The 121,896-nt window shown below is 41.1% G+C and overlaps 2 protein-coding genes, 1 long non-coding RNA gene and 1 pseudogene across 4 annotated transcripts; 3 read left to right on the top strand and 1 right to left on the bottom strand.

The window, feature by feature from the left end:
* Positions 1-30,961: 30,961 nt before the first annotated feature.
* VPS4B (vacuolar protein sorting 4 homolog B) lies at positions 30,962-63,647 on the top strand. The gene is made up of 11 exons (XM_012446429.3): positions 30,962-31,239; positions 41,218-41,329; positions 42,576-42,732; positions 45,441-45,508; positions 49,333-49,452; positions 52,174-52,330; positions 52,675-52,823; positions 53,549-53,630; positions 55,525-55,744; positions 59,776-59,916; positions 61,909-63,647. The coding sequence occupies exons 1-11, from the start codon at positions 31,213-31,215 to the stop codon at positions 62,008-62,010; spliced, it is 1,335 nt and encodes a 444-aa protein (XP_012301852.1). The 5' UTR covers positions 30,962-31,212; the 3' UTR covers positions 62,011-63,647.
* On the top strand, positions 31,543-38,710 carry LOC105712965 (26S proteasome regulatory subunit 8-like; annotated as a pseudogene).
* Positions 62,062-75,477, bottom strand: LOC135276053 (uncharacterized). The gene is made up of 3 exons (XR_010343608.1): positions 75,233-75,477; positions 66,345-66,482; positions 62,062-62,889 (listed from the first exon to the last, which is right to left on the bottom strand). It is a non-coding gene; the product is annotated as an uncharacterized LOC135276053 (long non-coding RNA).
* A 486-nt stretch (positions 75,478-75,963) lies between these two features.
* Positions 75,964-121,654, top strand: KDSR (3-ketodihydrosphingosine reductase). 2 transcript variants are annotated; one of them, XM_012446426.3, is made up of 10 exons: positions 75,964-76,071; positions 81,440-81,529; positions 84,841-84,897; positions 88,634-88,699; positions 88,898-88,993; positions 97,868-98,059; positions 104,657-104,740; positions 107,740-107,823; positions 110,894-110,995; positions 117,359-121,654. In XM_012446426.3, the coding sequence occupies exons 1-10, from the start codon at positions 75,964-75,966 to the stop codon at positions 117,476-117,478; spliced, it is 999 nt and encodes a 332-aa protein (XP_012301849.1). In that variant the 3' UTR covers positions 117,479-121,654. The 2 variants fall into 2 exon arrangements, with proteins under 2 accessions (XP_012301849.1, XP_012301850.1); XM_012446427.3 differs by lacking the exon at positions 110,894-110,995.
* The last annotated feature ends 242 nt before the right edge of the window (positions 121,655-121,896 follow it).

Genomic DNA, 121,896 nt, shown 5'->3' on the forward strand with positions numbered 1-121,896 from the left:
TTGACTAGTCTGCATTGTAGCTTGTTTTGTCTATTCTTACCAGCCTGCCCAGCTACTTAGGCCATAAGTCAAATACTTGAAGAGCCTCAGAGCAGACTAGGATTGCCATGCATTCTGGGTTGCAACAAAATGCAGCAAGACAACCCTAAAAAAAACACTTGAAGTCCCTACCCAACAATCAATAGGTGACGTCTGGGAAGATTGTGACTCCATAGTACTCAGCCTATGAGGAACCAGGGGAGGGACCTGCGCACCAGGAGATACACTGCTTGTTGAAACTGTGCTGGGCGTACCTTCCCATCAGACACCCAATCTTGCAAGACCATTTGCAAGTCTCACTTGCAGCCAGGCGCAGTGGCTCACGCCTGTAATCCCAGCACTTTGGGAGGCTGAGGCAGGTGAATCACCTGAGGTCAGAAGTTCAAGACCAGCCTGGCCAACAAGATGAAACCCTGTCTCCACTAAAAATACAATAAATTAGCTGGGCATGTTAGTGGGCTGCCTGTAATTCCGGCTACTCAGGAGGCTGAGGCAGGAGAATCAGTTAAACCTGGGAAGGTGGAGGTTACAGTGAGCTGAGATCGTGCCACAGCACTCTAGCCTGAGGAACAAGAGTGAAACTCTGCCTCAAAAATAAAAAAGTCTCAGTTTCACTGTTCTGTGGGTCTCTGAGACCATTCTTTGGGTTTGGACAGGTGAGTTTGTTTCTCATAACACCCCAGGTCAAAAGTCAAGCTGCATACTTGATCTCTCAAGCCACCCACTTGGCCCTCTTCCAATGTACTTTACTTACTTCCTTTCATTCCTGCTCTAAACTTTTAATAAACTTTCTCTCCTGCTCTAAAACTTGCCTCAGTCTCTCCTTCTGCCTTATACCCCTCAGTCGAGTTCTTTCTTCTGAGGAGGCAAGAACTGAGGTTGCTGCAGACCCTTATGGATTTGCCACCAGCAACAGATAGATGTCACTTTTTTTTTTTTTCTTGAGATGGAGTCTCACTTTGTCACCCAGGCTGGAGTGCAGTGGCAGAATCTCAGCTCACTGCACCCTCAGCCTCCCAGGTTCCCTGCCTCAGCCTCCCGAGTAGCTTGGATTATAGGCGCACGCCACCAAGCCCAGCTACTTTTTGTATTTTTAGTAGAGACAGGGTTTTGCCATGTTGTCCAGGCTGGTCTCGAATTCCTGACCTCAGGTGATCTACCTGCCTTGGCCTCCCAAAGTTCTGGGATTACAGGTGTGAGCTACTGCTCCTGACCTGACTTCACTTTCTTTCCACATAACCAAAATTCCATATAAATCAGCAACACTGTTTTTATCCATTGACAAGGTTGTGTCTGGTTCATTGGTTCATTATTCATCAGGTTACACGCACGTGACCTACTTAATTTTATAACACAATACTTAAAAACAGATTTCAATGGGAGCAATTTCTTATTAAGGCATTTTGATAATCAGTTTATTTCAATTCTAAAACTAAATTAAACAAATTTGGTTTTGTCTTAGTGGAAGGAGGCAGCATGATACGTAGAAAAGGCTTTAACTTAGAATCCAGTGATGGTTTCAGCACTCAAATTAATAATGCAACTTTTCTAAACCTTGGGATTTTTTAATCAAAAGGTAGAGATAATCATACCAATCTCATAGAATTGTTGTAAGGTTTAAATAACCATTTTAAATCATGAGTAAACACCACTCTTTCCATGCATGCAACTGAATGCCAATACTGCCCTAGACATGTGGTCATCTAGCTAGGATCCTCCCTGCCCCGGTTTCATGTTAAAATCACCTGGGAGTATTTAACAAATACAGTTCCCAAGCTCTACCCCCAGAAATTCTGGTGTAATTGATCTGGGGTGGCACCCAGGCATCATTATTTTTAAAAAGTTCCCAGGCAATTATAATCACAGCCAGGTTTCAGAATCAATGGACAGGAGAATTTTCAAATTGAAATCTAGAAATCAATTTCAGCAGAATCACCAGGGTTGATTACAGAATGAGGATTCAGGGCAGGGCCCCACCCTATGCCAACTGAGTCAGAATTTCTGGGAGGAGCCTTAAAATCTTCTTTTTTAGTGACAGATCTGGCTCTGTCACCAGGCCGGAGTGCAGTGGCACGATCTCAGCTCACTACAACCTCCGCCTCCTGGGTTCAAGCAATTCTCGTGCTTCAGCCTCCCAAGTAGCTGGGATTACAGGCACACACCACCACATCCAGCTAATTTTTGTATTTTTAGTAGAGACGGGATTTCACCATGTTGGCCAGGATGGTCTTGATCTCCTGCCTTCATGATCCTCCCACCTTGGCCCCCAAAGTGCTGGGATTACAAGAGTGAGCCACTGCGCCCGGCCAAAATCTTCATTTTTAACAACTTCCCTAGGCAATTACAATGTATACTAATTGCCTGCTTTATTTGTCTGTTGTTTGTTTATTTATTTATTTGAGACAGGGTCTTGCTCTGTCACCCAGGCTGGAGTGCAGTGGTGCAATCTCAGCTCAATGCAGCCTTAATTACTCTGGACTCAGGTGAACTTCCCACCTCAGCCTCCCGAGTAGCTGAGACCACAGGTACGGACCACCATGCCTGTCTAATTTTTGTATTTTTTGTAGAGATGAGGTTTTGCCATGTTGCCCAGGCTGATCTCGAACTCCCAGGCTCAAGCAATTCACCCACCTCAGCCTCCCAAAGTGCTGGGATTACAGGTGAGAGCTACCTCACCCAGCCACTACTCTATTTTCCTTTAATATATAGAAGTACAAATTGATGGCACTGTAAAGCTAAACATTGTTATGATATTTTTACAGATAAGAAAACTGGGATTCAGAGGAGTCCAGTAACCTCCTCCAGGGTAGGTGTCCCATCACTGAGAAGTGGTCCTCTTTACCTTGTTTGTGCCATGGCTGCTCTCTCAAGTGATTCCTTCCTGAGTCATGAAAACCATTTCCCATCCTCTTCCCACTACTTCATTAAAGGAATTGTTTCTGGCCAGGTGTGGTGGCTCACACCTGTAAACCCAGCACTTTGGGAGGCTGAGGCGGGCAGATCATTGGAGGCCAGGAGTTCAAGACCAACCTGGCCAATATGGTGAAACCCCGTCTCTACTAAAAATACAAAAATTAGCCGGGCATGCTTGCAGACACCTGTAATCCCAGCTACTCAGGTGGCTGAGGCATGAGGATTACTTGAACCCAGGAGGCAGAGGTTGCAGTGAGCCAAGATTGCACCACCACACTCCAGCCTGGGCAACAGAGTGAGAATCTGTCACAGAGAGAGAGAGAGAGATCCTGGCATGTCATTGGTCCACTGAACTATTGAAACTCATAGTTGGAATACCGTGGAAGAGTGCCTGAGAGAGTTTGGCATGTGACCTCCTGGAGTTTGGAAGAAGCGGGTGGGCAGAGTTACAGGCTGCCTCTGCTTCAGAAAATTCCTAAGGACAGGCACCAGCTGGAGCAGCCCACTATGGCAGGAAAATGCGCAAATGTCACTCCCACAGGTGGGCAAGGTAGGATGAATGAGTTTCTTATGGCCCACAGGAGGTCACCAGGCTTGAGCTGGAATGAGGATACGCCAGTGGTAAGAGGTGAACTTCCAAGGTTATGTCAAGAGGTTAGCAGGACAATGTAGCATTTTAATCAGGATGTCATGCATTGCAGAGATTGCTCTTGGAAGCCTCCAAGGAATCCACTCATGGTTCCCCTGGAAAGCCAACATTTGGAGATCTGAAATGGCAGAGGGCATGGGGGCCAGTTAGCAAGAACGGGAACCAACTAAACAGGCTCCCCTTGCCCTTTTCTCTGGACCTTCTCCCCAAAACGGCTCTAAATGGGAAAGAGGAATAAAGCAGGAAAAGAACAGAGGAGAGGGCCAGGCACAGGGCCTCACACCTGTAATCACAGCACTTGGAGACGCCGAGGTGGGTGGATCACTTGAGGTGAGGAGTTAGAGACTGCCTGGCCAACAAGTGAAACCTCATCTGTACTAAAAATACAAAAAGTAGTTCATGCGTGGTGACGCCTGTAATCCCAGCTACTTGGGAGGCTCAGGTAGGAGAATCACTTGAACCCAGAAGGCAGAGGTTGCAGTGAGCCGGGATAGAGTCTCTGCACTCCAGCCTGAGTGACAGAGCAAGACTCTATCTCAAGAAAAAAAAAAAGAAAAGAAAATATTATTTCTGGGTGTGTGTTCGGGGTGTTCCTAGAAGAGATTAGGATTTAAATTGATAGAGTGAAGATAGGATGGAGAAGATCCTCCTCATCAGCATGGGTAGGAACCATCCAATCGGTTGAGGGCCAAAGTAGAAAAAGGGAGAGAAGGGGTGAGTTTATTCTCTCTCTTCTTGAGCAGAGATTTATCTTCTCACGCCCTCAGACATCAGAGCGCCTGGCTCTTGGGTCTTCAGGAACCCCAGGTCATATACTAGCAGACACCCCCTGTCCTTAGGCTTTTGGATTTGGACTAGACTATAGACTTCCCTGATGCTCAGGTTCAGATTTGGACTGAATCACACCACCAGCTTTCCTGATTCCTCAGCTTTTAGAAAGCGGATCATGGGACTTCTCTGCCACCAGTAGGATATTTGTATATCCTATTGGTTGTGCTTCTCTGGAGAATACTGAATAATACAAGTCTCTACTCTGGTAAAGGGGAATGCCTGTCTCCCTGAAGAAACCATTTATTTTCCATTTTTGTGCCTTTTCCACCACTGCACTCAGAACATTTCACTTCCCTTCCATCATAGACGCTTATTCACTTTTAAAGTCTAACTTGAGAAGTCTTTCTTCCACAACTACTGGGCCAGCAGCCTCCTTCCTTCCCCCTTCCGCCAGAAACAACATTTATTGCTCTCTGCCCATCCTCAGCTGGTTAGTACAGGATATTCTCTTCTATTGCCTCAGAATGCTGAGGATAGTATAAGCCTAGGACAGTACAAGTGGTCATTGTTCTCAGGCTATTGACAGTCTCTATATTATCTTTAGGAAATGCTGCCTTGTAAGTTGCCTTCTGACATTCACAAGTGTACTTTTAACTGAATATTGTATAATGTATCTCCCAAAATACTGGGAGTGGACCTAAGAACTTGCTGAAAACCACAGAGCCGAAAGCCCAGAAAGACTTCAAAAAATGGTCTATGGAACTCATAGATCATTCAACCAGTTTGGGCCACCATAAAAATTTTAGTTGGAAGCATTTTTCAGGGCCATTGGAGAGCGTGGGAAGGCAGCCAGACATCTCCCATTCCCAACAAAAAAGCACTTTTTTAAAAAGTCAATAAACTGAAAGAAAAATGTGTTACAAGAAATTTAATTACCATTAAATACTGTATAATTATACACAAGTATGTAAATACTCATATATGTATGTAAATACTTGTGTATAATTATATGTAAGTATGTAAATACTTGTATAATTATATACAGGTATATATTACTTGCTTTAATAACATTATACAAGTATTTTCATACTTATATGTATATATGTATTTATAAGTATTTACATACTTATATATGAGTATCTAAGTATGTAAGTTATTTATATACTTACATCCACAAGTAAGTAAGTATGTTACATACTTACGGATGCAATGAGGTGCTCTGCAAAAATCTGACTCAGGAAGTGGCTCTGGAGAGAAAGAAAACATGTGTGTGTATATATATGTATATATATAAGTATGTATATATGTATATAAGTGTGTAAATATATATACATACATATATGTATATATGAGTATGTAAATGTATATGCATATATATGTATATATATAAGTATGTATATATACTTATATATATTCATATGAGTATGTAAATATATACATATATATAAGTATGTAAATGCTTGTATAATTATATACAAGTATATATTACTTGCTTCAGTAATGACCAATATTCACATAGTTATAATAATGAAAGTATCAAATGTGGGTTTATCCAGGAATTCTGATATAACTAAGTTGGGAAGATGTGAGGAGGGAAAGGAGACGAGGACATAAGACATTAAGAAAAATGTTTATTTAGCCCAAAAGCAAAGTTATTAGGTCTTAGGGCTTAAACTGCGTCCCCCTGAAAGCTATGTTGAAGTCCTAACCTCCAGTCACTGTAAATACGACCTTATTTGCAGATGTAAGCATGAAGAGATCACTAGGGTGGGACCTGCACAGAGGGAGGAGCGGGGAGGACATCCAGGGACAGCAGCCAGGTGGCAACAGAGGCAAACGCGAGGCTGCTTCTGGGTAGGAAGCAGTTCCTTTAGTGTGCATGCTCACACTGTGAGTTTTTAAATTATGCATTATATATATGTAAATATAACATGCATATGGTAATATATATACATATTATTTTGATAAAAATAATTATATTTCAAAAGTAAATACTGTGATATGGTTTGACTGTGACCCCACCCAAAACTCACCTTGAATTGTAACTCCCGTAATTCCCACATGTTGTGGGAGGGACCAGTGGGAGATAATTGAATCACGGCGACAGTTTCCCTCACACTGTTCTTGTGATAGTGAATCAGTCTCATGAGATCTGCTATTTTATAAGGGGAAACCCCTTTTGCTTGGCTCTTATTCTCTCTTGCCTGCCGGCATGTAAGATGTGCCTTTCGCCTTCAACCATGATGGTGAGGCCTCCCCAGCCACACAGAACTGTGAATCCATTAAACCTCTTTTTGTTTATAAGTTACCCAGTTTTGGGTATGTCTTTATCAGTGGCATGAAGACGGACTAATACATACTGTAGTAAAATAAGTGGCTATGTTGTGGCTGGCACCACTCCAGCACCTATAAACAAATGACAAAGTCAACTGCCTGAAAGTTATGTGAATGGGGTTCTTGGCTTGGAATCCAGTTACAGCTTCAGAATGTTTTCAGGCAGAGCATACATTTCAGATCATTTAGATGGATGCAATGAGGTGCTCTGCAAAAATATGACTCAGGAAGTGGCTCTGGTGAGAAAGAAAACATTGTTGTAAAGATATATGAGAGAATTTGAATAAAGCTGTTTCACAAATATGAGTTTGGAAAAATGCAATATTTCTAAATTAATATAGTTTTATATAACATGTGATCTTAAATATGTGTTATCCATAATTAAATTAATTAAATATAAATAGAAGGAAAAAAGAGATGGTCTAGATCACTCACTGCCTTCAAGTAGACAAAATCATATTCTCTTTATTCTATAGCTGAGGAAACAGTTCCAAAGAGACGAAACAGCTGCGTCAAACTATTCAGGTACACAGCGAGGAAGAAAGCCTGGAATCTGACCCTCCTGCCTCCTAATACTTCCAGTTTACCATTTGCATAGCACTTTCGTGTGAGGACAGTAAAGCAGCTATCAGCCCTTTTAAGCTGCAGGACTCTGAGGAAGGAAGGAAACAAACTTCAGTCTTCATGTTAAACCAATAAAAGAATGGAAAACTCAAAGAGATTATCACCACTCATGACAGTAAAACCTTTATGTACGTGGAGCCTTTATCGTGAGAAGTCCATGCTATTAATCCACAATTCTACCCAGATGGATGTACTGAAGCCAAGAGACACTTTACATCACTTACCCAGAGCAGACTGCAGGTGGAGGAGGTAAGGCAGTGTATGCTCACGTCCCTCGGCTGCTTCCACCTGCACACGCTGCTGCGTCTAGTACTGGTCCTGAGAAGATATAGTATCTCCTTGTTACCTACCACAGACACATTCAGCCTCACAACAGATATAAGTGAAATACCTCTGCCTGTGAAACCTGGTGTCTCGCTCTGAAATGAATCAGAATCAGATCCCTGATTTCAGAACTAGAAATATGATCAGTGAGATGTTTTCATCACCCCCATTGTCTCAATTGTTTTAATGACATGTATGATTCCTGGCCTACTTTTCATCATAGAGGAAAGACTGACTTCATTAATTCTTTGATTTTGATCTATAACGTCAAAATAAGTACTGGTTTCAAATCATCAAAATCCAATACAACCACTGAAGAGATTAGAACAAGAAAAGGACATTCAGAAATCAACTCGAGGTTTGTGACCTCCGCAAGCTATGCTTACAATTGTGCTCCCAACCCTGGCGATGCCTCAGAAAAGGCACTATCAGACATTTCATGAATGTGGACTCTGGTACCTGCAAAATTGTGGTGCAATTCACGTTCTTTACCTCCAGGCAACTCTGCTGCTCCCTCTGTGGCCAACTGGGACTCTAGGAATAGATCAGGCTATGTCTCTATGTCTCTACTGGCATCAAATGGCACTGCAAAATGGAATGAGAAGAACATAATATCAGCTTTGTGGCTACAACCACAATATTCCTGCCAAAGATGCATAACCTGGACTCAATCATGAGGAAACATAAGAGATACCCATAAAGAGACGCTCCCCAAAATAAATGCCTTGTAATCTTCAAAAGTGTCGAGGTCATGAAAGTTAAGGAAAGACTGAGGAGCTTCTGCATATTGAAGGAGCCCAGAGAGACTTGAAATCTAAATTTATGATGTGCCAGATTCATTGAGGAAAGAGTAAAATCTCAGGGAAGGGTTACTCTTAGAAACACAGTGTTTTGTTGAAATGCTTACATAATACATTACACATAGGGTCCATATTGCACATTATCTTGTGGATTTTTTCCCCAATCTTGTCAGGTTTTCTCACTACTGAAACTAGAACTTGAAAATAACTTGATTATTTCAGTAGGAAAACGTTTTGGTTGCATTATCAAAAATTTGGTGGCGCGTCACACACAGACCAGCTAAAAGGAAAAATAGTGACACCACCATTTGCTGGTGGGACGTGGGAACAGTGGCTCTCTCATACTGAAATGCTTTGGCTGTGTGTCCCCACCCAAATCTCATGTCAAATTATAATGCCCAGTGAAGGAGAAGGCTGGTGGGAGGTGATTAAATCATACTGAATCATGGAAGCAGACTTTTTGAGACAGTCTCATGCCATTGCCCAGTCTGGAGTGCAGTGGCACCATCTCAGCTCACTGCAACCTCTGCCTCCCAGGTTCAAGCAATTCTCCTGCCTCAGCCTCCCAAGTAGCTGGGACTACAGGCACCTGCCACCACACCTGGCTAATTTTTTGTATTTTTAGGAGAGACAGGATTTCACCATGTTGGCCAGGCTGGTCTTGAACTCCTGACCTCAAGTGATCCACCTACCTCGGCCTCCGAAAGTGCTGGGATTACAGGCATGAGCCACTGTGCCCAGCCTCTTCTAGCTGTTCTTGTGAGAGAGTTCTTATGAGGTCTGGTTGTTTGAAAGTGTGTTGCATCTCTCCCTTCACTCTCTCTCCTATTCTGCCACATGGAGATTGTGCCTGCTTCCCCTTTGCCTTCCGCCATGATTATAAGTTTCCTGAGGCCTCCCCAGCCATGCCTCCTACACAGCCTGTGGAACTGTGAGTCAATTAAACCTCTTTTCTTTATAAATTACCCAGTCTCAGGTATGTTTTTATAGCAGTGTGAGAACAGACTAATATGCATACATTGCTAATGGGAAGGTCAAATGGTACAGCCACTCTAGAAAATAGTTTGGCAGTTTCTTCAAAAACTAAAAGGACACATGTCATAGGGGCTTAGGAACAGAAGCCATGTTCCATGCGGCCATGAGATGGTGGATCCCACCCTGTTAACCCCCAGACCCAGGCCTTATATACCACAAGGCATTTCCCTAAGGGAAGGATTTATGGTAAGTATGTTTATGATAACATGAAGACTGTTTTGCCCTAAGGGCAGGATTTACAGTAACTATGTGAGATTAGAAATCATAGAGGTATTCCCAGAACTGGAGTTAATCAGAAGTCAACTTGGGAGATTAGTATCCAAGATGCAGTTGCTTTAGCATCTGTTACACTGGCTCTCAAATACAAGTTTCTGAGAGCAGATTGACAAACGTATTGAGCACCTTGCATGGGGTCATGTACTGTGCTAGGTGCAAAGATCACTGAATTTGGACTCTGCACCAAAAGCTAATGCAACATTCAGAGAACTGATTCCTGTGCCAAGTATCTCCAGTAGAAAGTAGAATGGGAGAAGTGCCAGGAGTGAGAAAGGAACATCCAACCTTTACTGGGTGCCTGTTACAGGACAGAGCTCTGCTGAGTCCTTGGGATGTGAATATGACAAGCAGCAGATCCCTGCTGTTAGGGAGCTCACAATCTAATCCAGGAACTGGGCATACACACAAACAACGGGATGTGCTTTCCAGCTGTTTAAAGCAAGCCTCCAATTGGAGCAACTTTGTTTAACAATGTGTCAAACAATATATGCCATTCCCATCAGCAGTGACTTAATAATAAGTAAACACAGAGAGACGCCTAAAGGAGCACCCATGAAGCTACAGATGCGACGTACAACATGACCACAAACTTCACACTGGTGCCTTAGTGTTATGTTAGTGTTAAGTTTCCTTGCAAATTCAAGGAAATAATACTAATGAATAATAGATCAGCAGATCCTTTTGCTTGCAAGTACAAGCTTGCAAGCAAAAGGGGACAATAATATGTCCATTTAACCAAGTAAAGCAGGCAAAGACCAGGGATTTAGCCCCGGCAGGACTTTATCTCACTTCATTTCATCACTGCTTCTCTCCACATGTTGGCCTCAATCTACTGCTACAGGTGGACTTTTCCCAGGCAACAAGAGACCCACAGCTTCATCAACACCTACCCCATGGCCACAGAACACAAAGCTCTATCCTGCCAACTCCAGGCAGTGAGATCTCAAGGCAGCATTCTGATTGGACAGACTCTGGTCACATGTCCATCTCCAGACCAATTAGCATTGTCCAAGTCTGTTATCAATGAAGTAAGTCCCACAGGTTCTGGAATTCAAATTGTTCCATTGCAAAGAGTGTCACCTCTCAGATGCCCTTTCAGAAACCTTGGAGCAGTTATTATTGCAATGATTAGGCAACAATTACTTTAATAATAACAAGCCAAAGATCTTCCTTGATTTTAACGTCATGAATTTAAAATTTATTCTTATGTATACATAGCACTGATTTGTATTTGCTTAAAAGTTCAAAATCACGTTTTAATATTTATGATATATTAATATACAATGTAGGACTAAGAAAAGTTATACCTTTTATGGCCAGGTGTGGTGGCTCATGCCTGTAATCTCAGTACTTTGGGAGGTCGAGATGGGTGGCTCACTTGAGGTCAGGAGTTCGAGGCAAGCCTGGCCAATGTGGTGAAACCCTATCTCTACTAAAAATATAAAAATTATCTGGGCGTGGTGACACACGCTTTTAATTCCAGCTACTCAGGAGGCTGAGGCAGGAGAATCTCTTGAACTCCAGAGACGAAGGTTGCAGTGAGCCGAGATCACGCCACTGCACTCCAGCCTGGGACACAGAGGGAGACTCCATCTCAAAAAAAAAAAGAAAAAAGAAAAATTACGTTTTTATTTAGTTGACTAATAACCATAAGTATTTGTGTTTATTATATATATTTTCAAATATTAAAATACATTTCTTTTGAGATACTTCATAATTTAGAATTTTCCTTTATCTAAACTCACATTTTTCCCAATAATTCTAAGCCAGTGAGGCTTGGCTCCTCTCTCCCAGCCTTCCTTTCTCTCTCACCTCAGTCAAACTGACCTCCTCTTATGCTCCCATAAAACGTCTAGGAGAACTGGTTAATTTCCTCGTAAGACAAGATATTTGGCTTTAGGATACAAATGTGACTGGGCAGGCTTTCTGCCCAGGGACTGGGCCCAGCTCCCAGCGGGGTTTGTTCCAACAGAGAATCACCCTAACAGGCCCCGACAAGAGGATGACAGGTTCCAGCTTCTAGGAATGAGGGCTTCTCTGCTGCATGGTGCCCCGTGCCCTGTCTTCTGTGAATCTTAGCTCAAGAGAATGAATTCACACTTTGAGGAAGAATGGGGAAGAATTTTGGGGTGTGGTTTTTGGTTGTTCTGTGGGGCGTTTTGGCCATTAAGAAAAAAAAGTTCCCATTTCAGGCACTTACTTACCCCAGGAATGGGGTTGCTGAACTGTGCCTGTGAAGAATGAAGTACTCAAATCCATCACCACGACAGGCACCCTACCTTAGGGACGAAGTTTTATGTGGTAATAAGGAATAAAATATATATGTACGCATTTCCAGAGACATATTTACATCTCATGGAACCAGAAGCAGAACAAGCTGTTTCCCTAGAGACTCTTTTTTTCACTTCCTGTCAGCCTCAGTGATGGCTCCGCAAGGGTTTCTTGCCAATGAGTGACATAATCGCTGTCTCATTCAGACAGCACACTTTGCAGAGACATTCCATTTGACCCACTCAGACATACTGTGTGTGTGTGTGTGTGTGTATGTGTTGCCATATTCCTACAAGCTACCACATGCTTTTAATTTATTGCATTTTCAAATGTCTAGGGATTTACTCAAGGTTTAAAGGTAAGTGCTCAAGAAATAAGCGATCTATATTTCCAACCACACTTGTTAAATTGAATAATCTGGGGGAAAAAAGGAATGAAAAATAAGCTTTTTAGAACTGTGGTTCAGGATGGGTGCAGTGGCTCACACTTGTAATCCCAGCACTTTGGGAGGTTGAGGCAGGCAGATCACTTGAAGTCAGGAGTTCGAGACTAGCCTGGCCAACATGGTGAAACCTCGTCTGTACTGAAAATACAAAAATTAGCTGGGCGTGGTGGAGTGCGCCTATAATCCCAGCTACTCAGGAGGCTGAGGCAGGAGAATCACTTGAATCCAGGAGGCAGAGGTTGCAGTGAGCCAAGATCGCATCACTGCACTCCAGCCTCGGCAATAGAGTGATACTCCATCTCAAAGAAAAAAAAAAAGAACTATGGATCAAATGTGTCATAGGACATAAGGTGAAGTTCTGCACAGTTGGATTCCCCAACCTGTACCATGACACGTGTTGACTCAATGTTCATTTTAGGTAACTACCATCACTGCCCTCCAGGTGCAAACCTGTGACCCTGACTTGTCTATTTCTTCCCTGCTTGCTTCTCTGTCTTGATTAGCTGTAGCCCTCCCTGAGACACACAACGCCTCTGTCCACCACCCTACCACTACGGGCCATTTTAGAATCCCTGTTCTCCTGTGAACAGAGTGGGGTGTCTGTGTTTCGGGGTGTGCATTATTGGGTGTGGTTACCACCTCCAGGCAGCCACACCCAATAACCCAATAATGCCTCTTTCCCTTACACTCTCAGGCTCTCCCACGAGCCCAGGCATGGCCAGAATTAGCAAGCAAAGGTGTTGAAAGGAGTAAAGCAGAAAATATTTTAAAGAAGGCATAATAGAGAAGACCCAGTTCTCCTAGCCCCACCCACTCCAATAAAACAAATCACCCTCTGATTTGGATGAGAGAGGAGGAAGCCTTGGAAAGGAAGAGGGTAAGAGTCTGTGTGGGAGCCACAAAATTCGCCTGTCACTTGGCAAGTCAAGGTGGGGGTGGAAGGAGAAGTAGAAACATGCAATAAAGCTCCCTTTTCACTTTCAAAATCCAAGAACAGGCAGGGTCTGAGCCTCAAAGGCTGGAGGAGGCCCAGGGAGAGAGCAAGCTCTACCAAAAAGTACCCCCTGGGGTTACAGGTCTGACAACCCTGGAGGGGTAATGGCCGTACAAGAGTATGTCTAGGCCGGGCACTGTGGCTCATGTCTCTAATCTCAGCACTTTGGAAGGCCAAGGCAGGCGGATCACCTGAGGTCAGGAGTCAAGACCAGCCTGGCCAACATGGTGAAACCCCATTCTACTAAAAATACAAAAATAAGACAGGCATAGTAGCATGTGCCTGTAATCCCAGCTACTCAGGAAGCTGAGGCAGGAGAATCACTTGAATCCAGGAGGCAGAGGTTGCAGTGAGCCGTTGCACTCCAGCCTGGGTAACAGAGTGAGACTCTATCTGACAAAAAAAAAAAAAAGAAAGAAAAAGAGTGTGTCTAGGCTTGGGAGGGCATCTGGAGGTACCCATGGCCACCCCCTGCCAGGGGTCTTATGTGCCGGGATGCAAAGCTCACATCCGAATATCTACCCCAGGGAGAGGAATAGTGCCTGAAGTGATCATCCTGAGTGTGGCTGAGTTTGTTCCAAGCGTGACCAAGCTTTGAATCAGTAATGCCCCCAAATTACTGAATGTAGCTGAATGTACTTAAAAGTAACCAGACTACTTTTCCCTGTATTAGAACTAAATTCAGTTATCAAAAAAGTTATGTTCTTGTGTGTCTGATTTTTGAAAATGTGTAACATGCATGCACGACTTAACCTGCATTTTCACACATTTCTTTGTACACTCGGCCCATCTCCATACGTTCTAATACTTGGAATTCGACTTTTGCCCACCACATCCCTTACAATCTTCTCTAATGAAAGGCGAGTTTCGGCCAGTCCTCCCTCAAGGAAGGCGTTCCCTAACCACAACTCCTCCACCTTTAAACACTCTCACAGAAGCTCCTCATCACAGCGTTTATCATACATGATTACCTATTCCATTATTTGCAATTATCTCACCTACTGAACTACAAGATCCATGTCTTTTTTTTATTGCTTCTATCTCCAGGATCCAGAATGGTGCCTGTCCTAAAATCGGTATGCAGTAGAATCTAGCAGATTCTCTACTTAAAAACTTCCAACTCACAAACCTCACAGATATATGCAAGCTCCTCTGGAAGACAAGAGCCCATCAAATCTAAACAGCAAGAATATTGTGGCCTGGTCTCTATTGCAAATACAGTTAACTTAGAGCTAACGTAAACGGGTGGCTTTCCTTAGAACACAGCCCGCTCCGCTGCCTCAAAGGATTTCTACTGGGAACATCCTTCTGCAAAATAAGCTCCATCTTTTTCTGCTGGTGTCTTTCCTGATCTTCAAGTCCCAATCTAAAAGCTTCACCATTCTGTATCTTATTTCAGGAGAAAATTCAGCTCCACTTGGAATAGATCAGTGAGAATATTCATTTTAAATGTTCTTGATCTCGATTTCCTTTTTGCTTTCACAATTACATGCAGACTTGGGGAGAATGTTGACCAATATAAAGATGGGGAGACAAGGGAAACCTCAACATAAAGGCGAAGCCTTGGGATGGTGGGGGGATGCTGGTTAAGGCGTCACAACATGTTTGGACAGATGACGGAGACCAGCAGGACAGCCCCTGCCTAACTGATTCCTGGTGGGGTGGCTTTACTTGCTGCTAAGGTTCCAGGCCCTTCTTAAAGCAGCAGCCTAGGGGCTGCCACGTGCCTTGTTTGGTTTTCCTCAAACACTGAGTGTCTGGAATGCATCAGACACCCAAGACGCAGAACGGAAAGGCATAGACTCTATCCTCAAAACAAATGAGCAACAAAATGAATGACTACAATCTGATGTGGGACAAATGTCAGGGCAGAGTGTGGGTAGAAAAAGAGTCGCACACTTGTAACCCCAGCACTTTGGGAGGCCGAGGCAGGTAGCTCACTTGAGGCCAGAAGTTCAACACTAGCCTGGCCAACATGGTAAAACCCCATCTCTACTAAAAACACAAAGATTAGCTGGGTAGGGTGGTACATGCTTGTAATCCCAGCTACTTGGGAGGCTGAGGCAGGAGAATTACTTGAACCCAGGAGACGGAGGTTGCAGTGAGCCGAGACTGCACCACTGCACTCCAGCTTGGTTGACAAAAGGAGACTCCATCTCAAAAAAAAATAAATAAAAGAGGAAATGGGAGAGGTGAGCATTCACAGTGGGGAGGGGAAGGGAATAAGCTCAATCCCTCCTCCAGAACAAAGAGCCAATACATAATGACTAAAACTGAAAATCTACAAACAGAAATACACGTAGACGATTTGGAGAACTGTAAGTAAATTCCAAAATGACCAGTTCAGAGGTAGTGAGACATCTCGGGAGGGGGCAAGTGAAAGGGAAAGGGGCTGATGCTTTTCATAATATGCTGTACAAAACTTGGGTGGCAGTCATGAATTAAAAAAAAAAAAAAGAGGGAAAATGTTAGTTGAAACGTTATGTGAAAGCTACATAATTTCCATCATATGGAAATGTCATATTGTTAAGCAGTTTCCTATTGTTGAATATTTGTTTCTATTTGTTCCTAATATAGAAAAGCTGATTGAATAGATTTATCCATGGATCTTGGTCTGTGTCTCTGACTACCTCCTCTGAGTAAATTCCCTTTCCAAGGCAGAAGGTCCAGAAAAGTTATGCCCTTCCACCATAACCCGTGGCTCCCTCTCATTAGAACCAGCAAAACAGCCTGGAGGACAAAGAGCTTCATCATCAATAATACATTTAATTTGTTTTGCTATATACTTAGTAAAATTATACATGTTCATTACTAGTTTAATTGCATGGATGCATCTAATTTTTAACTAGCCCACCCCAACCTCAGACCCCAAGGGAAAGGGATAGAAAAGCAAGCCAAAAGTGTGACCAGCAGTCCCAAGGAGTGTCAGTATTCCTGGGCCCAGGACAAAGCAGGCCTGTCGGGGATGACCGGACATCTCAGCCATCCTGAGAGCCCACTCCTGCAGGAATTCGGAGCAGAAATGCGGTCCAGCCCAGCCAAGAGACAGCCCAGCCCAGCAAACAGGAACTTGGCCCCCAAAGCCAGAGCTGTGCTCATATTTTACTGCCACAATCCCCGTAGATACAGCTGCTGATCCGGAAGCTGTGAATGTTTGAAAGCTCTGGATACCTAGTGTCAAAACACCGTGCGGAGTTCTGGTGCTGCTACTTTGTATCGTTGTTGCACCAAAAATGATACAAACACGACATTGACCTTTAGATTCTTGCAAGCAAGAGTATGAATGTATAATGGTCTTTTTCTAGACGGATTTTAAAAAGGTAAGGTATTGCCCTGAGCTATGAATTGTAAATCGTGAAGCAGGTAAGGTCGCATCCTTCCCGTCTTGTCTTTGTTTCTGGAGTTAGTCCTGTGCTGTCCAGCACAACTACCACCGGCCCCATGGGGATATACTAAGCACCTGACATGAGACGTGCTGCAAGTGGAAAGCACACGCCGGATTTCAAAGACTCAGTGCCGCAAAAACATTGAAAATGTCTTATTAATTTTTTATATTGATTACGTGTTGAAATTACAATATTTTGAATATGTTAGGTTAAATAAAAATACATTAGTAAAATTATTTTCACTTGTTTCTTCACCCTAATGTGACCACTAGAAAATTTGAAATTATATACGCGGCTGACACATGTGGCTTGCATTATTTTTCTATTGAACAGCATTGCTCTGTAAAGAAGTAAGCATTTTTCAATTCAACCCAGAGGGCTGCGGGCCAAGGCGTACTTCACAGTGGGTTTCCTAATCGGTGTCTTTCGGTGTTCCTTGCTCTGAGGACACCACCTCTGGCAATTTTCAAGGGAGGCTGCAAGAAAGGGAAGCTACCTACTGTTGAATCACCCTGTTCCAGCCGCACGGGTAGAGAACTGTACTTTCAGGGGATTGCCAGTAGAGGGCACTCTTGCCACACTTAAGACCAAAAAACCAGAAAACTAATTGGAATACAGATTGTCTTTAATAATACACTCCGGATTGTTAGTTGATTAAAAAATAGATTGAACTAAGAAAATAAAATTAATTCAAGAGTGCGAGATTTTCTTTAAAATTTGCGGATGAAACTGATATTGGGGATTGATCCAATGGCTAAAAAAATCATTAAAAGGGGCAACAGTATTTGAACTTCTCTTTTAATTTTTCCTAAAACACTTTGAATCATAATCTTAAAAATAATTTGAATTCCTTTGTGAGACCACTAGACACAGAAGAGTGAAATTCTTGAATTTCCTGATGTAATTACTTTATTTATAAAGGAACTTTATCCTGTCATTTATATAGAATATTTACAACCAAAGGTTGACCTGGCAGTCAATATTTAGTGTCCCGTCAGAATGCTCTTCATGGCAGTTACTCTTCTGAAGCTAATTGTCGCTTGGTTCTGCTTCCCCTTCGAATCGTTTAGTAATATTTGGATCATAAATTAGCTTCAGTTCATGTTGCCATTGCTCAGGGTTCTTGATTGCTGACTGGTACCCTTGTTAGAAGAGGGAAATTTTGGCTGGCACCGGTGGCTCACGCCTGTAATCCCAGCACTTTGGGAGGCCGAGGCGGGTGTATCACAAGGTCAGGAGATCAAGACCATCCTGGCCAACATGATGAAACCCTGTCTCTACCAAAAATACAAAAAATTAGCCAGGTGTGGTGGTGGGGGTCCTGTAATCCCAGCTACTCAGGAGGCTGAAGCAGGAGAATCACTTGAACCCAGGAGGCAGAAATTGCAGTGAGCTGAGATCGCACCACTGCACTCTTGCACTCTAGCCTGAGTGACACAGGGAGACTCCATCTCAAAAAAAAAAAAAAACCTTAAAAAAAGATTAATAAATTACAGAGATAAATATATCCCAATCCCAACTTGCCATATACATATTTATGTGGAGCAGAGGGAGAGGTGGCATCACATCTTCATCAAGAACCTGCTGCCTCTCAGTACCTTCATGTGCTGCATCTCAGCTGTCACACTAACTGTATGGTATTGACCTTAACAGGTGATGAAATGGGACTTAATGTGGATATGTGGTCTAGCCAGGCTCACACATCCAGTACCTGATACCTGCTTTTCTTCTCTGGGTTAGAGTAAAAAGAACGTCCATAGCAGAGATGTGCTTATGAATTGATTGGAAAATACTCTTCTCTAAAACTTCTCTGGGGAAGAATCTGCACAGACCACATTGTTGGCACCATCCTGCCACCCACCTTGGCCCCTGCCTTTCTGCTCTTGAAAAGCCCAGCTTCTCCTCTTCCACTACCAAGAGGCAGCTCATTAGTGAGTTCCTCTTAGTAGCCAGCCCAGCCCAGCTCAGCCCAGCCCAAAGCAGTCTCTTCTCCTTCCTGAAGCACCTGCTGCTTGTAACACTACTCACCCTTATCACATAGGATTGTGTGTTGCTTATTTCTCCATATGTGAATAGATTGCAAACTCTTTGAAAATAGGGATCATGCCTTACACACCTGTGAAACTGTGAAAGCTGGAAACACCATGAATGAATGCTTATTTGTGAGTGCCCAGGTCCAAGAATAGCAAATGATAGGTGCTCAAAATGGGATAAATAAACTAATCTAAAGTTGATTCCAAAAGCAAGCGTTGCGTGATATGGAAAGGGCTTATAACCTTGCACCTTGTAAGTATCGCTGGTGGTGCACAGGAGATGAAGGGCAGTGGCCACGGTTGGCAGAAACCCCTGTGCTGTTCTGTTTTCCTGAAAGAAAGAGGAAGCATCCAGCAGTATCCATGATGTGGTAAAAATGCAGAAACACAGAGCAGTGGGGACAGAATGTGCCCAGGATGCTGGTGAAAAAAAAGGATCCCGAAAAGACGGATGGAGAAAAACACGAAGCTGAGGAGCAGCTTCATTAAATCAGTAGGATAGCCCTAACTTGGAGCCTATCAGAGCTGACCTGACTACATGCAGAAGCCTTGGGCATTATGTGTCAGAATTAACTGTAAGATCTGAGTGAGAGACCTTACAAAGGTAACATTCCATACCTTTGTAAAGTACTGGACTCCATTAATAAATTTCTCTACAATTTCATACCTGACAGTCTACATTACACAAGACAGCATTATGCTGTGTCTGCCGCAGTGATGCCCTAGAAACAGTAGACTGTTATAAGGTCTACTTTATTTTCCCATAGGAATAATGCTACACCTTGTCACCAAGTAGTTCGCAGAAGTAAAAATGAAAAGCACCACCAGTTACTGAGTGTCTGCTATGAGCCAGACCTTGTAGTTTATCTCTCATCTTTGAAGCAACCTTGTAAAGTAGGAATTATTAGTCCAATTTTGAAGATAAAACCAAGTTTTAGACCAGGTAATTGCCTGTTCTTGGATCTCACTTCAAAATCTCTAATACTTTCTGTTATGCCATGGCATCTCAAGAGTCCGGCATAAAAGCATAGAGGCAACTCTAAGCATCTGCACCCATTTTAAGTGATATAATTATTTTCTGCTTCAAGGGACTGGTTTAAAGCAGCCAGAGAATTTAGAGGTGATGTAGCTCTTTCTCTTCACCAACAAGCAAACTAAGAGAATAAGTGACCTTCCCAAAGTCAAGAAGCAAGGCAGTGGGATGGCTGAGTATGGAACTAAAGTCTTCTGATTCCATCACACCACCTTTCATCCAAACCCCTCCCTTTACTGTCTGAGAAAGGCACCAAAGCTGTTGAGTGGAAGAGGCAGGATTAGAACCTAGGACTTCTAGATTCCAAGCCCAGAGAAAGCTCTTGGCACAACATTACAATGTGTAGACACGGCACCATAAAATTACAATGTCACTATCGGTACTTCTAAAATATATCTGTGTTGTTAATACTCATGAGTTAGACAATGCACAACGCTGCCCTTTTTTATTAGGGAAATTTAGAAGGAACTTGGAGAGTTAGGTGCCTTTCACATAATAGTCAACTCAATTTAGATTTGTTGATCGACGTATTGGCCACTTGGATCAATTACATGATACTTTACACTCTGGGGGCTTTGAAGAGAGCCAACTTCTAAATAAGTTAATGTTTCCATCTCCCTCCAAGGTATACATTTCCCCTGACCTAAATCAACCCCTTAGGGGCTCTTATAATATCCTTTTTCTGGAGTTTCTCACTTGTCTGTGGCACAATAAGAGTACTTTGTTCAGGGGTATTCCTTGCCTTGATAGGGGTAGTATTTTTCTCTTTTAAGAGGGAACCTGAACCTTTTGCTACTACAAAGTCCCACCGTTGAAAAAAATGAGTCCTAAAACATAAAGAGTGAAAGCAAAACATTTCTGTCTTTTCATGTCTTTATTGGTAATGTTCCCAAGCATAACGTCTCTTACAGCATTTTAATAACCTGTGAATACCTAATCATAAGACCATATGACAGGCACATGTGATTAATTCTGGAATCCACTGCTCCTCATGTGATTTTTGCAGGTCCAATTTGTGTCTTTACAAAATCTATGACAAACTTGCTTTTCGGACTGCAACTAGTGGTCATTCACATGTTACTGAGTGTGTTTTGCATGATACTTTGGCCCAGTGCTTTCTTGCACTAGGTTAGGTAAGCTACAGAATTCTCCAAGAGGACCAGGGGCGGAGGATGGAATTTTCCAATGAAAAACACAGCCATTTTGCAACTTCAAAAATATCATTGGCCCGGGATTGCCTTTGGGAATAGTTTGTCTGGCATAGAATAGCTTATTTTCCCAGGACGACCTTAGGATATAATTTGGTAATGAGATCATTTGGCAACCTTGATCTTTAATACAGTGAAATTAAATAACTGAATTGGCTGTGCTTCTTCACTTACTCTTACTCTTCCAAGGTGGAATTTGGCCAAGATTATGAATAAACATTTGGACTTCCAAGACTTCCATTTTGTAATTATGATTTGAATAATATGAAAAGACAACTCTCTTTGGTAGCACCGAGTGTCTTTACATGCATAAGTAAATTTTTTCGTTGCATCTAGTTTCCTTTGTAGGCACAGTTCAGGCCTGGCCATTTCTATGATCACTGAAACCAACATCTTTTACTGCTGGTTTCTAACCTATAGGCTGTAATATGTATTTATCATTCATTTTGACCCATAAAGACTGTATTCGGTTTGTATCTGCTTTATTTTTTCAGTCGTATTAGAAATTTTCAAGAAGGGGCCATGTTTGGATTCTGTCTGGGATTCATTTCTTTTGAACATCAGATTTAAGTGTTACATACCTGATAGAGTCTCAATTAACACTAGCTGACCAAGTGATTGAAAATGATTATTGGTTCTAATACACCTGTGTCACCAGTTCTATCATCTCTTCTTCAAATCCCAGGGTTGACATCTATTTACACATATAAATAAGAATTCTAACCCACATGCTTTGATTTCAAAGCCCAACGTGATTATAGCTAAAATACAAACAGGAGTATTGATTGTCTTATCTACTTAAAATATTGACCTTAAAGTGCCCTGAAACAGCAACTTCCAAGAAAACATTGTGAAAGTTTGGCAATTTTTGGTTTTTCATAGCGAAACTGATAAATCACAAAGAACCAGCTGATTTTCAGTCTTAAGGTTTCAATTGGGGTGACCTTTTTCGGGAGTTTGCAGTCCTGTTCCCTTACTTCCCCCTACCCAGAGTATTACCCTCAGCTGTTACTCACAAATTTACCTAAGAGGCACTTACTGTTTAGTTAGTAATTAAATCATGAAGCTTCTCTGTGTGTTCCACGTAAAACCACAACAGCTTATTATTTTTCCTGACAGTTATATTGTTTTTATAGCCAATTTGGTTTTAGATTTTTCTTTTCTTTTCTTTCTTTCTTTCTTTTTTTTTTTTTCTTTTTCCAGACAGGGTCTCACTCTGTCACCCAGGCTGGAGTGCAGTGCCATGATCTTGGCTCACCGCAACCTCCACCTCTGGGGCTCAAGAAATTCTCCAGCCTCACCCTCCTGAATAAATGGGACCACAGGTATGCACCACCATGCCCGGCTAATTTTTGTATTTTTTTTGTAGAGGTGGGGTTTCACCATGTTGCCCAGACTGGTCTTGAACTCCAATTTGCCTGCCTCAGCCTCCCAAAATGCTGAGATTATAGGCGTCAGTCACTGCACCCAGCCATAACAGTTATATTCTTTTTAAAAATGTCTGCAGTATCAAGAAATGATATAAAGTTATGTGCTTTGAAAAGGAAAAAAAGGGAGATGGAAGCAAAGCTTTCTGTCTCAGGAGAAATCTGCTTGAAGTTGATACAAATGAGCTTGTAAAAAGGTGAAGGAACTGAGCATGGTAATGCATACCTCTAATCCCTACTACTTGAGGTGGGAGGATGGCTTGAGCCCAGGAGTTCCAGGCTGCAGTGAGCTATGGTCTATGATCGTGCCACTGCACTGTAGCCTGAGTGACAGAGTAAGAGAGCATTATACCATTTTCAGGAAAAAAGATTACTAACAAACATCATAGACATCACATTTGAACCCTCTCTGATACAGGACATAATTCCTAATCTTATGATGTATTCACTTTATTTCTGCTTAATCTTGTTGACTTGATTTAGCAATCAGATGGGACAATGAACAACTAATGTAGACTATAATTCCTGGGAAAATATTCAGTTAGATAATGATATGCAAAATTCCTTTGCTCATCTAGACAATCATTAGCCTGATGATGGCATTAGTGCTGTTTGGGAGATTGTGCTATTTGGTGCTAAGGGAATTCCTGAAAATGAACCTAAATTCTCCTAAAACTAGTCCATGAGAAGTAAATAGAGGTGGATATTTGGAGTAAAAACGATTCCACTCCAATACTCTCGCCCTACATCTCCATGTTGATGTAGAGGCAGCAATGTTGGCAATCCAGATTTTGCCTGTCCAAAAGATAACTGGAATGAGCTACTCTGGAGAAGGGGCACTCAGTGGACAATAAGACCTTCTAGATCCAGATGAATTTTGCTGCTGGAATATGTATTGGTCAGTATATTTCAAAGGTATGGAAAACTAATCTCTCTTTTCTAAACCAAATGCTTCCCCTCCATACAATGTCCCAAGGCAGTGCTTTACCTTTCTTTATCAGCATCTGCCTTTGGTCGCTCCACTTTTTTTATTATCTATTGATATCCAAATAAATGCAATAGTTGTCTTAGGCCTATAAAACATAAATTACGGCCGGGCACAGTGGCTCACACCTGTAATCCCAGCACTTTGGGAGGCTGAGGCAGGCAGATCACGAGATCAATAGATTGAGAGCATTCTGGCCAACAAGGTGAAACCCAATCTCTACTAAAAATACCAAAAAAAAAAAAAAAGAAAGAAAGAAAGAAATTAGCTGGGTGTGGTGGCGTGCACCTGTAGTCCCAGCAACTTGGGAGGCTGAGGCAAGAGAATCGCTTGAACCCAGGAGGTAGAGGTTGCAGTGAGCCAAGATCGTGCCACTGCACTCCAGCCTGGTGACAGAGCAAGACTCCATCTCAAAATAAACAAACAAACAAATAAATAAATAACATAAATTACATATACACATATATATAGCACCAACAAAAATTTTACTGTTGCTTGTGAGCACAGTATTTAGAATATGAGATCTTACACATTTCTCTTATGTTAAGAGAAGAATATTAATTTTTCCTCTCTCCTTTATAGAGATGTGTTCTGAAATATTACTGTAGCAGATACGCACCAATAAGTCATACCTCTGTGTAATTTCCTTCTACTTGAGTGCAGGCAGAACCTGCGATTTGCTTTAAATCAATAGAATATGGCAAAGGTGAAAGGATTTTGCAGATGTAATTAAGGTATCTAATTAGTTGATTCTGAGTTCATCAAAAGGAGGATTATTCTCAGTGAGTCCTACCTAGTCAGGTAAGCCCTTTAAAGAGGGTATGAGTTTTCCCTAAAGTCAGAGACTTGAAGCAGCAGAAACTCTGTGTATGTCTGTGTGTGTATGTCTCTGTGTGTGTCTGTGTGTGTGTCTGTGTGTGTATGTGTCCCTGGCTTTCAAGAAGCAAGTTATCAGCTATCATGAATTCTAGAGCTCCAGGGAAACGAATTCTGACAACAATCATAGGCAGTTGAAAGCATCTCCATCCCTAGTTGAGCCTGCTGATAAAAATACATCCCAGCTTACACCGTGATCTCAGCCTTGTGAGACCCTGAGCACAGAATAGAGCTAAGCTGGGCCTGGCTTCCCGATCTGCAGAAACTGTGGGACAATAAAAGTATGTTGTTATAAGCCACTGAGTTTGTGCTAATTTGTTATGCAGCAACAGAAAACTAATATAATCATATTTCGCATGTTAAATGATTATTTATAAAACACTAGAAGGATTTCCTTTAAACTTTGGGAGAAGATAAGGATGGCTACTCTTGACACTTTTAACTTTGTATGGGAAAGAGGCAAAGGGATCACTGTTTGAAAAAGTTTTCATCATTTGCCTAGAAAACCCCAAAGAATAGGTTGACAATCTATTAGAAACAAGGTGTCTGCCAAAATCAACCTGCACATACTCACAGTCTCCTGTATATAAACCATAACCTGCTCAAAAATATGAGAAGAAAATATATTACTTATGATAGCAACAACAGCACAATAAAATTCCTAGAGATAAATCCAAAAGAAATGTTCAGACACCACACAAAAAAAATATTAAATACTGTTAAGAAGCATACAAGAAGACTTGAAGAAAGACATGTCATGATTTTTAAACCTGAGGGAAATTCATTTCTGTAAAGATGTCCATCTTCTCTGAATTAATATCAATTGAATTACAAAATAAATACGTGTTTTAGGTGGAACATGACAAAATGATACTAAAATTCATGTGGAAAAGTAATATAAGAAAAATCTAATCTATTCTGAAAATTCTTGATAGCAAACATTTAATGAGTGTTAACTATGTTTTAAGCCCAATCCTGTGATGTTCTAGTCTCATTTAATTCTTATGTAGCCCTATTAGACAGATAGAATACCACCCCATTTTATGGGTGCAGAAACAGCAGTTTAGAGAGATTAAATAATTGCCTACTATGTGCTGGAGTCAAGATTTGAAGCTGGTGCAGTGGCTCGTGCCTGTAATTCCAGCATTCTGGGATGCCAAGGTGGGCAGATCACCTGAGGTAAGGAGTTTGAGACCAGCCTGGCCAACATGGTGAAACCCCATCTCTACTAAAAATACAAACTATTAGCTGGGGGTGGTGGGCACCTGCAATCCCAGCTACTTGGAAGGCTGAGGTAGGAGAATCACTTGAACCCGGGAGATGGAGGCTGCAGTAAGCCGAGATCACACCATTGCACTCCAGCCTAGTCAACAAGAGCAAAACTCCGTCTCAAAAAAAAAAAAAAAAGATTTGAAGCAAGCATTCTAACATCAGAAACTGAGCCCTTAGCTAGTGCTCCATTCTGCTTAGAAGAAATCAGGCAGTCTCACAAGATGCTGAAATGTATTATAAAGCTATTGAATAAGTGTCATTTGAGTAAGAATAGATGGTTAAAGGGAATAGTTAAAACATCATCAAGAATTCAGACAAATCCTTGAGAGAAAATGCTATACAGTAAGGACTGCCCTTTCAAATGAGTAAAGAAAAGATGAATGTTAACTAAATAATATTGGAACAATTGACTACTCATTTGGAATAAATGAAACACCAAAATAAATTCCAGACAGGTCAAAGATGTAGATGCAATAGCAAAACCCTGAACATACTGGAAGAAGATAAAGGTATGTTGTTGTTTTTACATAATCTTCTAGTGGGTAAGAGCTTTCTCAACACAGCAAAAAAGGAAAAGAATAATAAATTTTCATGCCAAAAAAGTAATTACCCAAATAATAAAACGGTAAAATATTTGCAACACATATAACACAAGAATATCTTGTTTTATATGCTTTTATAAAGCATATAAAAGGCTTTAACCAATAATTGAGAAAAGATGAATACTGAAGTAGAAAACTAGACAACGAATTTGCACAGAGACTTCAACACAATTATGCAAATACAGTCTGTTTTAAAATCTCTTATTATGGAAATCTTAAAACATACAGAAAAGTAGAGAGATTGGTTCAATGAACCCCTAGACCTCATTCCCAACTTCAGCAGCAAGCAATTCCTGGCCACCCGTGTTTCATTCACACAAAACTCACATTCCCAACCTACCCACCCATGGAATTTAATGAAGCAAGCCATTTGATCTGTAAATACATCACAGAGTACAGCTGCCCCTCAGTATTATGGGGGATTGATTTCAGGACCCCTGAGGATATCAAAATCTATTGATGTTCAAGTCCCTTATATACAATTTGCATTTAATTTATGCATATCCTCTTGTATACTTTCAGTCATCTCTAGATTACTTATAACTACTAATAATATGCAAAGTCTATGTAAATAGTTATTATTCTGTATTGTTTAGGAAATAATGACCCAAAAACAGTCTATACATGTTCAGTACAGACATAACTATCTCTTTTTTCTTTTCTTTTTCTTTCTTTTTTTTTTTGAGGCAGAGTCTTCCTCTGTTGCCCAGGCTGGAGTGCGATGGTATGATCTCCGCTCACTGCAACCTCCACCTCCCAGGTTCAAGCAATTCTCCTCCCTCAGACTTCCGAGAAGCTAGGATTACAGGCATGCACCACGATACCCAGCTTATTTTGGATTTTTAGTAGAGATGGGGTTTGCCATGTTGGCCAGGCTGGTCTTGAACTCCTGACCTCAGGTGATATGCCCACCTCAGCCTCCCAAAATGCTGGGATTACAGGCGTGAGCCATCGTGCCGGGCCCATCTTTCTTTTTTCTAATATTTTCACCTGCAGTTGGTTGAGCCTATGGGGTGGAATACACAGATATGGAGAGTCAACTGTATATGTATATGATGATAAAATGACGTTTTCCCTATTGTATTGGCAGAGGTCAATTAATAGGAATGAATTGTGCAGAGGGCTTTGAAAAAGGGAGAAAAACAGAAAGAATATGGCTCATACCTGAATATTCTCTCAAAGAGAAAAAAGGGAGTTTTGAAAAGAAAGCAAATGTTTTCCACCTTCCTTCAACAAACAGAATAAGAAGAGCCACAACTGCTTGAATACAGAATCTAGAATAAGAGGAGCGGAGGCATTTTGGGGAGGTCTGGTGGGGCGGGGGAGGGAATGTCCAGGAAAAGGCTGAGCAGGAGTGACAAAGGTATTTCAAACTATGTGCATCATCTGCGTGCTGAGTACACATGGTCTCTAGGAGGATGGTGTCAGCCTGCAAACTTGTTTTTTTTATTCTAGCCTGCAAATTTCTTGAGGGCAGGCCCCTCATCTTTTCTTTTCTTTCTTTCTTTTTTTTTTGAGATGGAGTTTTGCTCTTGTTGCCTAGGCTGGAGTGCAATGGCATGATCACAGGTCTCACCACAACCTCTGCTTCCTGGGTTCAAGTGATTCTCCTGCTTCAGCCTCCCGAGTAGCTGGGATTACAAGCGTGTGCCACCATGCCTGGCTAATTTTGTATTTTTAGTATAGATGGGGTTTTCCCATGTTGGTCAGGCTGGTCTCAAATTCCCGACTTCAGGTGATCCACCCTCCTTGGCCTCCCAAAGTGCTGGGATTACAGGCATGAGCCACTGCACCTGGCACCTCATCTTTTCTTCTGTGCTAATGCCTTATATCATGGTCACCCTTATGTCATCAGCAATGAGGAATCACTGCTTCATTCCCACACCCTCCATCATGTGGCTGAATGACATTGATGAGTTAATTCTCAAACCTCCTTATCAGTCCACAAACTGACTGTGGCTTCATATGAATAAAATAGCAATAAGTGAGAAAGGGCTCCGCCTTCGGCCTTTGGGGTAGCTGAGCACACTCAGAAAGGTATGTCACCTGATGGGCTCAACAGGCTTCCTGCCTGAGTCACTTTCATGGCATCAGCCCTGTCAGCACTTTGCCTTCCTTCAAGTTATGTTTCAGGTCAGGGAGGAAGCTGAAAACTCAACAAGTAAAGACCTGACTTCTGAGTGCACATGAGGGGAGGACCTTAATATTAATATTATGCATGTCTTTTAAAATCGTCTGACTGAAATGAATTCAGTCCTGGGCGATCTGCAGGTGAGACCCTGTTGAAGGCTGAATCCACAAACACCACCTGGGAACGCACTGGACTTCCTCATTTCCAAAGTCCTTCATCACAGCAGGGAAACTCCATTTTGTTCAACAAACCTTGGCTACTTAAGAACACACCGTCTGTGTATATGTAGGTGGTAAGGCAGGGGGTAGGTTGCAAACTGAATAAAATGAAGTCTTAGCCCTTGGGGATTTTACCATCTAGAAAAGTAGAACACTGTGCTAGTGAGACCAGTAATTTTTGAGCACCTGCTCTGCACCAGGCACTGTGTTAGGCACTTAGCATGTGTGATTTCAGGGCAGTTCAAGGTCCAAAGTGCGACGAGAGCTCAGAGAGTTTTCAGAAGTTTCCTTAGGAAGTGACACTGGAACTGGCACTTGAGGAATAAGTATGATTTTAACAGGTCGAACTGGTGAAAGCAGTGGAAGGAGCCAGGATCTTTTTTTATTTTAAGATGGTGTCACTCTTGTTGCCCAGGCTGGAGTGCAATGGTGTGATCTCAGGTCACTGCAACCTCCACCTTCCCGGTTCAAGCGATTCTCCTGCATCAGCCTCCCGAATAGCTGGGAATACAAGCGCCCGTCACCACGCCCAGCTAATTTTTGTGTTTTTAGTAGAAACGGGTTTCACCATGTTGGCCAGATAGGTCTCAAACTCCTGACCTCAAGTGATCCACCCACCTTGGCCTCTCAAAGTGCTGGGATTACAGGAGTGAGCCACTGCACCCAGCCAGTCTTTGTTTAAACTATAAACTCAGTTTCTCCCAAAATTAGTTCAGCCTGAGCCCAGGAATGAACAAGGACAGCTAGAAGCAAGACGGAGTCGGTGAAGTTAGATCTCTTTCACTGTCTCAGTCATCATTTGCAAAGGCAATTTCACAAGTGGGAAGAAAGGACTGGTAGATAGATGCAGGGCAGAGAGAGGGCTCTGAGCTTTGAGCCTGGATGATACAGATTTGGCAATACTATTCTAAGAAGGAGAGACCAGAGAAGGAAGTTTGGAGTAGAAGGTAATTAATCTGAGTATGTTGAATTTGTCTTGCAGAAAAACCCAGTGAAGGAGACCTCTGGGAGACTGTTTTAAATGCTGGGGAGGGAAAGGGGTGGGCCTAGAGACCCACATTTGAAGTGATTTCTAGTCTATTCATAGCTGAAGCTCAAGAAAAGAGTAAGATGAGTACAGATAGAGAAGACAGAGAGAAGAGGACATCAGACTCTTGAGTAAATTCAGTTTGAGCTAAGGGAGGAGTAAGAAAGGGAGACAGTGAAAGAGGCAGAGAAGGAATATTAGGAAGCTGGACAAACAAGAACTGGGTAATTTGGAACGAAGTGTTGCCCAATTTTAGAATCACAAATAAAGCCAATGAAGATCTTTAAACTTAAAAAAAAAAAAAACAACTGGGTAATTGACAATACCAATGAAGAGGGAGGAGGAGAGGACTTTAATTCTTTAGGAGACACTAGATTAGAAAAAAATAAGGAATTAGTGAGAAAAAAATGATGGAGTGATTAAACATCTATGTTGTTCTCCTTTGAGAAGGTTAACTATGGAAAGAAGAAAAGGGTGTTGGTGGCTACAAACCACAGAAAGGCTGAGAAAGGGTTTTACCTTAGCTCTGCCTCTAATCGCTGACTCATGATCTCACATAAGGCTTTTAACCTCAAGCCATTTGCCTGTAAACGTAACTGGCATAAATAATATCAGGCATGCCCATTTTACAGGACAAGTGCTTCCCTCTCAGACCATAAGCTCGAGGACAGCGGTCGTCCACACCTAATTTACATTCATTTTCCCAAGACAACAGTCCTTTGGAGAATGCCGAGTGGCGTGGGAAGTACGAGCAGGGACGAGCGCCAATCGGCCCGCGGCTTCACTGCTTCCGCTGCGCTGTGCGGCCGCCTCACCGCGCATCCCTCCTGAATTCTTCACCACCGAGATGAGGACTGTGATCGCCCCCATTCCACAGAGGAGTGGAGGAGGAGCAGTCACAGACTCAAAGCCCCCCCAATCGGCAGGTCTTGGAAATGGATGACTTTTTCACTCGCACGCTACGAGGCGACAAGGGATGAGGATGAGAAGGGAAGAGCGCCAAGGCCAATAATTTATCTCAAAGTAAAAGACCTCCTGGGAGAAACAAACAAACCAAAAAGCAAAAACAAAACAAAAACCCGGCTCCGGGCTTCTGCGCTTGCGCTCTCCTAGGTCTACCAGGCAGCCGCCAGCACCTAGGCCAGCGTCTTAGTGCGCCTGCGCCAAGCCCGACTTCCGCCAAGCTCCATCGGCTTCCAGGCTACTTCTCCTGGCCCAGGGAGGGCCTGCGTTTTGGCGAGAGGAGGGAGTCTGGTGACTGGGTGCGCGCGTGCTGATGACGAAAGCGGAAGTACGCGACAGAGGCGGGACCAGAACCCAAGAGGGGCTCGGGATTGCGGAAGTTTGGTGCGGAGGGTCGAACCGCTAGTGGAGCGCAGTGTTGTCTAAAAGAAGTGCCGGAAGGGAGGCTGCAGCTCTCGGTCGGAGAACCACCGACCTCCCCAGTTTGGTAGCTGTTACCCCGGACGCGGTTCGACGTTGCTGCTGTTGGCTCTCCTCGCCCCTCATTCCCTCCGGGAACCGCCCGAGAACTCCGCTATGGCATCCACTTCGCCCAACCTCCAGGTATCATTGCTCATCTCCCGTCCCCTTAGGGAGCTGGGACCTAGGGGAGGCGCGAGAAGCGGGTGGGGGACGAGGAGAAGGGAGGAAGCGGCTGCGCCTGTGGTCGGGGCGGAGGAGGGCGGGTCCGGGGAGCTGCAGCAGGTGGGAGAGGGGCCCGGCTCTCACCGGAAAGGTCGTTTCTGGCCGGCTCTTGGGGTCTCCTGAGCCACTGGCTTTGTGAGACTTCACTTTTGTTGGAGCTTCCCTCTTTCCCCCTCCCCTCCGCCCCGCCCAACCGGACAAGTTCTGGGCAGGTCTCTTCAATCAGTGTTAGGGAGAAAGAAAGAACGTAATGTTTGCAAAAAGCCCTGTTCTGGACCAGTTGAAAAGAGAATGGTCATAGTTCGGTTCCATCTTAGTTTCTCAAGCTGACAGCAGGCCTCTTCTTTCTGAGCTGTCAAGTGGGTAGAAATATGGGAACAGCCCAAGAATCTGAGGTTACAGCCAGCCTACATACAATCTTCGTGAAGCCATTAAATTTATATGTACTCTCCTGTGACTCCCAGATTGTAGTGTGTATGTCGAGGAGTATTCTTAAACTTCTCTGTGGCTCCACTTTCCCTTCCCCACCGCAATGAGCACAGTGTTTTGTACACAAATCATGGAATCCTACGATTTTAGACTTAATCGTTAGTCCTTTGTGGAATGGAATTCGTTCAGAAAAGAAATTCATGTAATACGGTGTCTCCCATCCCCAGAATGGATCTAGGGCTTCAGTTGAGTTTAAAATGTAATGTGGCTTAATGTAGAGGACTCCCAGTCCAGGGAGTCAATTAGAAACAAAAGGGTAGCCTAAAATACTTGTATTGAATCCTTGTCTTGAACTTCCGGTAGTTTGTTGAACAGGCATTTATTGGAGTGCCTGATAGAGGCATCGAAGGTAATGGAAGAACTCCCTAACCCATGATAATTGATTCTGAAGAAAGACCCCTCAAAGTAGACCCACTTAACAGATTAAAATTTCACACACACATACACAAAAAGAGTGGGAAAAGAGGCTTGCTTGGGACTTTTATCTTGAATATCGTCCTAGAAGATTATGAAAATAATGCTTTTATCTTTCACAAAATATAATTGCTACAATGACTCATTTTGTAGAGTAAGTCGTGTCGATTTGTCTGTCTCTTTCCTTCCTTTCTTCCTCCTTCCTTCCTTCCCTTTCTTTCTTTCTTTTCTTTCTCTCTGTCTTTCTGTCTCTCTCTCTCTCTCTCTGTTTCTCTCTCTCTCTCTCTCTCTCTCTCTGTTTCCCAGGCTGCAGTGCAGTGGCGCGATCACAGCTTGCTACAATCTCTGACTCCTGGGTTCAAGCCATTCTCCTGCCTCAGCCTCCCGAGTAGCTGGGACTACAGGCGCCCACCACCACGCCTGGCTGATTTTTGTATTTTTAGTAGAGATGGGGTTTCACCATCCTGGCCCAGGTTTGCCTCGAACTCCTGACCTCAGGTGATCCGCGCACCTCAGCCTCCCAAAGTGCTCGGATTCCAGGCATGAGCCACAGCACCTGGCTGTCTATATCTTTTATACCGAGATTGTATTAAACTAAGATTCAGCAATCTTCACTTGAGTTTTCTGTAGCCCTATTTGGAAAGGTTCTTTTCGGTAAACATATTTGGAAAAAGTGCAGGTCATTTGGTAAAAGTATTTTTCCCTTGGGTACTAAAGGTGATGCTTTTGAAGTGCCCATCTTGTCATCATTGTTAGCTTTTTGACTAGTTTTATTCCACCAACTTCTCATTTGTCAGAGACTTGTGATTTGGATACTCTACAACATAATCTTCATCCATTCACTGATACCTTTCCTTCTGCAAAATTTGCAGGGTATTATTGTTGTTTTGAGACAGTCTTGCTCTGATGCCCAGGCTGGAGTGCAGTGGTATGATCTTGGCTCACTGCAACCTCCACCTCTCAGGTTCAAATGATTCTTGTGCCTCAGCCTCCCATGTAGGTGGGATTACAGGTGCCAGCCACCATGCCCGGGTAATTTTTTCTATTTTTAGTAGAGATGGGGTTTCACCATGTTGGCCAGGCTGGTCTGGAACTCCTGAACTCAAGTGTTCTGCCCGCCTCAGCCTCCCAAAGTGCTGGGATAACAGGTGTGAACCGCAGTGCCTGGCCCCAGAATGCAGCATATTTGAATTGGACTGTTAGATGTTCAGTGAATCAGCTAAAGACTGACCAACATTAAAGGAATAATTGCTACTGTTAAACAGGAGGGATCTTGAATTGTGATTTTATTAGTGGTAGGTTCACATGTGTGCTTTCTCTTTCAACCTTTTCAACCTTCTAACCTAGGAAATTTGGATTAATAGTCACTTAATGACTAACTTCCCCCTGAACAAGGCAAAAATCCCTGTGGCCAGATGCTTACAATCTAATGAGGGAATGCAGATAACTAAAAATAAAAATCATATAATAATATAATAAACCTACACAGTAGTCTCCACTTCTCTGTGGTTTTACTTTCCATAATTTCAATAACCCACTATTAACCTGGGTCCAAAAATTTTTAAATGAAAAATTCAAGAATAAACACTTCATAATTTTTAAACACTGTGTCACAATGCCTGGGTCATTCACTTCACTTCATGTTATCACGTAGGCATTTTATTTCACATCATCACAAGAAGGTTGAGAACAGTGCAATGAGATGTTGAGAGAGAGAAACCACATTCACATAACTTTTATTACAGTATATTGTGATAAAATGCACTGCGCAGGAGGCAAAGTCTATGTGATGGGAGATGGCGAGGGGCCAAATTAGTGTAGTATCCATTCAAATAAAGTGGAAAGGATTGATAAGAGGAGAAAAATTGAAGATGGCAAAGAGTCAGGCTTGTATGTGTTTTTTTTTTTTTTTTTTGGAGAGGAAGTCTCACTTGTTGCCCAGGCTGGAGTGCAGTGGCATGATCTCCACTTTTTGTAACCTCCGCCTCCTGTGTTCAAGTGATTCTCCTGCCTCAGTCCCCCAAGTAGCAGGTAGGATTACAGGCATGTACCACCATATCCAGCTAATTTTTGTATTTTTAGGAGAGAAGGGCGCCATATTGGCCAGGCTGGTCTCAAACTCCTGACTTTAGGTGATCCACCAGCCTTGGCCTCCCAAAATGCTGGGCTTATAGACATGAGCCACTGTGTCCATCTGTGTCTGCATTGTAAAAGTGAGGGAGGAGGAAGAGTCTGGGTTTTCTCCCAGATTTCTGGGTTGGGTGTCTTAGTAGGTAGGGATTGTTTTTGGGAATACAAAAGGAGAGATATTTGGGGCCAGGGCAAGGGAGCAAAATAATTTGGTTTTGAACTTGTTGAATTTGAGATGCTTGTGGAGGCAATCAAATGGAAATGTCCAGTGAGTATTTACATACATATGTGTAGAACTAGGGGGAGGGGACTAGGCTGCAAATAAGATTTTGGGAGTTATTAGCATACAGATGGTAGCAGAGGTTGTAGGCTTACAGAGTCACATCCTGGAGAGTTTGCAGAATAAGGCAAAACAAAGACCAAGGTAGAAATTCTGTGGATTAGTGACATCTAAGGAGAGAGAAACGGGAGCCTGGAAAAGAATTATTAATCCAAAGAGGCGCGGTGGCTCATGCTTGTAATGCCAGCATTTTGGGAGGCCGAGGCAGGGAGATCGCTTGAGCTCAGGACTTTGAGAACAGCCCGGGCAACATGACAAAATCCCCTCTCTACAAAAATTAGCTGGATATGATGGTGCATGCCTATAGCCCCAGCTGCTCCAGAGGCTAAGGTGGAGGATGACTTGAGCCTGCGAGGTGGAGGTTGCAGTGGTCACACCACTGTACTCCAGCCTGGGTAACACAGAGACCCTGTCTAAAAAACTTCTAAAAAAAAAAGGCTAAACCTAGAAGAAAATGGTGTCATGACAGCCAAGAAAGGAGACACTGTCAGCGTATGACACTGTTGTTAGTGTTCAATGCTACAGAGAGGAGTGAGATAAGCGTAACATTTCGCTATCAGGAGGCAGAAAGCATTGCTCTGGGAGAAATAGGAGATGAGGAAACTGAGATGAACATGGATATTCTTTGGGATTTTGCTCTGGAGGCAAAGAGATGAGTAAGATGTAGGGAGAGGAGAACCGAGGAGCTGAGGGGAGTTGGTGTATAGTTTGTGTTCTGCAGATATGAGTCCAAGATAGGACAACACATTTTTCTGCTGAGGGAAAATGGAAAGGTTGGAGAGAGCAGTTGAGGGTCATATCATTGATGGAGTAACTGTCAGCCAAGGAAGGTGGGGATCAGCTCCACACAAAGGAGAAAGAATTGGTCTCAACAGACAGGGCCTGGAACATCTTTTCTCCTGAGGTAGGTGATTGTAGAATTTACCCCATTTCTCAGGGTTTTCTAAGGTGGATGTGTCTGGGTCTCCTAAGTGGAAAAGGACAATTCCACATGTTCCCAACCTTTATATTTCCATATTGATGACTGGACCCTGACTGATGCTGGGGTGATACAGTCACTCAGTCTGTGTCAGCTACTGTGCTAGACTCTGGGAATATAAAGAAATGAAGAAAACAGATAGAACTGCTGTTCTCCTGGAGCTTACATACTAATGGGAGAGAGGTGCCAGTAAATTAAAACAATAAAAAAAACCCATGTGCATGCTCGCACACGCACACACAAAGATCATCAGCCTTAAGTCACTGAAAACCACGTAGGGTGGGAGTAAACAGAGAAGCGAGTCCCGGCCCAAACCTGATGAATATACTTCATGGTCACATACGAGAGGAAGACTCAATGAAGGAGACTGAGAAGGAGCTGCTGGAGAGGTGGGAGGAAAACCCACAAAGTGGTGGTTGGGGGCTCAGCAGAGGACAGTGTCCAAGGAGGAAGAAATAATCGACTTTGCAAAGTACTGTCAAAAGATCAAGAGGACAGAACTGGTGTTTGGATCTAGCATCCTAGAGAGCCTTGATAGGCGCCGTTTTATTATGTGATAAGGGAAAGAGAATAGAGGCCAATCTGGTGAGATTTTTGGCTCCAAAAGGTAGCAGAGAAACAGAACTAACACTGAATAGTGTTTTGTTGTCAAATAAGACTTTTTAAAGGAGGGCTGTTTGTGTGTTGATGGAAGTACCCAGTGGAGAGAAATTGTTGTTAAGAATGACAGAAGTGAGGTAACCAAAAGGAAGAAGATACTGAAAAAGCAGTAGGGAATTTTTTTTTTCATTCATTAAACAATTTTGAGTACCTGTCATATGCCAGCACCATTCTAGGCTTGGGAAGCTCAAGGTGAAGTCCTGTCCTCATGGAGCCTGCCTCCCTAAAGCAGATAGCTAGTGAGTGTGTGTACAGGTAAATGTAATGACAGTGCTGGGATGAGAGAGTGCAGTGGGGGACAGAGAGCAGGCATGAGGTGCAGCCTTTGCTATAGCAAGTTAGGGAGGGCCTCTTTGAGGACTTGCCATTTGAACCAGGACCGAAAAGGAGACATCATGCATCATTCCAGGGAAAGGAAGGAAGAACATTCTAGGTGGGAGGGGTCCAACTGCTCAGGATGCCTGAATGCAAGAGGATTCTAGGGTTCAGAGGAGAACCAAATAGAGCTAAGGCCCAGGTTATTTCAGACCTTGTAGGTCATCTTGTAGCATCAGGATTTTATTGTTTTCAGTGAGAAGCCATCAAAGGTTGTCTTGTATGTTCTCAGATAGCAAGGGAGGGAGCAGGCTTATCACTCATGAGGCTGGGTAGTAGTTTTGACATATACGATAGCAGACTGAACTAGGATGTTAGCAAGGGAGATGGTGAGGATTATATTCAGAAAGAAAATTAGCTCTGACTGAAGAGGAAAGATGTCGTTTGATGGACCAGAGCAGATGGAGCTGGAAGAGGGGAAGACAGGCAGCAGACTGTCAGTATTACCTGTCTGAGATTGAAGAATTCCAGTTAATTGTGAATAAGAGCCAAGACCTCCAGAGGCTGCAGACACAAAGGAATGAACTAAATGCAGAAGTTCACCTGTTGCAGGAGGAGCTACAGCTGCTGCAGGAACAGGGTTCCTGTATGGGGGAAGTAGTCTGGGCCATGAATATGGAGGAAGTGTTAGTCAAGGTGTATCCCAAGGGCAAGTTTGGATTAGATGTGGACAGAAACAGTAACATCAATGACTTGAGACCCAATTGCCAGGTCGTGCTAAGAAATGATTGCTACACACTGCACAGTATCATACCCAACAAGGGAGACCTACTGTTGTCACTAATGATGGTGGAGAAGAAGATAAGAGCCTCAATTTAGGAGATCATTGGTGGACTGGACAAGCAGATTAAGGACATCAGAGAAATGACCGAGCCACCTGTTAAGCATCCCAAGCTCTTTGAAGCACTGGGTATCACACAACCAAAGGCGGTGCCACTGGAAGTGGTTTTGGAGGGGACAGTGAAGTGCTGCAAATTGTGCTGGAGGTGCTCAACCAACTGGATAGCTGAGAGGGAGGCCGCCAGGAAATCAGAGTTAAGGCTGCTTCACTCAGGGCACATCAGCAGAAAAACTGAATTCCAGCTGCACATTTTGAAGATCCATTCTCAGAAAATGAACCTGACCAGGGCTAAGCTTAGGCGAGGAGCATCAGGGGCTGAAGTGAAAGTCCTATACAGAGAAGCCACCATGTATGCCCTGAAGGAACAGTGAGTCCATGTCACCTGGGAGGACTCTGAGATAGCTGTAGCCAGCGTCATGCAGGAGGATAGTGAGCAAAAGATGTCCATCAAGAAACTACGGAAGGGGGTGGATGTCCTTTGTGTGGATCCCTCCGGTAAAGCTTTGTGGAATGAAAAAATAAAATAATTAGCTCCCCAAAGTTAACCATAGAAAATGTGGTTAATTTTATTTCAAATGAAAAATGCTAACAGATATGGTTAATTTTATTTCAGATGAAAAATGTTGACAGAAATAAGGTTGAAGTGGAGCATTCATCAGCAGAAAAAAAACAGATGCATATCCTCTTAATTCATCATCTTTGATTAAAAGTTTAACATGTGCCACCCGGTACAGTGGCTGCATGTAGCTATTTTAATTTTAATTACATAAACCCACTCCTCAGTCACACTAGCCACATTTCAAGTGCTCAGAAGCCATATATGGACATACTCATCATCAGGGAAAGGCTGGCTTAATTAGTACCATGTTTGGAGCTAGATGCTTAAATAATACTAACTGCAGTATAAGAGATTAACAAAAAATCAGCGTGGTGCTGAATGAGAGGAACAAATGGCTGCAGAGGTGAGTGCCACAGCATTTCAAAATCACCTGAGAAGAAAATTATAGTTAGAATAACAAAGAACTTATTTCTAGGCCGGGCACGGGGCTCATGCCTGTGATTGCAGCACTTTGGGAGGGCGAGGTGGGTGGATCACCTGAGGTCAGGAGTTTGAGACCGGCCTAGCCACATGGTGAAACCCCATTTCTACTAAAAATACAAAAATTAGCCAGGTGTGGTGGTAGGCGCCTATAATCCCAGGTACTCGAGAGGCTGAGGCAGGAGAATCACTTGAACCCAGAAGGCGGAGGTTGCAGTAAGCCAAGATGGCACCATTGCACTCCAGCCTGGACAACAAGAGCAAGACTCCGTCTCAAAAAAAAAAAAAAAAGAAAAGAAAAACAATTTATTTCTGCTATGTGGCTTAACCACTAAGCCTTTGAGATGCATTTTTTTTCTTTTTTGAGACCTGATCCTCCCATTTACAGGTCTCAGCTCAGCTATATCCAATCCATGCTCAACTGCTCCAAAATGTAATATTCTTACACATAATTGGTTTCTGAGTTGTTTGAATGATTTTTTGCTTATATACTTATTTTTTAATATCTCTAACCATGATCCCTTTAATTTTTTTTTTTTTTTTACTGGGCACCTATTTCTGTTGAATAGTTTTACTACCTAAATTAGCCTAGTTGTAATGTTTTAATAAATCATGGTCACTCTTTATTTGTATGTGTCTGTGCATATTTTAAAAAATTAAAAATGATTCACTTTTTTTTTGTGATGGAGTCTCACTCTGTCGCCCAGGCTGGAGTGCAGTGGCTTGATCTCGGCTCACTGCGACCCCCGCCTCCTGGGTTCAAGCAATTCTCCTGCCTCAGCCTCCCGAGTAGCTGGGACTACGGGTGCATGCCACTATGCCCAGCTAATTTTTTGTATTTTAATTGAGATGGGCTTTCACCGTGCTGCCCAGGCTGGTCGCGAACTCCTGAGCTCAGGAAAATTTTAGTTTGGGAAAACTGTAGATTTATATACAGTTGTAAAAAATATAGAGAATCCAGCATTCTCTTTATCCAGTTGCCTCCAGTGGTAGCATCTTGTAAAACTGGGACAATATCACAGCCAGGATATTGACATTGATACATTCCACAACTCTTACTCACGTTTTGCCAGTCTTGTCCTCATGTGTTTTTCTGTGTGTGGGTGTGGGTGTGTTTGTGCAGTTTTATCATGTGTAGATTTGTGTTACATTTTGAGAGTTCTTTATGTATTCTAGATACTAGCTCTTTGTTACATATGTTTTGCTAATATTTCTCCCAGTCTATAAATTGTCTTTTCATCCTTTAAAAGGATCTTTTAGAGAGCAAAAATTTTGCCATAAGGTCCAGTTACCATTTTTTTTCTTTTATATAGTGTGCTTTTGATGTCAAATCTAAGAACTCTTTGCCAGCCCCAGATCCTAAGTTTTACATGTTTTCTCTCAAAGTTTTAGCTGGGTGCAGTGGTTTGCACTTGTGGTCTTGCTGCTTGGGGAGGCTAATGCAGGATGATCACTTGAGCCCAGGAGTTTGAGGCTAGCTTAGGCAAGATAGTGAGATCGAATCCCTTCTCAACAAAATAAATAAGAATATAAATTTTGTAGTTTTATATTTAATTCTGTGATCCATTTTTGAGTTAATTTCTGAAGTATTAAGTTTAAGTCAAGATTATTTTAGGTGTATGCTTATGGATGTCTAGTTGCTCTAGCACTACTTCTTACAAAGACTGACTCGGTGCCGTTGACTGGCTTTTTTCATCATTTTCAAAAATCTCTTGGCTTTATTAGTATGGATTTATTTCTGGGAGGTTTTAAAAAAAATACTACAAAAGTAGTCCATATTCCTTATGGACATTTTTTAGAAGATATGAAAAAGTAGAAAATGAAAAATCAATGAAGTTTTATCAGAGATAAGCTCTGTTAAATTTCCTTCCCATCTTTTTCCTGTGCTGCTTTTTTTGCTGTTGTTTCAAATAAATTCATGCTACATATAAGAAGTTGTGTCCTGCTTTTTTAAAATGCCCATTATAAACATTTTCCATGTTATTACGAATATTTTTCAATGTTATTTTAGTGAACCTTTGATATTCTGTTTTGTGGCATTCTTTATGATTTAAGTTTACAGGTTTTGTTTTTGTTGCTTAAAAGACCTCTCTGGTTAATGTCTTTGCTTAGTGAACCTTTTAGTTAATTACTAAATTGAAATATATGAGTATTTTTTAGATTCTTGATATTTCATTGACCCATTGCTTCTGAAGGGTTTTCACCCCCTTTACATTTCCACTATTGTTATATTTTTTAGATTAAAGCAGCATTTAATTTTTGAAAATTTCCCTAAATGCTTTAGTTTGAATTTTCAGATTACTCTATTTCTTATTATTCCTAAATTTAACTTAGCTAGGTGAAAATTATGTGTAAATGTTAGTGATTGGTACTAAAGTAATATTCAGTGGCATTTATTAATATAACAAATGTAATTTGCATCTTATCAACATAATTTATAATAAAATACAATTGTGAATTAGAAAAAAATGTTTTTTTACAGTAACTATTTATTTTTTACTTATTTTTGTTTTCTTTAAAGCCCAGCAAGCTTCTTAGCTTTTTTAAAAAAAACTTTCAATATGATTATTTACTTCAAATTTGTGTTTATGCTTTGATTTAAATGTAATTATTTTGCCTCCCTCAAACAGAAAGCTATTGATCTGGCTAGCAAAGCAGCGCAAGAAGACAAGGCTGGGAACTACGAAGAAGCCCTACAGCTCTACCAACATGCTGTGCAGTATTTTCTCCATGTCGTTAAATGTGAGGCCATAGGTTATATTTTATTTAAAAACACAAAAAGAAAAAATTATTCTATTTCATATCTAAAAATTTGAAAATTCTAACCTATCCATTTGTTAAAAAAATTCCACTTTCTTTCTAGTGATTTTTAAATACTGAGACTTAGCTAGCAAATGTGGCAGCCATCATAGTCATTAATTTGTATATCTAAACATCTTAAAATGTAGTGTAGCCAGTGGAAAATAGGTTGGGAGACATTTTATTTGTGTCTTTACAGATACATACTGCATGTTTATTATGTAGCAGGCACTGTTGTAGGCACTGGGGATATAATAGAAAAAAATGGATGAAAACCCCTGCCCTCATGGCTCTTAAATCTAACGCAGTTGGATAATTGAAGATTTTCTTTTGAGCTTCTCCCATTTAGTTTTGAGGTTTTATGTTAAAGTGAAACTAAGAATGACTCATAACCTGTAAGCTATGGGGGCTCATCCCATCTATTGCATGTGTTGCCAAAGTTCACTTTGAAACAGCTCTGACAGAGCCCTTTATGTAGTAAAATTACGATGTTGGTATTACAGAGAATATATGTGATTTCCATTGATTAATATTGCTTTCCTTCTATTCATTTTTCTTGTAATTGGGTTTGTATAAGACAAGCAACTTGGAACTATGTGCAAAAATGTAAGGGAAGTGTATGAAACCTTTGGAATATTAAATAATTTCCTATTATTTAACATTCACTTAAAATACCCTACTGTCTTGCTCAGATTGTGTTGTTTTGTTTTTTTGAGACAGTCTTGCTCTGTCACCAGGCTAGAGTGCAGTGGCATGATACTGGCTCACTGCAAACTCTGCCTCCTGGGTTCAAGCAATTCTCCTGCCTCAGCCTCCTGAGTAGCTGGGACTACAGGCTTTTTTTTTTTTTTTTTAGTAGAGACATGGTTTTACTGTGTTGGCCAGGATGGTCTCAATCTCTTGACCTCGTGATCCACCCACCTCGGCCTCCCAAAGTGCTGGGATTACAGGTGTGAGTCACTGTGCCTGGCCTCAGATTGTTTTCTGACTCAGACCCACTGTAGGTCTCCAACCCTGCTGAGGGAGGGAGTAAAAAAGAGGTGTGATCATCATTGGCTACAGTGAGTTAACGGTGATCTTTTCTCCTTCTCCCAACATAGAATTTCCTTGTTTAAAAAATACATGAGAGTTCAACCCTTTCTACATAGAACACTAATGGAGAAAAATCTCTCTCATTTCCCTTTAATAGATGAAGCACAGGGTGATAAAGCCAAGCAAAGTATCAGGGCAAAGTGTACAGAATATCTTGATAGAGCAGAAAAACTAAAGGAGTACCTGAAAAATAAAGAGAAGAAAGCGCAGAAGCCAGTGAAAGAGGGACAGCCGAGTCCAGCGGATGAAAAGGGGTATGTGTTTAAAATTGTTCGATTTTACTATAGGTTTTAGCTTTCAATTCGTGAACTAAATTTCTTTTGATTAAACCAGGTGTCGGCAAACTGGCTCATGGGCCAAAGCTGCCCAGCTGCCTGTTTTTGGGAAAAGTTTTATGAGGACACAGCCTTGTCCATTCTTTTGCATATTGTTGTCTAGGGCTGATTTCATGCAATAACAACAAAGTTGCATGGTTGTGTGGAGACTGTATGGCCCATGAAACCAAAAATATTTACTTGGTTGGTCCTTTACAAAAAAAAGTTTGCTGACCCCTAGTTTGCCAAGCTTAATGGATGATATTCCTCAAACCCTTCTTAACTGCTTGCTAGTAGTAGGGGAGAATACTTGTAGGAATAGCAGTCAGTGCTCTGGCCGTTAGCTAATATCGAAGTTTAAGATTATAGGAATGACCTGAGAGTTAAATCTTTGACCACATGGGAAAAATGAAAAGCATCTCCAACAACGTAAATTTCTTTCAGAAATCTTATGCAACATTTTTTGATGTGAATTTGCACTAGATTTGCTTTATGTTGTCATTGTAAAGAAAACAACACAGCATAACTTATAAACATTAAAACTAATTTTTGGCATGTCTTCCTAGATTAGGGAATGTATCACTTCTAGATGCAGAATTTGTTTATTCAGCACATGACATATGTATGCCAAGTTTGTGCTCAGTACTGGGAATATATTCTAACCGCATCCTCTCTGGCTCTCCTATTAATTGATGCCAGTAGTTCCAGGTAACACACCCTTAAGAACATGAGACTTTGGGATGGAGTTACCTGGCCTGGTTGGGTTTGAAAGCGGCAAGATTCTGCTCAGCTTTAGAGGACGTGTTATTCATTGTTCATGGTACGCAGTGGTGCAGGTTACTTAGATAATACCCTGTGGTTACAAGGAATGAAATGCCTTTTAGGCAGTGCTTTGGGGGCTTCGTGGCTGCTACCATGGACCATTTAGAAGGACATGAGGAATATAAGAACTAGCATTGACTTGCTGCTTCAAACTATGTGGCAGAATTTGAAGGAAATTATAAGCTCAAGCTCAAGGTTTATATTCTCTGTTCAAGATGCAGTTGGGAAACCAGGGAGTTCCTTTGACACCCTAAGAACATTTTATCTTCCTCATCTATAGCATTGACGTAACAAAAATCAGATGATAGTCTGATCTTATGGATTGTTGAATTTCAACTTAGGGTTTTTTATATGAAAGTGAGGACATTAACTGTAAGACAGGGACTCTAAACATGAAATGAAAATATTGGGAAGAATTTAGTTGACCTTGACTGCCCGGGACCTCCAGTTCTCACTGAAACTCCCTGGCCAGCAGAAGCTTCTCTCTTCCCTTGTCCACAGAAGCTCTTCTGGTCTTGCTTGAAAACCGTGTAAGGATCTCTCCTGAGATGATTCCTGTGCTGAATAGCAGTCTTCGTTACAAACAGTAGGACCCTCTTTGGCTAATTTAAGCAAAAAGGGATATATTATAGGGTATTACCTTATAGAAGAGAGGGGCCAGGGAATCAGACTTGGATCACTAGGAGAAATGCCCAGCAGTACCAGGGCTATACCTACTTGTTATTGTCTTAAAAATGATATAAAGCCTTATTTTTGGCTTTATCACTTTTCTACTTAACATTGCATCAGGAACATCTTCAATAAACTATTTCTTTCTTTTTTTTTTTTTTTTTTTGAGACAGAGTTTCGCTCTGTCGCCCAGGCTAGAGTGCAATGGCACGATCTCTGCTCACTGCAACCTCTGCCTCCCGGGTTCAGGCAATTCTCCTGCCTCAGCCTCCCAAGCAGCTGGAACTAGAGGTGTGCCCCACCATGCCCAGCTAATTTTTTATTTTTAGTAGAGATGGGGTTTCACCATATTGGTCAGGCTGGTCTCGAACTCTTGACCTCATGATCCACCCGCCTTGGCCTCCCAAAGTGCTGGGATTACAGGTATGAGCCACCACGCCTGGCCCCAATAAACTATTTCTACATCACTTTTAAATGTTGCAGTATATCCTGTCATATGCTAGTCCCTATAATTAAATAAAAGTTACTTCTCTTTTTCTTCTTTTGCAAACAGGGTGGGTGTGATTATCCTTATGGTCAAATCGTTGAACTTGTTTAAAATTATCTCCTCAAGATAAATTCCTAGATATGAAATGCCTTGATTGACCTACTTGTTCTTTGGGTTGAGTTCATTGTCAGTTTCCTCTATCCTTTAGAACCCCCAGACTAAGGGTTGTGGACCTTTGTACCTTAGACAATTAGTGTTCCAGATTTTTTTCCTCCTAATATGATTTCTTGTTCTAATTTATATCTTGCCCAGTCCTGATGTTTTTACTGTTTGTTGTTTGCAACTCTCCTGTAATTCATCTTGAATCCTTCATGGCGTGATGTGTGGGGCATGCATTTATGAATGAATACATACGTAAATACGTCATGGGAATCTGGAGCTAGTTCCTGACTTCATTTTGGTCTTTTTGTCCTTTCCTATAGATGATTCTCTATTGATGATAATGTGCCTGCTTCCTTTTTATTTACTACATTAAGTAAGCATAATTTTTCATGTAAATGTCTGATTTTGCCACGTAAATTACAAATATTTCAAGTTAATTTTTCCTTCATTTTTGCCTTATTTGATAGCAATGAGTGATCATTTGAATATATTAAATTCTTTTTATTAGGAATGACAGTGATGGGGAAGGAGAATCTGATGATCCTGAAAAAAAGAAACTACAGAATCAACTTCAAGGTTGCTTTAGATTTCATTTTTAAATTTACTATCCTATTAAAAATAACTCAAAGTAAATTGTCTATATGAATGGTTTTTGTTCTCCCTCTATATTTAAATGAGGTTCAAGAACTGGCTTTGGTTCCCAGTAGTCCTGTGTGGTTTTGTTTAGTGTTTTCCTAGGGTTTGCCCTCTAGCATCATGGTTTGGTCTTTTTGGTATAGTAAAAGCTTTGTTGGCTTTATATCTGCCTTTAAAAGGCTCTCAGTCAACTTGCTCTTTCATTTTGTTTATTTGCATTTAGAGAAGGTAACGTTTATACTATTAGCAGACTACAAAATTTGATGGTATTAAAATTTACTACTGTGAGAGGAGTGGAAGAAGTTAGGACTTACACGTGGCTTTTATTGCCATTGCTGTAGCTCGTTAATTGATGGTTTATTTTCTTACCTGCTCTTCTTCATCTGCTTTTCAGTGTTCTGTTTACATTTAAGTCTTTAAGCTTTCTGTGTTTACTTTCCACACCTGTGAAGCCCTTTCATTCTGTTCTCTATAGCATAGTGGCATAATGGAGAGGACATAGGTTTTTGACTCCATTCAGATCTTGATTCTGTTCAAGGGTCTGCCACTTAGAAACTTTCTAATTGTGGGCAAATGACTGAACCTCTCAGAGTCAGAGTACCCCATCTCTAAAACAGAAATGAGCAATAGCTTCCTTTCAGGGTTTTAAGATTAATGACAGTGTAAAAACTACCTAATATATCTGATGAAGTCTAGGGACTCAATAAATGGTAGCTCTGTTTATCTAAAACGGCATCTGTTTGTTGGCTGGCTTCATCAATTGCTGAGATTTAATTATTTTTAGAAATAAATTAACAATTTTTCGGATTGAATTTTTTGCTCACCCATTGGAAGTATGTGTTCTGTTCATTTGAATCTTACCAAATAGAATGCATAACTGGGAAGGATTTCTATTAAATAGGTTCAGCCTTGGTTACTGAATAGTGAAAATACCTACCTTAGCCAAACTTTCAGCCTTGCTATACTAGTGTCTTCCTTTTGGTAGTATTTTTGTCTTTCTTATCCTACTGGGATGTATAGGAAAACACTGTAAGGATAATATGTTGACAGCAGACTAGGTAGTGAGGTTAGAGAACATCTTTAGATGCCAAGAAATTCAGTGGTAGATACAGTCCAAGGGCAAAAACTTGAGTTTACATTGCTGTGTCCCCACCACCTGAAACTGCTGGCACACACTGCACACTCAGTTGGCATTTATTGGGTAACACAGTGGTCTGTGCCAAGAAGCCTTATTCCAGTTGTAAAGCAAGACACTTTGTCTGCTCTATTAGTTTTGGTTTTGCTTCCTTCTCCCTACCTGCCCCAGGTAAAAATCGGTTATATATCTTTAATTTTGAAAAAGATACAATATTTTTCTTTCTTTCTTTTTTTTTTTCCTGAGACAGGGTCTCACTCTGTCGCCCAGCTGGAGTGCAGTGGTGCAGTCACGGCTCACTGCAGTCTCACCCCCGCTGGGCTCAAGGGATTCTCCCGCCTCAGCCCCATTGAGTGGCTGGGAACACAGGCGCACACCACTATGCTGGCTAATTTTTTTTTTTTTTTTTTTAAGAGATGGGGTTTTACCATGTTGCCTGGGCTGCTCTCGAACTCCTGAGCTTAAGTGATTTACCCGCTTCAGCCTCCCAAAGTGCTGGGATTACAATTGTGAGCCACCGCACTTGGCTGATACAACCAATTTTTAATAGGGATTTCTCTAAATTCTCTATCAGTTATGATAAGAGCCAAAAATGTAAATAAATAAATAAATAAAAATACTTAAAACATTTAAATGAGGAAATGTATTTGGAATTTTGGGATGAAATAGAATATGAAAGGAATCCTAGTGTTTTATTTATTTTTCTATTTTATTTTTTTTTGGTTTTTTTTTGAGGTGAAGTTTCGCTCTTGTAGCCCAAGCTGAAGTGCAGTGATGCAGTCTTGGCTCACTGCAACCTCTGCCTTCCGGGTTCAAGTGATTCTCCTGCCTCAGCCTCCCAAGTAGCTGGATTACAGGCGTGCGCAACCACAGTGGGCTAATTTTTGTACTTTTAGTAGGGACGGGGTTTCACCATGTTGGCCAGGCAGGTCTCCAATTCCTGACCTCAGGTGATCCACCTGCCTCGGCCTCCCAAAGTGCTGGGATTACACAGGTGTGAGCCACCGTATACTGCCAGGCTTTTATATTTAAATACCCTTTTTTACCCCCCTATTTTTTAATTTAATGATTTGCTGCTAGATTTCATACTATTACATCTTTTTTGAATTTTTCCTCTTTTTTTGAACAGTATTTTTAATCTTTTACTTTCATTTTAGATTATGATATTAAGTGTGTATTTGTTAAAATTAAAAATCAGTTTGTGATTTGAGTTTTCTGTTAGCTAATTTTATTCAGTGAATTTTTTGTGATTAAATAATATGCTAGTGTAATAAATAGTATAGTCAAAGTCTGGATACGTTTATATCATTGGAAGGACATTCCATTTGTTTTGTTTGCATTTTTCAGTAATCACATCTCCGCTTTTTGAAAACTATATCTAGTATGAGATTGTTTATCAGTAAACATTCCAAAGTCAACTTTTAACTTAAAAATATTAGTTATATATGACAACAATTCATGACATATTTTAAATTTGTAGCAAAAATCTTGAGTTAGCCAGATGGTGTACATATGTGAAGTAAGTTTACTTTTGTTTAACTGACACAAAATCCTAGGATTACTAATCTTAATGAAACATAAAAAAGACAAAGTGAATTTACTTTCTTCGAACTTTAGGAATACAAAATGTTTGTGGTTTTGTTTGATTTAAATCTAGTATCTAAAGATTTCCATAATTTAGGGAAGTAAGTTGCTGAGTCTTAGAACAACAGATTATCTTTCCGAATGAGAAGAAACAATCAGTAGACTTGATTTCATATAGTAATAGATTGTATAAGTGGTGATGTTTTGTTATACTTAAGACAACTAGATGTCACCTTAGAACAGGCTGCTTCATAGTTTATAGTGGAACAATTTCCATATTCTAGAAAATTATCCTTCTTGGACTCTTACTGCAACAATTGCTGTGGCTTTTGAATATACTACATTCAGAAGCTAAATCTTCCCTGTAAGGTAACTTTGTTAAATAACAAAAATTGTAAATAAATCTATTTAGAAGCCAAATAGAAACTCTGACAAATCTTAGGAAAGTATTGCAAATCTAAAGGGGTATACTTTCTCTCTGTCCCATCACCTGCTTCCATTTTTCCCTTAACCTCTCTCCGTTTTCTTCTCCCTTCTGTCTGCCTGCCTATCTTGAGTTAAATTTCTTAAGCATATTTTTTTTTCAGTGGTTGAGAGGATTAGATGACCTTTTCTTTTGGTTAACAGGAGAGATGGTAGAACAAGTACTTTTGACACTCCAAAATCAGTGTATTCAAATATAACCACCTTATGGAACATTTGGTGCTTTTCACAACCCTCTAATATTCATTATGTCATTTGATTTTTGCACCAACCTATCTAAGTAGTTTGGGCAAATGATATTATTTTCATTTCACAAATAAGGAAGCTGCAACAGAAGGGTAAAGCAACATGCCCCAGGTTATCTAGCCATCCACCTGATTCCCAGTCCTACTGACTGCTCCCTAATACCTGCTTCCTCCTCACATTATTTCAAAAAGGTGGTTAGTCCGTAAAACTTTCCCAGACAATTTTATAATGCATTTATTCAACATCACTATTTCATGTTGTCTTCTAACCTTGGTGAAATAGTCTTTCTTAATTTAAAGATAACAATTTTTTGTAGGTGCCATTGTTATAGAACGACCAAATGTGAAATGGAATGATGTTGCTGGACTTGAAGGAGCCAAAGAAGCACTTAAAGAAGCTGTGATACTGCCTATTAAATTTCCTCATCTTTTTACAGGTGAGATGACTTTTAAATAATTTTATTTCATGATTTTTTAAAAGTTCATTGATGACTGAGGTGAAACATTGTCATTCTTGTCACTAATGAATTATCTTAAATCAATTGTGACTGTTAAAAGGTGGTGATATATCTTTACACAAAGATGTTTTATTTCTTATACATATCCATATTTGCAGTGTATATATATTGTAAAACAACCTAAATATCAACCAGTAGGGTAATTCACCAACATGCAGTGGAATACTATGTACTCAGTAAAACAGAATGTGTACATTAATAAATTGAAATCTGCATTGTATTTTATTGAAGAATGTCCATATCTATTGGAAAGATCAAAAAACAAGTTATAACCTGTATAGTATGATGCCATTTTTGTTAAATGTGTATGCTGAGAAGTAAGTATAGATGGGGGTTGACATAGAAATACTAATGTATGCCTAGGAATAAGATTATAGAAAATTTTTACTTTTGACTTTCATCTGAATTTTTTGCAATGGTTACATATTAATTTTTAAAGAGTATTTCCATTTCTTGAAAAGAGGAATAAGAATCACTTAACAGTTTCAGAGGAAGTGCATATCCTCTAGTAGCAAGAGGACATTTCATTATCACTATGAAGAGAATATTGCTGACCTACCATCTGGAGAAACTTACAAGTTCTAGTTCCAGCAGTAAGTGATATGCCTGTGCTAAACCACTCCTTTATATTATCCTTTGTCTGACTGATAGCCTGTGTCTGTAATATGGCCACACCCACAATCTGACAGTCAGACAGAGGTTTTTCTTTTTGTAAACATATTGGTTATGTCAACAGCAAATCTGTAATGTTGGCCTCAGACTGAACAGTCCAGACAGTCATATTGTATAGAGCAGTGATGAAGAGCAAAGAGCTTGTAGGCCACGCACTGTCTACCTAGCTTCAAGGTGCAGTTTACTACCTAACTTCAGGAATATGAAACTAACAGCGTAAAAGTTGACATCATAATCCTATAAAAACACAAAAATATGGTTAAACTCATGGTATATTACTTGTACCAGTTTTTCTCAAACATGAGTCATTTATGTATCATCTTCATGAATTTTTCCATGTATGTGTACCATTACTAATTTTTAATGTTTTTCTTTGCTTAATTTTTAGAACAGCATTTTTATTAGAGTATAGCATAAATATACAGAGACATGCAGGAGCCCCTGGATGTTGGGGTTCCCTAATTATCACAAAGCAAGCATGCCAGTATCATCAAGCAGATCCAGAAATAACAGCATTGCCAGGGACCCAGCAGGTGCCTTCTGCTTCATTCCTCCCCAGAGGTCATCTCTCTCCCGACTTCTAACACCAGAGATTATTTTGCCTGTATCGGAACTTTAAATCATCTCACATATTTTTACTTAGTGATGTTATAGAACAGACTGCTTTGTGCCTATTATAAGTGGGAAAAAAAAGTTTTTCTAATATACTCTATATAATTATTTAAATAAAAAGTATATACCATTTAAAAGTGTTTCATGTTATACCAGTGGTATATGTACCACACTCAGAACACTGGTAAATATATACGTTTAAAATAGGAAAATGAAATTCAAATAATAGTTGCTTTCATAACAGTAAGTGAACAGTATTAGTCATCTGCATATCATTCTTTTGCACATACTGTGTACACATCCATAGTTTGCACCTAGCAGGATTTGTTTTTGTTTGTTTGTTTGTTTGAGGTGGAGTTTTGCTCTTGTTGTCCAGGCTAGAGTGCAGTGGCACAGTATTGGCTCACTGCAACCTCTGCCTCCCAGGTTCAAGCGGTTCTCCTGCCTCGGCCTCCCAGGTAGCTGGGATTACAAGCATCTGCCACCACACCCAGCTAATTTTTTTATTTTCATTAGAGACGGGGTTTCACCATGTTGGCCAGGCTGGTCCCAAGCTCCTGACCTTGTGATCTCCCCACCTCGGCCTCCCAAAGTGCTGGGATTACAGACATGAGCCACTGCACCTGGCTGCAGTTTTTTAAATGTGTGTTTGATAGTTTACTGCCAGCTGTAACCCAGACTGTTTTATTTTAGGTAGGATTATCATTGCTCATTAGCAAAATTGAGGCACAAAGAGTTGATGTATTTACTGGTTATATTTTGGCAAAACTAGGATTTAAGGTAGTATCACCTTACTGTTACCCAGCCATGAAACTGCTACCTATATAACATTAACCTGTGCTTTCCTTTGGAATCAAGAATTTAGCAGAAACTCACAAGTTATCCAAACTTTGTTAGCTCACTCTTCCCAAGGTCATAAATATTGAAAGAAAATCTCTTCTAGCTGCCCATTTTTTATGGATATAGGTTTTGTACAGTATTTCTGGTATCAAGCCGTGCATACAGTAGATGATCAGGAAGTACCTTTTAACTGAACTCTTCCCCTACTAGACTCCATGCAGGGCAGAAATCTTTTTGCCTGTGCACATGCCATGGTTTTCATACATATTGGTTGAATAAATAAGTGAGCAAACAAATGTACTTCCTGTTAGAAGGCTTATGTTATCTAAGTATATTTTTGATAAAGTAGTCACTAGAAGAAACAAAATATATGATTTATTTTTTAAATATTGTTTTAATTCTTATAGCTTTAGAGTGAAAATCTTTTCAGAGTATTCTTCGGTATGGATGATGTCAGAGGTAACTGCAATTAAGTGTTGAAATTCTCATGCTGTTTTTTCCAAATGTAAATTTTAGGCAAGAGAACACCTTGGAGGGGAATCCTATTATTTGGGCCACCTGGAACAGGAAAGTCCTACTTAGCCAAAGCTGTAGCAACAGAAGCCAACAACTCAACATTTTTTTCAATATCTTCCTCTGATCTTGTTTCTAAGTGGCTAGGTGAAAGTGAAAAGTAAGTCGTAAATCAGTTTTTTAAAGTTTTTTCTTTGCCTGTAATCACTGTATCAGTCCTTAATAGATTTCTTACATTATTCATGGATAGTCAGAGAAGTGATGTACTATAGGTACTCACTTCTCTGTCAAATCAGTCTCTAATCTGGACTTTATTTTGTGAGAAAAGATAGCATATATGTACAAACTACTAAATCATAAAGTAAATTATCCAGTTGTAGCATTCTTATTTTCTGTACCTGAAACATGATTAGGCTTTTTAATCTATGGAGTTCTTGTAATATTAGTATATTGCTTTGATCTTTTACTATTTTTTAGAGCCTTAAAGTTTGTATTTATTTTTAGACTGGTTAAGAATTTATTCCAACTTGCCAGAGAGAACAAGCCCTCTATTATCTTCATTGATGAAATTGATTCTCTGTGTGGTTCAAGAAGTGAAAATGAAAGTGAAGCTGCACGTAGAATTAAGACGGAGTTCCTAGTGCAAATGCAAGGTAGTGTTTCTGATTTTTTTTGTTTGTTTTTTTTTCCTCGAGACAGAGTCTTACTCTGTCTGCCATCCAGGCTGGAGTGCAGTGGTGCAATCTCGGCTCACTGCAACCTCCGCCTCCTGGGTTCAAGCGATTCTCCTGCCTCAGTCCCCTTAGTAGCTGGGATTATGGGGGCACGCACCATCATGCCCTGCTAATTTAATGTTACTGATTTTTAAAGTCATTTTTTAAATTTTATAACAATGAAAAATTCAAGGAGAATTTCTCCATTCTAACAAACTGTTTCATTTTGCCATGTTTCATTCTGATTGCCTTCCATATACATACGTAATTTTTACCCACTTGTAATTATCTTGTAGGACTCATTGACATAAATAATAAAGAGATTTAATATATTCATTTATAATGTACAAGGAACAACATCAGTAAACTCTATATGTAGACTTCAAATGAAATCTTTCAAGAAATATTTTGAAATGAATGTTAATAGTATTTGTCCACAATCTAGGAGATTTGATACTTACATTTGCATCATATTGGATCATAATATATTTGGATTATATTGCTGTAAGGTGATATTTGATTAAATAGTTTTCTTTTCCAAAGACAGACTCTCAAAATGAGGTACTTTAATGATAAAGCACCACATTTCTTAACAGAATATATGGAAGAGGTTTAAAGAACACCAAAATGACAAATTAATTAAAACAATACCTATTTTAATGCAGGGGTTGGTGTAGACAATGATGGAATTTTGGTTCTGGGAGCTACAAATATACCTTGGGTTCTGGATTCTGCCATTAGGCGAAGGTAGGATAATATAGTAAATATCTTATTTCTCACTGCAGATGTAACAAGTAGATAATTATCTTTGTCTTGTGAGGAGGCATTCTAACAGTTTTTCAAAATATTTGTAATGTGCTGTAACCCTGTTGCTCGCCTACTCTGAGGGGGAGAGGCGTGATCATTTGCTTGTTTCCCTACTTTATCAAAGATAGCAAGATTTTGACATACTTCAGTCTTTCAAATTAGAAAATATATTACCTAATATTTATCTTTTGTTCTGATTAAGCTTCGTGGGTACTGGTGCTTTAGAAATTTACAAACATAGTTTGATAATTCAGTAAAAACCATTCATATAAAATTTAAGCAAAATGGCAATTCTATAAGTCAAAATAAGATAACCAGATAGGTTTTTTTGTTTTTTTTTTTGTTGTTTTTACGGAGTCTCGCTCTGTTGCCAGGCTGGCGTGCAGTGGCACGATCTTGGCTCAATGCAACCTCTGCTTCCTGGGTTCAAGCGCTTCTCCTGCCTCAGCCTCCCAAGTAGGGACTACAAGCACACGCCACCACACCCAGCTAATTTTTGTATTTTTAGTAGAAGATGGGGTTTCACCATGTTGGCCATGATGGTCTCCATCTCTTGACCTTGTGATCTACCCACCTTGGCCTCCCAAAATGCTGGGATTACAGGTGTGAGCCACTGCACCTGGCCAAGATTTTTTTTTTTTTAAGTAAAAAATTTAGGTCAGGCCGGGCACAGTGGCTCACACCTGTAATCCCAGCACTTTGGGAAGCTGAGGCAGGCAGATTGCCTGAGCTCAGGAATTTGAAACCACCCTGGGCAACATGGTGAAACCCCATCTCTACTAAAATACAAAAAAATTACCTGGGCATAGTGGTGCACACCTGTAGTCCCAGCTACTTGGAAGCTGAGGCGGGAGAACTGCTTGAGCACAGGAGGCGGAGGTTACAGTGAGCCAAGATTGTGCCACTGCACTCCAGCTTGGGCAACAGAGTGAGATGCCATCTCAAAAAAAAAGAAAAAAGAATATATATATATGACTTCAGCTCTAGGAAAGGTATACGGACTCTTTTTCACTCTTCACAGTTCCTTATTACATTCATTTATTTTTTATGGTAAAAATTAGCACTTCCGCTTTTGCCACTTTTATGCCATTCACTTGATGATCTGCCAGCATGCTAGCTTACCATTCAGTACCGAGAAAGGAAAGGCTGTATTTGAAAAAATGGCCTTATTCTGCACCCATGTCTAGAGACAATGGAAACTTTAAATTCTTTTCATTGCCACAGAGAGTTACCTGGAGGAAAAACAATGTGTTTGGACCACTTAAATTATCCCTCATCCCTGCTTCTCTATCTCCAAATACTGAAATTCTAAGAAGGCAAGCAAAATTACTGTTAATGAAACGTAGTGTTTATTCTTTATAATATAGGATTGTTTATTCTGGATGTATTCATTCAAATCGACATTTTGTGTAATAAATATATATCCTATGAGGTTATGAGTTAATTATATTTTGAATGTAGATAATTGCTGTGTCATCTCTACTCCTATTTTATATTGTTAATCATTAGTCCCTTGATTAAGAATTCAGAGTACAATTTTGTGGGAAACTATAATCCTGTAGGACATGTCTTTTTATTTCATGAATTCCAGATATATGAACACTGCGGCCAGAATAACCCAAAAATCATGTAAGAAAGACTCAACCACTCCAAACTGGCTTACAGGCTATTTTGATTTTATTTGTTTTTAATGTGTTCTGGATTCTCTCCCCTTATCTAACCTCAACATATATATTTAACTTTGGCACATGCAGGCCCACTTAATATCTGTTTCTTCTTGCAAATATTCTGATTTTCAATTAAAATATATTCTTGATGTAATTTCTCTTTCAAGATTTGAGAAACGAATTTATATTCCTTTGCCTGAACCCCATGCCCGAGCAGCAATGTTTAAACTGCACCTGGGGACCACTCAGAACAGTCTAACAGAAGCAGACTTTCGGGAACTCGGGAAGAAAACAGATGGATATTCAGGGGCAGATATAAGTATCATTGTACGTGATGCACTTATGCAGCCTGTTAGAAAAGTACAGTCAGCTACTCATTTTAAAAAGGTAAGTCGCTTTTAATAATATGACTAAGTCACATATGTATGTTTTATCATATACCACAGGAAGATTTTTTAAGTTACAAGCTTGAATTAAAATCTGAATTTGAAGTCTGGCACCATTTACTTGTTATACCTCCTTGAGCAAATTCTATTACTTCTTTAAGCCTCATTTTTATCATCTTTAAATGGGGATGATAATGCTATTTTGAAGTCCTTTCTGATAATGAAGTGATGTAATACTCATCCACCCTTCTTCAGCCATTTAATTACCGAAATACTGTTAAGTTTATGCCACAGCCATTATGTTTTCTCTTAAATTCTCTTTGCCATTTAGAAACTATACATGTATGGGAACTCAGTCCTTTCCTACTCAGAATTTATCACTCAGTTCTGCATATTACTGCCAGGATGAGCTCACATGACGCTGAAGCCAGGTCCTTGTTAGTGGGATGAAGGTGACACAGCCAGATGAGTTTCATCTCTATGGCTGGGGATCACCAGCTGCAGCAGATCTCTCTGCAGCTCCATCCTTTACTCCTTTTAAAGCTGATTATTTCAATTAACAAGAACAAGGTTCCCTGTTTATTTTTTGCATGTACTAGTATTTTATGTCTAAAATATTAATCTGGGCTTGGAGGTAGATCAGAAAGTAGAGCAGTCAAAAAAGACAAAAATCCCTAACCTCATGCAGCTAAAATTTAGCAAGTAAAGACAGACAGTATAAATACACCTAGCAAGGTGAGAGCCTATATTTCTTCATACCTACACCAATTCTGAGATAATATTTAAAGTCAATCATTGTGAAACAGACCCCCCAAGTTGATGCAGACTTATTGCCATCTAAATGTTTGCATGTGACTAGGTCACAAAGATTCTTTTTCTGGATATTGTTAAAACTTATACGTAAGTTATGCATGATAAAATGGCATTGATTCTGCATTACCATATTATTTTGTACTTAGATTTGACAGCATTTTTGTTGAAAGAGACAGATTTAGTAGTTTCATACTAAAGTTCCAAATATTACAGAAGTTTCTCAGCTATAGAAAAACTTCTGAGAATTTTTTTTTTTTTTTTTTTTTTTTGCAGAGTCCCGTGGAAGGCTTGTTTTTTTTTTTTTTTTTTTTTAGAGAAAGAGAGAGAGAGAATAGGAAGGAGAAAAAAGGAAGAGAAAGAGAGAGAGAGAATGGGGAGGAGGGAGAAGGAAAAGAAAGAGGGAGAGAGAATGGGAGTATTGCTTTCTTGCCCAGGCTAGAATGCAATTTAGTAATGGGTATTGAAAACCTCTTTTATACTGATAATTATACTTAATGATGTAGTCAGGAAGGAATAAGGAAAGAAGATAACAAACAAACAGCCAACCAATATTTAATTTAAACCTATGAAATGCTATGCGATTACTGAGGAGTGATTTACTTCCAATTATATAGTCACCTTTGGAATAGGTGTGAGGTGGTAATGTATGTTTTGTGTATTTGAAGTGGAGAGTACTATAAATATTTATTAAGTTTACTTGTTCCGGGTCTGAGTTCAAGTTCTGAATATCCTTGTTAATTTTCTATCTCGTTGATCTATAGAATCGTTAGCTCTTCTTGTTGCATTGATCCTTTTGCCATTATGTAATGTCATTCCTCGCCTCTTTTGATCTTTGTTGCTTTAAAGTCTACTTTATCAGAGGTGAGAATTGCATCTCCTGCTTTTTGTTTATTAGTTTATTTTTACTCTCTGTTCAATTGGTAAATCTTCTTCCTTCTCTCTGAGTCTTTGTGTATTGTTTCATGTAAGATGGGCCCGGATGCAGCATACCGATGGGTTTTGGCTTTTTATCCAATTAAAATATATATAAGTTTAATACCAGCATTTGATGCTAGCTGGCTGTTTTGCCCATTAGTTGATGTGAATTTTTTATTGTGTTAAAGTTCTTTGCTTTTTGATATATTTTTGGAAAGGCTGATATTGGTTGTTCCTTTATATGTATAGTGCTTCTTTCAGAAGCTCTTGTAAAGCAGGCCTGGTGGTGGTGAACTCTCTAAGTACTTGTTTGTTCGCAAAAGATTTAATTTTTCCTTCGCACATAAAGCTTAGTTTGGCTGGATAGGAAATTCTGGGTTGAAAATTCTTTTCTTTAAGGATGTTAAATATTGGTCCCCACTCTTTTCTGGCTTGTAGGGTTTCTGCTGAGAGATCTGCTGTAAGTCTGATAGGTTTCCCTTTATGGGTAACCTGAACTTTCTCTCTAGCTGCCCTTAGTATTTTCTCCTTCATTTCAACCCTAATAAATCTGGCAATTATGTGCCTTGGGGTTGGTCTTCTTGAAGAATATCTTTGTGGTGTTCTCTGTATTACCTGGAGTTGAATATTACCCTGCCTTGCCAGGTTGGGAAAATTTTCCTGAATGATATCCTGAAGAGTATTTTCCAACTTAGATTCATTCTCTTCATCACATTCAGGTACACCTATCAAACGTAAATTAGGTCTTTTCACATAGTCCCATATTTCCTGGAGACTTTGCTCATTCCTTTTCATCCTTTTTTCTGCATTCTTGTCTTCTCGTTTCATTTCACTGAGCTGGTCCTCGACTTCTGATATCCTTCCTTCTGCTTGATCAATTCGACTGTTTAAACTTGTGCATGCTTCGCGAAGTTCTCGTGTTGTGTTTTTCAGCTCCATCAATTCACTTATATTCTTCTCTAAATTGTCCATTCTCATTAACATTTCGTCAAACCTTTTTTCAAGGTTCTTAGTTTCTTTGCATTGGGTTAGAATAAGTTCTTTTAATTCACAGAAGTTTCTTATCACCCACGTTTGGAAACCTGCTTCTGTTATTGGAACACCCGTGTAATCTATTAAGCCTTGTTCCGTTACTGATGAGGAATTGCAATCCCCTGTAGAGGGAGAGGCATTCTGATTTTGAGTATTCTCTACCTTTTTACGCTGGTTTCTTCCCTTCATTATATATTTGTCCGTCTGTCGTCTTTATAATTACCGACTTTCTAACTGGGTCTCTGACGTCCAACTTGTTGATTCCCTGCGCCGAAGTCTGAGCAATCCACTGAGCCGGCCAAAACAGCGGTGTTAAGATTGATGGTGCTTTTCTGCCCGGGAATATCCGGACTCTGCACCAAGAACTGGCGTGCTAAGGCACCAGCAAAACCGCCACGCCGGCCACAAGAGTCGCCCTGGCGACCCGTGGGGCTCCTCCACTGGGAATCTCGTGGTCCGTGAGCAATTAATATTCGTCTGAAAGTGTGGCGTCCTCTCGTTCTTTGCGCTTTCACTGGGAGGTACGTGCCCGAGCTGCTAATCATCAGCCATCTTGGATCTCTCTCCCGAGAATTTTTTAATGTATCTGTTTTTGGTCTCTAACATTACTACCATTTACTAAGCACTAGAGGGGAAAAAGAGAACGCTTAGCCACAGTTAACTATTTCTTTTTTTTTTTTTTAACTCATCTTCTATGATCAAGTAAGTAGTTTATTGTAGGAAATTTCAAAACATAGAAAAGCATCGGGAAAAGAACTAAAAGCGGCCTGGTGTGCTGGCTCACGCATGTAATCCAAGCACTTTGGGAGGCCAAGGCAGGCAGATCACGAGGTCAGGAGATCAAGACCATCCTGGCCAACATGGTGAAGCCTTGTCTTTCCTAAAAATATAAAAAAATTAGCTGGGTGTGGTGGCAAGTGCCTGTAATCCCAGCTACTCGGGAGACTGAGACATGAGAATCACTTGACCCCATGAAGTGGAGGTTGTAGTGGGTGGAGGTTGCAGTGAGCCGAGATTGTGCCACTGTACTCCAGCCTAGGTGACAGAGCGAGACTCCTTCTCAAAATAAAAACAAAAAACTAAAAGCAACCAAAATCTATCCCTTTACCCAGGGATAACTACTTTTTGTTGTATATTCTTAACATTTTTTCAGAAAATAAACATTCTAATAAAACATACAAGACTATTATACATTTTAACTTTCCTGATAATGGATTAAATTTTAATGTTCAATTTGTTTAAATAAATATTTCAGATTACTGTTTATTTCAGGTTCGCGGACCTTCCCGAGCTGATCCTAACTATATCGTAGATGATCTGCTAACACCATGCTCTCCAGGTGACCCTGGTGCCATTGAAATGACATGGATGGATGTTCCTGGAGATAAACTTTTGGAGCCAGTTGTTTCTATGGTTTGAAATTTTGTTTTTAAGAAAAATTTTAAAACATTGTACTTTATAATTTTCAGTTGTTTAAGATTTGCTGGGAAATCTTAGTATAAACAGGTGTATTTTACTTTATACTGCTGACTCACATTAAAAATGATAAAGTTAATTGAAATTAAAATATAAAAAATCATTATTTTTAGGTGATTTTCTTGGGCTTTGAGGAAACTTGAAGTGAAAAAACTAATTTTTAAAGCACAAGTTTCTGACTTTACAGTTCTTATGGCTAGAATATCTCCACAATGCTCATACATAATATAATTATTGTCAACACCTAACTAAAAGTAGGATTTGTGAAAATTTTTTTCCCTTCATCTCAGGTTTTTAAATATAACCAGAAATCGTCTGTAATCCCAGCACATTGGGAGGCCAAGGCAAGAGGATCACTTGAGGCCAGGAGTTTGAAACCAGCATGGCCAATATAGTGAAATGCCATCTCTACTAAAAAGACAAAAATTAGCTGAGCAGGGTGGCACACACCTGCAACCTCAGCTACTCAGCTGAGGCAGGAGAATCACATGAACCAGGCAGGCAGAGCTTGTAGTGAGCTGAGATTGTGTCTCTGCACTCCAACCTAGGCAACAAAGCAAGACTTTGTCTTTAAAAAAAAAAAACAAAAAACAGAAATACTAATGTTTGTATCATCATATTTATAGTGTTTTCTGTTTTATTTCTCAAAGTTCCATAAAGTTTAAATAATGTAGTTTTTAAAAATTTTAACTGAATTTAAATAGAATTTTTATTTTAAAAAATTACAGTTACATAATTTATATTGGAGGAATTAAAATAATTTACAAGACTTATTTTGTAAGGCATATTATTTTTAGGCAACTTGGGGTGATTGAAAAGTACTTTTCTTATGAAGAACATTCTCAGTTCAAAATTTTCTGTCAGTTTCAGATCTTCAAAGACCTTCAATGGCGAGTTTAATAGTAACTTCGAGAGGAGAAACTTTTACGTGCTATATAGACATACATGTAAATGTGCACACACCCATATTTTGTGTGTGAACTAACCATAATGCTTATCTGAGAAGTTACTCAGAAACCTTTTGTTTTAATCCTTGGTGTATTATTTTTTATTTTTTATACTTCGTTCAGCTTTGAATAATTTTTAGTAACTTATGGTCCTTTTTATTATTTTTCATATCCTTTTACAGGAGTCTTGGCTTAGACATTAATTTTTTAATGAATCTTTGATACTAGCATATTTCCCTAACCATTTTGATCTTAATTGTAACTATTTTAAAATTCTGGTTAGTTGATTTTTCATAAAATGGCACTCTGCTTCACTTAAGTATAAGTGAATGATATTTTCCTTTTGAATTATACTTGGAAAACTGATCTCTTGTTTAAGAAAAAGAGATAAGGCCAGAAATTAGGCCATGAACATAGTTTGGAGGCCGTGATCCTCAGACTAAGAGGACTGTCTTTCTGATAGGTAATGGGGAGCCATTTGGATCAGTTCAAGGGAAGAAAGTGTGAGTTTCTACACAAAGGAATACCATGGTCAAAGATCGTGGAAGATCTTTGAAAGAATAGGGGCCAGGTGCAGTGGCTCACGCCTGTAATCCCAACACTTTGTGAGGCCAAGGTGGGTGGATCACTTGACCAACATAGCAAAACCCCATCTCTACTAAAAATACAAAAATTAGCTGGGTGTGGTGTAAAGTGCCTGTAGTCCCAGCTACTTGGGAGGCTGAAGCAGGAGAATCACTTGAACCTGGGAGGCAGAGATTGCAGTGATCTGAGATAATGCCACTGCACTCCAGCCTGGGCAACATAGCGAGACTCCGACTCAAAAAGAACAAGGAGTTTATTGTCAGTATCTTATGGCACACTGCAAATATTCATATTTAAACTTACGTTAAACTTTATAACAATGACAATATGATGGTTTTTTATTTTGTTAAATCTATTATTAATATCTACCCCCCCGCCCTTCTTTTTCCCCCGACAGTCGGATATGTTGCGGTCACTATCTAACACAAAACCTACAGTCAATGAACACGACTTGTTGAAATTAAAGAAGTTTACAGAAGATTTTGGTCAAGAAGGCTAAACCAAAGACAAGGAAGATGCTTACCATATGTATTCTTTCTTTCATAAATATTTTTGTCTATTTGAATCGCATTCAGATTGTTTCCAGTAAAACTCTTTTACCACAGGGAAATACACATCTCACTTCAGAGTTCCATTAGGTTTTATATTGTACTTTTCCTCCATTACTTATTAAATATTCCTATTAACAAAAGGTACAAAGTAACAGGTTATGAGGAAATGAGTGATATATGAATGGCAAAAAATAGAAATTACCCAGTAAAAAGAATGTCAGAAATTGATTGACATACAAATACTTAAAATGTTTATGTATGGTGGTCTTTGCAAAGAGCATTTATCTTTTCTTTTTTTTACTGATATAGAGTTTATTTTATATTTTCAAAAAAATTCTTAAACTTCTTATCAATGTAAAATTTGTTTACTTTATTAAAAAATTACAAATGATAGAATCTTCACTCTCAGGGATGGGCAATAAACAGCAAAGAGCACTGTGATTGGGTTTGAAAGATTTTGAATTATAGACAGTGCTCTTATTGGTTTTTAATAAGTTGATATTTTTTTCTGTGTAGATTTAAATAATTTCTTTAAAAGCAGTAAGCTTTGGCCGGGTGTGATGGCTCACGCCTGTAATCCCAGAACTTTGGGAGGCCAAGGTGGGTGAATCACCTGAGGTGAGGAGTTCAAGACCAGCCTGGCCAACATGGTGAAATCCTGTCTCTACTAAAAATACAAAAATTAGCTGGGCATGATGGTGGCTGCCTGTAATCCCAGCTACTCGGGAAGCTGAGGCAGGAGAATCACTTGAACCGGGAGGTGAGGGTTGCAGTGAGCCGAGATCTTGCCATTGCACTCCAGCCTGGGTGACTGAGCGAAACTCCATCTCGGAAAAAAAAAAAAAGTAGTAAGCTTTTATATTTAATTAAATGATACCTTTCACTGTGCAGTCTCAAGAGGAGGATTTTCTAAATTAGACATTGTCTTTACCTTACTGAAGAAAATTGTCTACTTCAGTGTCTTTTTGTAGCAAGATTGACAAACAGGTGGTAAGTGTGTAATTTTTAACTGTCATGAAATACTGTAATGAACACCTTTGCTAATGAGGAAATGGCCTCCCTTTGGATTATGGGAAGTTTCTTGTCTGTGATAATGGGGTGTCTGTGTATATATATGTATATTTCTTTTTTAATACAGGATAACAATATAGAGTCTTGTCGTTCACCTTTTAAGTTCAGGGAACAGCTTGTCCTGACCACACATATGTTATCATTGTAATGCTTTATGAAGCTTTAGAAATGCGCTCATGACTCATTAAAAAATAATAAACATATTATTTTAATATCTTCAATAAATAATCTGAGGATGTGTGTTTCACACTGTAGCATCAGCGCTAAGTTGTGCCTTGTAGATTTGCATTGGCTATACAAGCAAAAGACTTAAGTTAGAATGAAGTAGATTCCTTAATTACTATGAAATTCTATCTTGCAGATGCTATAGAATAACTTGCATTTTAAAGTGTATTTGCACATTTTACATATGCTATGTGGTTGCCTTTGGGTTTTCTGTACAGATTGTTTTTGTTATTAAATGGAAAAGGCCTGAATTATGCTCTTCTTATGTGAAGTAAATTGATATAACCTATTGGCTGTATTCTGTGTATTATTCTTTATTTTGGGACTGTCTGTGTAAAAGAAAATAATACCTAAATTGGTTAGATACAAAGAAATCATTAAAATTAATGTATACATGAAAATTCTGTTTTTCAACAATTTTGAGGGTTGAGAACTAACTTGACAGACTAACACTGAATTCTTTGTGGATAAGATACTTTATACATCTTACCTGCTTATCAGCCTGTTAAAAGCAATGCTTTAATAGTACTGCTGTGTGTTCTTTATGGACAGACACTCAAAGGAACCCAAATGGGCATGTTCTATTTCTCTGGTCCTTGACCAGTAATTATAAAGTTTGGGTAGACATTTTCTGAGCCAGCAAGTTGAAGTAGATCATAGTTGTTAAGCATCTCCATGATCTACACCCTGGATATTTGAAAGCATTTTGTCTCAGCCTGAGAAATCTATAAGGAAGCTGTAATTATAAAACATGTCAATAGAGAATTGACTTCTGAGTTCACTGTCAGCTACATGCAGAAAAACAGAATGGGTGTACTTGATTAGTGCCAGAGAAGCACCATTTAGCCACTTTCATAGTTGAAAAAGAGGCATACCTACCTGAATTTGTATGTTGCAAATGAAGCAACACAGTGCCCATTGTTGCCACTGATGTTATCTTGTTTGTGAGCTTTCACGGGTGCTTTGTTTTCCTACTTTCTTCCCTTCATTTGTATCCTTCTCTTACTCTAATATGGTATTCTTTCTTTTTTTGCTAGTCCAAGTCATGTATTTCCACTAAAGCCTAGTGATGAACCATGTTACCTCTTGCAGGAAGACCACCTAAACTATCCCCATCCTACCTGTGGGTTTCAAATAGCAGTTAACTTGCTGCTGCTGCTGCTGTGGTAAGATTTTTCTGTTTGAAGTATATTCTATTAATCATGTTTAGATCATTTAGATTGTAAGCTCTGAGAATTACATTTTCCCCAGTAATATAGTGCTGGGAGCTATTTATTAGGTACTTAGTAAAGACTTAGAAAAAGACAGTTATATTTTTATTTTGACTACCTCATGGATTATCTGAGAGACTTATAACATAGGTACGTTTGTAAAGTGGCTTTGTTCTTACTGGTCTAGTGAAGTGATGATAAATTTCTGTCTCGGTGATTGAGGACTACAAAATCAGAGATGTGTTCTAACCAGCTCACCCTGGCTCACCAAAACCAATAGTACCTCTTTCCCAGCTATGAGTTCAGTGACCTCATACTAGTAACTTAAAATCTGCTGTGATGGGAATATTACACCATAGAAATCAGCAATTGGTTGAAAGAGTTATTATCTAAAGACCTGGAATTAACAGAAGGGAGTGTCTGGGTTAAGATAAGGAGTATTATGCAGATGACACCTCCAGGAAGCAGGCTTCAGAGAGAATAGATTGTACATGTTTCTTTTTTTTGTTTTGTTTTGTTTTGTTTTTTTGACATGGAGTCTCACTCTGTCACCCAGGCTGGAGTGCAGTGGCACAATCTTGGCTTACTGCAACCTCTGCCCCCTGGGTTCAGGCAATCCTTCTGCCTCAGCCTTCCAAGTAGCTGGGATTATAGGTGTGTACTGCCACACCCAGCTAATTTTTGTATTTTTAGTAGAGATAGGGTTTCACCATGTTGGCCAGGCTGGTCTCAAACTCCTGACCTCAAGTGATCTGCCTACCTCGGCCTCCCAAAGTGCTGGGGTTACAGGTGTGAGCCATCATGCCTGGCCTGTAGATGTTTCTTATCAGACTTAAAGAGCCTGTTCTATCAGTCTTAAGGTCTCTATTTTGATGTTAATGTTGGTCAGCTGTGCCTGAATTCCAGTGGGAGGAGGGTATAATGATGCATGGCTGACCCCCACTTCCCATCATTACCTAAACTAGTTTTTCAGGTTAATTTTGGAATGCCATTGGCCAATGGGAGAATCCATCGGGTTGGGGTCTTAGGATTGTATTTTTGGGTTATGCAAAAAGAAAGAAAGAAGGAAGGGACGGTGGGTGGGAGGGTTTTTTAGATTTCTGCTTTGTCATAACCCATGCATTCATTTAACCCCGAGTTTGTTGAGGACCAAATCATCAAGTCATTTTAACAATAAATTATTGGACACCTACTTAGTTGTCCAGAATTCAGCAAGGCACTATGGAAGAATCTTCTGATTCAAAGAGTTGTAATCATATGACTTTTATAATACAACGTGATAAATGTTATCATTAAAATGTGGATAATGTGAATTAGAGAAAAAATATTCTTCTTTGTTTGCTTGGGAAAACCTCACTGAGCCACTGACACATTTGAATGCAATCTTGATAAATAAACCAGCTCACATGGCAGAATGTAGAGTGAGGAACTTTTAGAAAAAAGACATTGCTCATGAACTGCATCAGGTTGACCAATACAGGAAAATCTGGGTATAATGCCATACTTGGAGACCAAAAATACCCTTTTTGTAAAACACATTATCACCAGAATAATAAAAATACCAAGAAGAACCTGCATTGTTAGCTGGGTTTGAGGTGCTAGGAGCCAGTAACCCTACGTAGTGCTTCTGGGTTTGTATTTTGCAGGGTTTTCATGAATGGTGAGTAGGTTGTAGCCAAAATTTAGGTTATATGCATTCTCTGTTTTTGGTATGTGTGAATCTTATTGGCAAGGGGAGCTTGTATTAGTTTTGTAATACTGTTGTAACAACTTACCACAAAGTCAGTGGCTTGAACCAATGCAGATGCATTATCTTACAGTTCTCTCAGTCAGAAGTCCAGTAGAGGTCTCAATGGGCTAAAATCAGGATGTCAGCAGAAGCTAGGCATGGTGTTGCATGCCTGTAGTCCCAGCTACAAAGGAAACTGAGATGTGAGGATTGCTTGAGACCAGGAGTTTGAGGCTGCAGTGAGCCATAATCACACCACTGCACTCCAGCCTGGGTTATGATTATACCACTGTACTCACTGTACTCCAGCCTGGGAAGAATTAGTTTCCTTGGTCATGCAGGTTTTGGGCAGAATTCAATTCCCTGTGGTTGTAGGACTGAGGTCCCATGTTCTTGCTGACTGTTAGCTGAGGGCTGTTCCCACTTTCTAGGGGCCACCTACATTCCTTGGCTTGTGGCCTCCTCCTCCACTTTTTTTTTTTTTTTTTTTTTTTTTGAGACAGAGTCTTGCTCTGTCACCCAGGCTGGAGTGCAGTGGCACAATCTCAGCTCACTGCAACCTCCGCCTCCCAGATTCAAGCAATTCCCTGCCTCAGCCTCCTGAGTAGCTGAGATTACAGGCACGTGCCACCACGCCGGCTAATTTTTGTATTTTTAGTAGAGACAGAGTTTCACTATCTTGGCCAGACTAGTCTTGAACTCCTGACCTCGTGATCCATGTGCCTTAGCTTCCCAAAGTGCTGGGATTACAGGTGTAAGCCACCACACCCGGCATCCTCCTCCACTTTCAAAGCCAGCAATAGTGGGTTAAGTCCCAGTTATGCTTAAGATCTCTCCTGCCTCTTTCTGTGTTGCTGCATCTCACTCGCCCACTCTCCTGCTGACCTCTTTCACTTTAATTTTGTTTTTATTAAGCTCTTTATTTTGATATAATTGTAGGCGCATATGTAGTTGTAAGGAACAAAACAGAGATCCTCTGTACCCACTTTCCCCCAATGGTAACATCTTGCAAAACTATAGTACTGTATGACAACCAGGATATTATACAGAACATTCTATTATCACATGCTGCCCTTTATAGCCACACCTACTTTTCTCCTGTTCCACTTCCTCCTTAACCCCTAGAAATGATGTTTGTTTTTAATTTTTTTAATTTTTTGAGACAATCTTGCTTTGTCACCCAGGCTGGAGTGCAGTGGTGCAATCTCAGCTCACTGCAACCTCCACCTCCCACTCCCCCACCCACCCCAAGCAATTCTCCCATTTCCAGTCTCCCAAGTAGCTAGGACCACAGACGCGGGGCACCATGGCCGGCTTATGTTTTTGTACCTTTGGTAGAGACAGGGTTTCACGATGTTGCCCAGGTTGGTCTTGAACTCCTGAGCTCAAGCGATCTGTCCGCCTTAGCCTCCCAAAGTGTTGGAATTACAGGTGAGTCACCACCCCAGCCTGTTCTTTATGGTGTTGCCATTTGAAGAATGTTACATAAATGGAATCGTATAGTATGTAACTATGTGGGATTGACTTTTTTGTCAACTTTTTGGGATTGGCTTTTTTCCCTTAGCATAATTAATGTAGGTTGTTATGTATATCAATAATCCATTTTGTTTTGAGACAGAGTCTTGCACTGTTGCCTAGGCTGGAGTGCAGTGGCACGATCTTGGCTCACTGCAGCCTCTGCCTCCCGGGTTCAAGCAATTCAGTCTCTCGAGTAGCTGGGACTACAGGTGCATGCCACCACGTCCAGCTAATTTTTGTATTTTTGTAGAGACAGTGTTTTGCCACGTTGCCCAAGCTGGTCTCAAACTCCTGGACTCAAGTGATCTGCCTGACTTGGCCTCCCAAAGTGCTGGGATTACAGGCATGAGCCACTGCACTCGGCCTCCCACTCTTTTTTATTGTCAAATAGCATGGTACTGTTGAGTATTGAGTTCTACAGTACATATGTACCACAGTTTGTTTAACCATTCACTTGTTGAAGGACATCTGAATTGCTTCCAGTTTTTTACTATTTTGGATGAAGCTGCTATAAACATTTATATACATGTTTTTGTGTGAACATAATTCTCCATTTCTCTGGGATAAATGCCCAGGAATGTGACTGCTGGGTCACATAGTAGTTGCAGGCTCAGTTTTAGCTTTTTTTTTCCAACAAACTGCCAGACTGTTTTCTAGAAAGGCTATGCCATTTTACATTCCCATCAGCAATGTATGAGTAATCTAGTTTCTCCACATCCTCACAAACATTTGGTATTGTCACTATTTTTTGTTTTAGCCATTTTTACCAACATATACATCATTGTGGCTTTATTTTACATACATTTTTTGAGACAAAAAAATGTATGTAAAATAAATAGAAAAAATATATAAAATAAATAGTCTCACTCTGTCACCCAGGCTGGAGTGCGGTGGCGCTATCTTGCAACCTCTGCCTCCCAGGTTCAAGTGGTTCTCCTGCTTCAGCCTCTTAAGTAGCCAGAATTACAGGGGCGCGCCACCACACCAGGCTAATTTTTGTATTTTTAGTAGAGACAAGTTTTCACCATCTTGGCCAGGCTGGCCTTGAACTCCTGATTTCAGGTGGTCCACCCGCCTTGGCCTCCCAAAGTGTTGGGATTGTAGGCATAAGCCACCGTGCCCAGCCCATTGTCATTTTAATTTGTATTTCTCTAATGGCAAATGATTTTGGACGTATTTCCTCATGTGCTTATTTCCTATCGGTTTATCTTCCTCATTGAAATATCTCATGTAAATTTCCCATGTTGTAATTTATTTTTTTGAGACGGAGTTTGGCTCTTGTTGCCCAGGCTGGAGTGCAATGGCATGATCTTGGCTCACTGCAACCTTTGCCTCCCAGGGTCAAGTTATTCTCCTGCCTCAGCTTCCCAAGGAGCTGGGGTTACAGGCACCCACCACACCTGGCTAGTTTTTTTATGTGTATTTTTAGTAGAGTCGGGGGTTTCACGACGTTGGCCAGGCTGGTCTCAAACTCCTGACCTCAAGTAATCCACCACCTCAGCCTCCCAAAGTGCTGGGATTATAGGTGTGAGCTACTGCCCTCTGGGGTTTGAATTTTTTTATTGTTGAGTTTGAGAATTATTTGCATATCCTAAATACCAGTCCTTTGTCAAATATATAGTTTGCATATATTTCTCCCAATGTACAGCTTTGCTTTTCCTCCTTTTATCAGGGTCTTTTGCAGAGTCAGAATGTTAAATTTTGATGAAGCTCAATTTATCAATGTTTTCTTTTAGGGACTGTGCTTTTTGTGCCAAATCTAAGTCTACTTAATCCTGTCTCTCAACGTGTGTTTTTTTCTAACATTTTACAGTTTTACATTTAAGTCTATGATCCTCTCTGTATTATCTGGGGTATTCCTGAGAAACAGAATGAATAGGATGTATGCATAAATAAAGAGATTTATTATGAGAAACTGGCTTATGCTGGAAAATCCCAAGATTTGCAGGGTGAGTTGGCAAGCTGGAGACCCAGGAGAGCTAATGTTTCAGGTTGAAGCCCAAAGGGAGAGGAAAAAGCCAGTGTCCTCATCTAAAGATCATCAGGCAGGAAGAATTCTCTCTTACTAAAGGAAGGCTCTGCCTTTTTGTTCTATTCAGGCCTTCACCTGATTGGATGAGGTCCACCGGCAGTAGAAGGTACAATCTGCTTTACTCAGTCTTCCAGGTCAAATGATAAATCTCATTCAAAATACCCTCACAGAAACACCCAGAATAATGTTTGACTGAGTATCAGGGTACCACATGGCCCCATGAAGTTGACACACAAAATTAGCCATCACAACTTCTTAAGTTTTGCAAATGGTATAAACTTTTGGTTGAGGTATTTTTTTTCTATTTGTTTGTTTTTCTTTGTCTGTGGATGTCCAGTTGTGGCAGTCCCATTTCCTGAAAAGGGTATCTTTCCTCCATTAAATTGCTTTTGCACTTTTGTCAAAAATCAGTTGGGTATATTTTCGTGGGTTTATTTCTGGGTCTTGTTGATCTATGTGTCTGCCCTTCTACCAATACCACACAGTTTTCATCAGTGTAGCTATATAATCAGTTGTGAAATCAGGTAGATTGATTCCTTCCACTTTATTCTTCTTTTAAAAAATGTTTTAGCTATTTTAATTTCTTTGCCTTTACACACAAATTTTTTAGTAATCTTGTCTGTATTTATAAAAATATTGCTATAGTTTGAATAGGCAGTGCATTAAAATAGTACATCAATTTGGAAAAAAATTGACATCTTCACTATATTAAGTCTTCTAATTCATGAACATAGTATATCTATTTAGATCTTTGATTTCTTTCATCAGCATTGCGCAGCTTTCAACATACAAGTCCTGTACATGTTTTGTTAGATTATATCTATTTCATTTCTTTCAGAAATTATAAATGAAATGATATTTTTAATTGCAGTGTCCACAAGTTCATGACTAGTATATAAAAATGCATTTTATTTTTATATATTCTTTTAGTTTTGTATTCTGCAAGTTTGCTGGAGATGCTTAATTCTACTATTTTTTTTTTTTTCTGTTTTAAAGATTCTTAGAGATATTCTGCACCATCAGTCATGCCATCTGCAAGTAGGAGTCACTTTACTTATTCCTTTTTGATTTGTATGATGTTTATTTCCTTTTTCTTGCCTTATTGATCTGGCTAGAACTTCCAGGACTGTTGAATGAGAGTGGTGAGAGCAAGTATCTTAGCTTTGACCTTGCTCTTATGGAGGAAGCATTCAATATTTCACCATTAGCTATAGGTTTTTCTACAGGTGTTCTTCATAAAGTTGAGGAAGTTTCTCTATATTCTTATATTTCTGAGAATAATTTTAATTATGAATGGGTGTCAAATTTTGTCAAATGCCTTTTCTACATTGATTGATATGATCATATGATTTTCCTTCTTTCACCTGTTAATGTAATAGATTATACTGATTGAATTCTAAATATTAAAACAGCCTTGCATCCTTGAATAAACCCCAGGTAATCATGGGGTTTACTTACCTTACTTGAAGTAAGATTTACCAATGTAATTTAGAAATCATGGGGTCTTACTCGAAGCGAATTGGCTCATTAGAGGCCAAAACAAATGCAAAGGAACAACAACATCAGAAAGCTGAACAGGCAATCTCTTGATTGTTATTATCTGTAATAGCTAAATTATAGGGATAGTGTTGGGGCAGAACTTGAGGCTGGGCCAAGCTCGAATTCTAGCCATTGAGCCACAGCTGCTAGCCTCAGGGCCACCTATAAAGGGAAAAGTTATGTTAAAACAACAGAGAGCAGACTTACTCCAAGAGACTAAGGCAAGAGAAAAGGGAGAGGGAATGGATAGACATTTTAAAACAGTTATTAAGAAATATCATAAATAAAATGGGCTTTGGTAGTGTTGAAACAAAAGTTTTAATGCAGCACTATCAGAAGTTGGATGGACTAATGGGAACCCTTACAAGTCAGTCCCCCAACATTGAAGATTGCTAAACAAATCCACTTTATTCAACCTAGTTTGGATAAATTGTAAAAGCTGCAAAGCAAAGATGACCATGAGAAACCTGACTTCCAGTCACCTGGGGTGAAGATGCACAATGTAGTCAAGAACTGAAGAAAGGTCAGGCAGGTGGCTCACACCTGTAATCCCAGCACTTTGGGAGGCTGAGATGGGCAGATCACCAGAGGTCAGGAGTTCAAGACCAGCCTGACCAACATGATGAAATCTCGTCCCTACTAAAAGACAAAAATTAGCCAGGCATGATAGTGCCTGCCTATAATCCCAGCTACTCGGGAGGCTGAGACAGGAGAATTGCTTCAACCCAGGAGGGGGTTGCAGTGAACCAAGATCACACCACAGAACTCCATCCTGGGCAACAGAGCAAGACTCCATCACTCACTCACACACACACACACACACACACACACACACACACCCTGAAGAAAGAACCTAGGTCCACTGGCCCAATTTCTGGTTGTGGGCCCAAGACCAAATGTACGTGACTGGGTAGTCACGGGTGGAAAAGAAACATTTCTTTTTTTTTTTTTTTTGAGACAAAGCCTTACTCTGTTGCCAGGATGGAGTGCAGAGGCATGATTTCGGCTCACTGCAATCTCTGCCTTCTGGGTTCAAGCGATTTTCCTGCCTCAGCCTCCCGAGTAGCTGGGACTATAGGTGCACACTACCACGCATGGCTAATTTTTTTTTTTTTTTTTTTTTTTATATTTTTAGTAGAGACAGAGTTTTACCATGTTGGCCAGGATGGTCTCCATCTCCTGACCTCATGATCTGCCTGCTTCGGCCTCCCAAAGTGCTGGGATTACAGGCATGAGCCACCAAGCCCAACTGAAAAGAAACATTTCTAAAATTCTTTGACATGGGAACCCCATGCACTGTTTTTCTTTTAGTGAAATTCTAACCAAGGTGACACTTAGACTGGAAAGATATGAAAATACATTTGATAGGATTCAAGTGAAAGTCTGGATGAAAACTGGAATGTCTGAACAGATTCTATTTGGAGTTGTTGCATCCCCTTTACATGAATGTACTATGAGGAAAATCTCCCTTACCTAGTAATGCAAAACACAAGACAGGTGAATCTGCCCTTCAGACAGTATTGATTGGATATGCTAAATGGGAACCAGTAAGATTACTGAGCCCACGCAAGTTGTTAATGTTAAAATCTATAAGATACTTGGTGGACAAAACATGTTAAAAAGACAGTCTGGTGCCTTAAAGGGTGAAGGCCACTTCTGTTTTTGGAAACTGATAGCATCAAATGGGAACCTGCAAGCCTGAGTGCCACTGCTCTGAGAGACACTTTGGTCATACAATATGATGATGAACTGGACCAGCTGTTGATGGCAGAGTGGAACTCTTGTATCTATCTGCCAGTATCTTTTGACTCAAATTTTTCAAGTTATGTTTACTACCATATCATAATACAGTCTAACTCTGGGATTATAAGTGAGATTATAATACTCACAGAGATGGCCACATATATTGAGAAACTGAGTTAAAAGCCTCCTGCTCTACACTGGCTCCTCCAAATGTCAGACATATGTTCATTTTACTGTAAGAAAGCTTTCGCCAAAAGCCAGTTGGTGGCCACGTTGTAAAGGGTTCAATCTTGCCCAGAGAGAAGGTTTGACTTTTTCCCTTGGCTTCTGGAAGGTTATCTATGTCATACCTGATAGGAGTATCTTTGTTTAGATGAGGACTGGCCAAACTGGATTTTAGGGTGGGGACTGGCCATTCCAGAAAGACCAAACCTGAATTAGGTAGGGGCTTTTTTCATACACTATCAGTCTAGTTGAGTCTCAGTTCAACCAGGTGGATGACTGATCAAGCCTATCTGGTTGAGTCCCAATAAAAACTCTGGACACAGACGCTGGGGCAAGCTTCCCTGGTTGGCAATACTCCAAGCATATTGTCACATACCAGTGCTGGGAAGGTAACACAACCTGACTCTGTGGGAAGTGACAACAGGAGCTTTGCATTTGGAGCCCTCCAGACTTTGCCTTAGCCATTGCTTTCCTTAGGTGATTTTGATCTGTATCCTTTCCACATAATAAAACCATAGCTATGAGCATAATGGCTTTCAGTGAGTTCTGTGAGTCCTCCCAATGAATTATCAAACCTGAGGGTAGTTTGGGAACCTCTAAACTTACATTGATATCAGAAGTCTTGGACACTATGCCCTCAAATCTTGCAGTTTGGCTAACTCTGCCATAAGTCAAGAAAAAAAGAAAAAACCTTTTTTTTTCTCCTTAGCTCCCTAGTTTTTCTAGAAACAACAACAAAAATGAAAAATAAGCAAAAATATGTGCCTCTATGCAAATTAAAATCACAATATGACTTCACACCAATTACAAAAGCTATAATCAGAAAGATGGATGCTAACAAGTGTTGTGAAGATGTGGAGAAATTGGAACCCACATACACTGCTGGTGGGCACACAAAATGTAGTCACTTTGGAAAACATTCTGGCAACTCCTAAAATAGTTAAACATAGAGTTGCCATAAGAGGTAGCAATTCCCCTCCTAGGCATATACCCAAGAGAAATGAAACATATGCCCACAGAAAAACCTGTAAATGAATATTTACAGTTAGCATAATTCTAATAGTCAAAAAGTAGAAAACAACCTAAATACCCCTCAATTGATGAATGGAAAATTAAAATGTGGTATATCCATACCATAGGATATTTGGCAATAAAAAATGAAATATTAACATGTACTTCATATCATGGATGAACCTTGAAAACATTACAGTAAGTGAAAGATAAAATGCAAAAGGCTACATATTGTATGATTCCATTTTTGTGAAATATCCAGAATAGGCAAATTTATAGAGACAGATAAGGGATTGCTTTGGCTTGGGCGGGGTTTGGGAGGAAATGGGGCGTGACTGCTAATGAGTATAGAATTTTGGGTGATTGTGACAAAAATGTTCTAAAATTTATGGCGGTGGTGGTGGGTCCACACTGTATGTTAAAAACAATTTATTATGAGCTTTATTTTTTTATTTTTTTGAGATGGAGCCTTGCTCTGTCGCCCGGGCTGGAGTGCAGTGGCGCGATCTCACTGCAACCTCTGCCTCCCGGGTTCAAGCGATTCTGCTGCCTCAGCCTCCCTAGTAGCTGGGATTACAAGCGCCCGCCAACATGCCCAGCTAATTTTTGCGTTTTTAGTAGAGACGGGGTTTCACCATGTTGGTTAGGCTGGTCTCAAACTCCTGATCTCAAGTGATCCGTCCTCCTCGGCCTCCCAACGGGCGGGGATTACAGGCGTGAGCCACCGCGCCCGGCCTATTATGCATTTTAAGTCGGGAACTGAATGGTATAGTATGCTACCGAGACCTCAATAAAGCTGAGTTCTTTGCGTTTGTTTTGAACTTGCTTGGTAGAGATTAACTCCGAACTCAAGGAAATTGAATTACCTTGGTGATTTCTCGGAACTCCCAGTTAAGGCTTTCCCGGTCCTCTGAAAAGCGAAAGTGGACTGTGACCCTCTTCTAAGAACGCCAAAAAATATGGAATGGAGCCCGGGATTTCAGAGCGCAGTCGCGGTGCTCCCGGGCTGAGCCGGCTCCGGAGCCGTTATCCGCCCTTTCGGATGCTCCGGGGCCTCCGAGAGTCCCAGCGGGCAGTCCCTAGCCGCCGGTGAAACTCCGGGAAGGAGCGCTCGCCACGCCCACATTGGCGGCCGTAGGAGGCCGTCGCCGGCCTGGAAACCCGCTCTGCGGGGTCCTAAGAAGCCACTCGAGCTCCCGAGGAGCGAGTCTTCGCTGCCCTGTCCGGCGCGCTCGCAGATGGCGCTGCCCGGAACTCTGGTGCTCCCGGCACTCAGGGAGCGGAGGCCCGGTTTCCGCGTGGGAGGCTACGGACTGTGGGCCCCGTCCCTAGGCGGGGGGAGTGGGAGACACCCGGAGACCCCACCCCAGAAGCGATTCCGGCGGCGCCCCCTGGAAGCACCGCCCCGCCTGGGTGGTGCCCGCGCCGGCTCCTCCTCTTCCCCCTCCGCCGCGGCCCGCCCTGGTCTGCAAACCGAAACACTAGGCGCCAGCCGCTCGCCCGCCGCGCGTGATCCTCGCCCCGCCGCCGCCTAGCGCTGCGCGCCCCGCCTGGCGGCCCCCGCCCGGCCGCTCCGGGCACCCGGCCCCGCGGAGCGATGCTGCTGCTGGCAGCCGCCTTCCTCGTGGCCTTCGTGCTGCTGCTCTATATGGTGTCTCCGCTCATCAGCCCCAAGCCCCTCGCCCTTCCCGGGGCGCATGTGGTGGTGAGTGGCCTCCTGTTGCTGCGCCCCGACCTCCCTGCCCACGAGGCCTTTTCGCTGCCGAGGCTGCGCCGCCGACGCCCCTGTCTCCAGGCCGCGGTCTCCAGGCCGCGGTCCCCAGCAAGGCATGGCCGGATAGGGAACGTCACCTGCCAGCGTCCACCCCGGCGCTCTGCCCCCGGCCGGGCACTCGGCCTTGCGGACCAGCCCTCTGCTGCCTCGGTCTCCTCCCGGGGCCAGAGAGCGCGCGAGTGGGGACAGCGGCCGCCGCAGGGTTCCCGGGGCCCCGGGGTGCGGTGTCTGCTCCTGAATCCACGGAACATCCCTGGGATGTGGATGTTTTTCCAATGAGTCAACTGAGGCACAGAGAGGTGCGGCGCGAGGCCCCGGGCGGGGGCAGACAGCGGGGAACCGGGGTCCCAGCCGCCGGGACCCGCCGAGGCAGCTCGAAACTGGAAGATGGCCTGTGCGAGTGAAGGGAAGAGCTGCTGCCAGAGGATTCCAGGAAGTGACTCACCTGGGGAAACCGCTCTGAACCCAGCGTGCTGGCGGTGGTGGCTTAGCGGTATTGGGACGCCTGTCCCGTCTACACTGCTTGTCTCTGAGCTCTCTGAGGGTGGCATCTGCTGGTGGCTGCTCCAATGCAATCCTTTGCTGTTTCCTAGGAGAAAGGATGAGCTAAACGATGGGGCTAGTGTTCGAGGGATGAAGGAGAGGTGGATGGGTGTGATTCTTTTCTTGCCGGCAGCTCGCGTCTTCAGCGATCCCTGTTCTGCAAGTGTTGCACATTTTTTAAACAGAGAGGATGCTTCCTTGCCTGCGCCCACCACTTTTCTGTTTGCAGTGGCTTACTCACCAGCTTTCTTGTTTGGATCTCCCAACCCCGAGGCACAGTGAGGCGGGGAGTTGGAAATAAGGAGGGTTGGTTACAAAGCCCTCTTCATGTCCTAGCTCTGCCTTGGAGATCCGAGCCTCCCCGCCGAGCTGGTATAAGATAGTCAGGCCGGGCGTGGTGGCTCACGCCTATAATCCAAGCACTTTGGAGGCCAAGGTGGGCGGATCACCTAAGGTCGGGAGTTCAAGACCAGCCTGACCAACATGGTGAAACCCCATCTTTAAAAAAAAAAGATAAGATAGTCATTTCTTTTACTGTGCTTTAAATCTGAACGAAGGTTTAGGAATGAGAAAATATATTCTCTTTAATTTCTCCTTTTTAAGACTATTATTTTTTAAACCTTCTTTCCCCATTAGAAACATCTCCTGTTTCTAATGGGGAAAGAGTGAGGAGCTGAATTGTAACCTCATTACAAAAAATAAATAAGGAGAAGGAGAAGCAAAACTTTACACGTTAAATTCTGAACGTTTTACATCCACAAGACAACTAACTGGTGCCTCAAAAGCATGGCTTCAAACGTTGGATCCTCTCAGGGCTTGTGTTTATGGAGCATAACTTTGCACAAAGTAAAGCCAAACGCAGAATGAAAATTCAAACTCCTTATTTATAAGACAGTTTCACTGAACCTCGACTCTAGTCCTTCCAGCCCCATCCTTGGCAGGTCATAGATCAGATAATAAATGCTGTTGTCGGTTGAGGTAGACCAAGAAGAATTTCTTATTTTTACCATCCCGCTTTAATACACAGGATTATTATTTCACACTCTAAATAATGTGAGAATGACATGAATAATTCACATCGTGTCACCATCTGTCTTTTTTAATGTCATAAGGAGAGTGAAAAGTGTAATTATTGTTCTTGAGATTTGTTAGGAGTTGACTGGGTGGTATTGGGAGAGGGAGCTGATAGTTAGACTGTCTGCCTGTACAGGATTGTGAACAAACTTAGAACTATTTATTGTTTCATTTTTAGAACAATTTTATATCCTGGTGTTATCTATCTAGTTACAGTAGTAAAATTGCAGCAAGTCTCACAGGGCATATACTTATTTAAATCTTCCCGTTTTTGGAAATGACTGGCAGCAAACCATTGTTGCCCAAAATAATAGTTATATGGTGATAGTAACATTTAAACAATATTTGCAGTGAATAGTAACAGGGAATAATAAAAGACATTCAACTGTTATCTTTTTTTTTTTTTCGAGATGGAGTTTCGCTCTTGTTGCCCAGGCTGCAGTGCAGTGGTGCGATCTCGGCTCACTGCAACCTCCACCTCCCAGGTTCAAGCGGTTCTCCTGCCTAAGCCTCCCAAGCAGCTGAGATTACAGGCATGCACCACCGTGCCTGGCTAATTTTGTATTTTTAGTAGAGACAGGGTTTCTCCACGTTGGTCTGGCTGGTCACAAACTCCCAAACTCGGGTGATCCTCCCGCCTCTGCCTCTCAAAGTGCTGGGATTACAGGCATGAGCCACCGTGCCCAGCCTCAACTGTTATCTTTAGTGTCCTGGATCTAGGCGTGATTTAGCAGTTGTCAGGCAACTCAGTAGACATTTACACTTTTCTCAGTCATTTGAAAATCCCTCATATTTTCTTATAACATTCAGAATAACGTAGCCCAATTGATGCAAGTATATTTTTAGATACCATCTAAGAATTAACTGACTTGACTAGAAGGTAAGTTTCCCATGAACCATGACCCAAAAGCAGAAGTCACACTCTTGTTGTTATGGATAGATCTTACAGTTGGTCGGGTTTAAACTTTGTTTTTCGCTTTAGGTAAATTTACACAGCTAGTTTACCTATATACAGTCTAGAAAAAGGACAGCAATGATAACAATAGCTAATATCAACATAACACTTCAGAGTATATGCATTTTCCCAGTAACCTCATAACTTGCACTTCCATTAATTCACTGGATAATAAGTAGGGGAATTTTATTTATATATTTTTTGCATTACACTTTTCAGAGAAATGGCGTCATACTCCATTTTGCAAATTAACATAGGCAAGTATTTATTTAGCAAGTGCTTATGCAAGGTACTGTGCTAGGAATGAGTGAGGTCAGTTGGACTTGGTTCTGGTCCTTAAGGAACTGATGCCTGGCAGGGGAGCTAAGACATGTCTATATGTAACCTCACAAGATAGATGATGACAGCTAAGGGCAAGAACCAGTGAGAGTCTGGAAAAGCTTCTTGGAGAAGGGGATGTTGGAACTGAGCTCTGTGGGATGGGTGGGATTTGGAAATGCAGATGTGTGGTGGAGGTTGGGTGGAGGGACACCTAAGCAGCAGGGCAACAACATAGGCAGGAATATTTTTAGGGGTTCAACTAGTTGCTATGCAATTGTAATATCTGGTGAAATTTAATAAGCCAAATGAACCATGGACTATCTTCATAGCAAAGATCTCAGAGGCAGCCATTAACCTAGGCAATAGTGCATGTACTCTCTCTCTCTCTCTATATATATATATGTATGTATGTGTGTATTTATATGTGTGTATATATGTCTATATATATTTTGTTTGTTTGTTTATTTGTTTGAAACAGAGTCACTCTCTGTTGCCCAGGCTGGAGTGCAATGGTGCAATCTCAGCTCACTGCAACCTCTGCCTCCTGGGTTCAAGCGATTCTTGCCTCAGCCTCCCAAGAAGCTGGGATTACAGGCACCTGCCACCATGCCCAACTAATTTATTTTTTATTTTTTATTTTTAGTAGAGATGGGGTTTCACCATGTTGGCCAGGCTGGTCTTGAACTCCTGACCTCGGGTGATCCACCTGCCTCAACCTCCCAAAGTGCTGGGATTACAGGTGCGAGCCACCGCGCCCAGCCAACAACAGCTGTAGTTTTACAGTAATCTTCTGCTGATAACTGGCTGATTGTCCACCAAATCAATCTATTCAGTGGTGGCAGGTTGAGGCTAAAGAGAAGTAAGGGTTGCCTATAAGTTCCATAGAGATAGGTGCATTTGTATTTGCATAGGAGACACTTCCCAATGATGTTAAAATCCTGGGATGGGGTCAGAGATCTCCCTCCCAGCATGATTTAAGTATGACAGTGAAATATTAGGAATAATCTAAATATCCGGTCATAGGGAAATAGTTAAGTTTTGATGCAGCTATTTGATGCAATATTATAAAACCTTTTCATTTTTTGACAGAGGACAATATAATTTTAAAAAAACAGGACACAATACTAGGCAATATTATGTAATTTGCATAGGGACAGTGACTAGAAAGATATGGCCAGGTGTGGTGGCTCACACCTGTAATCCCAGCAATTTGAGAGGTCAAGGCAGGTGGAACACTTGAAGTCAGGAGTTCGAGACCAGCCTGGTCAACATGGTGAAACCACTTTTCTACTAAAAATACAAAATTAGTTGGGCGTGGTGGTGCACACCTGTAATCCCAGCTACTTGGGTGTCTGAGGCAGGAGAATCGCTTGAACCCAGGAGGCAGAGGTTGCAATGAGCTGAGATTGTGCTGCCACTGCACTCCAGCCTGGGTGACTGAGCTGACATATGAGTGAGACTCTGTGTCAAGAAAGAGAGAGAGAGAGAGAAAGAAAGAAAGAAAATGTTGCATTGTTCACTTACTCAGGGAAATATATAATATGTATTGAGCCCTCCTCATGCCAAGTGCTAGGAATATAGTGAGGAACAGAAAAAGAATTGGTATTTTTAATGGAGTTTATGGGGTGGTGTCAGGAAAGATGGTTGTTAATCAGATAATCACACAAATCTAGAGCCATTTATTTTGTGCATGTCATCAGGTGAAGAAGAAATATGGTGCAGAAAAGTGTGTCAGGGTGGGGGCAGGGGAGACAGTGAAGGCTTTCCTGAGGAAGTGATATTTGAGCTGAGATTTGACAGGTGAGTAGGTGTCAGTTAGAAGAAGCAGAGAGGAGAGCATTCTTTGTAGGGGAAGTAGGATGTGCAAAGGTACTGTGGTTGGAGGGTTGGTGGAACTGAAAGACAGCCAGTGTGGCTGAGCTGTAGATAGTGGTAGAATAGTGCAAGAAGAGCTTTACTTTTCAGGATTTCCTTGTGATTGTATATTACTTTTATACTAAGCAGTCATTTCAAATATTTATGCAGGTGGTCATTCTTTTCATCTGTTGTAGAGCTAATTTTGCATAAATGTGCATTAAGGAAATTCATTTGGATTTGGAATCAGAGGCAGACTAATGTATTATTTATGAGCTAGATTTATAGGGCACTTTTCCACCAGTGAACTCAGAAAAACATTATAGGTGTGCAATTTATGGTTCAATAAGAAAGCGGTCAAAGCAGCAGGCCTTGCTGATAGTATCCTTCACACACTTAACTCCAATCGTTAAATTTGGGATGAAGAACCTGTAACAACTAACAGTTTAGTTCTTGTAGATTCATTTTAAGAGCTTGTCATAGTTGTTTTTATAAAGCTTCCTAAAGAGGGGAGATTTCAAATGCTAAGAAGATTTTATGATTTTGTTTTAGGTTACAGGAGGTTCCAGTGGCATTGGGAAGTGCATTGCTATTGAGTGCTATAAACAAGGAGCCTTTATAACTCTGGTTGCACGAAATGAGGTAAGGCTTGTAGGTTATTATTACTAACTTGCTTCTTCACCTTGAAATTAGTCAAAGAGGCTGATCGTAGCATTCACACCTGGAAAGTGCTTGTTTCCTTGATGTGAAATGTGTTTCCTGATTTACTGATTCTCTCATGTATTTAGGCCAAACACTTCTTTGTTGAAATCAGGTTGGCCCCACAAGTATGTGTTTAGTACCATTGGCATATTAGGCAACATCATGAGAGATACTGCAGATCCTGAGTTGGGAGAGGTCAAGACCTAGTTTAAGGAGCTCACCTGGCCATAGGAAGCCAGGGAGGGCCCTCCGCCAGGCCAGAAGTACTGGAAGCAGTGATTCTGGAGTTGATACCTGAAGGTGTGTAGGTGTTTCTCTGTAATTTCTCCCTATGATTTGCTTAGGACATGATATATATCTCTAGGCAATCTAGACACCATAGAGGAATCTTGACTGTCCTCAGAAGTTCAGCAGCATGTATTTTTCTGTATCAAGTCAACACAGAATCTGTTTTTATTTTTTGTCGGTTTGTTTTTTTCTTGCCAAAGTTTATTGAGTCTTTTCGCACAGGCACTACTGCTGGGATCCGACAGGCAGACTTTGACTTAATGATGGATGAATAAATTTACTTAGACACAGATTTTCAGTGAAAGAGCAGGCTGAGGTCTTTAAGCAGTGACACTGTGTGCACATGAACTGCCATGAAGTCCTCTTGCTCCCCATATGGGGGCCGGGGGAAAGTGACCGACTGACCATGGCTGGCTCGTCCGCTGCTGCAATTCTGTGGCTGGCATAGTGCTTGGCATATAGCACATGCTCAGCCATGTTTGTTGAATGAAGAAATAAAGGGAGGCATGATGGAGAGCCTGGGAATGTCAGCATGGTATCCTTGTGTGGGGATTTTGAGTTCACCCATGCGCCAGGGGGGTGGTAGTATGGTAACTGCTCAAGTGGATGGACGGCTGGACAGGACCCAGGAGGAATGGCAGGACAGGGAGGGCCTCAGGGCGAACATTTAAATAATGTTGCAGAATTAGGCTTGGACATCTAGAATTTCTTTTACAAACCAAGAAAGGCAAAATTAGCTACCTTTTATTTATAGCTTGACTTTTCTAACAATGAATTTGCTTTGGCATTGAAGCCACCTTACATAAATGAAAACACAAATTTAATGAAATGGCATTTTGTGAGTTTTAAACACCCGTTTTAATGCAAGTAAATAAAAGTGGAGGCAGGGAAGGCCAGCATTTCAGGTCCTCAGGAGCTCACATGGGGCCGTTACATTGCTAGAAATGAAATGAGCTGAAGAACCTGTGGTGTGGAGAAATTCATTCTTTTTTTTTTTTTTTGAGATGGAGTTTCGCTCTGTAACCCAGGCTGGAGTGCAGTGGTGTGATTTCGGCTCACTGCACCCTCTGCCTCCAGAATAGCTGAGATCACAGGTGCATGTGACCACACCTGGCTAGTTTGTGTGTGTGTGGGGGGGGTGTGTGTGTGTATGTGATACACACACACACCCCCACACACACATACTGTTGACGTGGAGTCACACATACCCTCAACTTTGAAAAGCACTGCATATCAGCATATCAATAGGGTTGTGCTTATCTTATATCACAATTAAAGAATAAAATCATTTATTAGAAAGAACTGTAGAGCCGGCCTCAGCAATTAGTACTGTTAATTGGGGTTTTGAGGTTTACCTGTTTTTCTATTATATTTCTCTGTAATTATTATTATCTTTTTTGTTAGTAGAGACAAGGTTTCACCTGTCGGCCAGGCTGGTCTTGAACTCCTGACCTTAAGTTATCCACCCGCCTCGGCCTCCCAAAGTGCTGGGATTATAGGTGTGAGCCACTATGCCCGGCTTCACTCTGTTGCCCAGGCTGGAGTACAGTGGCATGGTCTCAGCTCACTGCGACCTACGCCTCCCAGGCTCAATCAATCCTCCCACCTCAGCCTCTTGAGTAGCTGAGACCATGGGTGCTAACCACCACACTTGGCTAAGTTTTTGTATTTTTGGTAGAGACAGGGTTTCGCCATGTTGCCCAGGCAGTTCTTGAACTCCTGAGGTCAGGTGATCCACTCACCTTGGCCTCCCGAAGTGCTGAGATTACAACCGTGAGCAACTGCACCTGGCCACAGTGCCTGGCCAAGAAATTCTTTCTTTTCTAATGTAATTTTTAATTCCAGTTCTTGCAAAGTCAAGCTGTATGTATCTTTAGTCATAGGACAATATTATTTTATTATAGACACATTCAGGTTTAGAAACCCTGCATGCCTTTCAGAAGAATTCACCTCCCCTTTTGTTCCTCTCTATTGCAGGATATTATTTAAGTTACTTTTTACAGCAAATTAAGAAACTATACTCTGATATCTTGTTTTCTTGAGAATAAGTAAAACAAAAAAAAATTAGGGCCTTGGAAGAATTACTCAATTACACAGGTAACTTTGCTTGTCTTAAGAGTATTTTATAGTAGCCAGGCCTAGGTTTACCCACTCCATCCAGAAAGTGATTCTTACTATGTTTGGCTTTATAGTAGAAGAAAATATTAGACAAAAAGCAGTGTTGACAGGGTGTCACACATCCCCTCAACTTTGGGAAGCACTGCTCATCGATAGGGTAGTTCTTGTCTTATATTACAACTAAATAATAAAATCAAAACATTTATTAGAACTGTATAGTCAGCCTCAGCAATCAGTACTGTTAATTGGGGTTTTGAGGTTTATCTGTTTTTCTCTTATTCTCTTATCTTTCTCCTTAATGAATTTTCTTTTAATTCTTTTTTTTTTTTTTTTTTTTTTGAGACGGAGTCTCACTCTGTCGAGGAGCTGGAGTGCAGTGTGATCTTGGCTCACTGCAACCTCTGCCTCCCAGGTTCAAGCGATTCTCCTGCCTCAGCCTCCTGAGTAGCTGGGACTACAGGTGCGCGCCACCATGCCCAGCTAATTTTTGTATTTTTAGTAGAGACAGGATTTCACCACATTGGCCAGGATGGTCTCGATCTCTTGACCTTGTGGGCTGTCCACCTCGGCCTCCCAGAGTGGTGGGATTTCAGGCGTGAGCCACCACGTCCAGCCTTGTAATGAATTTTCAAACTTGTTATCACTTATTCATAGTTTAACATACTTCACAGCTTCTTTATTTTGTAGGCTGTGACCCAGTCTGCCTATGTAATGTAGATACTGTTTTGTGCATTTTCTGGAATTTAATATATATATATTCAAATAATTGCTCTTTTTCTCTCCGTTGCAACAAACAGATGTACATATAACAATCACTAGGACTGATTGTTCTGTATTGCTTTCAGGACAAGCTGCTACAGGCAAAGAAAGAAATTGAAAAGCACTCTATTAATGATAAACAGGTAAATCTCTATTTTCAGATGCATTTTCTGCATAACTCAGCACAGTTGTATAAAGGAAAAACAGGGTTACTTCAACTGTGAGTAATCAATTGAAAGCATATATGATTTTCCCAATTAAAAACATATTGTACTGTTTTTTAAAAGGTGAAGTTGTTTAAATTGTCTAGTAACTCAGAATATCACACACACGCAATGAATAGACTCCCACACACATTCATATCTACAAATGGTCAAATAACAGAATGTTTTACTGGCAAATAATTTCATTTTAATTATTTATTTAAATGAACTTTATACAAATGTTTAAGAGGAAAGGAATATTTAAAATTTATTTGGTTATGGAATTTTTGATGAATAAAATGCTATATACATTTTAGTATAAAACATAACAAATTAGTAATGACACACCCATCACCCAACCTAAGAAACAGAATTGATCAGTGTCTCTGAAACCCCCTCTATGCCCCACAGCAGCCTCATCCCTCTTTTCTCATTCCTAGAGGGACAAATGCCAACCCAGTTTTTTGTGTTGATCCTTCCTTTGTTTTTCTTTTCTTCTTTCTTTCTTTCTTTCTTTTTTGAGATAGTGTCTCACTCTGTCATTCAGGCTGGAGTATAGGGTTGCAATCTCAGCTCCCTGTAGCCTTGGCCCCCCGGGCTCAAGTGATCCTCCCACATCAGCTGGGATTATAAGCACATGCCATCAGACATGACAATTTAAATATTTTTGGTAGAGATGGGGTTTTGCCATGTTGCCCAGGCTAGTCTTCAACTCCTGTGGTCAATTGATCTGCCTACCTTTGCCTCCCAAAGTGCTGGAATGAGCACGGCACCCCACCTCTTTATCTTTTTAATTTTACCGTATACACATGTGACTCTAAATAATATATTGTGTTTTGTTTGAGGCGAAGTCTCTGTCGCCCAGGCTGGAGTGCAGTGGTGCCATCTTGGCTCACTGCAACCTCTACCTCTCAGGTTCAAGTGATTCTCCTGCCTCAGTCTTCTGAGTAGCTGAGGTTACAGGACATGCCACCACACCTAATTTTTTTTATATTTTTAGTAGAGATAGGGCTTCACCATGTTGGCCAGGCTGGTCTGGAACTCCTGACCTCAGGTGATCCGCCTGCCTCAGCCTCTCAAAGTGCTGAGATGACAGGCGTGAGCCACCGTGCCCGGCCAGTATATTTAGTTCTACTTCTTTTATGATATCATTCTTATTTTTTAACAGCTTTATGAGATATAATTCACATACCATACAGTTAATGATTTTTAATATATTCATAAAGTTGTGCAACTATCACCAGAATCAATTTTAGAATGTTTTTCTTACCCCGTGAAGAATCTCTGTCTGTATTAGCAGTCACCTGCCATTTCCTGCCAGCCTCCTCTCAGCTAAGCAGTCACTCATCTACTTTCTTTCTCTGTAGATTTGTATAACTTCATTCTTTATGCTTCTTATGCAACTTGATTTCTTCACTCAATATTATTTTTAAGGCCAGTTGTGGTGGCTCATGCCTATAATCCCAACACTTTAGGATGCCAAGATGGACAGATCACTTGAGGTCAGGTGTTTGAGATCAGCCTGGCCAACATGGTGAAACCCCGTCTCTACTAAAAATAGAGAAAAATTTGCTGTGCCTGTAATCCCAGCTACTAAGGAGGGAGGCTGAGGCAGGAGAATCGCTTGAATCTGGGAGGCAGAGCTTGAGGTAAGGCAAGATCACACCACTGTACTCCAGCCTGGGTGACAGAGGGAGACTGTCTCAAAATAAATATATTTAAAATTTTAAAAATTCATTTATGTTGCTACATAAAGTTGGAGTTCTTTTTTTTTTTAACTGCTATATAGTATTCTATTGTATGTATAGACTATTTTTTGTTCATCAGTTCAGCAGTTGGTGGATATTTAGGTTTTTTCCAATTTGTTTGTTTGTTTTTTACTGTTAGAAAAGCTTTCACTATTCTCTTTGTGCAGATGTGCAAGAATGGTACATACCCAGAAATGGAATTACAGAGCTGTAGTGTATGCAGCTTTTCAGCCTCACCAAGGCAGTTAAGCTCCCACAAGTAGGACTGTGGTTCCTGTTGCACCACATCCCTGCCAACACTTGGTATTGGCAGACTTCTTACTTTTTGCCTTTGTGATGAGTTTTAAATAGTATTTCACTGTGGTATTCATTAACTTTTTTCCATCCAGAATGTTAGAGATTTTTCCATGTGCATTAAATAAATTTGCCTTGAATTGCTATAGCTAGGATTGAAGAACACCAGAGCTTAATCCATGGGTTCCCTGCTATTGAGCTGTTTCCATTCTTTGTTTTTATTTTTCAATTTTTATTTTTGCAATTGCAATCGGCGCTGCAGGTAAAAATCCTTGTGTATATCTTCTGTACATGTGAATTTTTCTCTAGGACTATGGTCTTTACCTGAACCCCCTTCTCTGAAGCCCACAAGCATTGGAAGAACGCCAGCTTTGTAAATTGCCCCATCTTCTCCTGTATTCCTGTAATTTCTGATAGAGAAAGGAGTATGGTGTGAAGCCATGGAGTCAGTGTTCATGGCCAAGGCCAGTCTTGCCTGCTGCCAACACCATCTCTGCTCTGGGCTTCCTCATCATGACACTTTCTACCTCTTCATCTACCAAAGGGCTTTAGGTCAGGTGGAAAACTTACCTTTCACATCAAGGAAGGGAGATAGGGCTGGGGCAGGCAAGAATGAGCTTGATCCTTTGTCCACCCTGCCAGATTTTTATGGGCCATTTTTGTGTGTATGTGACTTGTTAACATTTTTTTGTTTTGAAATTTCAATTGTCTGTGGCATAGATTTTATTTATAGTAACTGATTTAATACTGTATAAAAAGGCACGTTTTAAAATTAATCATATGATTACTACTACCTTTTTTTTTTTGAGATGAAGTATCTCTGTCACCCAGGCTGGTGTGCAGCGACATTATCTTGGCTGACTGCAGCCTCTATCTCCTGTGTTCAAGCAGTTCTCCTGCCTCAGCCTCCCGAGTAGCTGGGATTGCAGGTGCCTTCCACCATGCTAGGCTAATTTTTTGTATTTTCAGTAGAGACAGGATTTCACCCTGTTGGCCAGGCTGATCTCTAACTCCTGACCTCAAATGATCCACCTGCCTTGGCCTCCCAAAGTTCTGGGATCACAGGCACAAGCCATCATGCCTGGCTGATTACTACTACTTTTAAAACAATGTTTTCTTTGTGAGGATGTGGGGATAAAATCCACTCTGGGTATACATTACAGCCAAGGAGAACCCCTGTAGACCAGAATGCTTCAGGTTATATTTGCAAAGAGGGCTGTTTCCTTTTCTTTGGAATTTTTATCATTTGGACAGGATTCCTTCTTGGAAGGAATCAGCACCGAGGCCCTGATATGGAATATTTCATCACTTCCCAGGGTCTGCCCATGCCCTTTCACAGTTCCTTCCATCCTCCATGCCTGGCTCTGGGAAACCCCTGATCTGCCTTCTGTCACTATAGATTAGTGGCATTTCAAGAGGAGTATTTTTTATATTTCTTAAAAGATTCTTCAGAGTTTTAACTTCAGAAGCTGCCAAGAAAATTAGATCCTACTAATTGCATCATCAACAAACACTGAAATCTGTTCATTCAATATTGGCTTCCTTCTGTATTCAATGAATTGTCTTTTCTTTAAAAGATGTCTTTAAAAATAGTTTTGTACCTGCAAAACTTTGACCACTTTTTTTTTTAACAGGTGGTGCTTTGCATATCAGTTGATGTATCTCAAGACTATAACCAAGTAGAGAATGTCATAAAACAAGTAAGAAGTTGGGTTAATTGGAATTCGCCAATATGTTTGACTTTTGATTCATTCTTGGCATTTTGCTATGTGGCTTGTGATGGGCCCATCTTCTCTATAGGTTTAATAGTTTTGTAGATTTTATTTATTAGCATGGATTTGCTGCTGAGTGGTTTTTCTTCACTCTTTCTTAATGCCTGCTCTGCTATATCTTTCTAGGCACAGGAGAAACTGGGTCCAGTGGACATGCTTGTAAATTGTGCAGGAATGTCAGTGTCAGGAAAATTTGAAGATCTTGAAGTTAGTACCTTTGAAGTAAGTAAAAATGTTTCTTTGCTGGGGTAGCACATATGCTAAAAGTAGAGCAAGCCACAGGTAAAAGTTTAAAAATGAATTTGATGAATGCCTTCAGATGTCAATGGAAGCTTTAGAAGACCAGAGGAAGGCTGAACAAGGTTTTGGTCCTAGTGCCGTGACCATCAGTCCTTGAGAGTTTGACATTTTACAGTTGAGAAAACAGCTAAAATGGGAATGGAACTTCTAATCTGACACAGATTACTGTAGCAATTCACTGAGGTCCTATTTTCAAGAGAGCACTTTGTAACCTAAGAGATGCTGGTTGTTGATGTAAAATATCAGTATTATTAACAAGGAGAAAAGTTGAGGAACAGACTCACTAGAATTCTCAAATCAAGATAAAAAATACTGCATCTTATTGATGTTTATATTTTTAATCAAGTTTACCGAGGAACTTCTCTTGGTAATTTATTTTAGCACCAAAGAAATGAACATTAGATTTGAAAATTTTTTTGTTCTTTTTTTGAGATGGAGTCTCGCTCCCAAGATGAGTGCAATGGTGTGATCTCACCTCATTGCAACTTCCGCCTCTTGGGTTCAAGCGATTCTCCTGCCTCAGCCTCCCGAGTAGCCGGGATTACAGGCACACATCACCATGCTCAGCTAATTTTTTGTATTTTAGTAGAGACAGGGTTTCGCCATGTTGGCCCGGCTTGTCTCAAACTCCTGACCTCAAGTGATCCACCCAACTCAGCCTCCCAAAGTGCTAGGATTGCAGACATGAGTCACCACGCCTGGCCTGAAATATTTTTAAAATAGGAAGTGTTTTTTAGTTGGTAGTGCATTGGCAATCTTTTTCTTTTCTTTCTTTCTTTCCTTTTTTTTCTTTTTTTTTTTTTTTGAGACAGTCTTGCTCTGTCCCCCAGGTTGCAGTACAGTGGCGCAATATCAGCTCACTGCAACCTCTGCCTCCCTGGCTCAAGCAATTCTTGTGCCTCAGCCTCCCAAGCAGCTGGGACTACAAGCACCCACAACCACGCTCAGCTAATTTTTATATTTTCAGTAGAGACAGAGTTTCACCATGTTGGCCAGGCTGGTCTGGAACTCCTGACCTTGTGATCCACCTGCCTTGGCCTCCCAAAGTGCTGGGATTACAGGCGTGAGCCACCATGCCCAGCCTTTTTTTTTTTTCTTTTTGAGACAGGATCTCGCTCTGTCACCCAGGCTGGAGTGCAGTCTTGCAATCTTGGCTCATTGTACCCTCTGCTTCCTGGGCTTAGGCAGTCCTCCCACTTTTGCCTCCCAAGTAGCTGGGAATACAGGTGCACACTGCCACACTTGGCTCATTTTTCTGTTTTTTTGAGAGATGGAGTTTTGCTGTGTTGCCCAGGCTGTTCTCAAACTCCTGGGTTCACATGATCTGCCCAGCTTGTCTTCCCATGGTGCTAGTTTTACAGGTGTGAGCCACTGCGCCTGGCCTAACCATCTTTTTCTTTGTGTTCTATTGAGGTTTCATTGAAATGATGAGTTTTGAATGTTTGAAGTTCCATTACATTCTGCTTCTGTAGGAAAAGAAACTGCTGGACCAATACTGTAGATCTCGCTTGCTTCTGGTAGGCTATGGGAAAGCATCATGAACTCTGATTTTCTTAAGGCAAGTCAGGAGAGCCAAGATGTAGATACAAGCAGAGGAATGCAACTTGAGTATCTTAAGGCCCCTTTATCAACTAGGCATGGAAGAGCGCTGTCCAGGCCTGTGTACCTTCGTCTGTAAGGACTGGAAGGGCGATTTTGAAGATTACGTCAACAGCTGGGTAAAAAATCAATTAGGGAAAATAATTGTTGCAGCCTAGGCATGAAGTGTTCAAACAAAAGACTCGGGAGGTAGCCAGAAAAAGTGGTGTATGTGCGTGTGCATGTGTGTATGCACATGTGTTTATGCGCATGTGTGTATGTGTGCCTGTGTGTAAGGTATGGAGGAAGAATTGGTAGATTGATCTTGACTGAATATGGCAGGCAGAGAGTGGATTGAGGAGTAAGTAGTTGCATGGTTGTAATAAATAAATACATAGTTGTAAAGCAGGGACTTTGGGAAGCGGGCATGTCTGTTAGGGCTCAGTGAGAGCAGGGATTATGTGCACTTGTGTGTCTGATAGAAGCACCAGGATAATGGGATATTTCATGGAGGTGTATGATGATGAACAAGAATAGAAGAACTGAGTGTATAATAACAGGTGAATGTGTGTGGGTATCAATGACGAGGAAAAAATGTGAAGCAGATGAGATGAGGGAAGACATAAAAATACATGTCATGTAATATGAAGCATGTTGAAATATTTCAAAATGCACAATTCTGATTTTTTTTTTTTAGACAGTCTCGCTGTGTTGCCCAGGTTGGAGTGCAGTGGTGAGATCTTGTCTCACTGCAACCTCTGCCTCCCTGGCTCAAGCAATTCTCCTGTCTCAGCCTTCCCAGTAGCTGGGACTACAGGTGCATGCCCCCATACCTGGCTAATTTTTTGTATTTTCAGTAGAGACAGGTTTCACCATGTTAGCCAGTATGGTCTCAGTCTCCTGACTATGATCTGCCTGCCTCAGCCTCCCAAATTGCTGGGATTAAAGACATGAGCAACTACACCCAGCCTCAATTCTGATTTTTTTAAAAAACTCACTTGGACTCTCAACCTTTAGTCTTCCATTCACACTGCCCTTTCTTTTCTTCTCTCTCTTTCTTTTTGAAAAGAATCACAGTTTTATTTATTTACTGTGACCACCAGCATCTCTCCCACCCCTATACCCCTGGTGTGGACTGCCTCTGGTGCCATTTTTTGACAACATGGGACTGTAATAGATAGGAGGGCTTTGGCATCAGATTAAACCAGTTCCAGATCTCACCTCTGATGGTTTCAAGTCTAACCACTTACTAACCATGTGACTCAAGCAAGTCATTCTATTTTCTTCTGGCCTCAGCTTTTCTCCCAGCCTCAGCTGCCATCTCTATAAAATGGGCACAGAACTATGAGGCCTAAGTCCCATCATGTCTGTGTGTTGCTTAGCCCATGGCAGCTGTTTCATAAATTCATTTCCTTCCCCTTTTACACATTCAATCCACACATGTTCAAGAGAACGTCTAGCATGTCAAGCTTGGTCTAGGTCCTGGGGTTGCAGGGACAAGCAGGAAAATAAAGTCTTGGTCCCCATAAGGCAGGACAGACCACTCGCAGGCAGGCAGACACAACAGCATCTGAGAGAAGGAGCCACAGAGGAACGAAAGCAGCGGGCTCGGATAGAGAGGGAATGGGGCGAGGGGGGCTCCGTCAGGGGTTGGAGAGCTGGAGAATGAGTGAAAACAGACAAGGGGAGGAGTGGAGAAGACGGCAGCTGCAGGCCCCCAGGTGGGACAGAGCTGGGAAAGTGCAAGGATTGACTAGGAGGCCCCTGTGGCTGGAGCTTCCCAAGTGAAGGGCAGCGTGGGGCAGGGTCTCTGGACCCTGAAGGCCTGCGAGAGGACTGTGGATTTTCATCCAAAACCTTGAGGGTTTTAAGCTTGCCTAGGAAGCCATGTGGTCTGCATTTCAGGATTTCAGGTTTTTTTTTTTTTAAGACAGAGTCTCACCCTGTTGCCCAGGCTGGAGTGCAGTTGCACGATCTTGACTGACTGCAACCTCTGTCTCCCAGGTTCAAGAGATTCTCCTGCCTCAACCTCCCAAGTAGCTGAGACTACAGGCATGTACCACCACGCCTGGGTAATTTTTTGCATTTTTAGTAGAGATGTTAACCAGGATAGTCTTGATCTTCTAACCTCGTGATCCGCCTGCCTTGGTCTTTCAAAGTGCTGGGATTACAGGCGTGAGCCACCATGCCTGGCCTGCATTTCAGTTTTAAAGTTTCTTCTTGCCTACTGTGTTAGCCATGTTGGCCAGGCTGGTCTTGAACACCTGACCTCAGGTGATCTGCCCACCTTAGCCTCCCAAAGTACTGGGATACAAGGTGTAAGCCACTGCACCCAGCTCAAAATCTGAAACTTTTTGAGTGCCAACATAATGCTCAAAGGAAATGCCTCTTGGAGCATCTTGGATTTCAGATTTTCAGATTATGGATTCTGAACTGATAGTGCAATACTATATTCCAAAATCCAAAAAAACCCCAAATCCAAAACACTTCTTGTTCCAAGCATTTGGATAAGGGACACTCAACCTGTACCACACTTGATGCATTTTCTAATGATAGGAAATTATTTTCATTTAAAATGAATTCTATCTCAGTTATATGTTTGCTTTATTATTTTTAGTTTTTAATTTTATTGAAGGTCACATGCATGTAAAATGCCTGTACACAGGCCGGATGTGGCGGCTCATGCTTGTAATCTCAGCACTTTGGGAGGCCGAGGCTGGTGGATAATTTGAGGTCAGGAGTTTGAGACCAGCTTGGCCAATATGGTGACACCCCATTTCTACTAAAAATACAAAAGTTAGCCGGACATGGTGGCATGCACCTGTACTCCCAGTTATTCGGAGGCAGAGGCAGGAGAATTGCTTAAGCCCAGGAGGCAGAGGTTGCAGTGAGTCAAGTTCGTGCCCCTGCACTCCAGCCTGGCCAACAGAGTGAGACTTTGTAATAAGTAAGTAAGTAAATAAATAAATAAATAAATAGGTTGTGCACAGCACTTTGGCACGTGTTGTCACAACTCATGCTGCGAGAATTAAGCTCGTCCTGTGTGACTCCACTGAAAGAGGACTGTCGGAACTTGCACCTGATTTCTTCTGGACTTTTCTCCCTGTGTCTTTTCCCTTTGCTGATTTTGCTTTGCATCCTTTCCCCGTAATAAATCTTAGTCCTGTGTAGGACCATCTGCTGAGAATGTAGACCTTCTAGTGAATCATGAGCCTGGGTATGGTCTTGGGGAATCCCAATACTCTTCTCTTAATTTTCCTTTTCAGTGGTTTTCTTTGTGGTTTCTTGGTGCTGTCTCTCTTCTTATCTCCCTGTAGATGTTAAGGAGAATTCTCTTAAGGTATTCTTTTATCTTTTCATTGTCTCTGCTTTGTACCTGTGTTTACTTTATCTAAGAGGTCAGTAGCTCTGTCTTTGGTGTGATTTTGCCGGAAGGCTGGAGGCCCTTGGCTGTATTTTCACATTTCAGAATCAGGCACTAACAAGGTGACTGAGACTTCTGTGCTTGTTTGTGGAGCTGTTTGACAATGGACCTTTTGGAAAGGTGATTGTCTAGTTCTATCTGTGGATGTAGTTTCAATGTCATTATCTGTAAATCTTTTCTCTTGGGTTGGTCAGAAGCCCTGAGGAGAGTCTTCCAGCCTTTTGTAACTGTGCATCTGGGAAGAGTGTGGTGGCACCTGCCTGTAGTCCCAGCTGTGTGGGAGGCTGAGGCAGGAGAATACCTTGAATCCGGGAGGTAAAGGTTACAGTGAGCCGAGATCGCGCCACTGCACTCTAGCCTGGGCGACAGAACAAGACTCCATCTCAAAAAAAAAAAGAAACTGAAACTTTAGTCTCCTGCCAGGCTGGAAGAGGGGTACAGATCTGCTCTGCAGAGAGGGGAAAGGCATCTAAGATCTAACTGCCTTTTTTTTCCCATTGTCCCACATCATTTTTAAAATTGAGGTGAAATTCATACAACATAAAATTAACCGTTTTTAAGGTGAACCACGCAGAGACATTTAGCACATTCACAGTGTGGCGCACCCACCACCTCTGCCTAGATCCCAAACATCTGCATCACCCGGAGGGCAGCCCTGTACCTGCTAAGCAGTTGCTCCCCATCTCTGCTTGCCCCACACCCAATCTGTGACAACCACCAATCTGTATTCTGTCTCTCTGGTCTCTGATAATTTCGTATGATTGGAATCATACAATACGTGCCCTTCTGTGTCTGGCCTTTCTTTTAGCATCATATTTTTGAGGCTCATCTACATGTAGCATATTTGGGTGCTTCATTCCTTTTTATAGGGTGATAATATTCCATTGTATGGATCAACCACATTCTGTTTATCTATTCATTGATGGCCATTTGGACTGTTTCTAGCTGACTGCTCATTAAATAGACTCTTAGTCCCAGCTCCTGTCTCAGCCCTATGCTGGCTCACGCTTCCCTCCACCCCGGAGACTCTCACGGCTAGAGCCTTTTGGGTTCTTGTGGTAGAATCTGGCTTTTTAGTTTCTCTACTCCCCACTTATCGTTTAGTTTTTTGTGGTCTGCTAAGTTAGTTATCCCTCGTCAATCTGTTCTTCAGCTTCCAAAAGGTTATTGCTGTGACTTTTATTCCTTTTTTCTTTGTTCTTGTGGGCTCTTGCCTTAAAAAAAATCTCTGGCCGGGCATGGTGGCTCATGCCTGTAATCCCAGCACTTTGGGAGGCTGAGGTGGGCAGATCATGAGGTCAGGAGTTTGAGACCAGCCTGGTCAATATGGTGAAACCCCGTCTCTACTAAAAATACCAAAAAATATTAGCCAGGTGTGGTGATGCACGCCTGTAGTCCCAGTTACTCAGGAGGCTGAGGCAGGAAAATTGCTTGAACCCGGGAGGCGGAGGTTGCAGTGAGCCAAGATCATACCACTGACTCCAACCTGTGAGACAGAGTGAGACTTGTGTCTCAAAAAAAAAAAAAATCTCTTTACTGAGATTTTAGTGAGATCTCTAAAGGGAGTTGAGGTAAACACATGTTCAGTGTACTGTCTTTTTTCAGATATTCTTTTAGAACTTTCTTTTCTTTTTTTGAGATGGCATCTCGCTCGGTCACCCAGGCTGGAGCGCAGTGGCGCGATCTTGGGTGACTGCAACCTCCGCCTCCCGGGCTCAAGCGATTCTCCTGGCTCAGTCTCCTGAGAAGCTGGGATTTTACAAGTTCCCCCCACCACACCCGGCTAATTTTTTTTGGATTTTTAGTAGAGACAGGGCTGGTCTCATTTCTCCTGACCTCAGGTGATCCACCTGCCTCGACCTCCCAAAGTGCTGGGATTACAGGTGTGAGCCACCACACCTGGCTTAGAACATTTTTATTATCAAAACAATATTATGCTATTAAAACACATTTTTGGAAAATAATGAGAATCCCAGCATCCTAACTCAATCACTTGTGATCTGTATTTCCTTGGTCTTCCCTCTGAGCATATGTACTTTTACTTGGTCTTTGAAGTAATTACCGTTCCAGTGTACATACAGTCTGGCCTCTGCCTTTTAAACTTAAATAGCATACATATTTTCCCCTGTCACTCCCAGTGTTTCTGGTCATCATTTAAAAAAATTATCTAAGCCGGGTGTGGTGGCTCACACCTGTAATCCCAGCATTTTGGGAGGCCAAGGCGGGCGGATCACCTGAGGTCAGGAGTTCAAGACCAGCCCAACAAACATGGCAAAACTCTATCTCTACTAAAAATACAAAAAATTAGCTGGGCGGGGTGGTGGGCACCTGTAATCTCAGCTACTTGGGAGGCTGAGGCAGGAAAATCACTTGAACCCAGGAGGCAGAGGTTGCAGTGAGCTGAGATCGAGTCACTGCACTCCAGCCTGGGCGACAAAAGTGAAACTCCATCTCAAAAAAAAAAAAAAATCTGGTCGGGCGTGGTGGCTCATGCCTGTAATCCAAGCACTTTGGAGGCCAAAGTGGGCAGATCACCTGAGGTAGGGAGTTCAAGACCAGTCTGACCATCAGAGTAAAACCCCGTCTTAAAAAAAAAAAAAAAATCTGATATTCTCTTGAATTAAGATATTATGATTTTATGTTCATGTTCTTTCCATAATATGAAAAAGAATTATGATTGATCTCAAGTTCCATAATTGAGGTATTTAGTTTTTATTTACATGATGATCTAATATTTTTACAAATATTTAAATATTTGAAACATTTAATGCAAATATTTTAGATTTTTAAGTTAAAAATTATGGTTCTTAAGAGATCGGGCTGAGCACAGTGCCTCATTACTGTAATCCTATCACTTTGGGAGGTCAAGGCAGGAGGATTGCTGGAGCCCAGGAGTTTGAGACCAGCCTAGGCAAAATAAGAGGACTCTGTCACTACAAAAAATACAAAAATCAGCTGGGCGTGGTAGCATGTGCCTGTAGTCCCAGCTACTCAAGAGGTTAAGGCAAGAGGGTTGCTTGAGCCCAGGAGGTTGAAACTGCAGTAAGCCGATGTTGCATCATTGCACTTTAGCCTGGGGGACAGAGTGAGACACTGTCTCTGAAGAAAAATGATAATAGTAAAAAGTAAAAAGTAAATAAATAAAAATCAATAGCTTGTGAGACGAGGAGAAAATATGCTATTAGTACTCTTACCCATCATAATGGTAGAGCCAGTGGTTCTTGAGGCCGAGGGCTGGGCTAGTGCTTACCTTATGTTTTCTCTCTTAATCCTTGCCACAGCCCTGTGCAGTCGTACCCACATCAACCTTGTTTTCAGCCGAGACAATGAGCAGAATGTCTGACTTTCTTATTCATCATCATATACGCAATAAATGGTAGAGCCAAGGCTTGAAACCAGAACATTAAATCACCATCCTTCTCTCTTTGTGCTTTTCTTATAGCTTAGAACCAACAGGGCTGAAAATACTTGAAAGCTCTTTGCTAAAACTGTCTTTTAGAAAGTACTACCCGCAAACATGTAGTATCCTTTTTATAAGGAGAAAACTAACTTCAACCAGTTTTCAGGAAAAACATAACTGCTGTCAGTGGTCAGAATGCAAGACTAGACTGAAACAGGCTTCAAATGGGAAGTCCTGAGGCTTCAAATGGTAGGCCTCAAATTCATTCAGCAAGTCTGTTGAGCTTCCCAGTCACTAGAGCTTGCACTGAAGAACCAGACTAAATTCTCCATGAGCATAGCCTTGAGGCTTTTGACCTCATGCCCTCCTAATGTGAACTCTTTGTTCCCTGCAGAGGTTAATCAGCATCAATTACCTGGGCAGCGTGTACCCCAGCCGGGCCGTGATCACCACCATGAAGGAGCGCCGGGTGGGCAGGATCGTGTTTGTGTCCTCCCAGGCAGGACAGTTGGGATTATTCGGTTTCACAGCCTACTCTGCATCCAAGTTTGCCATAAAGGGATTGGCTGAAGCTTTGCAGATGGAGGTAAAAGTTGTATTCATTTTTGTATTTATTCCTCTCCGCTCAGCAATATACATTCCGCTTTAGTTTTGTAGCTTCTTTACATGTGTTACTGTATTAATTAGAGATTTTTAGATTTGACATTAGTGGAAGAGAATTGGCTCAACCCTGAGTTTGCAGTTAACATTTTTCATTGCATGAAGATTATAGTTATGACAGGTGCAAAATGGTAATGGGATTTTTGCTTGTTTAATTTAATATGCAAAATATTAGTAATATCTTCATAGTGTTATTGGTGTAATATCGTGTGAGTCAGAGTAAGGTTAACCAGATATTTTATTCTATAGAGATTTTTCTTTAACAAAAAGATGTGTCCTTATGACTGAATAATACATGAAATTAGTACAGGTTTGAGGGAAGAGCTTGAATCAGCTGCTGATTCTTAGCTTTTAGACACGTCATTTAACTTGCTCTCAGTTTCCTCATCTATAAAATGGGAGGGTTGGAATAAAGCAAGAATTTGGCCCTCCCAATATTTATATTTTTATATCTTAAAGAAATGGGAAAATGAATGCTTTTTATTTACATAGTTAATAGTACGTTTTGTGGAAGAAGGATATAGTTAGGATTAGCATCAAAATACTGTTTGTCGTGATGAGCGCAACTTTACACCTCACCTGTACAAGCCGACTTCCACATTATTGTCACATGGGGATGCTTAGAGAGCATCACATACATATCTACCCCAAAATCACATGCTGAAAAAGACAAGGGAAGTTCTTTCTATTGCTCTGTACAGTCGTCCTCTCTTATCCCCAAGGGATATGAGCTAAGACCCCCCAGTGGTTGCCTAAAATGTTAAGAGCCCAGAAGAGTATTCACTGTGGCCAACCCCTTATAGTAAGAGTGTGTTTTGGGGAATCCTGGTTGATGATTTAGGTCAGGGGTTGGCAAAACTTTCACCAAAGGGCCAGACAGTAAACATGTTAGGTTTTAAAGGCTGAACGGGGCCTAGTACAACTACTTAAGTTGGCTGCGATAGCAGGAAAGCAGCCTTAGCAGATAATATGTAAATGAACAGTTGTCACTGTGTTCCAGTAAAACTTTGTTTATAAAAAACAGGTAGTGGGCCAGATCTGGCTCATGGGCCATAGTTTGCCGACCCCTGTTTAAAAGACCCCCATAAGAGTCCTTAACATTTGTGTGATAGAGCACCTCGTTTGTTAGGTACGGAACGAGTATGGCAGTACAGATGAGTTGCTGGGACAGTGGCAGTCCCGGTATGCCACATAGGAACTGATAGACCATGCCATTCTCATACCAAAGGAACCAACCACAGATTTTATGGTTATCAACTAGCCTAATACTCTTAATAATAGATTGTTATAATATGCTTAGCCAATAGGACACTCATGGCTGTAAAATTTCAAACAAGAATACTAGTATTTCTTTTGAAATACGACTTGTGAAAAGTCATTTTATGAATAACTGTTTTATTTATTTTTATTATTTTTTAGCCCAGGCTGTAGTGCAGTGGCACAGTAGTAGCTCACTGCAGCCCTGAGCTCCTGGGCTCAAGTGATCCTCCTGTCTCAGCCTCCCAAGTAGCTAAGACTACAGGTGCACAGTACCACAGCTGGCTAATTTTTAAAAATTTTTTAGAGAAGGGAATCTCATTATGTTGCCAAAACTGGTCTCAAATTCCTAAGCTCAAGCAATCCTCCAGCTTTAGCCTCCCGAAGTGCTGGGATTACAGGTGTGAGCCAGCACACCCAGCCATCATTTTATTTTTATCATCGTTTTGTAAAATATGTGAGGGAGATGTTGTGATGCCACCTCATGAGAGGAAAACCCAGTTTTCAGTAAATTCAACGTATTGCTCAAAGTCACATAGTTACTTGGTGACAGAAATCATAACACGATCCAAGCCTCGACCCCAGGTCTGCCGCCCTTTTGCAGCAGATGATGCATCTGGCTAGTTGGTTCACCTGGCTAGTTGCCTAGGCCCTTTACTTTGGTCTTAGAATCCTTGTAGCCGAAGGGATGTTTGGGATATGATGAATCTGCCCATTGGGGCTTTTTGCAGAGCTGCGTCAGCATTCATGAATTTAAACCGAAGTATACAATCTGGGTGGCCTGGTTTCACTTCAGGTAGAACAGAGATGCTATGAAAGAGGAGAAAGAAAGTAAATTGCTGGTACAGACGGAGTCCCCCAACCTCTGTGACAAGTGTGATTTGCATACTGCAAACAGCCAGCCTACACGCTCAAGTCTGTGTAATTTCTGTCCTTATTTGGACTCCATTAAAAATGTCCTCACTTAAAGAAAATAAAATGAACTTATGAACCATGAAAAATAAGTTCTGGGGAAAATAAATGCAGTTATCAAAATCTAGTTTGTTCATAGTGGAACTTGCATCAAACCAATTATTGTTTCTCTAGAATAATTATAGTACTGTTTTTTGAAATCTGGATATTTTGATCAAGGTAGGTGTGTTTTCTGTCAATGAAATCTTATGTAATGCCCAAACTCGAAATACTTTTTTTTTTTTTAATTTTATTTTCTGGAGACAGAGTCTTGCTCTGTTGCCCAGGCTGGAGTGCAGTGGTTTGGTCTCCGCTCACTGTAGCCTCCACCTCCTGGGCTCAAGCAGTCCTCCCACCTCAGCCTCGCAAGTAGCTGGGACTACAGGTGTGTACTACCATGCCTGGCTGGTTTTTTGTTTATTATTTATTTATTTATTTTTTTTGTAGACATGGGATCTCGCTATGTTGCCTGGGCTGGTCTTGAACTCCTGGACTCAGGTGATCCACCTGCCTTGGCCTCCCAAAGTTCTGGGATTCCAGGAGGTGTGAGCCACTCTGGCCTCTAAATATTTTTGACAGTTCTTTTGGTTTAATTAAGTTTGAAGTCTCCCTGTCTGCCTCCCTTTGCCCCCAAACTAAGGTAGGACCCTGGCATTGTTATGGGTACCATGAGTAATTTTGAAAGAATGCTTTGTTGGCATTTTTGGGTCTTTTTCTTTTTACTCAGTCTTTTAGGAAGAAATGTAAAGATTTTAAAAGTTAATCTTTTTGGAAAACAGACGTCTGAGGTGGGTTATAGCTAATGATGTGGTAGCAGAGACCAAGCCAAAAAAAAAAACAACCTGATGCTCCCTTTTCTGCTTTTCTTACCTGATCATGCTCCTCTTCTCACATCTCTTCCTTCTGTGGTCTGAAAAGAAACTAAAGCTTAAATTCTGGAGTTTCATGTAAACAGCTGTGCTTTCCAGCCCCCGTCTTTGTTTTGATGGGATAAGGAACAGCACATCCTATGTGGATTATTTCAATAACAAATCAGTTTTTTTTGTTGTTATTGTTGTTTTTTTTGAGACAGAGTCTCACTCTGTTGCCCCGGCTGAAGTGTAGTAGTGTGATCTCTACTGCAACCTCTGCCTCTCTGGTTCAAGCGATTCTCCTGCCTCAACCTTCCGAGTAGGTGGGATTACAGGTGCCCACCACCATGCCTGGCTAACTTTTGTATTTTTAGTAGAGATGGGGTTTTGCCATGGTGGCCAGGCTGGTTTTGAACTCACGTGATCTGCCCGATTTACCTCCCACCCAGCCAGGAAACTAGAATCTTAATCTTATGCTTTGTTCTTAGAACACTACTGGCATGTAGAAGTAATTCAATAAGTGCTCGTTGTTGCACACATAAATAAAAAAAAAAATAGGTAAATAGTGAAGTGACTAGCCATTGGAGGGATCCAGCCAGAGACTGGGAGAATCGTTTGGTTGGATGTATAGCAAGAAAACCAACCCAGGAAGCGATTGGACTGGTTTCTCCTAACCACAGCAATCTGTGTTCCTACCTCATGAGGAAGCTGTTCTGAAAAGCTGTGTTAACCTTTGGAATGCAGCCTTAACCTTGAGTTTGACAAGCACTGCTGAAATCCTGTTCTCCGTTTGCTTTGGAGCCGCATCCTCCTTCACTGCAAGAGAGAAGGCAGAGGGGCAGCGCAGACGTGTCTGGGCAGTCGGTGTCAATCTTTATGTGGCTGCCTAATGACCACTCGCTGGATTTTTTGTGGTGTTTTTCTCTGGTCTACGCACAGTGGAGGGCAAGGCTGGGGGAGACAAGGATTTTGCAAGTCACTATTTCAAAAACAAGTGGAAGCAAGTTTCTGGCTCATCTGCCTCACTGCCTGGCCCTGATCCAGACCTATTTATGAGCATCTCTGGGCTGTAAGACTGCATGCTCTGGTGATGCCCAGTGGATGGGCTGTCCAACGCCCTAATTGCACTGGAATGGAACCCACAAAGACATCTTACTTTCACGACTACACTTTCCAGGATGGCTGCCTGGGATATCCTGCTTGCAGGCCTGTGTGTGCTTCTCTCTCCACTTCAGCTCCCCCTAAAGCCCTCAAAACTGTGCTTCACTGAAGGAACCAGGGAGAAAAGGGGCTGCATGATAAGATGAGACCCTGGGCTACTCTTTATTTTATTTATTTATTTTTTTGAGACGGAGTCTCCCTCTGTCTCCAGGCTGGAGTGCAGTGGTGCGATCTCAGCTCACTACAATCTCTGCCTCCCAGAGATTGGCAAGCAATTTTCCTGCCTCAGCCTCCTGAGTAGCTGGGATTACAGGCATCTGCCACCACACCCAGCTAATTTTTGTATATATATATTTTTTAGTTGAGACAGGGTTTCACCATGTTAGCCAGGATGGTCTCGATATCTTAACCTCATGATCCACCTGCCTTGACCTCCCAAAGTGCTGGGTTTACAGGTGTGAGTCACCGTGCCCGGCTTTTTTTTTTTTTTTTTTTTTTTTTCCTGAGGTGAAGTCTCCCTCTTGTCACCCAGGCTAGAGTGCAGTGGCGCCATCTCAGCTCACGGCAGCCTCTGCCTCCTGGGCTCAAGCAATTCTCCTGCCTCAGCCTCCCAAATAGCTGGGATTACAGACACTCGGCACCACACCCAGCTAATTTTTGTATTTTTACTAAAGACAGGGTTTTACCACGTTGGCCAGGCTGGTCTCAAACTCCTGACTTCAGGTGATCTGCCCGCCTTGGCCTCCCAAAGTGCTGTGATTACAGGCGTGAGCCACCGTGCCCGGCCCCTGGGCTACTCTTAGAGACTGTCACATTAGGCAGTGGGATTGTTGATTTTCAGCCAGGGTATCCTTCTGAAAATGGGCAGTGGCTGATCCGTCAGCTGCCTCTCCACTTCCAGATCCCTTAGGTGTTTTCTTAGGGACTAAAAGGAGCCAATAACAAATAAAAATCATGGCAAAGAGATTTTCATGGTATGAACCATTGCTCTTAGAGTTGCTGGTTGGCAGGGCAAGATAAGCGTGTGCAGCAGGGCTGTGGCTGAGCAATCTGTGGGAGGGTGTGTCCTGGCCAATAGCAGAAGAATCTGCTGGAATTGTTGAGGGGGTGTGTATGAGTGGGGGTGTGAATCGTGAAGGGTGCAGGCATGGTGGTGAGTCACACAAGAGTAACAACTTTCTCCAAGTGTCAGATGCAGAGGAGCCACATAGAATTTCAGATAAGGCAGAAGATTTTCCCTGTGTGAATGCAGGTTGAGGCTGTCTACAGGGGAGGTACTTGGCTAGTCTGACTTGGAGGTTGCACCCAGTGGTTCTGTTGTTTTGTTTTGTTTTGATTTTGTTTTTTTTTTGAAACAGAGTTTTGCTATTACCCAGACTGGAGTGCAATGGCGTGATCTCGGCTTACTGCAACCTCCTCCTCCTGTGTTCAAGTGATTCTCCTGCCTCAGTCTCCCGAGTAGATGGGATTATAGGCATGCGCCACCACGCCTGGCTAATTTTGCATTTTTAGTAGAGACGGGGTTTCTCCATGTTGTCCAGGCTGGTCTTGAACTCTCAACCTCAGGTGATCTGCCTGCTTTGCCCTCCCAAAATACTGGTATTACAGGCATGAGCCACCACACCTGCCCTCACCCAGTGGTTCTTTTTGTTGGTTCAGTGGAGGAGGAAGTGACTCTTGACCTCCTAAGAGGCAGAGACCAGTTGTACAGGGAGCTCTGGAGTAAGCAGACTTTGCAGGGACAGTTCTGGACTGGGTTTGTGGGGACACAAGAATGGTATAGGGCAGGAGATTTTAATGACTCCAGAGTATTTTGTGGATGAAATCAACACAAGAGTATCAGAAGCACTCTGGAGGAAAAACAGATGTGCTGTCCAGTGAAGGAGGAAAGTGCAGAGTGAGCCCATTGCCTTGATAAAGTGCTTGAATGCTGTGCAGCACGTGTGGGAATCGGCCTCTTTTTAAAACACTGCCCTCCTCATTGGACGGCTCCCAGGGCCTCTGCCTGGGCAGCAGGAGTGGAAGACACTGCAAAGGAGGTGACTTGCCATACGTAGGGCCAGCTGTTTTCTGAACAGCTGCACAGCTGAAACCAGTCTAGGTTAGGGTGAGCTTTTTGCCTTCATTCTGGAATCATCTTCATGGAGGGGGTTTCTCGATGCAGTTGGTGGTAGTTCTCTGCTTACAGAATCACCCCATTGTTCTCACCACCTTTTGGGAATCAGGCAGCCACTGCAGGTTGTAGTGTAGGATCTCACTGTGTCTTGTTTCCTGAAGGTACACATGTTTGTTTTCAAATGCAGGTGAAGCCATATAATGTCTACATCACAGTTGCTTACCCACCAGACACAGACACACCTGGTTTTGCCGAAGAAAACAGAACAAAGGTCAGTATGCTACGTCCCAATTTGAACCTCTAATGTATACTGCTTTTCTGATTTTCTTTCTGCTCTTCAGCTCAAACTCATTTTCATCAGTTAAAAATGTTCACTGGGTAGAGCGCCTAGCTGGTTTCTGATGACCTTCAGATTCTCCAGGCAAATATTCCTTCTGTTCTTCCTCTTTTCCTTCACTTCCTTCTCTTAAAGTTTAATTTAAATTTCTACCAATTTTTTTCCGTATAGAGACAGGGTCTTGCTCTGCCATTCAGACTGGAGCACAGTGGTACAATCATGGCTCACTGCAACTTTTGTTCTGGGACATTTTATTATATTACTCCTTTTATCACTTCTTTCTTCCCAAAGTAGTTCAGGTGTTCATTCTTTCCGGAGCATTTCCTATTCAGATTTTTTGGACTGATCTAATTTCCTTCTCTTTTCTCTCATTTTATATCTCTTTGGCTTTTTGTTCTACTTTCTAGTTTTTTTATTAGCTTTATCCTTCAACTTTTTTGTTGAAATTTTTATTTCTGCTGCTTACATAAAAATTATTTTAGATATCTTTTCTCTGAATATTTAAACCAGTTTTTAAAAACAGCTTCTTGCCTTATTTCATGGATTTCATATTTTCTCTTATTTTTAAGGATATTCACTCTGGACATTTAGTCTTGTTTTTTGTTGTCGTTTTGTTTGAAAAGTTCTTCTACATCTTGTATTATTTATTTCCTCCTAGTTTCTTTTTCTCTTTTGCGGTTCTTTTAGGCTTCCTCAAATGTCTGGTGATCCTTGATTGTCCATATTTTAGAGTGAGGCACTAAAATGCAAATTGTAAATCTCTAGCTTCTCAGCTATTTACTCTAGGATGATCAGAAGAAGATGCAGTCACATCATTAGAAGACTCTCATATGCCAGCATATGCTCACTTTTCTCTTGGTTTGATCAGTTTCCTTAGTGAGGAATCATGTTGTCTCCTGCCTTTGGGAGAGTAAGATCTCCTGTCTGTGTTGTGGGAGCCAAGCAGGGCAAGAGGGCTGGGGAGCTCACCACCTAAGTGCCAACTTTGGCTTAATTTTTCTGTTTCCACAAGGTGCCTTGTAACTACTCTTAGTGGTGGCTAGTATTCCAGAATTAACAGTCTGATTAGGAAACTGCTAATCTTCTGCCATTGTAGAGGAGATGATTGGGGGTCTCCACTACACTTGTCACAGCTTATAACAGAAACTTCTCATAGCACTTATAACAGACATATCTGTTATGTAAAATCACTGTAACATCCTGAGCTGAATACAAGCTTCACATTTTTCAATGGAATATTCCCTTTGCCTTGACACATAGTAGTTGCTTTTTTGAGCAAATGAATAAGTGAAGCAGGAAGAAAGGAATCAATCAGAACTTACTACCTTGAACTGTGGTTGATTTTAGTTTTATATATTTTTTCTTCTCTTTTATACCAATACTTTGTAAATGTGAATCTCTGCAGCATAAAAATTGGCACTTAAACTCCCTAGACTGTATATTTGTAAAAAGCTGTTTATGATTTAGAAGTGTTTTTTCCCCCTATTCTTTTCTCTTTGGCTCTGCCTTTTTAAAAATTACTGCTATTTCAAAGAAGTAAATTTAAGCCAAATGTTCTGTCTTAGAATATGCAGAGATCTGCTAAGCAGCTTTGCAGCATTTGGTATGCAGTCTTTTAGTTTGATGCCAAATCCAACAAAGGGTGGTGATTTCCCTGTTAAGGTTTGATTCTGATGTTGATTAAGTTGGAGTTTTTTTTCCTTCAGTAAAATTGTAGACAGACTTGTTTGGGTAAATACAATCCTGCATTGATGTGTGGGCCCTTAGGGGGCGCCATAGTGCTTTAGAATCTTATGAGTATTTAGTGTCCTTATGTCAGCCTGGTGGTCTGGAAGAATGAATAGTGGCACCTTCAAAACAGCTTTTCTCTTACTTCAGGTTCATCAAGAAATACTTGATCTTTATGAAATACTTTACTTTTCTATTTTAAGAAAATATAATCTGGTTTTTATTTTCTTTAATTCTTTCAAGCTTATATGGTAAAATTTACAGTCTTATACAGTTTAAGGCTTTCATTTAACACTTCTAACTGAAACTGTTTGACACTTCTGATTGGAACTAATTGAAATAATTTTTGAGCACACATATGCAAGGCATCACAAAAAAAAAGTCAAAGATAAATAATTTATTTTTAAAAAGACCCTGCCCATAAGGAACTTTGGAGGTAAAATGCAAGGCACAAGTAGCTATAATGTGTATTAAAGCAGAAATGTTCACAGAAGAAAGAGAGAGGATACTGCCAGTTAGGTATTTAGGAAAGGCTTTTTGGGCTAGGCAAGAGTTGAGATGGACCTTTTGAGGAAGAAAGGCCAAGATTTGAGGTCTGCAACTCCAGCGTGGTAACTAGCATGCAGCCCACCTAGGGACCACTCAGGGCTATCTCCTAAGTGGCACCTTGTCATTCAGTGTCCTGTGCGTTTGCCTCCTCTGCAAGTCCTTTAAGAAACATCTGCCTGCCTTGGGCCCCAGGTTCATCCCCAGGGATCAGCCCTCTGCTGGCCTGGGATTATGGTCAGAATGGAGTTGCTGGTCTTGGGAGCAGGCTTGCTCTGGACACAGGTCTAGCCTCTACAGAAGCACTGTCCCTCAGGTGTCTGGCCAACACTGAGGAGTCAAAGAGGGGGTCTTTCTGAACTTGTACCCAGTGATGTGTTCTCACTCTAGCTTTGACAGCCCTCACTGGAGCCAGGACTACATATGTCCTAAGAGAATGGCAAAGACCTCCTTGTCTTGCTTCAGCTACTAGGCAGAATTTTACATAGTAACTAGGTAGACACTGATTTAGAATCCAGATGGACCTTATGCTCACAATAAGAATCTGCTCAAAAGTAGAAAATTGGAATTATTTGTAAATCAGGAGGCTGTAAGAATAACTTAATTCTAATGTAATGGGAAATCATGATATTGTTATGTACATTTTTTTTCACTTTTAGCCTTTGGAGACTCGGCTTATTTCAGAGACCACATCTGTGTGCAAACCAGAACAGGTGGCCAAACAAATTGTTAAAGATGCCATAGTAAGTCAAATCCTTGTTTTCTGTACTATTTGTATTTGTAGTACTATATTTTTGAAAAGATATTTGTCCAAGTACTTATTTCAGGACCTCAATTATTATAAGTGTTTAGTCTGTTAGATTCGTCATATCTAATGTTGGAACTTTTCTTCTTTTAGACGTTTTATTGACTTTCTATTAGTGAGTAGGCTCCTGGAAACTGATTGTGTACCTTAACCTTAGGAACAGGTTTACCAGAAGGATGTCTGGAAACACCAGTTCTTTAAAAAGAAAATGAGACTTTTCTATACAGTGTAAACAATATATACTATGTCCTATATACAACTGGCTGCCTTCTTTCCCATTCCTGCTTCCCAGTATCATTTTCCTAAAAGTTAGCTAATGAGAAGTGCCATCAACCCTGTGAGCCTGTCCTCCTGTCTTTCCTGTTGATATTTTTTTTATTCAGAATCCAAAATGATATTTTAAGAAATGATGTGCTGTTTTCTAGAAGAACAACATGTGCCTCATGCTTTTTGATAACATTTCTGTTAATGCAGAAAAATACACATTTATGAGGGATGTCTGTAAACCACAGGCCCACATTAAATTTGGAAGATCTTTAGGACCATTGGAATGAGAGGGGACAGCACGTGGTAGACAGCCTTGAAGTAGTGTAAGTGCTATCACATTAGACTGAACTGACAGAATAAGACTTACTGAATTCTGTAAAAATATATGTGCATGTGAAGAACTTTGCTCTGAGTACATTAAAAGGCCCAGGAAGATGGCACAAGTGGAACTTTATTTTTGCTGCTTATCTCAGGTCAAAGCAAATGCATTTCGTGGGTTTTTACCTTTTCTTTTCTTTTCTTTTTGAGGCAGAGTTTTACGCTTGTTGCCCATGCTGGAGTGCAGTGGTGCGATCTCAGCTCACTGCAACCTCCGCCTCCTGGGTTTAAGCAATTCCGCTGCCTTAGCCTCCTGAGTAGCTGGGATTACAGGCACCCACCACCACGCCCAGCTAATTTTTTGTATTTATAGTAGAAACGGGGTGGTCTCAAACTCCTGGTTTCAGGTGATCCACACACCTCAGCTTCTTGGCCAAAGTGCTGGGATTATAGGCATGAGCTACCATGCCCAGCCTATTTGGTATTTTTATTGATGTTAAATAGCTATTAGTATTTTAGCAGTATTCATTTAGTTTGGTGGTTTTCAAACTTTTCTTCTCTTGACTGCTATATATTCTTACAAATTGTCACAACCCCAGTGAACTCTCATTTATTTATATGGCTAGATTTATTGATAGTTGCCATATTTGAAATGGAAGCTATGTGTAATATTTATTAATTCATTAAAAATAACAAAAATATATCCATTGCTTTATAACGTGACTTTTTTTAAACAAAGTTTACTACTTTTCAAAGCAACAGTTCAGTGAGAACAGTGGCACCGGTTCACATTTTCACCTGTCTCTTTAAGGTCTGCATTAACAGCTGGATTCAAATAGCTGCTTCTGCATTCTATCTGTTGTAATAATGTTGTTTTGATGGAAGGATATGAAGAAAATCTTGCCTTACACAGATACGGAGTTGAGAAAGGGAACAGTATTTTATGAGGCTTTTGATATAATTATGGACATTCTTTTTTGATATCAAACCCAAACTCAACAAATGGTAGTTTCTTAAAGGTTAGTTGCAGTATGGAATTGGAAACTGCATCAGTGAACGTTTTGTTCCCTGTTACATTAAATTCCATTGGTCCATCTTGTACTTTGAATGGATCTTTTAACCATTCATTATTTTGTAACATTATGCATTAGTCATTTGGAAAATATGGGTTGACTGAGTGATCAAAAAAATCTCTTTCATCAATATTACTGCTGATCTTATCATAAAAGTATGCAGCTGACAGTCTCATGATGGTGGATACTAGTTTTGCCAAATTTTAATTTTTTTCTTGAAGGCTCAGATTTTAACATTGATGACACATGTGGCCAGTTGTTTTTCCTGAAGTGACAGGCTTGCTTTCTTCATTTTCTGCAAGTCTGCCACATACCTAAGTCTGAATAACCATGGATATATATGTCAGTGGTCTTTCATATAAAAATTACGCTCCCCAGCCAGGCATGGTGGCTCACACCTTTAATCCCAGCACTTTCAGAGGCCCAGATGGGTGGATTGCTTGAGCTCAGGGGTTTGAGACCACCCTGGCCAACATGGTAAAACCCCGTCTCTACTAAAAATACAAAAATTATCCAAGCTTGGTGGTGGGCACCTGTAATCCTAGCTACTCAGGAGGCTGAGGCAGGAGAATCGCTTGAACCCGGGAGGCGGAGGTTGCAGTGAGCTGAGATCACACTGCTGCACTCCAGCCTGGGCCACAGAGCGAGACTCTGTCAATAAATAAATAAATAAATAATAAAAATGACACTCTGTGAAAGAAGTGGCATTTCAGCCCTTGACTTATGCACAGCTGCACAAGGGCTTTTCTTCCAGGCAGTCGACCTCCTGTGGAATGCAGTGCCGCAGAACATTGGGTATGTTCTCATTTGTCACACAGAATACTAGTAAGGCATGTCCTCGAGGGTTGCCATTTAACAAAATGATGAATTTTGCTGCTTTATCAAGAGGATTTTTAAGCAAAACCGACACTTTTTGATTTTTAAAAGAGTGTTAGAATTTGTATTTTCTTTGTGTATTATTTATTACTGCAAGTGCATGTGGTAGTACAGGTGACAATGACTCCTAGTACAGTTTGGCAAGAACACTGTAGTTCTTGCTCATGTCTCTGCAGCTTTGCAGATGCAAAACTATTTTCCATACAAATATCACAGTGTAGAAAAGACAATGAACGTCTTTGTGATATTAGGACAATCCCTTGTCTTCGGGCCCGCAGGGGTCTGTGGACTCACATGTTGGGAACTGTCCATCTGCCAAGGCCCTGCATCCATTTCCGAGTGCTGATCAATGCTTTGTTACCGTTTTATCTCACTTAAAGTGAACGAGCACCCTGCATTGTTTCTGATATGTTGGATTGATTTCCGTCTACATTATTAGGATTCCCTCTTTCTCTTCTCTTCCTTCTCTTTTAGCAAGGAAATTTCAACAGTTCCATTGGCTCAGATGGGTACATGCTCTCAGCCCTGACCTGTGGGATGGCTCCAGTAACTTCTATTACTGAGGGGCTCCAGCAGGTAAGCCCTTCCTAGGCTAGCAATCAGACACACAGACCGATGGACAAGAGAAAAACTGCCTTTGATCAAACCTTGATGGGAAGAGGTTAAGGGAAAACTAAGTAACTTCATTTGAAAATGTATTTTTATTGAGCTATCAACTTTTCGTCTTCCTCCACCAGGAATGAGTAAATAGGTTAAAGATTTAACTTCAGGAATTTAAACTGGCAAGAAGTCTTTGGTGCCGTGCCTTGCAGATAGAGAAATAAAACACCGTCTCTGCTGTCGAGGTGTTGATCTGGATTTTCACCTAAGCACCACTGCTCCAGTATGTTTTGAAAAATGGAATACTGCTCTAGAGTAAGGGGTGGCCTTGCCTAAAAAGTACTGGGATATTAGACTAGAAAACCTTTTCTAGGAGAATCAGGTCACACAGAGCTAAATTTAGAAGCTACAAATCAAGGATTAAACACAATTCCTATGCTTATGGAATTTATTATTTTGTCCAAGATACACAGTTCATGTTTCATTGATGTGCTAGGTACTGTACTTGCTCATGGAGAATCAGATGTAAGGCAACCTCCAATTTCAGGGGCTTACAGTCAAGTGGAATACACTGACCAAAATGGTGATAGTAGACTGGGTGCGGCAGCTCATGTCTGTAATCCCAGCACTTTGGGAGGCTGACGTGGGTGGATCACTTGAGGTCAGGAGTTCAAGACCAGCCTGGCCAACATGGTGAAACCCCATGTCTACTAAAAATACAAAAATCAGCTGGGTGTGGTGGCAGGTGCTGTAATCCCAGCTACTCGGAAGATTGAGGCAGGAGAATTCCTTGAACCCAGCAGGTGGAGGTTGCAGTGAGCCGAGATTGTGCCACTGTACTCCAGCCTGGGCGACAAGCAAAACTCTGTCTCAAAAAAAAAAAAAAAAAGTGATAGTAATATAGTGTAATATAGTAGGGGTTACAGTAGAGGGAATGCTCTGGAAAAACAAAGCCATGGGATAGTTGATAACGAGTACTCCATTGTGTGCAGTAGACCACATTCAGACTTGTATAAGTGACATAGTTGTTGCCCTTTTTTCTTGTTACTCTGTAATATATCTACTGTCTTGCTGTTCTCTTAGAGGTCAATACTCTGCTAGATGTAAGCTTTTTGAGGACCAAGTCCCCCCCTTTGTTTGCCATTGTACCCCTAACAGCCAGTGCCTGGCACTTAGTAGGAGCTCCAGAATACCTGAGCTGCATGAATGCATGAATTCTGTTATTTTTTAATTTTTGGGCTGGCATGGTGGCTCACACCTGGGGTGTTGTCCCGGACTCCCCTCCTTCTGTCCCTCATGTCAGGGATCAGTGTCACCCTTGTCACTCTGTTCTTCAAATGCTTCCATGCTCTGCAGTTCTGGCGCTGCTTCTGGAGCCCAGGCCTGGCTTGCCACAGCAGGCCTCTGCCTGAATTATACACTTTTTGAGCCAGAGGTTGTAAACGATTCCCATGGGCCTGTAAAGCAGTTTTGTTTGATCCATCTGGCGTGAGTGTGTGTGTTTAAGATTTTTAAATAGTTTTAAAATTAGGTTTTATATAAAAGGTCCAGATTTCAGACTTTACTTGGAAAATCAGAAGGTCTGGCTGCACAGTCTGCATTCTCACCTGGCAGTCATCAGCAGGCACAGGTGGCAGCTGCTCCTGAGGGAGGGGCACAGTCCCCACAACCACTATGGTCTGCAACCCCCTGGCCAGGCCCCTGGGATGCGTTTGAGTGTGCCCTTACATTTTCCACACCAGTTTTTCTAAACTGCAACTGTACTTGCATGAAAACATTCAGTGGCTCCTTGATACCATCAGGATAAAGTTTTAAAAATTCCATTGCACCTGGGTATGGTGGCTCGCGCCTGTAATCTTAGCATTTTGGAAGGCCGAGTTGGGAGGATCACTTGAGCTTAGGAGTTTGAGACCAGCCTGGGCAACATGATGAGACTCTGTCTCTACCAAAAAAAAAAATGTAAAAAGAAAAAAAAAACCCAGATGTGGTGGTACATACCTGTATTCCTAGCAACTTAGAAGACTGGGATGGGAGGACTGCTTGAGCCCAGAAGTCTGCGACTACAGTGAGCTATGATCACACTACTGCATTCCAGCCTGGGTGACAGAGCAAGACCCTGTCTCTAAAAAGAATTTAAAAATTAAAAAAATATCCATTGCATGCCATAAACCCTCTGATATCCTACTCCACTTACCTTTCCAGGCCCTTTCATTTCTTTCTCTACCAGTCCTCTTCTTTCTGGAACCTTCTCTATGTCCTGCTAACTTCTAATCTTCCTTCAGTTCTCACCTTAAACATTGTTTTTTTCCAGAAGATCCAAGGACTGACTTCAGTGCTCTGAGGGTGTAGGGAAAAAAACAAAATGTTTTTTCTATTCTCTTACTCAACAATTCTCCAAAAAAAAAAAAAGCCAGGCATGGCGACTCATGCCTGTGGTCCCAGCTACTTGGGAGGATGAGGCAGGAGCATCCCTTGAATTCCAGAGGTCAAAGTTTTGTAAGCCATGTTACTCAGAATGGCACTGCACTCCATTCTGAGCAACATAATGAAAGCCTGTCTCAAAAAAACAAAAACCACAGAAGGGGAGAGAGATCCAAGATGGCTGATGATTAGCAGCTCAGGCACGTACCTCCCAGTGAAAGCGCAAAGAACGAGAGGACGCCACACTTTCAGACGAATATTTGTTGCTCACGGACCAGGACATTCCCAGTGGAGGAGCTCCACGGGTCGCCAGGGCGACTCTTGTGGCCGGCGTGGCGGTTTTGCTGGTGCCTTAGCACGCCAGTTCTTGGTGCAGAGTCCGGAGATTCCCGGGCAGAAAAGCACCATCAATCTTAACACCGCTGTTTTGGCCGGCTCAGTGGATTGCTCAGATTTCGGCGCAGGGAATCAACAAGTTGGACGTCAGAGACCCAGTTAGAAAGTTGGTAATTATAAAGACGACAGACGGACAAATATATAATGAAGGGAAGAAACCAGCGTAAAAAGGTAGAGAATACTCAAAATCAGAATGCCTCTCCCTCTACAGGGGATTGCAATTCCTCATCAGTAACGGAACAAGGCTTAATAGATTACACGTGTGTTCCAATAACAGAAGCAGGTTTCAAAATGTGGGTGATAAGAAACTTCTGTGAATTAAAAGAACTTGTTCTAACCCAATGCAAAGAAACTAAGAACCTTGAAAAAAGGTTTGACGAAATGTTAACGAGAATGGACAATTTAGAGAAGAATATAAGTGAATTGATGGAGCTGAAAAACACAACACGAGAACTTCGCGAAGCATGCACAAGTTTAAACAGTCGAATTGATCAAGCAGAAGGAAGGATATCAGAAGTCGAGGACCAGCTCAGCGAAATGAAACGGGAAGACAAGAATGCAGAAAAAAGGATGAAAAGGAATAAGCAAAGTCTCCAGGAAATATGGGACTATGTGAAAAGACCTAATTTACGTTTGATAGGTGTACCTGAATGTGATGAAGAGAATGAATCCAAGTTGGAAAATACTCTTCAGGATATCATTCAGGAAAACTTTCCCAACCTGGCAAGGCAGGGTAATATTCAACTCCAGGTAATACAGAGAACACCACAAAGATATTCTTCAAGAAGACCAACCCCAAGGCACATAATCGCCAGATTTATTAGGGTTGAAATGAAGGAGAAAATACTAAGGGCAGCCAGAGAGAAAGGTCAGGTTACCCATAAAGGGAAACCTATCAGACTTACAGCAGATCTCTCAGCAGAAACCCTACAAGCCAGAAAAGAGTGGGGACCAATATTTAATATCCTTAAAGAAAAGAACTTTCAACCCAGAATTTCCTATCCAGCCAAACTAAGCTTTATGAGCGAAGGAAAAATTAAATCTTTTGCGAACAAACAAGTACTTAGAGAGTTCACCACCACCAGGCCTGCTTTACAAGAGCTTCTGAAAGAAGCACTATACATATAAAGGAACAACCAATATCAGCCTTTCCAAAAATATATCAAAAAGCAAAGAACTTTAACACAATAAAAAATTCACATCAACTAATGGGCAAAACAGCCAGCTAGCATCAAACGCCGGTATTAAACTTATATATATTTTAATTGGATAAAAAGCCAAAACCCATCGGTATGCTGCATCCGGGCCCATCTTACATGCAACAATACACAAAGACTCAGAGAGAAGGAGGAAGATTTACCAATCAAACAGAGAGTAAAAATAAACTAATAAACAAAAAGCAGGAGATGCAATTCTCGCCTCTGATAAAGTAGACTTTAAAGCAACAAAGATCAAAAGAGGCGAGGAATGACATTACATAATGGCAAAAGGATCAATGCAACAAGAAGAGCTAACGATTCTATAGATCAACGAGATAGAAAATTAACAAGGATATTCAGAACTTGAACTCAGACCCGGAACAAGTAAACTTAATAAACATTTATAGAACTCTCCACTTCAAATACACAAAACATACATTACCACCTCACACCTATTCCAAAGGTGACTATATAATTGGAAGTAAATCACTCCTCAGTAATCGCATAGCATTTCATAGTTTTAAATTAAATATTGGTTGGCTGTTTGTTTGTTATTTTCTTCCCTTATTCCTTCCTGACTACATCATTAAGTATAATTATCAGTATAAAAGAGGTTTTCAATACCCATTACTAAATTGCATTCTAGCCTGGGCAAGAAAGCAATACTCCCATTCTCTCTCCCTCTTTCTTTTCCTTCTCCCTCCTCCCCATTCTCTCTCTCTCTTTCTCTTCCTTTTTTCTCCTTCCTATTCTCTCTCTCTCTCTCTTTAAAAAAAAAAAAAAAAAAAAAAAAGACCACACAGAATTTAAAAAAAAAAAAAAAAAAAAAAAAAAAAAAGAAGACTTCTGTGACCTCTGGTCACCAACCAGGAAGTGTGTAGAGATTTCTCCCCAAAACAATCAATCAATCATTCAAATCTGTAGTGGAGGATTCCTAATGGGATACCAGCTGGATATCCACTAATTCAGTTCAATTCTGATACTACTTATCTGGAAATAGCATCAGATCCCACAGGTGAAGGGCTCAGCCCCGCAAGACTTCCCCCAACCTGAGACACCAGTCACACCTGATAGGTTGTCTCCTGTGTTTCTGTTCAGTTGGCTATATATTGGGGTTTTCGTGACCCCTTCCTAAGATTTGGTTAATGTGCTAGGACGGCTCACTGAGCCTGGGAAGAGTGCATGGGGAGGAGTGTGGAGCTCCCATTCCCTCTCTGGGCACCACCCTCTGGGAACCTGGTGCACAGCAGATGCTGGCCTCCCCACTCCATGGGCGTCCAGGGGGTGCTTCTGTCTTTTTTTTTTGTTGGGTACCCTGCTTCTTGTCTCACATGACATCATCTTTATGAACCGCCTCACATTGGCTGTTTATTGAAATAGCTTTCTGAAAAAAAAAAAAACGGGGCCTGGAGGGCAAATTTGTTGACTGCATATTTGAAAATGTTTTTCTTTGTATTTTTCTCCATTTTCAAAATCCCATTTAGCGTTGTTTTTGTGTCTTTTAGGGGAAAGAGTGAAGGTCTATCGGTAATCACGGTCTCAACCCCGAGGCAGTAGTTTCACTTTTACTTGTCTTTCCAGCCTGAGAATCAGCTCATTGTGGGCAGGGACTGTGTCTCTCACTGCAGTGTTCTCAGCACCTAGTATAGGGTCTCACTTTCATGCTCATAACATAAATCTCAAACCAAAAACGCCTTGATTGTCGTTTGACTGCTTGAGATGCTGGAGTGGATGTTTTTAAGCTGTTATAACACTAAGGCTGTGAGCAGTACCTATTTTGTTCTGCTTATGGTTTGAATTTATTAATTGGACAAATACTTTGTTATCTCTCTGGCAGGCCCTGGGCTGTCCAGTGGTGCAGAGCACACACATTCTGTTCTCACAGCATACTGATATTTACAGAGTTTTCATTATATTCATCCTTAAAGCAGACTAGAAGATGTCTTAGAAACTATTTATTAGAGACCTAGGTACCTTGAAATAGTCTTTTTTTTTTTTTTTTGAGAGAGTCTCGCTCTGTTGCCAGGCTGGAGTGCAGTGGTGTGATGTTGCCTCATTGCAACCTCTGCCTCCTGGGTTCAAGTGATTCTTCTGCCTCAGCCTCCTGAGTATTTGGGACTACAGGCATGTGCCACCATGCCCAGCTAATTTTTATATTTTTAGTATAGATGGGGTTTCACCACGTTGGCCAGGATGGTCTTGCTGTCTTGACCTCATGATCCACCCGCCTTGCTGGGATTATAGGCGTGAGCCACCGTGCCTGGCCACCTTGAAATAGTCTTGTACTGTTAGATGTACTAAAAGCTCTCTCTTTATCTTGCAGGTGGTCACCATGGGCCTTTTCCGTACTATTGCTTTGTTTTACCTTGGAAGTTTTGACAGCATAGTTCGTCGCTGTATGATGCAGAGAGAAAAGTCTGAAATAGCAAATAAAACTGCCTAATTCTTCTTACCCTTGGAAGAAGACTGTTTCCAAATAATTTGAACAGCTTGCTGCTAAATGGGACTCAATTTGTGACTGATAGACACTTATATATTGTTTTTGAATATCAGATTGGACCAGTGCTCTTCAGAAATGTGGCTGCAAACAAGGAGCTAGAAGTTCACCTCCTGACAATATTATTAATACTATGCAAATATGGAATAGGAGACCATTTGATTTCCTAGGCTTTGAGGTAGAGAGGTAATGGTATGAGAATTAATAGCATGTGAACAAGGTAAAGAACAGGATTCCAGAATGATCATTCAATTTTTTTCTATTTATTCTTTTTTGCCCCCTCTAGAGATTAAGTCCAGAAATGTACTTTATGGCACATAAAGAAATCTTGAGGACTTTTTTTAAACCTTCCATAAAAAACAGTTTTGGGTTTCTACGGTTGTTTTTTTTTTTCTTTTTAAGTTGGTGTATTTTATTCAAGATGAGTTGGACCCATTGCCAGTGAGTCTGAATGTCACTGACAGCTCTGTGTTGTGCTCAGCACTCACTCTGCTGCTGGTGGAAACTCATGGCTTCTCTCTCTCTTTGATCCCATAAAGCTACGAGGGGGACGGGAGAGGGCAGTGCAATGGGAGGTAAAGAGACATTTTCTACTAGGAAAAGCAATGCTTTCTTGTCTTTAGACTGAAATGCTTAGGGAACGTTTCATTTCTCATTCATCAGGAAAGGCAGCCTCCTTAAATGTTTTCAGAAGAGCGATAAAATCTAGAAACTTCAGAATTTACAATTCCTTCAATAGCCATGATGACCTGAAGTTCACCTACTCCATTTTAGCCTCTACCTGTTCTTCCCATCTCTTCCTTTCCAATTTTGCTTATACTGCTGTAATATTTTTGTAAAAAAAAAAAAAAAAAAAAAAAGTGGGGGAGAAGAAAAAAAAAGACCAGCTAAAATTTTTTTGACTTGACTTTTTAACTTAATTCATGAATTAATTAAAACAAATGAAAAAATTAAAAAGTGTGACATTTTTCTCAGAGCATATATGTAGCTTTTAGGAAAGGCTGATGATAATATGAAGTTTACTCATTAAGAAAAAAAGGCTGATTTTGAAGAGGCTCGCTTGGGGAATAAAATGATCACGTCTTCTTTCTGTGACTCTCCTGCAGAGCCTGCAGGCATTATCTTCATACCACGTGCTAAGGAAGCCCACTCATTACTGTAACCCTGTAGCCCTGGAGACCCTCTCGGCCCCTGCGTGTTGTTTCCAGGTTATGGGATCTGTGTTCATTGGTAGATTTCTACAGCAAGTGCCTCTGATGAGTGTTAGCCAGCGTTCCCTGTTGCATCCTGTTTGTCGTTCGTACTCGTCTTCCTTGCATACGCGGTAGCACATTCCAGTTCACTTCGGTGAGAAAAGACCTCTGTTTTTGAAGAGGAAACTTTCTTAAATTGTAAAATAAAACTTAAAAAACAAAAACTCTATACAAAAATTGAAGACCTAAAAATTATAGCAAACCTTTTTTTGCTCCTTTTTGAAGCTCTTGACTTTAAATGATTTAACTTTTTAAAGATGTTTTATGGCTTTAACCCATGGTATCTTTTTATTAAGATCTGAAAATAGCATATTTAAATACTAATAGATACAGAAGAAATTATTGTTTAATGTATAAATTGCTTGGAATGATTTCATTGCAGCTTATGAGGTTGGGTTGATGCCAAAATGGTTTCATAAATCTTTCAGTCTTTTAGAGCCAAAGTTTACAGATTATATTGAGTTGCGTAGTACAGCTGCTAAAATGGAATCATAGCTTTTCATAATTTGCAGAAAACAATTACATTAATGTCTAGATGTTTCTCAATTTTATTCTTTTCTCATAAATGTTCCTTGAATGTTGGCACCTTCTACTGCTGATCTATATTAGAATCTAGTCCAAGATGGTGTCTGATTTAATAACATTAGTTATTTCAATATATTTTTTTCAAATTATCCTCATAGAACCTGTCGCCTCCAGTGAGATTGTAATCTACTACCTGAATAAATGTAAGAGTGCCTAAGAGCCCCTGTTTTGGGGCAGAAGACAATTGTCCCTATCCCAATTTCCAAAATATGAGATCAGATTTGTGGAGACCATCATGTCAGGGAAGAAATTTTCTTGTCAGAGATGTTAAAGGGCTGCAGTCCCTTACCAAAAAACTTGGAAATCTAAGTTGGTTGTTTTTTTTTTCTTCTCAATTCGATACCGTAATTCATTTGGCAGCAAAAGCAGACATGAACGGATGTGAGAATATTGTACTTTTTATTTATGCTACTTCATTGTGACTGTTAATTTTCCCTGAAGAAATATCCATGGATTTGATTATAGGTATTCCCCTAGATGCTGTGGAGGTGTTTTGTAATAATCAAAATATGCCCATATTGGCTTTTTTATTTGTTTTTTTGAGACAAAGTTTCACTCTGTCGCCCAGGCTAGAATGCAGTGGTGTGTTATCGGCTCACTGTAACCTCCACCTCCTGGGTTCAAGCGATTCTGCTGCCTCAGCCTCCTAAGTAGCTGGGATTACAGGCATGCACCACTATGCCTGGGTAATTTTTGCATTTTTAGTAGAGATGGGGTTTCACCATGTTGGTCAGGCTGGTCTCGAACTCCTGACTTTGTGATCTGCCTACCTCAGCCTCCCAAACTGCTGGGATTACAGGTGTGAGGCACTGTGCCCGGCCCATATTGCCATTTTAAAACCCCAAAGATTATGAATTCTGAAACACATCCAGCCCAAAGGGCTTTGGATAAGGGGTTGTAGGCATTTAAGCAGCCTCTCACTATGGGCTGACTTCATCCAAAACATGAAAATATTACAAGGCAAATTCTATTTTTTATATTTTTTGGTTCAATGCTTGAACAACTTGTTTTTCTGCTGGGGGAAAAAAAAAACCCCTGAGTGTGATTGTTATGGAGACTAATGACTTTGTTTTTTTAAAGGATCACATTGATTCAACACCTATTCGAACCAGAAGTGGGTAAATATTACCTATGGCAGTAAATGTTTAATTACAATTCTGTTTAAATGTTGGCTTACTGTATGTAGCCAAGAACAGCTCATTTCGTGACTTTCAGTTTTTAAGTGCCTGCTTTTTAATTTGGTTGTATTATTTTATTATCATATATTTGTAAGTATATTAAAAAGTTAACATCATTCAGCCATAAAAATCCACAAATATGTTCAAGGACTTAACAAAATCATGGAAATTATTCTTTTCTATATATTTAATTATAAATCTTTATCTGGGCTGGGTGCAGTGGCTCACGCCTGTAATCCCAGCTCTTTGGGAGGCCAAGGCAGTGAATCATGAGATCAGGAGTTCAAGACCAGCCTGGCCAACATGGTGAAACCCTATCTCTACTAAAAATACAAAAAATTAGCTGGGCGTGGTGGCGAGTGCCTGTAATCCCCTACTCAGGAGGCTAAGGCAGGAGAATCACTTGAACCTGGGAAGCAGAGGTTGCAGTGAGCTGAGATTGTGCCACTACACTCCAGCCCAGGCAACAGTGCGAGACTCCATCTCACAAACATATATATATTTATCTGGATCTGTTAGACCATATATTATTGATCGTTGCAAGTGAAATTTTGAGAGATTATTTCTGGTGTTTAGATGATAGAAACATTTTGGTCATAATGCTTCAGTTCAAAGAATTATGTCTTTCTAGAAGAATGCAACGTCTTTTTTTTGCTAAATTATATAAACATTTGATTACATTATGTTCTAACTCACTTGAGGCCACTTTTAAATATTCATACTCTTTGACATAAGATACTTTGTATATTTCTCCTTTCTTTTAGTTCTTAGTGAGTCAGGCTTAAAAAGTACCTGCCGACCAACCATAACCTTCCATATTCTGGACTAAATCTTGCTGTTCGGGTTATACTGCAGTGCAGTGACTGTGGATTTGCTATTTTGAAGGGGAGATAGTAGCTATTATATTTTACAATTGCTTGATATGATAACTCTAAAGACTTTTTCATTGACAAAAGTGTACATGGCTATTTTGATACACAATAGAAGTTGTGTTTGCTACTTTAGAAGCTTTTGTGGCAGAATTGTAACCTAATTTTCATACCTTGTATTTCTGAATCACAACAAAAAAAATAAATGGGAACAAGATTTACAGATTTGAAAACTTATTTTTCTGGAAATTCGTGTTTTAAATTAAGAGACCATTTAAGCAAAACAAATGTTTTTAATAATGTTATTCTGACTTTGCATCTAAGCATTTCACCAGGCCTAATTTTTATCATTTTTTAGGAAGTAATATTTTTGGAGTAAATACGTGGTATTCTGAGCTCTTGTTCCCCGTATGTTCTGTTTGTCACTATGATGTGGGATAGATGAGTAGAAGTTCAAGAAATGTGAATTTAGTAAAATT

The sequence above is a fragment of the Aotus nancymaae genome, unplaced genomic scaffold, assembly GCF_030222135.1.
Source record: "Aotus nancymaae isolate 86718 unplaced genomic scaffold, 86718_ANA_hifiasm-v0.15.2.pri h1tg000020l, whole genome shotgun sequence".
NCBI classification, from domain to species: domain Eukaryota; kingdom Metazoa; phylum Chordata; class Mammalia; order Primates; family Aotidae; genus Aotus; species Aotus nancymaae.

Bases quoted from the DNA above. Each gene is read 5' to 3' on its own strand.
- VPS4B (XM_012446429.3), top strand. From the start codon at position 31,213: ATGGCATCCACTTCGCCCAACCTCCAG. The intron at 53,631-55,524 runs GTAGGATAATAT...TTCTCTTTCAAG, and splicing joins GATTCTGCCATTAGGCGAAG to ATTTGAGAAACGAATTTATA. The intron at 55,745-59,775 runs GTAAGTCGCTTT...TGTTTATTTCAG, and splicing joins CAGCTACTCATTTTAAAAAG to GTTCGCGGACCTTCCCGAGC.
- KDSR (XM_012446426.3), top strand. From the start codon at position 75,964: ATGCTGCTGCTGGCAGCCGCCTTCCTCGTGGCCTTCGTGCTGCTGCTC. The intron at 98,060-104,656 runs GTAAAAGTTGTA...TTTCAAATGCAG, and splicing joins CTGAAGCTTTGCAGATGGAG to GTGAAGCCATATAATGTCTA. The intron at 107,824-110,893 runs GTAAGTCAAATC...CTTCTCTTTTAG, and splicing joins AAATTGTTAAAGATGCCATA to CAAGGAAATTTCAACAGTTC.